This window comes from Stegostoma tigrinum, chromosome 19 (genome assembly GCF_030684315.1).
Source record: "Stegostoma tigrinum isolate sSteTig4 chromosome 19, sSteTig4.hap1, whole genome shotgun sequence".
Lineage (NCBI taxonomy): Eukaryota > Metazoa > Chordata > Chondrichthyes > Orectolobiformes > Stegostomatidae > Stegostoma > Stegostoma tigrinum.
In genome coordinates this window covers 46,465,329-46,587,224 of record NC_081372.1, presented here as the reverse complement: position 1 = coordinate 46,587,224, position 121,896 = coordinate 46,465,329, and the positions used below count along the sequence as shown (strand labels likewise).

Below are 121,896 nucleotides of genomic sequence, written 5' to 3'. Positions count from 1 at the left end.
AATATTTAAACTTTCTTAAAAGTTTTCATCCATGAAACAAATATAAATGCAAAGCTGTGCAATGTGTTGCACGCACTAGCCGCAACGGAACTTTCTAACCATTTGTAAATTTAAAAATACGCTTCGAGTTCCCGAGTGTACATTGCACGAAAACGCTCCATTTTTGAAACAATGAGAACTTTTTTGCTGGCAGATTCATTTGTAATTGTTTATTTCACAAAACTAAGAGTAGCTAAACTTGGATAATGAGTGCACCAATAGCAAGCTGTGAGACATGTCTGAATAATAAAGTATGGGGATAACGAAGTAATTTAAGGGTAGGTACAGCCTATCTGTTCCCTCCCTAACCCTGTTCGACTTATTGTTCCTTGCTTGTGTCTTTTTATTTCTTTATCGTGACGTCTTGCTGGCAATGATAATTTACCTTCAAGCAGAATTTTTAACAAGGCAAGGCAGAGCGTTCATTTGCACTACCCTTCCCAGGCTTTGAAAGTGCAGTCAGTGAGTGACACAAAATCGGAGGCACTGTCTCTGACACACAGATCAGAAAGGGAGCTCGGAAGCCAGTGAGCAGGACCAGGAGTGAACCTCTGGAATAAATAGATCGCCTTAGAAACCCGTCCGAACCGGACAAGGCAGATGAACTGATATGGCAGCGTCAAATAACGATTTGTTTGTCTGTGGTTTCCTCCATCAATAATTCACATCGGGATTTATAGATCAAGAAGTGTTTTTTTTTTGTTACCCATTCCGGGAAGAGAGGTTTACAAGGGACGGAGGACTTTCGGGTGTAATGCCATGTTTTCTGGAGGGGTTTCTGCTGGTTCGTACTGGGATAGCCAGATGTAGAGCAGGTTAAGAGGAGTAGCTTTCGTTCGTCCAGCTGAAATCTAGGAAGAGGGAAAGGAGGAGGACACGAGGGTTCGGCTGGAGGGGGAGAGGGAGGCTTGTTTTTGGTTGCTTGGTGTTGCTGTAGGGGCTGGCGTTGCCCGCAGTCGACGATGATGCTGTCCATGGTGCTGACGGCGCTGGCCGGCCTGGCGCTGACCACAGTGCCGGTGCTGTCACAGAATGACACGGAGCCCATCGTTCTGGAAGGGAAGTGCCTGGTGGTGTGCGACTCCAATCCGACAGGAGACTCAAAGGGCTCGTCCTCCTCCTCCCCGCTTGGGATCTCGGTCCGCGCCGCTAACTCCAAGGTGGCTTTCTCCACTGTGAGGAGCACTAACCATGAGCCTTCAGAGATGAGCAACAAAACTCGGATCATTTACTTTGATCAGGTAATCTCGGAGAATTGGAAATAAGAGCAGCTAGCGGGAAATCTCACTTCCAAAGACAACGCTTACATCAAGGACTGGCTGAAAGATGGCCAGATGTGATTGAGTGTTAACCCTAACGTGGAGATGCAATGACATTATAAAACAGAAGGGTTAAATGTTCGGTCAGTATGTCACTCCACAAATGGATTTGTTTGCGTGTCTATTTGAAAATAGGCCCCGTGTTATGAAATAAAGAAAGAGGATTGAAAGTGGGTGACACTGGAGAGTGGTGCAACAAGTGTTAATGGGCAAAGGGGGGAGTCTCAGTTGCATAGAACTGTCTTGTATTACTAATTCTAAATGTACTGGGCTCTAGCAATGAACATTTTGACGAAACTGTATCGAATTAAATAAGGAATAATTATAAGCGAGAAGAATAGGAACTGATGTGTTCAGAATGTATAATTACAAAATCATTGCCAATAAATAGGAATGGATGTATAGCCGTCGGCCCTCAATAAAACTAAAAGAGGCTAAATATGAAGCATTTCATTCAAACCGTATATTACCTGCCCTTTAACATTCATAGGATCCATTAGTGAGAGGTATTACAGTCATGAACTCAGTTTGATAATGTCGCGCTGTCTCGATTTTAAAACTGCCCGTGAGGGAGGTATATTTTAGGAGATAAATAAAGTTACTGGAGAGAAGCGGCTTATGATTCTGGTTTCAGATAATAGGATCTTACTTCGGAAGAGTTAGCTGGATGTTCATTTTCTAAAGTTGCATAGGGGGTCAGAGAGAAAGATTGCTTTAATAGCTTCCTTTTCCCTAGTTGAATTTCTCAGGATTCCTGGTGTCGGCTTCTTACGTTGCAATTATAAGACGCGTTCACAAGCATCCTCAATCAGATCAGCCCCAATATTTTCTCCCTAGCCCCCACCCCGAAAAGATCATTTAAAAAAGTCAACTTTTAATGTTTTATTTTCAGGTAGTTGTCTTCTTCAGTGTGTTATTAAAAGGGCCAGTGATTATAAATTGCGACTTTCTTAATGTCACTTGGCATGTCGGAACATCGATTGACGAGAAATATAGTGATCTGTTCAGCCCAGCTTAACGTTGAATCAATACAATTGCCTTTTGTATCAGCTGGCAATATCACCACGGGGTAATGGTGGGAAAGAGGGCACATTTTATTTTCCATTTGGTTAGTTTGAAATCGCACAAGCTACGTATGTTAATGTATGTATTTATCCTATGACTTGCCAGGGGCTTTGAACGCAATGATTTCTCCGCCAGGCTGACAACATGGGCTGATCCAATGTTTTCTCTCTCTCTTTCTTGCAGATCTTAGTAAATGTGGGTAATTGTTTTACCCTGGAGTCGGTCTTTGTTGCCCCAAGAAAAGGCATTTACAGTTTCAATTTTCATGTTATCAAAGTGTACCAGAGTCAAACTATACAGGTCTGTATGTGACTGTTAATAGCAATTGAAATTCCCATTGCAACAATGTGGTCAGTAAACCCTATCCAGCGCCATCCAAATGCAAACACGACGATGTGTATGATTCTTCCGGTAAAATCACAAGGGCTTTTAGACATGGGAACTCGTGACTTTATACTTTTTTGGCACAAATCACTGAAAGATATGTCGTCATTGCATTGTTTCTCTAGGATGATTGTGATATCATTAATGATATAATTTTAAAAATTATTGTGAATTTAATTTTTTTCAACCTCAAATAAAAAAAACTAACATCAGTAACTATAACTGACACTTTGCATTCGCTTTGAGAATTAACTCTTTCACTGGATAAGGAAACTGTGTAGAGATAAAATACAAGAGATTCACTGCAATATGATTATAATTACAGTGTGCGAGAGGAGATGCAGACCTTTCTTGCTATAGAAAATTTATAAGAAGCTTTTCAGTAAGCTTCGGTTCGTCTCATATAATGGCTTCTACACTACAGCTGCAACTAACTCTTGCGTTCAGTTCATCAGCTAACACTGATCTTAGGGTTGGACTTTAAATATCTATGTCGTTTGAAATGCACTACTGTTTGGAAATTATACTTGTTGTTTGCAATGAGACTTATTAAACCTTCCATTTGAAGTTTTTTTTATTTGTGATTAAATTCTTTGTTAATATTTGACGTATATTGTGATGAGGAATATCAATGCTGCAGAGCAGACCACTTACTATCAACATCAAATACTCAGGTATAACTAGTTAATTTCAGATGTACATTTCCATTGCATGAGTCCCAAAAATATTGATTAACTATATTTTCCTTTACTACAGCAGATATTAAATTTCCATCTTACAGAGTCTAGCAATTTAAAAACATTCATAACAGAATATGAACATTTCAGATCTGTAAAGTCTAGATGGTTGAAGTTATAAGTCTTCCAATAATAGGGTTAAAGAAATAAAAGGGATGAAATACATTGAAGTAAATGGTGTGAATAATTGGGATGGGAATTATAGAACTAGCAGAGTTTATAATGTTGTGGAAGGGTAGGCCATTGTAGGATTTGAACAACATTGTTCTGCCCCTAACTGCTTTTTCTCGTCTTACCAACATTCCTGTTCAGTGTATGCATTTAGAATGAATTTCAACAACTCTGCTCAATTCAAAACACCCACCCACAATGACTACTGTACTCTACTAACAGATCAATTCTTGGTCTCCCAAATGCATTTCCTCCTGCAATGGTTTTTGACTTGTGAATAAGGTCCATGCTATCCATGACCATATTGTGACTTATTATATTGATAATCATTCTATAACCTACATGTTACATCCTATGCAGTTTGGCTTTTAATTGGATATTTTAAAAAAACTAGAGAGGTATATATGCACGGCCTTTTCAATCCTTTTGCTTCTAATTTTTAAGCTTCTCAAATATCCTGTTAGGTTCCCATTAGGAAATGGGAAGTGGGAGTTGTGCAACAACATTGAGAACTTTTAATTGCATTAAAATGTTTGCAGAATATTTTAGCAATTCCAAATATTAGTTGATTCTTTAACTTAGTTAAGTTAAAGACCAAACTTTTGGTCGTAAGTCTCAAATTTCCTTCTTTGGCTTGGCATCAGAAACGTTTTTGTTGTTAAAGCTTTTCCAAACACCCAGTGTAAAAGTGTCATGCAAATTCATCTTATTGTTGTCAAATATAATAGCCATGTTCCAAACCACCAGCTACTCATGGTCAATACCATAGGAAATTTAATAATTGTTTAAAATTTAGAAGGAAAATTGAATATTTTAATTTTAAGAAATTGATGCAATTGAATGTAGGCCTTCAGTGGTTCATGGAAGTAGCCAATAGTGCCAGCCACAACAGGATTGACAGGAGGAACAGTGAAGAAAATTTAGCTAGACTAGTTTGAAGTTTTACTTCAGCACTGATGTCAAACACAATGTGGGACATTACATGTTGCATTAACTCCATTACATCATCATCAGCAGCACCACTATGTTTTTATTATGTACAGAGATTGTCCTTTTGTTATCTGTAAGTTGTTTTGGCTTGTTGTTATCTGCATTTACTTTCTTAAAGTAGTATTTTCTGATGATCTCAGCTCTTTCATAATTCTGAAATGATAAGAACAATATTGATTTGATTCTGAACTACAGCATAAAACATGCTTTGTGAGGGACAATGAAATCTTTTACTTTTCACTTTAAAAGTTGGGAAATGGTAGACTTCATTCCAATTGCTTCATATTTCATTTGCTTAACCAATGTTACATTGCTAAGTTTTCATATTTTTAATGATTCTGTTCTCAGGTTGGGATATTCTTCAATTTCTTCTCAGTTGACCATCCTGTGTTTTTTTAAAATTTTCTCTCTTCATTTACTCATGATTTCATTTCCTTGTGATTAACTACGTTCCTAGCAAATCTTCACCTCCCTTGTCATTTTCAACACTTTCTGACATAATTTCTGTTTCTTGTGCATGATCCAGGACATTATCTGGAAATAATGTTTCATTCTCTCTTTTGCCAGTAGCGCTTCCTCCATTCCTGCTGACTTTTTCTCGTTGCTCCTCCTATTAATTTTGATGTGGCCTACCCCACTGGCTACCTCACAGAGCCAACGATCAGGGTTCTATTCGAACCTTGGCTGTATGCCTTTGTGAAGTTTGCACATTCTCCTTGCATCTGCTTAGGTTTCCTCCAGGTGCTCTGGTTCCCTCCCACAGTGCAAAGTTACTTCCACTCCTATGTCTTATGGTCTTATGTGCAAGTTAGGTGAATTGACCATGCTAAATTGCCCAAAGTGTCATGGATGTGCAGCCTAGGTGAATTAGCCATTGGAAATGCAGTGTTACAGAGGTAGGGTAGGGTTGGGTCAGGCTAGGATGTTCTTTGGAGGGTTGATATAGACTCAATGGGTTGAATGGCCTGCTTCCACACTATGATTCTATTATTGGCTGCATCACTGTTTCCATGAGCTATAAAACATTCATTTTTGTTTCTAAGACTATAAAACTAAGTTTTGCTTCTAATTTTTAAGCAGTTCTCAAATTTCCTGGGCTACTTTACCTCAAGTAGCCTATGGTCTGGGACATGGTTATTACGCTTGACAGCAATAACATGAATTTATGTGACAGTTTTAACATAGAATACTTGCAAAAACTTTATTAATAAAAATATTTATGATGTGAAGCTGAGGAAAATATAAGGCTTGTGATCAAGAATTTAGTTAATAAACTAAGCTTTAAGGTTCAACTTAATATGAAAAAGACATGTGAAAAGTAACAGAGGGAATTCCACAGTTTAAGGCCAAGAAAGCTGAAATATTGCTATCAATGGTGAGGCAATTATAACAACAGGCCAGATTTTACAAGTGCAGAGACCTGCAAGGCTTAGAAGTCTGAAAGAGGTTGTAAAGTTAGGAAGAGGTGACCGCATGTGGGCTCTGAAAAGTAGGATGAGAAAATATGGGTGTGATGATTAAATGGGATGATTTAAGATATATCATCAAAGTTTAGTGCATAAAGTTTTATGTAAGCGAGATGCGAATTATCAGTGATGTTCAACATTAGTCTGATGGTGGTTAGAAATCTTGTAATTATAAAGGGTTTTGGATGCTCTGGTGGTGGAGTTGGTACTGGGGGAAGGGGAGTTTACAGATCATGACATATATGTACAGGGAATGCTGTGGTGAGATTTCACATATACACTGCTAGAATAAAGGCTGTCATGAGAATGCAGTCTGAATGCTGTGATAATTTAAATTCCAGGTTGATGGACAACAAAAAATAATTTCGTTGCAGAGAAATCATTGTCTCAGATAGTATACTTCCTTGTGTGGAATTAGATACAAGTTTTGAAAGAAAAGAAAATGAAACATTTGGTTGGGCAGGAAATGCTTGCAGTGTACTCCAAGTAGATTCATCATCGCTGCTCCAGGCTCCAATCATCCAAACCCCAAATCATTTGCCTTCCATCACCTGACACATTATTTTATGAGGCAGTTTGTTTGTATTCCTGCACACATTGGCCTACAATCTGTTCTGAAGTCATGAAAATAGAGATATAAGGAATCTTAATAGAAATTAGAACATCTATTAAAACGAAGGCATGGATCCAGATTAGAATATTTACATGACTAAATTGCCTCCTGCAATTAAATTAGGAACCCCCGATCCTCTTGCTCCAATTCTGTTGAAATCAGAAGTAAACAGGCCAAAGAAGCTATAAATCTTCAGTTGATCCAAGATGCCCATTATTGGAAATTATGATTCATATTAGTCATTTCAATCTTCCTAATATTTACCTCATGGGTAACACATGATCTGGAACATGGCTATGTTGTTAATACATAGCCTGGAGTTCACTGCAATGAAGATTGGGAGCGATGGATAACGGGCTACAGATCTGATGTTATGCCTTGTACATTATCACCCATACAACAGTTATCAACAAAATTAACCCCCGCCCTGCCATTCTGTATCCATCCACCTTTATAAGAAAATCTTTCCTCGCCTTATGGCAGTCACCACATTTTCAAAGTGCATCATTGATTACGTAGCATTGGGATAATATGAATCATGAAGTACACTATATAAAAGTAAGTCTTTTACTTTTCATTTTAATTTAATATTAAATCAATAAATATTGATTAATGTACATGTTAAATTTATTTTCTGCAGATGGTTACATTAATAAATATTTATGAAATGAAATTTAAAGATCTCAAGAAAATAAAGCTTACAGAATCATATTCTAAAAAAAAAATCAATTGTAGGGCTATAATTATAGCTACAAATGTTTTATTGATATGGGGAGATGCCAGAAATCCATGAGAGATTGCTTAGGGTGTACAATATGCTTCAGGTGAGAGTTAGAGTTAACGTGAAACAGAATGATCCTATAGGCCCAATCTTAGAAAAAGTAAACTGTAAAAAACTTCTGAAAAATTTATTGCCGAGAGGAATATAATTAGTTGGAGTAGTCAGAATCCTTTGCTTTCTGTTTTGTATGGACAACTGGACTGGGATAAGGACTTACTGTGGTTGCTGTGAGCATGGAGAAAGGATTGAAATTCCCTGCTGGTGTGTTGAAGAAAAATCATTTTCTAAGAAGGCACCATTCCTTGTGTTGACTGATAATGATTTTATGAAGAAATAATGTTGGATCTAGTTGAGGTTTCTCTGAAGAGCAAATTCCAAGTAGATTATCGTATATGCATCAGCCTTCAACAATTCCAACTCCCATTCTTTTGTCTTTCATCATCTAACATGTTTATCCATGTGCCATTGGTTAGTAATGGTGAAGCCAATATCCACAATTCCTGGTATTCTAGAAAAGGCTTTATCCATTGTAGGGTTATACGAGTGAGGCTGCATATTTATCAGGGTTATTTTGTATTCTGGATGCCTTCCAGGCCTGCTATTTGTTGTGTATTTGGTTACAGTGAATTTTGCTTTAGATTGCTTGCAGCATTGTTCTGGAAATTAATGTTTACCTCTGGGAGATTTAAGGGCAATCTGAGAAGGCTGACAACCCTAATGTTAGAACATATGTTTTTTTTTAATATTCATGCCATGTGGGCATAGCTGACAAGGCCAGCAATCATTGTATATTCCCAATTACACCTGAGAAGGTGGTGGTAAGCTGCCTTCTTGAATTGCTGCAGTGCTGATAGGGTAGGTACACCCATAATATTGTTAGGAAAAGAGTTACAGGAATTTGATCCAGTAAAACCGATGGAATGAAGTTTTAGTTCCACATTAGCATCATGTGTGGCTTGGAGGGGAACCATCTGTTGATGATATTCCCATCTATCTGCTACCATTGTCCTTCTAGGTGATGGAAGTCAAAAGTTTGGAAAGTGCTGTTGAAGGTACTTTGGTGAGTTGCTGTTGGATTGTGCACACTGATGCTACCGCATATTGATAGTGAAAATTGAATGTGATGGATGAAATTCCAATTAAGTTGGCTGCTTTCTCCTGGATGGTGTCAAGTATCTTGAGTGTTTTCAGAGCTCAACTCACCCAGGCAAGTGCAAAATATTATATCATATTCCTGACTTGTGACCTGTAGGCTTTGATGCGTCACTCCCTACAGAATTCTCTTAGACCTTCTCTTGTAATCACCTATTTATATTTTGGTCCAGAGATAATGGAAACTGCAGATGCTGGAGAATCCGAGAAAACAAAGTGTGGAGCTGGATGAACACAGCAGGCCAAGCAGCATCTTAGGAACACAAAAGCTGATGTTTCGGGCCTAGACACTTCATCAGAAAACGGGGATGGAGAGAGGGTTTTGAAATAAATAGGGAGAGAGGGGGAGGCAAACCGAAGATGGATAGAACAGCAACTCATATTCCACTTGGGAACCCTGCAGCTCAATGGTATCAATGGATTTCACAAGCTTCAAAATCTCACCTCCCCCCACTGCATCCCAAAACCATCCCAGCTCGTCCCCGCCTCCCTAACCTGTTCTTCGTCTCACCTATCCCCCCCCTCCCACATCAAGCCGCACCTCCATTTCCCACCTACTAACCTCATCCCGCCTCCTTGACCTGTCTGTCCTCCCCGGACTGACCATCGCCTCTCTACCTCCCCACCTATACTTTCCTCCCTGCCTGTCTTCTCCTCTATCCATCTTCGGTCCGCCTCCCCCTCTCTCCCTATTTATTCCAGAACCCTCTCCCCATCCCCCTTTTCTGATGAAGTGTCTAGGCCCGAAACATCAGCTTTTGTGCTCGTAAGATGCTGCTTGGCCTGCTGTGTTCATCCAGCTCCACACTTTGTTATCTTATATTTTGGTTCAGTTCAGTTTATGGATAAAGGTAAATAACCAGAATGTTGATAGTGGGCAATCAGCGATGGGAATGCCATTGAAATTCAAGGTGAGATGGGTTAGATTCTCTCTTAGTGGAAGTGACACTTGCAAGGCATAAATATTACTTGCCATTTAACTTCCCAAGCCTGGTTTTGCTGCATATGGACACAGGCTGCATCAGCATCTGCAGAGACATAAATTATGAAATATTTTCCCCTGATTCACATTCACTTAAGTTTTGATCAGAATCCTTGACAAATACTTACTCAACTCTTACCTTGATCTCACCTTATTTCTGGAGTTCAGATCTTTTGTCCATGTAAAGAACAAAGCTGTAATGAAATTAGGAGCTGACTTACCCTAGCTAAGTATAAACTGTTCTTCAGTGAGCAGTTTATTGGTCAGCTACTTTCTGCTTTCTAGTATTGTTGTTGACCCCTTCCATCACTTTAGGGGTGATTGAGAGTAGCCTCATGAGTTGGTAACCAGTTGGATCTATCCTGCGTTTCATGTACAGGATATACCTGGACAATTTTGCACATTTCCAAGAAGATGTCATTGCTGTATCTGGAAACTAGCTGAAAACTAAATGGTATGATGTTAATTTGGATGTGACCCTTAAAGATCACAAAGTATAATTTTGACATCTTAATGTAAGCAGAGTTTAATGGCATTTGGTAAATGAACACAGGATTTTATAATTTTAAATTTGATCTGAATTTGTATATTCCGTGTATTAAGAAGAGAAATTATTTGTTTTGTTTGATTTCTGTGAGTGGTACCAAGTGGTCTGGAAAGTTGTTCTCATGCATTAAGTGAGGCTTTAAAAAATCCTTAAATTGAACAGCTCAGTTCTGTGGAAGACAAAGAGTGGACGAGAGAAAATATAATGTGCTTTTGTCTAATAATGAGGCTTTCTATGACTCAGTGAGAGAGAAACAAAGAAAAAGTTCTTTTAAACGTCAAAACTAACCAGAAGAACAGTAAATAAACAGGTTTCCTTCACAGAGCAGCACATCATTCAGAGAGGAAATGGCCTGTAAAATCAGAAGTACAGTTTAACAGTCTCTAAACAGAGATTAGTAAAGAAAAGAAAACCTGAGTAACTTAGAAGTTAGTAAGAGCAAAATGGGAGGCTTTAGGAATCGGAAAGGGCACATCCAACAAAGCTGTTTAATGTAAGATAACAAGGTGTGGAGCTGGATGAACACAGCAGGCCAAGCGGCATCAGAAGAGCAGGAAGGCTGACATTTCGGGCCTAGACCCTTTCTGAAGAAAGGTCTAGGCCCGAAACGTCAGCCTTCCTGCTCCTCTTTTACTGCTTGGCCTGCTGTATTCATCCAGTTCTATACCTTGATATCTCATATTCTCCAGCATCTGCAGTTCCTACTATCTCTAAAGCTGTTGAATGTGTTAGTTTAAGGAATATATATGAAAGGCAGGATGAGCTGTGTTACCAGTTTGTTTTAGGGTTTCATGAAGAGACATTAAATAAAGAAGTAGCATAGAGTGATTACAGGTTTTGATAGAAATAATTCACTACAGCCGTATCAATTGGACAAAGAACTTTAAACTTTAAACAGCATTACTGTTTACTAAGGTTTGAATATCTGTAAGGTTGCAGTTGTGGAAAGAAGGGTTCAGAATTTATTTTTGATACATGAAATGAGACAATTTCAAATAGTTCTTATATAATGTAAAAAAAAAGAATCTTTCACTTTTGCTAAAAATACAATGGTAGCCACTCATGGAAATGTTTGTGAACGACTACCATGGTAAACAAATTGTGAAAAATTATTGTCCATCATGACAAGTTTTACTCCATGACCTTATTTGTCCAGTATAGGCAATAGCTCAGATAAAAACAATTCAAAATCTTAAGAGATAATGGGAACTGCAGATGCTGGAGAATTCCAAGATAATAAAATGTGAGGCTGAATGAACACAGCAGGCCAAGCAGCATCTCAGGAGCACAAAAGCTGACGTTTCGGGCCTAGACCCTTCATCAGAATCTTAAGTCTGCTTTGCAACACAAAGCGTAACATTTGAGTGGTGTCAGTTGCACAATACATTCATGCAGTCTCCAAAATTTCACCTGCATCGCCCTACTGGTGGAGACAACCTGACTGAATTAGTTCTGGTGTCATCATGAGCTACAAGAACAAGTCCATATTAATATTCTCTGGGCCAGCATAGATACCTCAACATACTGCCTAAATAGGGTACTGAAACATTGTAGCAACAGCTATGGAATACAAGGGCGAAAGACAAAATGGGAAGGGTCCATTGCAGAAGACAGGATGCAAGTCTTCAGATTCTCAGAAGATGTATTTAATTGATGATCAATTCTATTCTGGGTCACTTGTTCAGATTTCAAAATTTCAGTGACTTGGCACATCTCACACTGGCGCTTATTTCAAAAGACCTCTAATCTTGTGATCTTGACGCAAGGTAGTCTTTAAGGTGTCCAAGTGATTGAATTCTTCTGTCTGTCTTTAACAACATTATTGTTTAGTTTTAAAACTTTAAGTCATCACAGGAGAACTCACAAAGCTACAACTGAAATAAATTTAATATTGTGAATTTCTTTGTTAAATTACATTCTACTTACTTGTGAAAGAGCCATAAAAAGTCATACAGCATGGAAACAGGCCCTTCAGCCTACCATGTCTATGCTGACCAGCAGACACAAAGCCACAATAATCCTATTTACCTGCACCTGATCCATAGCCTATTATATCCTGGCATTTTAAGTGTTCATCTGGATGCTTCTTAAATATCGGGAGAATACATGCCTCCACCACACTCTCTGGCAGCACTCGTTATGTTTCTATGACCATCTGAGTGAAAAATGTCTGTTTTCATTTCTCATCTAAGCCTTACTCCTTACCATGTACTTTCACATCCTGGTCTTAACACATCTTCCGTGGGGAGAAAGATATCATCTATATGATACGCATCTCATAACTTTGTATATCTGAATCATGTCACCCCTCAGCTTCCTCTGATCTAAGGAAAGCAAACCAAGCTGATCCAGTCTCTCCTCATAACTGAGAGTTTTCATCTCCACTGCAACCTGTCCAGTGCAATCATATCCTTCCGATAGTGTGGTGACCAGAACTGCATACGATATTTCATCTGTGGCCTAACCAATGTTTTATAAAGTTGTAACAAGACTCCCTTGCTCCTATATTCTATGCTCCTGTTAATGAAGACAAGCACCCCGTTTGTCTTCTTCACCACCATGACTACCTGTGCTGATACCTTCAGAAAACTATGGCATTGTACACTAACATGCTCCTGTCACTTCTATTGGTGAAGTACTTATAGTTAAAGTGTTATTTATGATTTTCAACAAAAAATGGAAATTCAGTCCCCAAAGTACCGTTACAAATCTCAGAATCATATTATAAAATTGCATTAAACTTCCTGAGGCGCTTCTTGGCTCTAATGTTATTCTGTTATGGCATAAATACAATTATCGTTACATGTTGACAATTTTATTAACACACTGTGAGCAATATCCTGGGATATCTATTAGAGATTCCCTCATAAGGTAAACCAGTAAAGTTTGGTGCTAACAGAGATCACAGCTTGGAAAATAATGGGCTTTCAGTTTTTATCTTCCCATTCATTTAAATCAACAGATGGAGATCCAAGGTCTAGCCTATAATTTCCCAACTGTTGCTGGTTACTAGCACTCTTCCTCACTGGGAGTCCCTGTTTGGTAAATCTGCTCTTTTATGTACTTTTAGTTTAATTGAATATTCCTTTAGTTAGACAGTTAGCTTCCCAATTATCATGGAAAAGCCTTATCACCAACAGTGTGGCATATTTTTGCATGATTTAAAAGTAATACTGCCTGAAAAATAAAAGCAAAGTATGGTTGATGCTGGGATTTGAATTATAATAAATGCTAGAGAAATTCTAAAGGCCTGGTAGCATCTGTGGAATGACTAACAAAGTTAATGTTTCGAGCCCAGTTTCAAAGAAGTGTCATTTGGGACTCAAAACATTAATTTTGATTCTCTCTTCACAAGTGCTGCCAGACCTGCTATGTTCCTCCAACACTTTCTAATGCAAAGAAACAAAACTGGCAAATTTTGAGTTTACTGCTGCCTTTGAAGTGTATGAAGCTTGTGTACACAGCTTCTGTCTTACAAGTCATAAAATCCTGATAAAACCATTTCAGCAAACCATAATTACAATTGCAGAAGATTAAATGGTTCTGTCCAATTATACTAAATACCCCAGTGGGAAAAGTTCCTGAGTTAGGATTTCTAGACAATTCTGTAATCATTTTTCACTGTAATTATTCTTTCCAGTTCAGAACAATTGTCTTCGAAGTAACCTGTTTCTAAATTGTTCTTTAAGCAGACGAACTTAGTGCATTGTAAATGCAATGATCATATTACAAATTGAAACACTTCTGCCATGGCATTATAGATGATCTAAATGCTGTTCTGTTCTGCATGTTGGCACAGGAAAGAAGGAATATCACTTAAGTGTTTTGATATATGCTATCCAATGTCTTTATTTTACATAGCATTTCCTGGAATGTAAATGAGGACAGGCTAATAATATGGCAAGGGAGAAGATAAGCTACTTAAGTACACACTATACCTTCTTTTAAAAAAAATATTTTAGGCAAGGACAACTATTGTTTTTCTGTACATATTATTGTAGTTTAGCTGTACTTCTAATTTAAGCTCAGTTTGAATTTTCCAATTTGTGGGCTGGCCCTTTTTAATTCCTTCAATACCCTTCCTACATATTTGTGTGCATTACCTTTCTCTTTGGTTAATTCAATCCTTTATTGATGACAGTTTTTGATCCAATGCCACAGTTTCTCCTGCACTTTGTTACAAAGCCACTAGAGATTCCCACACATCACTTTGCTTATTGTATTTCCTTTCTCCTGCATGTCGATCGTTGGTACATTGCAGCTCCTCAATAAGCAGGTGGGAGTTGAATCTCTGACAATCTTTCATTGCATAAGGATAATTTTGTTAGATCTCTAGTGCACCGTATAACAAGCAATATCACAAACTTTAGTTTTCTTCCATTATTTGATTTGAGAAGGATTGACCTCAGTGGTATCTGTTGTCTCATATGCTTTTGGAAGAGACTAGAAATTTTCCCTGTGGAGTTTTATGCTTATACCTTCATGACATGTGGCAAAAATGTCCTCCTTTGAAGATCACAGGTGCCCCTTCAAAGCATTTTATTAGGATTAAAGCCAGCCCCATTCATTGCTTTAAAATTAATTAGTTTCGGCCTACAATTTGATATAGGTCCTGTCATAGTTGTATAAATTTATTTGAATATCTAAATAGCAGGTTTCTGACGCATTGGAAATTCATTCCAGTTGAAGTTACTTTGAGGGATCAGGAACAATGGGGGAGCATGTTACCTCAGAAAATATTTGAGACTGCGTGAGGAAGAAGAGATTTTATTTTAATACCAAAGGTGACATTGAATTGCACTAAAATGACTGAAATAACTCCACAAAGACTCGTATCTTGTCATATTTATGCATGGAGAGCCTTTGACTCTGGTATAGCCTTGTCTGAGTCAGCACCCAAGTTTCAGGATCTCTGATACTCTTCTTTTTATTGGTCGGCCAGGCCTCCCTGATTGGACACAATTAATAGCCCCAATCTGGAAATTCATATTCTATGATGTCCAGCTGGCTAATTTCATTGCAATCACAATCCAAGGATGTAGGCCAGTCCTTTTTCTTGGAGAGCCTCCTGAGGTGTTTTGCCACTGGAACAGATTCCTCCAACTCTGCGTCCAATATAGGCAGCGAGAAGTGCACTGGAGCTCGCCTCTTGCGCCAGGGCCACCTTGTTAGAAATTCACTTACTTGTTCCACCAGCAAAGGTGCCTATGTGGACACATTCATCATTTCCAATTTAGATTGAGAGGTCTCGTCAACACTTGACAGGGATGGTGAACCGTTGGGTTTCGGCTGTCTTTCTGACTGTTCTGATGAGCAGGACATGTTTTCCTCCCACACTATTTGTGAGTTAGTGGCTTCCATACAGTCCAAGTGCTTGTCCAGGACTGTTGCTCTGACCTGAACTTTGTATGCCCACTGGTCCTGACCTCATCTCAACCATGCCCCTTACCCGAACAGGGCCACTTCTTTGGTACTTACACCAAACTTCATCCCCTGTAGCAAACTATTTTTCTCACTTGGCAGAGTCTTGAGTTTGGAACTAGCATTTCTGATGCCATTTCATCTGTCCTCTCCCCCCCCCCCCCCCCCCCCCCCCCCGTCCCCAGGTCTGGGAAGTTAAAATTTAACCTGGTGCAGACTCTTCTACCCATTAGCAACTCTCCTGTTGCTATCTGTGTAATTGCATGAGGGGTGGTCCTATAGTCAAGTAAGAACTGGGGCAATTTGGCTGCAGACTGTTTCTTCAAGTTTGGGCTGCAGTTTCTGCCAGGCCATTGGATGATGGACAGTCCTTATGTGTCAAATCCCATTCTGTTTTAGGAAGTATGCAAATTCCCTGCTCGGAAACAGTGGCCTATTATCTGTGTCCAACAATTCCAGGAGTCCATGTATTGAAAAAAGATGTGTGCAGTTTTTCTATTGTCTTTCCTATGTTTGACAAATTAACTCCATGCAAATCCAAAAACTTTGAGTCAGTAAGAACATTGGGACCTTGAAAGGATCTGCATAGTCAATATGTAACAAAGTTGAAGGTTTTCTTAGCCATTCCCATGAATGTAAAGGAGTTGCTGGTGGTAACTTTTGCCCTTGTTGACACTCTGGGCACTGCCCCACCAACGTGGCTTTGTCTGCATCCAAACCTGGCAACCAGACATAACGTCTTGTCAATATCTTCATTTTGAAAACACTTGGATGACCCTGGTGGAGTTCAGCAAGTATCTGGCAGTGACCTTTGCTTGGGACAATCACTCTAACTGCCCATAAGGATATTCTAGACTGTGAGCTAGTCTCTCCAAGTCCAAAAAGGTTTCAGTTCTGGGTGTGACGGCCCTCTGGTTTCCCCCATTAACACCAGTTGCTTTAATTTTGCCAGGACCGGATCAAAGTGTGTCCATAAAATTAAAAACCGTAATGTTTTCTTCCAGTGGTGGTACCATTGCCAGAGGGAAGTGGCTCAATGAATCCGCATTTGTTACGTGGCCTCCTGGAGGATGTTCCAACTTGAGGTTGTAGACCTGCTCGCCGAGCCAGTGTGTTTGATTGCAGACATTTTGTCACCTTGCTAGGTTACATCGTCAGTGTGCCTCCAGTGAAGTGTCAGTGTTCGGTCTCACTTTTTATTTATATGCCTCTGTTTGCTGGGGTTGTTGGAATCACTTCAGATTCTGTTTTTCAGTGGTTTGTAAATACCATCAACAAACACATTGATCTGGACCTAATATATCAACCGCTGAAAATCAGAACTGGAAGTAATACCAATCACCCCAGCAAACCGACGTATATAAATAGCAAGCAGGACAGAATACTGATGCTTCACTGATGGCACACTGACCATGTTAGCTAGCAGGGTGACAAAATGATTGCAACCAAACCCACTGACTTGGCAAGCAAATCTACAATCCCATCCACAGCCCAAGCTACAAATCTTCTCAAAAACTTTAAAGGTGTTCCAACTTGTAATTATAGGCACTTAGTATTAGAGTCCACTACTGAACCTAGTCCTCTTCGAGCAAACCTAACATGGGTTTGTGGTCCTTTGTTATTTATCACAAATTTTCATCAATGAAGGTAGTAGTGGAACGACCTGACTCCAAATATGATCACCAATCCTTCTTTCTCCATCTGGATGTATTTGTGCTCAGCATTAGCCATTGTCTTGGATGCATATGCCATGGACGTTACTCTCCATTGGGCCAAATATGAGCTAATACCATTGTGATTCTGTATGGGGAGGCATTGCACATCAATACCAGATCTCCCTTGGGATCATAGTGTGCCAGCACCTTGGAGGATGACAGTTGTTTCTTCATTTCTTTGAAAGCTATGGCTTGGCTATGCAAACATTTCAAAGGCTCACCCTGTTTTAGGAGTTGGTGCAAAGGTGCTAGGATGGAGGTCAGGTTATGAATGAACATTCCATACTAATTTACACACCCAAGAAATGACCTAAGTTCCTGGACAGACGTGGGAGCTGGGACTGACTTTGTCTTGCAATGGGTGTAGCCTGGCTTGTCAACACTGTAGCCCAGATGTGTAATTGAGTGTCTGGCTCAAACACTTTCCCTTCTTAGGTGCATGCCTGCCTTGGAAAAATGTCTAAATACTATGTCCAAAATCTCTAAGTGTTCATTATTAGTCTTCTCTGTTAGTAGTGCACCATCTAAATAAATGGTAACCTGAGGTATACCTGAGGCAAAATGTTTTCCATTGTCTGCTGAAAAATTGAACAAGCTGATGATACCCCAAATGCCAGACTCTTTTATTAGTACAAATCGATATGGATATTAATTATAACATGATCATAGCATGTATCCGACAATCCTGAACTCCACTCTCCTGCCTTTTCCCTAACTCTCAATTCCCTTACTGACATATCCTTCTCAGACCGGACAATACATAATGACACAGCTGTATAGCACTCTTTGATAAAGAATTCCTCAAATTCACTGTCCTGTGAAACAGTATGTTGCTCTTCATTTCTTTTCAAAAATAGATAACCACTTAATCTGAGATCATGCCATCTAGTCCTAAATTTTCCCATATGTAGAAACAATCTCTCAGCATCTATCCTGTCATTTACCAATCTTATATGTTGCAATAGGTCATCTTTCGCTCTTCTCAACTACCGTGAGTGTGGACCCAACTTACTCAACCTCTTTTCATAAGAAAATACCTCCATGCTTGAGATCAACTGTGTGACCTCCTCTGGATTGCATTCAATGCCAGCATAATGTCCCTTATATGAAGGAACCAAACCTGTAGACATTATTCTAGGAGCAGCCTGACTGATCCCTTGTGTTGTTTTAGAAAGACTTGTTATAATCCGTTCCCATTTGCTTTCCCATTTACTGAACCAATATGCTTGCTTTTTCTGATTTATGCATGAAGCCTTGTAAATTCTTCTCCGCTATAGGTTTCTGCAATCTTTCCACATGTCAATATTATTCAGCTCTTCTATTCTTCCTGGCAATATGTATAACCTTGCATCTTCCCACATTATACTCAACCTGCTAAGTTTTTGCTCACTCACCTAACCTGCTCATACCCCTCTGTAGATGCTGTGTGATTTTCACCATTGCCTTCCCATCTATTTTTGAGCCATTATCAGATGTGGCTATTGTGCGACTATTGTGCATTCATATCCCTCATCCTTGTCATTAATATAAATTATTAATAATTAAAGCACCTGAAGCACTCCACTAATTACTGGTTGCCTTCCTGCAATGCCTTCATATCCCAACTTTCTGCCTTCCATAAGTTAGCCAGTCCATTAGTTATGTGAGGATACTACCCACAACACCATGGATCTCACCTAATTAAGTAGCCTTATGTGTGGTACATGAGGGAAAGCCTTTTCAAATTCCACATACATTATCTACTGCTTCTCCATTATCTACTCACCTTGTTACCTCCTCATAGAAATCTAATATATTTTGTCAAGCATAATTTCCCCTTTCTTTAGCCTGACTGTTTTGCACAAAAGGTCAGGACATTATGAGGCCCAAGGAACTGAAAGTGGGATGCAAGAGGAGGCTGTAAAATTCAAAGAAATGATTGAGGTGCTCTGCTCATTGCCTTTCTCCTGAGTCTGGCATTGTCAGCAGTGGATGGCCAGTTGAGACTTTTCAACGGCCATAAAGTTCTGTGCCTCATTTCTCATTTGCTGGACAACCTTTTCAATTTGTTGTTTGAGGTGAGGATGATCATACTTATCATTTACCGTATTCAGTACGGTACCTGTGGATATGTAGCTAATTGTTAAGACGAATCAATGCCAAGAAAGTTCTGTAGCAAATCACACAAGATACTTTGATTTCAAAGGGAGCTACACCGTTATTTGAGTGCATTAGGTGTAGCATTCCTGTATGATCTTCTCCCAGGTCTTGACGTCAATATCAAAACTCCTAAGTGAAGTTTTCAAAGCATTTTTTTAATACACAGTTAGGATATGGGCATCTTAACCTGCACCAACATTTATTGCCCATCATAGTTACCATTAGTAAGGTGCTGGTGAGCTGCCTTCTTGAGCTGCCATTGACTGTGTGCTGAAGGTAGAACTACAACACCCTTAGGGAGGGAGTTCCAGCATTTTGATCTAGCAATACTAAAGGAACAGCAACATATTTCCAAGTCAAAATGGTGAATGGCGGGCGTTAGTGTTCCGAGGTACCTACTGCCCTTGTCCTTTGAGATGGCATTGGTCATGTGTTTGGTACATGCTGTCTGAAGGATCTTTGGCGAAATTTTGCAGTGCATCTTGTAAATAGTACACACTGCTCCTACTGAGTGTCAGCAGTGGAGTAAGTGGATGTGGTGCCAATCATGTAGGTTGCTTTGTCCTAGGTGGTGTCAAGTGTCTTGAGTGTTGTTGGGTCTGCACCCATCCAGGCAAGTGGGGAGTATTCCATCACATTCCTGACTTGTGCGTTGCAGATGATGGGCAGACTTTGGGGAATCAGGAGGTCAGTTACTCACTGCCTCTAACCTGCTGGTGTAGCTACTCTAGTTAACGGTGAGCTCAATTGAGTTTCTGGCCAATGGTAATCCTCAGGATATTGATAGTGGTGGATTCAGTGATAGTAACACCATTGAATATCATGGAGCGACGGTAAGATGGTTGTCTCTTACTGGAGATGTCCACCGCCTGGCATTTGTGTGGTGCGAATGTTAATTGCCACTTGTCAACCCAAGCGTGGACATTGCCTAGATATTGTTGCATTTAAAAATGAATTGCTTCAGTATCTGAGGAGTTGTGAATCATGCTGAATGTTGTGAAGTCATCAGCAAACATCTTCTCTTCTGGCCTTATACTGGAGATTCGTCATTGATGAAGCAGGTGAAGATGGTTGGGCCAAGAACACTACCCTGAGGAACTCCTACAAAGGTATTAAGGTACTGAGGTCATTAGCCTTCAACAACCAAGGCCACCTTCCTATGTGTCAGGTATGACTTCAACAAGTAGAGAGTTTGTCCTCTGATACCCATTGATTCCAGTTTTGCTGGGGCTTCTTGATGCCACACTCAGTTGAATGCTGATTTGATGACAAAGCTGCCACTCTCACTTTCCCTCTGGCATTCAGCTCTTTTATCCATGTTTAAACCAATGCTGTGATGAGGTCAGGAGCTCAGTGGCCCTGGTGGGATCTAAACTGTGAAGGTTATTGAGCAGGTTACTGCTGAGCATGTGCTAATGATAGCATTGCTGATGACTGTTCAGATGGAGTGAATCAAATCGGCTGAAGACTGCCATCTGTGATGCTGGAGACCACCGGAGGAGGCTGCAATGGATCATTCACTTGGCACTTCTAGCTGAAGATTGCTGCAAATAATTCTGCCTTTTTTTTACACTGATATGTTGGGTCCTTCCATCATTGAGTATAGGGATGCCTGTGAAGTGCTTCCTGTGACTGGCATGGTAACACCCCCAGTCTTGAGCTTACACTTTGCCTGGAGTTGTCCCAGTTTGAACAGCTACCCATCCACAATATATCTTATTTTGGTACCATGATCCTGGAAGACATTGGAGAACATGACAGAGAAAAAAAAATGCTGAAGTGTTGATGGTAACACATAGCCCTGTTTAAGTCCATGAGTGATGGAAGACTTGCTAGCATCCAGTCATGTATGTGCACATGATCATCAAAATATTGAACTGTTGTAATGAATTTCTCAAAGCCTTTGAGTTTGTCTGTTGCTTTCTAAAGGCTTTTATGGCTGACTACATCAAAGATCAGACTCTAAAGTTATTCAACTCAACAATGAATATGCTGCCGGGCCCCAGACAGAAAATGCAATGTTGATTTTTACTGGAAAACTGTAGCAAGCCTAAGATAGAGATGTTGGTGTGGGAACACGTGTTATGTTGAAATGGTAGGCACCTGGAAATTCAGGGTCATTTTTACATACAAAACGTAGGAGTTCTGCAAAGTGCTCACCCAGTCTGTGTTTTGTTTCCCCAGTGTAGAGGAGGCCATATAACTATAAACAATGAATGTAGTAGACTAGATTGTGTGAAGTGCAAGTTCCCTTGCCACTGGACCTGACACCCTAGCCCTCTTCTTGGCCTAGATCCAATCCTCCCTTGTATTACTCTATTTGACCTACTTCATACTCCTGGGGCCAACCCACCTCCTACTCAAGATGTGACCTCTCCTTGTACCGCCCCACAACCGAACACAAGGGTTGGCGATGGCCTAGTGGTATTATCATTTAGCTGTTAATCCAGAGACCCAGATAATGTTCTGGGCACCTGGGCTCGAATCCCACTTTGGCAGATGGTAGAATTTGAATTCAATAAATATCTGGGATTAACAATCTAATGATGCCTGTGAATCCATTGTCGATTGTCAGAAACACCCATTTGGTTCACTAATGCCCTTTAGGGAAGGAAACTGCCACCCTTACCTGTTCTGGCCTACATATGACTCCAGACCCACAGCAATGTAGTTGACTCTGAACTGCCCTCTGGACAATTAGGGATGAGCAATAAATGCAGCCTAGCCAGAGACACCCTCAGCCCAATTTGGACCCAGAGGCTGATCACAGCATTGATCACTTCCTCCACACCCACATCCCATTCCCCTGCTGTAAACTCAGTGACACTGCCCCACTTCATTCTCCAGGGCCCACTTCCTCCTCACCTATCTCCACAAACAAATCTACTTTGTCCTGCTCCAGACTTGATCCCTCTTTCCCCTGCTTCCAACACACCACAGGGTCTGAACACCCTCTCTTCCCTCCACTCTTCATCTGAGCCTGTGCCCCCATACAACATGAGGCACAACCCTTCCAACTCCTAATCTGATACTCAAGCTATACACAATTTCTCCCACCCACTCTGACCAGTTGCTATTATATCTCTTTTGAAAGGCGTACATTACAATAACTCTAACAGTTGGGTTATTCAGTCTGATCTTTAAACTGGCAGAAGGTAAGGTAGGAGTGAAATAATATTGTCATCTATTTAGAGATATGCAATAGCGGACATATTTCCAAATTCAATTTGTAGAAGGGGAACTTGCTCATTTTGGCTGCATTCCCAATTTTCCAGTGATTTTCAAAAAGTTGAAAGAATTGGAAAATATGCTTATTTTCAGGAGGTAGCATTTGAGGGTGTGAAGCTGTTTAATTTTAAAATGGAGAACATATAAGATCTCCCTGTTACTGGATCTAGCATTGCTTTCCATTCCCTGTTGTGTGCCAGTAATCTTATGAATTTCTATGCTAACTGAATTGTCCTTGCCAGGGAGATTTGAGATTGTATGCATCAAACTACCAGCTTTGTATAATGTAAGCAAACACCTGAAGCACTATTCTTGCCTTCTGTTTCTACAAATGTAAATTCCCTTTTCTCAGCTGGGGAACCATGCTCTAAGTGAGTATACATCAGAGAAAGGACAATAACATAATGGTATGAATATAGTCTATGTACATGGTTTACGAAATTCAGTGTTCATGTGAGGAAGTATAGGGAGTGACTTGCTTGAGATCTCTGCAATTGAAGGCATGGCCCTCAATGGTGAAGTAGTTATGATCTGGGTTGTACTTGAGTTTAGAACTGAAGGAGTGTGGGTATCTCAGAGGATTGCAGGCCTGAAGGTAAATATAGATAAATGAGAAGGTAGTGAATTGTCATGAACTGCCATCACCCTTCACAAAGGCTATCAACTTTCTCAGTACGACCCAATGAAAAGCAACTGTTTATATTCAACTAACAATGCACACTACAATTCTTGTATTTGTAAAACTGTCAACTATACCAACATTGCTTTCAATTTAGCTCCAGGTATTCATGTAGTTGCTCAGAGATCAAAAATATCCTCTGCTGCAGTGGCTAACAATCTCAGATTAACTCCTCCTTGAGAACCTTTTCTAACGAAGTTGATTCTGCCTCCAGAGTCATAACAGAATAGATCATTGGTTTTCTGAGGATATGTTCGTGTGCCTAGAGAAATGTGGGGGAAGCTCTCAAATAATATTCATCCTGGTATTGTCAAAAGTAATTTGCTGCATGCTACAGCATTTTGCAAATCCAAGAGAATGGGTGAATGCCCTGTAGTGACAGAATAAATTGTGGAAGTTCAACGTGATGAAGAGGTAGCCAAGATTCTCCTTCATGCAGAGATCGATAAGCCATTTATAGCACAACTCACAAAACATGGCTTTCTGAAAACTACCCCTTACAACCACTGTGGATAAAAAATCCTGGCATCATGGAAATCTCATGTTGTTCTTTGCAGGCATCTTGACCCCACATACAATAATGCTGCCTTCTGGTAGAGAGCATTCCTCAATTGCATTTTCCAAACCATTCATAGAGTTGTAGAATAATAGAAACAGGCCCTTTGGTCCAACTCATCCATGGTGACCTGATTTCCTGAAGCGATTCCCCCAATATGTTCTAAAGCAATTTCACACAGATTGGTGCAATAAATGCTTTGGATCTGAAACTGATGAAGTGGGGGAAGTTGTACCCCAAACAAGAGGCTGGAGATTATCCATATATTGGAGTTCAGGCCAAAGTGGAAACTAACTGAGTGAGCTGTTGCAACTTTGTAAGGAGTTCTGCCATTTATGAGTGTTGAATTTTGGGCTGCTCGTTTTACTGATGACAACAGACATACCAGGATGCTCAAGAGCATGGCAATGGAAGAGATGCTGACTCTAAACATTCTAGCCTTGACAGTACACCCACAGGCAAAGTTTGAAAATTTCTCTTTATACTGTTCTGGTACATGGGACGTTGTATACGTGAAGTCTTTTTAGCTCCTTATAGCTGTGTTCCAAACTGTCAAAGTTTCCCCCACAGAAAAGAGGATTGCTTTTTAATATATCAGAATGTGAGGACAATGTGAGGAAAAAGGGTTACGGACTGGCTGCAGCAGAGCTTAAACTGGAATTAAATTATATTAGAAACTGTTCAGGGAAGAGTTTACAAAATATTGCCATTAATATTTCTGTGACTGCTGTTAATAATATTTTAACTGTGCATCTGTGATATATCAGAGTGAATTTAGCCTCTCACCATTGAACGCGATCAATGATGAACCATTTAACTGCAGAAGAAAATACTGATGTTAAGACTGAACAGTCAAACGGCAGCCTCATAAAGTATTGTCACAATGCAAATGATCAGTATTCATAGCTGGAATAATAAGTTACAACCAAAATGAATCATCAGTTCATTTCAAAAGTAGCAGCTGCCATTTGATGGAATGAGCAAATCACGTGAATTCTGTTGTACAGTCTCGTTGTCATACTGTACATAACTGTAATGTGTGGAGAACTGCTCCTTCATAACCCTTTGGCTCATTTTTTCTGTGAAAAGACTGGAAAAGGTTTACATTTTTAAAGCTGTCTCCACTCTTTCTACCTCCTACAGACCAACAATGTTTTCGGAATTAATCAGTGAAAGCAGCAGCAAGTTTTGCACCCACACATCAACTGTGCAAGTGTCAAAATCTTACTTTATCTGTAGTGGTTGTTTACATTCTAGTCAGCTCAGAAGCATTTGATTAGCAACAACATGAAATCGTTGACATAGTATTAAATTTATACACTACTGCATATGAGTGAAACTATTATTAAGTGACTTTATCTAATTTTCAATGGCTGATTTGTGCTCACACAGTATCACTGGATTTTCTTTTTAACTATTTGCAGAGAGAATTTTCAGTGTATGTTTTAGGGTAATGGTCAGAGTACAAACTGAGCAGAAGTGTACAGGGAGACGAGAACCAGGTCGTTCCAGATAAATGCAAAATCTGAAATCCCAATGAGATATTTAAGGACAGGAAATGAGGGGACAGGCAGTGGTACAAGGAGAATTAAAGAGCTAGATGGTCCATACTGGTATGGCTGCTAATGAAGTCAATGTCAGTTAGATGTAAGTGTTTTCAGGAGCAAAGAGAATTCTGTTTTGATTACATTTGTCTGGAAGATGTTTCAACTCATCGAGGTCTGGGGCTGGATTTTCAACTCTGAGACAGAAATCAGTAATCAAGAGTTTATTTTCAACTGTGCAGTCCCGCTTCTCTTCTGGCCATTGCTATCTTCAACAGTTTCGTCCCGACAATGTAGGCAAAGGCTGCAACTGTTTCTGCTGCAATCTGAAGTGGCCCCGAGGTTGGCAAATGCCAAGGTGGACAGATTATAAGCCCTGCCTCAATCTGCTGAGACATCAGTCCTGTTCTCAATATGGTTCTTACGTCTGGAATCATTACTGGGACATGGGTGTTGAGCAGACAGAAGCACTGCAAAGGTCTTTGACTAAACCGTTCAAGTAACATTATGGTTGTACTTGATGACATACTTTATGATTAATTATTACATAATTCTCAGGTCAAAAAGGTGAAGCCCTTGAATTGGATCGAAACAACCATAAACTTTGTTAAACCTCATCACCAGCACTGTACTTAATTGCTCTTTTAAACAAAAAAGAGAAATTGACTAAACTTCTATAATGCCAAATTTCATTTGTTAGATGCCACCATAGGTAATGCAATTAAAAAAAAGTTCTTAAATTTGCCAGTTTTTCTTTCTGAGTAACCATTGAAAATGTGAATTCTGAATGTAGAAGATAAATTGCTAGAGTTAAAATAGCAGCCATATTACATTTATTCAGTTAAGTATAACATTTGAATGGCAATAAATAAATTGCTGCTGTTCCAGTTCAAAATAAGATCAAAAAAATCAGTTAATCACAATAAATATTTTGATTTCAAACTGCACTGATGGATGAAGGTATCAATATTTTGCTAATCTTTCAGGGTTTCTTTCAATCTTTTCTTGTCATATCTATTTCAATTATTTCCATCCTGTGCTGCTTGCTACATGGCTGTCTTATTTTTTGATCGTTTCCCTCATATTTGTTTTTAACTTAGTTGTGTTTCCTGTGTTTTCATTCTCAAATCAACATATGTTAATGATTTTGGTTTAGCAATCTAGATGCAGGGCAATTAAATAGACTCCCAATCATTTAGTGGGCAAGTAACTCACTTCCTGACTCTCCAGAGCCTGCCCACCATCTATAAAGCACAAATCAGGAGTGTGATGGAACATTCCCCAGTTGCCTGGTTGAATGCAACTTCAATAACTCTCAAGAAGCTTGAGGACACAGCGGCACACTGGATTGTCATGCCATCCACAACCTTAGACTTTCACACCCTCCATCAATGATGCACAGCGGGAACATCACAAACTACAAATTCCCCTCTGAGACACACAGCATCCTTACTTGGGACTACAGTACCATTCCTTCACTGCGACTGGATCAAAATCCTGGAACTCCCTTCCTAAAAGCAATATAACCAACACACATTGCAGCAGTTCCAGAAAGTGGCTCTTCACCACTATATCAAAAGCAATTAAGAATGTGCAAAAAGTGCTGGCCTAGGCATTGAGGCTTAGATACTAAAAAATAATTTTTAAAATTGATATTTGAACATTTCTATAATTTGCGCAAGGCAAAACAGCCTGCAAAAAAGAAGCACTTCCGTATTAAAATCTGGTTAAATGCAAAATAAGTAAATTTTGCTTAAAGTGTTAAAAAAATTCTGCAGATGTCATAGAATACACTCTGGTGGGGGCTACAGTTCAAACATGTATAATTTAGCATACATTGACATATCTTAACTACTTGAGTTTACTAAAAACTTTACATAAGCAATCCACTGACTTTTAAAATCTTTTATTGAAGGAATTAGATTTACCACTCAGATGGAGACCATTTGATCATTTTTTTTCAGCTCTGTACCTCAAATTTAATAATGGCAGAATAATTAATATCAGTGATTATAGACAGTTAATATTGGAGATATTTAGTACAGGTACATAAGTATTACCCAGTGTAAATTTGGTATCTCACCTCTGCAGATTATGGGTGTTTTTTTTATTTTGGTAAATTGCTATGAATTTCAGAGTATTATTTAAATTATTTATAAATGCAATGATGAAAAAAAATTACTGCTAAGATCAAAATTTTAAGCAGTACATATCCTCCAACGTTGTCTATGCGGCTATTGTCATATATTAATTAGCATCTCCAGGAAAGTGGTTTAACAACAGTGCTCTGAAAATGTTTGCTATAATACATTAATATGTACTGGAGAATGACATTAAATGCTGGCCTTGCCAGAGACATCCATATGGCATGAGTGAATGAAGTAATCCAGAAAGGAGCCTTCATTCATTCGTTCTCACAAAATAGATCTGTAGAAAAATAATGACTAACTGGAGACTATGCTGACTTATTAAATCTCTGCAGTTAATGTCGTAATATATTTGAGATCTGCTGTAATACATTAGTGCTCATGACATACTGCTGGAATGCTTTCATGTGATAATGTGACTTATTGGTGCAGATAGTGTTGTAATGTTTAATGTGCTGGAGGTATGTGTTCTTTGGGAATGATGCTATTATATCTTCTTGCTCTGTAGAAGGTGCTGAATAATGTTGTCATATATCAGTGCTCTGTAATTGGTGCTGTAATCCTGTGGAGAAGAACTATAACATTTCACTGCTGTGAAATTATGCAATTATTTTAATTAACCTGTTTGACCATGTTGTGAGACATCTCCAGGGCAGGTTGAGGTTGGCCCCAGGTTGCCTGCCTCAGAGGTAAACATGCCACCACTGCGCTACTAGACCCCTTGTAAATTGTGTAGATAATTTCTAATCAGCCTGTTGTTACAAACCTCAGGAGCAGTTGGGACTTGAGCCTCGGTCTCTGGCTTAAAGGTAGGGATGCTACCTCTGTGCCACAACAGCCCTTGTTAATTGAGTATCTGTTGGCTGTAAATTGTGTCCAGGGAGCGACCATTAATTGGAAACACACCTGTGCTGATAGATGCAGAATGAAAGCAGGAATTAATTTGAAGGCCCACAAAATATACTGCATGATGGCACAAAGTGCAAGCTTACACCTCAATCAATTCTAAGCTCCAGTACTGTATTTCTCATAACTAGCCACTGACTTTTGACAATTATGCTGTGATATAGCAGTGGCCCTGAAATTATACTGAAATATCTTAGGGTATTATGGTTCTCTGTTATATTAGCATTTTGAAGTTAATGTTTCAATAGTATTAATGGTCTGGGGATAGTGGTCAATATTAGCGCTCTTGGGATAATGACTAGTGTTACAAATACTCTGGGGATAGTAGCCAATATCATTAGTGCTCTCGGGGTAATGTTTTGTATTGTTACTTCTCTGGAGATAATGTTTTATATTGTTAGTGCTCTGCAGATAATATTCGATATGATCATTGCCCTGAGGATTATGGCTGGTATTATTAGCTCTCTGGGGATAGTGGTCAGGGTTATTAGAATTCTGGAGATAATAGTTGATGTTATTATTGCTCTGGGGATAGTTTTAGATATTATTGGTGCTCTGAGGTTTGTATTTGATATTGTCAGTGCTTGGGGAAAAGTGGCCAGTATGATTAGTGCTCAGGGTATTGCATTAGATATTATTAATGCTCTGAACGTAGTGGTCGATGTTTTTACAGCTCTGGCTATAGTTTTCAATATTACTAATACTCTGTGAATAAAATTACAACCATTGAATATCTATTTTTCTAACTATTGGAAGGCTGAGTTATCAACCTGCCCATGGAGACATGAATGATTATAACTACCTTTGAAAGACCGACAGTCCATTGCCAGATATTGCATCATATTACAATAGGGAGATGATTTTGGTGGTGACTGCATTAACTTATCTAAATTAAGTCATTAAAATCTTTGGGCCAACATAATGAGTGATGGAAATTTTTGCGAACATATTAGTGTTCAGTCATTATTGTTCCACAGTGTGTTTTCAGGAGCTACAGGTATGAGAGCGATTTTTACACTAGCACATGTATGTAATCTCTTACACTTGTAATCATAACAACTGCTTTCCAATCAATGAGTACTTTACGCATGCAGTCACTATTACTAAGGTGACAAACTTTGCAGGCAATTTGCACAAAGCAGGTTTCCACTACGAGCAGATAAATGATGCAAATGGATTTCTGAATGGAGAAAGAAAACCAGAGTTAGCATTTCAAGTTACGTCAGAGCTGGGAAAAGTTAGAGATGTAACTAATTAAAATCATGTAGAAAGTAAAGGATGTTTTCTCTTGAGTGAGAATCTAGAAATAAGGTGAACTGTTTCAGAATAAGGGCTCACCCATTTAAGAGAGATGTTTTGTGAGTCTTTGGAAATTACTTCCTCAAGAGTCGGTGGAAACAGATTACTTTAAAGTTTTTAGGGTAATGGTAGATAGATTCTGGATAAGCAAGGGAATTTAAGGTTATTGGGGAGATTTGGGAATTGCGAATATTATATCAACCATGATCTTATTGAATGGCATAGCAGGGTCAAGAGATTATTTACCCCACTCCTACTTCTAATTTGGATGATTGGGGAACAAAAGGAAAGATCTCTATTAGGGAGGAGGGCAGGAGACATCTAGTGACAAGATGAATGATGGCTCAAACAGAGGTGTTAATGAGACAAAAGGAGAAACAAAAGCTAAGTAAGGAGGATCAGAGAATTACAAAAAGAGGGCTATTATCAATGTTTGCTCAACAAATAAATGACAATAGCGTTACAATTCAAAATGGTTGAAAATAATGCTGAATTTGCAGGGCTAAAAATGTCTAACTGAAAGACCCTATGTTGACTTTCATTGGAGCAATGTCTGAAAATGTAAATATCTGGATTGTGGGATTGGTTGAGGAAGGATCTCTAGGCAAGACACCATGAGAATTGTACAATTTTCAGAAGGGAAATAGGTAATTTTCTACCTGAGTATTAAACTGGATTAGCCCAAAAGCATCTGTAAAGCTTCAGAGAATAGTGCCAACATTTTTTTATCACATTAAAAGATCCCAAGTCAATAAAATCTGTAAGCTTCAAATTTTTTTCATAATGTACAGAGCCTTAGTCTATCCTGAAGTAAATCCCACTGGATTATCAATTTCCTTGTTATTAGCTTAAACAGAATGTATTTCCATAAAATGATATTTACTAAAAAATGGTGAAGCAAAAGAGCTATTTCAAAATGGTTTTGGTGTTGCAACTATATATTAATTGAGCTATATGTGCAATCCAAGTTGACATTAGCTGCTTTACTACAATGGACCTCAAACCAATCAGTCATCGATCATTATAGCTCATAGCTATGATGGAACCCAGGCTTTCCTTGTCAGTCAAAGAAGCTATAAGCTGCTTTATTTCTGCGAACTTACTTCATGCTAAAGCAGCCAACGGCAATTTGTAGATCAAACAAAAGGTACTGAATCATCTCTTTCGACAGAGCAGGCGATCATTTTCGTGGAGATTAACTTTTGTTACTGTTGATTAGAAGCCCACATGCTGCTGAGCAGCTTTACCATTCCATATCAGAATAAATCGCTCACATTTACAAAGCTTTAGATAAATGAATATTAAAACACCTGCATATAATTTGCTCTTAGGTAGCAGTGTTAATACTGATATGTATCATAACAAATCAGATTTGCAGCCTGACTTAATTTCTTAAGAACCACAGCCATCTAATTGATGATAAAGCATTAATGTGAGATTTTAATAAAATACAGTTTTCAAAACTTGTAGAAGTTGCAGTTACTATTTATATAGTTGTAACAGAAGCATAATCATGAATTTTCATATTTAATGCATGCGTGCAATTTCAGTCATCGTTTGTTATGATAGAATTCTAGGATCAAGACCTAGAATATTTTAAAAAATATATTCCATTGGGTTATGACAGAAGCATCCAAAAGAAAGGTTGATGTAAAATTGCTGTCCTATTTATAAATGTTAATAAGAAAAAACATGAAATTTGCAAGACTTCCAAAATATACACAAAATCTAGAAGTTAGAAAACAAAACAGAAATTACTGGAAAAGCTCAGCAGGTCTGGCAGCATCTGTGAAGGAAAACAACAGAGTTAAAGTTTCGAGTCCAGTGACCTTTCCTCAGAACAAAAAGATCATTAGAAGTTAGAAATTGAGTTTTAATTACAAATTCATTGGACAAGACTTTCCACCTTTCCCCCTGTATCTCCTCCTACAGCAGATTTTCATTACAATTGCCACTTGATAGCTTTGTTTCTCTTTGTCTCGGATGTCTTCATTTCCCTTGCTGGTAAATTAGTTTTCTCTGTCTTGCGGCAAGTCACTATGACAGAACAAGATGTGCTATTGGCATCAACACTCAACTGTTACAGTCAGCCCATTTCATTGAATGAAGAGGGATTGAAACCAATAGGACATGTTGATGCTAGCTAGTAATCTATGGTTACCAGTCACTAAACTATGTATTTGTGCTAGCAGTAGTTTTCATTCTAAATGTAATCCATAATATTATTATGGTTTGTATCAAACATACTGTATAATTGAAGTGAATATAGTGCACAGCTTATTCAAAACCATAGTGGCAAACCTACTGTCTGAATTGAGTGATTCTAGGTTTGTTGCCGTTGCAAATCTACTTTTTCCCAACTCAAGGGGGAGTTGAGAGAGTTAAACCATTATGATTGCTCACTGAAAAGAACCATTGAGTTCCCAAATCATTCAGTGAACAAACTATTTGATTGCAGTTTTCAGGAACCTTTATATTGCAATGGAATATATGAGAACATAAGGAAAATCAATTATTTTTTTCCAATCTAAGCACAGGCAATGAATCACAGAAACAAAATAGTGTGCGTTTAACATGGCATTAATTATTCATCAGACCATAATTTCAGGTACTCAAAACTAACAAAATCAGCAATGTAAGAGGAACTTCCACATATATTGCTCCTTAATATATCCCCTGGAAGATCCTACTAATGAATAGCATTTTAAAAAATTGTAGCCGAATGCAGTGACTAGGTTGCACACAGTAAGATCCAAAGATCAGCAGAGGTGTAATCTATTTATACAGGTGTTCGCGTAGAGGGATATATTGGTTTGCATTGCTGAGATAAGATGTGGAATGTTGAAAGTGTGCTGAAGGGAGAGTGGATGTAGACCAGCCTGGAATTGCCACTTGCCAAACAGCAGATCAGTTTGTTGGTCTGGTTCTCCCTTTTTAAGGAAAATGGATCATGGACAAGACCACAAACAACCAACAAGCAATATGTAGCTAACTGAGGCTATTTTAAGATTTAACAATGCCCGCAGACCACCTCGTGGACTGTTTCTCCCTCCGTAAAGTCTGTCTGATACCTTTGGCCTTTTCTGATCAAAGGTTTTAAGAGTGATGAGAGGCTACCTCCATCGTTATGTGTTTCCACTCTTTAAGTGCAGTACAGCCTCCAAATTGCCATTCAGTGAGAGAGTCCCACCTGTTGCTCTAACGAGAATACAATCGCTCAGGTCATTACTTAGTCCATCCAACAAAATAATGTTGTGCATGATGCATGCATTGTGTAGGCTTGGGAACTGAGAAATATGAATTTTAGGGACCTGACCTCCTGAAAACATCTTGCCAGTGTATTTGATTGAATTACACATGTACTACAAGTGTAGTGCCAAAAAATCCTGAAGCAGTTTTTGGAGAACTTTTTTTTGCACATTCAAAGCATTGAACGTTCAAATGAACAAAAGGCCAGTAGTAATTTGGAAACATATTGGTCATACTGCAGCTCCATTTTGTAGTTTACAAGATGTGTTAGACCAGTATGTGGAATTCACAAATTTTACTTTTTGTCTCCTCTGGGATTAATGTGGTAAAACAGGAATTACAATGCTGCATTGAGGTTAATTTTAACCCCATTGGGCGGTTTACAATGCACATGAAGTTTTAAGGCTGGCAACATTGGTGAAATGTTGGAAGTTGGCACCAATGTATTGAATTCTGTATTTCACTTGATTACCTTAGGGTTTCTATTTACTTACCTGCTTATGTAAAACAGATTTCACAATATGTGTGCTGAAATCTTACTCTAAAAACATATTCTCCACACTTTGAAGAATTCTTAAGATTCACTCAAGGCCTGGTATGTACATCGGAAATCATATCTGTCAGATTAGTGTGGATGCTATTTAGACTGATTTATATTGGACCTCAGATCAGGACAAGGTGATCAGAAAGATTAGCAGAAGCAGCAACTGACTCATACAGCTGTAATTCCACAGAGTGAGAGAAGCAGCAGAGAAGATGCAGTTTAAGTAAAATAATGATTTCCAGCACAAATCCAATGTTTCTTCAATGTTAGGTTAATTACCATACAGTTTTGTACTTTCTGTCTCCATTCTTTCTTGAAGAAAGATGTTTAATTTGTCTTGAAGACAATAAGGACTGTAGACGATGGAAGACAAAGTCTATAGATATGAGGCTAGAGAGGCACAGCAGGTCATTCAGCATTGGGTTTCAACCTGAAATGTTGCCTGAGCTGCTCCTCAGATGATTTCTGACCTGGTGTGCATTCCCAGCCTCACACCTGTAGACTCTGTTTTTTCTGTCATTTTTCAATCTCCTAGACACTATCTGAATATAGGTAATTTTAGAAGATTGCAACCAATGTACACACTATTTGTGTAGAGAATATTTTTAACACCTTAGGGTGGAGGCTGTTAGGCCCACAGAACATATTAGTCTTTAATTCCATTTGTTTTCTTTGCCCTTTTTCCTTCAGTAATAGTGATGGTTTTAAGTTCCTCCATTTTTTTTTCTTGAGTTTTCTATCATCTTTGAGATACTTTTTATATTTTCTTCCCAAAGAATTGATACAAAATATGTGTCATGTATTTCCATTATTAATTTCCGACTCCCATCCTCTAAGGGAGCAGTGTTAATTTTGGCTATTCTCTTTTCATATACTGGTAGAGGTTCTTACTGTCTGTTTTTAAAATTCTTGCTAGTCTACTATCATGTTGTAAATTATCCCTTTTCAAAGTCATCTTTTACTGCTTTCCAAAATGTTCTCAGACTTTTTGTGTACAAATAATCTTCAACTCTTACATGTTTCTTCTTTCAATTTTATATGACCCTAACTACTTTAGTCAGTCATAGACACAAGACATTAATTATATAATGTGTAGTAAAGCTAATTCTAAAAACACAAGGAATTATACAGCTCCATAATTGGCTTGATTGAGTTGGGTTCATAAGAAATTATCTTCTTAATGCAAAGGTTGATTAGATATTGATGTATTGGCACCAACATTAATTTGCACACGTTCTGATTTATAACAGTGAGCTTGGGTTGACAAATATTCATATCTTATCAGAGTATAGCATAAATGAATGTGGCTCTTTCATTAATGATTTTCTCTGCCAGTACATTGCATCAATCCTGTAGTCCCTGCTCTTGTCCACAGAAGTTGTAAAGACATTGGCCTGAACACTACGGGTTATGGCAAGAGAACTGGCAAAATCACATGAGAAGTCCAGTGAGGTGATTCCTGATGGTGGAAGCAACTCATTTCACTTTTTAAATTACGTTTTGGAGGAGAGGGTGAGATTCTGAGTGGGCAGCAGCCAGTTGCCCATTGAGAAGGGTTAATGACTTCATTAACTGCAAATCTTGCCTTATTGATGTGTAACTTTCTATCCTCACTTCCTCCATGAGCAAACCAGATATTGACAATTCTTGATACGCAAGTCAAAGCAGCTATCTGGTAATTCCAGCTAGCTGCTTGCTCCATTTTAGATACAAGGCAGCAACGTCAACTGTGGACACTGGTCACATGCTCAACACATTCACAAACATTGAAATCCAACATGTGTCAGCACCTAAGAAACCTCATGGCACACTTAGAACACTTCTGGCCTTCAGTGCTATACCTTGAGCTGCACCAACAACTATCATTGTAATGCTGCATCAAGGAACCTTTGTGTTCAGGGATACACACCTAGCTCATGGGCTGAGCTAGATGCAAAGCTGCATCTCCAGTCTGTTTGCTTGTTCTTTTAGCGAACAAAGAACAAAGACCAAGAAACAATACAATACAGGGATAGGCCCTTCTGCCCTCCAAGCCTGGGACAACACATTTTGCCCTTCCATACTAAAACTGTCTTCTCTTACAGGATCCCTATCCCTCTATCCCCTTCCTATTCATGTATATAACCAAGTGCTTCTTGAATGCTGCTATTGTCACTGCTTTCACCAGCTCCTTTGGCAACATATTCCAGGCACCTACCACCCTTGGTGTGAAAAAACTTGCCTCACCTATTTCTTTTAAACTTGTCCCTCACATCTTGAACCTGCATCCCCTACTAATTGACCCCTCCATCATGGGAAAACGCCTCATACTTCCCACTCTATCCATGCCATTCCAAATCTTATAAACTTATATCGGGTCACCTTTCAACCTCCAGCATTCCAGTGTAAACAAATCCAGCCTATCCAACCTTTTTTCATATCTAAAGTCCCCCATAGCAAGCAACATCCTGGCAAACCTTTTCTGTACCCTCTCCAAAGTATCCACATCCTTCTGGCACTGTGGTGACCAAAACTGTACTCAATTTTCCAAGTGTGGCTTAACTAAAGTTCTATAAAGCTACAGTATAACTTGTCTAACCTTTTATCAATGCCCCCTTCAATGAAAGCAAGCATGCCATAGACCTTTTTTACTATCCTAGCTATCTGTGCTGCCACCTTCCATGATCTGTGAACCTAACGTCCAGATCCCTCTATATATCAATATGCCTGTCTGCCATTCGCTATGTAATTTCCACCTGTATTTGGCCTTCCAAAATCCGTCATCTCATATTTGTCCAGATTAATTTCCATCATCCATTTTTCTGCACATGCTTCCAACTGATCTATATCCTGCTATATCTTCTGTCAATCCTACTCTCTATCCGCAAATCCAACAATTTTGTATTGCCTGTAAACTTACTAATTAGACCAGCTACACTTTCCTCCAAATCATTCATGCAGATCACAAACAGCAGAGGTCCCAGCAGTGATCCCTTTGAACTTGCCTGAATGCTCACAACATATTTGCCGTGTGTTGCCTTTGTATGTCTTACCTTTTTGCTCCTTGCCCCTCAGCCGATTATATTAGGCTTACAGCATTGCTTTATTACTGTGTCATTTTGCACAGATACAAAGTCAGCAAGCTTGTCATGGTTGTCAGCAGGTCTCAGTCAAATCAAGGGAGATAGCTCTTAGCCAGGGGTCCTAGTAAGTAAAGGGAGTCTCTGATACCATAGTCCAGGAGCTTGAATACTTTCAGTCAGCTACTCGAGGTGGTCAGAATCAGGATCTGCTCCTCATTAAGTGTGAGGAATTGGGCGGCAGGCGGCCCTATTGTGGGCTGCTTTCCTCCTGGAAGAGAGAAAGAAACAGGTATTAAGGGAGATGAAAGTAGGTGACACAGCTGTTACTTTAGTGTATATTGGGAGGTACCGTGAGCGGGTGAGTAAGCTGCACAAAGGGTATGCAGGATTGATGGTGTTGGACATTGTGGTGGGTAAGAATGAACAAGGAAGGCCGTTGCAGACAGAGATCTGGGATCATGTTCCACGGTGGGTGGGGGGTACAGTGGCAGAGATAGAACGATTGTGACCTGAGAGAAAAGATGGTGGCACTTATGATGGCAGAATGGAGATGGTCACTGAATTTCTTCCTACATTTGCTTTGCAATCCTCTAGATGAATGAGACTGCACAGCCCCAAGTGAGAACCTTGACCTAGGTTGGGATGGTTTGCTGTTGCGGTGCCCTCTGCTGGTCTTGGGGAATGAGGATGTGTTTCTTCTATACCACCCTATCCACTAAGATGTCCAGGTTGTTGCCCTCAGAACAGGATGCTAATCTTCCCTTCTCTGTAATATCCAGGGCAAATGTCAGGAAGCATGCAGGGCAGCCCCAGAATAACATTACTGTCCAAATGTGATGTAGAAGTGCTAGTGTTGGACTGGGTTGGACAAAGTCAGAAGTAATACAACACCAGATTATAGATCAACAGGTTTATTTGAAACCACAAGATTTTGGGGCGTTACTCCTTCATCAAGAGAAGGAGCTGTACTGAAGCTTGTAATTTCAAATAAACCTGTTATTATAATCCGGTTTCGTGTGACTTCTGACCTTGCCTTGATGCACAATGGCCTTGTGAAGCTGGTGCCAACACCAGTACACTCCACAACATTGGCAAAAGTAACCACAGACTGGATGGCCACTGTGTGGAACATCGCTGCTCAGTCTGTAAAAATGACCCTGACATTTTCAGCCACTTGCCATTTCAAGAAACTATCCTGCTGCCATGCCAACAATTCCATCCTGGGCTTGCTGCAATGTTCTGTTGAAGCTCAAAGTGAAAATAAAACCTTATTTCTGCTTAGGCACTTTATAGCTTTCAGGACTCAACATTGAATTCAGTAACTTCAGAACATGATTTCTGTCCTTCATTTTGATTACCCAAACTGTGCCCACCCCACCCCTACCGACCCCAAACCCTACATTTTATTTGTCTCTTGTTGACTTTAAGCTTAGCAAAGCTAACCCATCTCCTCCAATTCAAACCTGTTTATCCCTTTTTCTTGGTTTGCACTCTCCTTGGTTTTTGCCGTCAGCACCCTCACCCTGTTCCACTTGCTCCTCCTCTCCCTTTGTCAACAGTATAAATACCATCATTTCTGAGCCCTCATTAGTTCCAAAGGAGAGTCTTGGGACTTTGTTTCTTAGTCCACAGATGCTGCCAGGTCTGTTGAATTCCTATAGAATTCATTTTGTTTTACTATCCTGGTATATTAGGCATAAAATTTATAGTTTAACCAGTTACTTCTTTCTGGGTTCCTCCAGCATTCTCTAATTTAATTTCATATTTTCTGCATCTTCAGTATTCTGCTTTTGTATTTCTGCAGGGCTAATTTAAATGACTGCCAGCTCTGTAAAGTAATAACATTTCATAAACTTTCTAAGTATCCACCTGTTTATTCACCCAAGTAAAACCCAGAACACTCACCAGCTTTTGGAGTTGCGGAAGAAAAAAAATAATAAAAGTAGCAGCTCCTTTCCCATGTGCACTGAATTCCCACATGCACTAATTTCCCCATTTAACATTTGGACCTCAGTGCACTTGGGATTTACAATAGTTTGTTCTCCCACAATTCTTTCTAGTGCTTCTATGTTCTGTGGTTTCAGCAATGGTAATGGCATACTTCCAGATCCCTTTTCTGACTGCTGAATTGCCCATGACTGACACCCTTTGAGATTTGGAGCCAATATGCTCCAGTTCGGAGATTGCTCACCTATATCAATGCAGTGCCAGACCCAGCGGTGGAAATACAAGGCAATGTTGGATCTTGAATGGGGAAGAGGGGATGACTTGTAGCAAGTAAAAACATAAGTAGTCACTTCCCTGTCCTCTTTCAACACCATTCATTTCACGAGCTCCTCACAATTAACTGCAGGCAATGAGATGGAGAACATTTTGCTGCAGCTTCATGGGATGGAGAAAGATCATGATTGGAGAGTATAATTTGTTGTTTATTAAGGTTTTTGTTGTGCATAAGCCATATGTGAAATTGTGAATCCATTCAGACAATTGCTGTGTTTGGCACTCCATGCAGCCGATCTCTCAATCCTTAGAGGAAGACATCATTGAAACATTTCGAAGGAAAATGTCACTTACACTTGAGACGGACTTCTCACTTTTTTTTTACAATCATGTGCATTGCACTTGGAACATCTGTCAGTACATCTTACATCTTCCGCTGCTCACAAGAGTTATTGGCAACTCCTGATGTGCTGCTCCTACATCCAAGTGAACTCAGTTTGGAAAGTTCTGTGCCCTCCAATGCAGTCTCTTCTGTGCCCTTCAATGTGGATTCTGCTGTAACCTGCCTGTATCCACCATCTCATTCTGTTTACCTATGAAATGTGAGATAGTATATGTATACTCAACTATTTAATCAATAACACCAAATTTTTATGTTATCTGAAGTATTGGTACATGGTTTTCATGTGAAGCCTGTGAAGGTGCACTGTACAAGGGAGAGGGCCTCTCTAAGGAGCCATTACCACTATGGATGATCTTCAACATCTCTATAATGCAAAATGAATGACTGAGCCTATCATTATGTACAAGATTACATTTCACTCTCTGTTAACGCCAAATAAACATGACTGACATTTCCTAGGACATTGCTGTCAAATTACTCTAAGTATGTATGCACGTAGTGTATCCATAATGCATGGTGACATTGAAGGACTAACCTGGTACTGTGATGATTTAAGATTGAGTGTTACATGACATTTTCCTTCCAGCTGGTTGCTAGTTTAGTGTTACACACCGAATTGGCTATGATCGATGATGCATTATTTAATTCTAGGTCCTTGCTTGGGGTGTATGAGGATATTATGTTGGAGCTAAGTAAAATAAAGTAAAGCACCTGATTTAAAATTAGAAATAATAACCATTTTCAAGCTAACTTTATTTATCTTGCTTACACATAAATATCAATGAACATAACTTGTACCTATATCTGTGATTTTGTTGCCTTGAACAATTTTCTACGTTATTGGAGCTATATAAATGTAAGTGTTGTTGCAAGTTTAAACAAAGGGGAAATGGATGTCAGCAAGGAAAGACTCAACATGCAGTTAATTGTTATAATATATAATAGACATATTATTGTAATTCCCAACTACCTTTCAATCACTATTCAGAAAGTCTGGGCTGAATTTTTACAGTTTTTGGCAAAATGTCAATTTTAGGGAATTTCATAGACTGTTTCTTTTTGTGAAGGCATACAAGGTTGGTCATCTAGTGGTGATGGAGTGGGTAAGACCCATTGAGGAAAAAGGCTGTATTCCCTTAGTTAGAGTAGTAGACCATGAACCTTGGTGGAAGGTAGGTGCAGAAGTGGAGTTAGAGTAAGCCTGCGGTCGCAGAGAAAAGCATTTATCTTTTTTTTGGAATGCAGAAGTCACTTACCTTCTTTCAGCATTACTGGGCATTCCTCCAGACTGTGGACACTGTATTGACCCAGGTGGCAATTTCAGACCAGGCAGGTGTGATGTGACTCTGTGTTCTCTTCTGGCAGTCCGAAGGATAAAGGACAGCCCTCCCGTTCAAGGGGAGTTCACCAGACACCTAAGTTCGTGCCAGCAAACTGAGGTGTGGCTTTTGCGCTATCAGCCATTTCCTATTAGATGACTGTGAGAGGCAATTTCTGGTCTGCAGCATTCATAATGGTGCACAGCTGGGTTTTAAATATGGCACCAGCGGCGGGAACCTTTTGATTGCGGAGGTTTGTGATCGCATCTATGTAATATAGGCAGACGGTCATTTGAGGGCAATTTAAAAATGTTAAGGGACATCAGTTTAGGTTTAGTACATTATTTAATCGGTCAAAGAAAGGAAATACATGACCCTCAAAGTTTGGCTTTCTCCCAAGAAGATGGTGACTTGTTCCCTGAGATCGTCTCTCCTCCTTTCTCTCTCTCTCACACACACACACACACTCTTCCGACCTATCCTCATTGATGTGTCTTATTTTGGAGTCTAGCAATTTATGCTGTGTCAATACCCTATCTAAACCCTCATAGTCATTGACTATGGGAAGCTTCTCATCACATCAGGATGACTGTTGTCTCCTCACCAGTCTTCATCTGAGGGCTTATTTAGTAGGTATTTTCTGCAAACATACCTTATTTTCTTCAATAATGCCTTGTGTATATTTTATATATGATGCCAGGTATATTATTAATGTTAATTCAACAGGACATCATGATATTTGTGATTCTTTTGGCCATTCCTTTTGTTTTTATATGAAAGAAATTTGCAAAGCTAGGTACTACTATAGTAGCAGTTAAATGAAATCTTTTGCTTCACAGCAGAGATTAGGAGCATTCAGGTTTAACAACAGAGTATCAGAAGGACCCAATTTCCAACAGAGCAATGGAGGGACCCAGCATTGGTGAGTGCAAAACAGCACATGTGTGTTGTACTTGACTTGCAGGAATGACTGTAGCCATCTTCCTAGAATGCAATAAATTGGATCCCCTGGACTTAAATACCCCAAGTGGCTGATTGGCTGTGGACAAACTCCTGGACTGAGAACAGACAATGCCCTTGACTGTGTGTGATGTCTTTCCCTGATTATGGGTTGTACACTTGACCAGACTAAGGACTACTTCTCTTACATTTTGAAGCATGGTTACTTGGTCGAACCACATTCAGCACGTTTGCCTTTTAAGCTGCTGGTGCATGGTGCGCATGTGGTCTTTATGAAACATATCCATCCTCTTGTCTGATAATTGCAGGCAAACATGCCAAGTTGCCTAACTATCTGACCGAGATAAAAGGCAAGGCAAGGCAGAAATATGATGAACCTGTAATATTGAACAAAGTGGCAATGTCAGAAAAAGGCAGAGCCAGATAAAGAAGTTGTGAACATCCAAGTAGCTGCAAAAGTGAGTTAGCAGTGTGAAAAGAAGTTCAGGCCTGATACGCACCCTGTTCCAATATACAGGAAACATACTTTTCCCTGTGCACAAGGTGATCTGAGCAGCACTGCAATGTAACATTTGGTGAGCTCTAAAGTGGTGAATTCCATTATAAATGAATGAGTGATATGTCATAATGATGTGGTGTATTGGTGCTTTGCTGAAGAGGTTTTCTAGGGATTGAGGTCACAGTAATTTCTGCCTTTGGAGCATACCCTCCGATGTTCAGGAGTGCTGGCCAAAATGGACCTTCAAAGAAGACACCAGCCAACAGGTATCTGCTGTATTTTCATGTCACAAATTGGTATCATGTATTTTCTCTTGATTATTTTATAATATAGCAACCAGTATATAGAATAGGCAGTATTAGGTAATAATGAGATGTTAATATATGCAAAAAAGGTCCCTTGACACTCATGAGGAAGATTCTCATCTGGCTGTTAAAACCTTATCTGAAGGATGGCTTTTGGTTTCTTGAAGTTGAGAAAATGCTAGTTTTATCCATTTTCACCATATTTTCCCTACTTGCTTACTATTATCTACACCATTCAGGGGTTGGGAATATTCTGCCCATTGTCTTATTTATATTTGTGTCTTTTTTCATTGAACTGGATGTGATATATTAAAATGCTTAGAGTAATTCACAAGATGCTTTAAGATAGAATGATAAGATCAGACTGGAACTCAGCACAAGGCATCCTAATCTTCCTTATTAACTAGCCATTGGAAAGAATGGCAGTGATAGCTTTGCAACAGTCTCTGATTGCAGTTGATGTAAATGTTCCATCTGGAATCTTTCTGTTTACTCTATTACATCACACTGGGTTGTAAGCCATTCATATTAACATCACTGCAACCATAGAATGTTGAATAAAACAAAAAATTATTTTGAAGAATTGAGAAAGTATGTAATGATCAAAGCCTCTGCCTGTGGTGTTTTTCATATATAATGGTTTTGGTTAGTAAGGTCAGTCATCTCCAAAAACTTCACTTCAGGAGTTCCTCAGGATTGTGTCTTTCCTTCAAACATCTACAGTAGCTTCAGTAATTACCTTCCCTGCAATGTAAGTTCAAAAGGAGCATATTTGCTGATAATTGTAATGTTCAGACCAGTCGACAATTCTTCAGATAATGAATCAATCTATAACTTCACATAAGACATGGACAACATTCAGACTTGGGCTGATAAGCAATGAGTAAAATCTACACCACAAATGTCCTTTTCAATGACTACCCACCCAACTCCCATCTGTTATCGCTCCTGATCATGAACCATCGCCAGCAGCAGTAATATTTAAAGTGATCAGAAGCATTAATATCTTCGTTGTTTGATTAGTGCTTCTGGAGCTCTCATATACTGAAATACATTTTGAGTATTTTACCAAATATACTGTGGCTGGTTTTGATCTTTCTTTTGGTTATATCAAATATTGTGCTGAAACAACTTGCCTCCTTAGATGTATTGCCTGTTAAGGGTTCCTCTTGGGTGACTGTGAGAATGAGTTGGCACAGAGTAGGACAAGCTGCTAAAAGAGGGAAGAGGAGATGGACTTTCATCTTAGGTTCATACCCAGCAAGGGATTTCAGTGAGCAATTATCCGACTTCTACTTCAGCAAAGTCTAATGTGAAATAATGCAAAGTCCAACTCATAATTGATATGTTTTGGAATATAACTTTTAGTTTTATTCACTAAGTTTTAATTGTAGAAAAATGGGAGCAGCTGGTTGAAAATGTGTTAAACCTTGGACTGATGTAAAGACAATTGAAACAGCCCTGAGTTTGTTGAAAGAAAAAATTATTGTGTTTATACAATATAAGCAGTGGTAAAACTTGAGCATCAGATGACCTATCATTAGAATTGTGAAGGTCTTCTGTTAACTTCAACAAAACATTTAAATTATTTGCGTATATCTTGGATGAAATAAAAAGCTAAAAGCTATTGGTTAAAAAAAATTTGCCATCTTTCTGATTTCAATACCTTCCTCCTTTGTTGTTTCCAAGGACAGAATCTCACTGCCATTTCTTCACATCTCCTAATATTGTGGGCTCACATCTCCTGCAAATGAGACAAAGCCAACAATTCTGGTCGAAAGTCTTAACTTTATTAGTGATTGTTCATTTGGATTACGTAATCAAAACGTTACATTGAATGTAACAATACTGAGCTTGTAGTTCTGTTTGAGTCAATCAAAACTCTTCATATTGTCCTGGGAATGGTTTGTGGGGACTTAAAAGATTCTTCTTAGGTTCTTTGGTTTTTTGATCATAGAAAGCAGCAAAATATCAAGTAAAACAGCCAAGTTTTTGTGCAAACCATAACTCATTGAATTGGGAGAAACAAAGGAATTAAATGTTAGTCAAGTATCCATCTTAGGCAGAGAAAGTGTTATCTTTGTAATTGAAAGTGATGAATGCAGCTGAATTTACAAGAGTTATCATTGTATCTTTATCAATGCTTGGTTGGGTGTCAAAAGCTACAATTGTCTCAGTAGGGTGTTCACAGCTTGATTGACAAAAACAGTGTTTATATCAAGTCAAAAATGACTCTTTCAAAGAATCAAATAAAGAGCCTTATTCAACACAATATATTAATTCTGATTCTCTCTTCACTAATGTTGCCAAACCCACTACGTATTTCCAGAAGCTTCTGTTTTACTGAGAAATTAATGGCAGATCTGAATCCCAATGCTTTCTTTTTACTTCTTTATGCCTTTGCCAGAGCAGATTAGGAGTAAATTTGGAAACCTCATTGGTTGAGACACAGAACATATTGCAGCATTAAAACAATTCGAAGCAACATTTTCCTCGCAATGCTTCTTCCCCAACACCAATGCATTATACCCTAACCAAGCAATTCTACAGTTTCAAAGTGACACATCTCTCTGAGAAAGTCATCTAGATCTGAAGCTGACATGACCTCAGCAGTGTAAAGAGAAATGCTAAAAGTAGATTGTGATGAAAGGAGTGGCTACTCAAAGCTAATCTTAGTGACTTTTTTTAATGGAGAAAGCAACTGGGTCCCATTTGGAGAGCTCTACAGAACTATTGCCCTTTACATCTGTAAACTAGCTCAGCAGCAACAGTGACAGGAGGAGTAACTATAATAGAAGAGCAGTAGCTGCAGCATGCAACACAACCATGTGCATCTGGAATAAGGCTGTAACCATCTGACTATGATCTCTTATCTGAGGATCTGGTTTCTTGATATAGCATTAAATCTGCGATCAAGTGGTTTTAAAGTCTGTGTGTGGAGGTCTTGGTGGAAGATTTAAGGCTTTTTGCAGCAGGCTGTTGCCCATTTCCAAATGACATTTAATCTGTCAACTTTATTCCACACTTTCTATCAATGAGACATACCCATCAAGGCACATATCATTTGCTTGTGGATGTTTATGTGATGGTGCATCATCAGATTGATGTTCCTCCTCTGAGTGTGACATTGCTTCCTCTCTCATCTGTTGGTATATCTCTGACAATGCCCATGCAGGAAATGCAAGGCACTCATTGATGCTTCATGCATGTGGAAAATGGTCCAATTCTTTCATTGTACTGCCCATCAGATTTAATACAAAGTTGTAGTGAATCAACAGGGTTAACAGGTCCATGCTACGTGTGACATATAGTACTTTCATTGATCTTTGGCTACTCCCATTTCTCTACCTACAACAGCCTGTAAAAGAGTTTTCTGGTTTCAATACCTTCCTCCTTTGTTGGTACCAAGGACGCGATTCCACTTCTCCACATCTCCTAATGTTGTCGGTTCCCTTCTCCTGAAAATGAGATAAGGCAGACAGTTAAGAACATGAAAGACATTTGAAGGGTTTCACTATAGAATGGTGTGAGCAATGTTGCCATCTTGAAGATGCTTGGTGATGCCTTCTGTAGAATTGGAGTGTTAAGGAGGAGTCCAGGCAGACATTATTCTGTGTGACTGTGAGTTGTGCACATCAAAAGACATAATGCAGAACACTGTTTAGGAGGTGACAGAATAATGGCTGCGAGTTGAAGTTTCTTTGCCACTCACCTAGCTGAATCACATGAAGTCAACAAAGCATCAGACTGATATTCTTTTCAGGGCACTTTTGCTGTTCCCCTCCCATTCTATCGCCAGCCAAGCCTGTTTGACGAGGCGGAATGTCTGCTTCACAACATTCTCTGGGAAAAATACCTGCCCTCCAAAACTTTCTTGCTTCCAAAATCACCTCCCCAGAATTATCCATGAAGTAGAAGGCAGTTCTCTTATGTCTCTCATCTGTTCTTAACCTTTTTTGTGCCACTCTGCTTTAATAATATGCGCTGTCAGTGTCTCTTTAAATACAGCTCTTTCATCTGTTCTAAACCCAACTCTTATCCTGAATTGGATGGCAGTTCTAAAGGAATATTGCTAATGCTTGCCTCCCAGAAAGAGTAGCAAAAGGCTGTGTTCTAATGTTCAGATTCATAACCTGCAAATGACCCCAATCTTGCACAAGAGATCAAGACAGTTAGATTTTACCCATTATTTTATCAATGAGAATTCAGCAAAACATTTATAATTTACAGTGAAGGTACAACAGGAGATTTGAGATTAGCAGGGTGACATCATCTTAAACAGGTCTTCAAATTCTTCTCCAGGACTAATTTAGATAGGCTAACCTTTAGTTCTATGAGATATTTCTCTTTCATGAAATTGTGACAGGCTGAAATAAAAAAAGGAACAATATTTTAACACAAAGTGCTGATGATACAATACATAAATGACAAAAGGCCTCCTGCATTTTGGTTGGGACCCTTCGACAGAATTTCACGATGTGGCATTTGCAACTTGTTATTTTATGTGTCGTATTTTCAATATAATCCTTCCAGTTTAAGATATTCAATGAGGTTTATGACCTCAGCTAGATTGCTGACTGACAGCAAGTGCTTAAAAATTTCAACAGACGGCTGTCAGTCTGCAAAACTTTCCTATGGAATTGAGGTCAATTGGTAATCCATTAAAATTCCGAAGGCCAGAGATTTTAGGCTTCAAACCCCTCTACCAGCAACCTGACCATAGTTGTAATAAAGACAAATGCAGCTATCTTTGATTCAGCAATCAATATGCTTTTCCAGTTTAGATATGACAAAGGTCACTTTGATAAAAAAGATTCTACAAACAGAACTAACAGCTCGTTGAACTGATCGAATGAATTTATGGGGGCAATTTCCAAAATACTGCTCTCTATTCAGGCATTTGTTCAAGCAGGTTTTACACTGCATTCAGTAATTGGTGAGCCACTTAGTTATTTCAAATATTGATTTGGTAAGTCCAAATTGAATGTCATATCTGCACAAGTTATCAATATCCACACGTCTTAGTTTATAGTTATAGTTTGGTTCCATTTGAAGTGTGAAGAGAGGTGGAGATTGTATGAGGTACTTTCAATCAAATTAACTTCCAAGTTGAAAATTCCAAAGTAGGAAAATGAAGCATAACATAGAATTCTACACGCCGGTCAAAATCTTACAGATGGCCCACATCCATTGCCTATAAATGAAGTAAGCCAACACACTGGAATATACTATAAATGCCAAAATTCTAAGTATGTATTCAATTGTAAATACACTGTAGAAATGACATGATTTCTTTCCCACTTGCACCTCAGATATAGTGCGAAAGTAAACCATGTATACAAGCAGAATCAGATTTGACTGAGTACAGTGCCATTCCTCTCTCAACTGTGATTTCAAATCAGTTGGAATTTGGACTTGTAGTCTAATGTGCACTCAGGAATTTTAAACGTAAGTGAAAAGACAAAACAAGTATGAATGTATCCTTAACTGATAGTTTAATAAATAGGTGAATAGATTTCTGTGATGTCAATTGTACATTAAAAAATTATTTACTTCACATTAATTAAAGGCATGAACAGGACCATTGTTACAACAGTAAAATTGATTTTTTTTAGCACAACTTGTAATTTGAAAAGCAATGAATTATGAAAATTCTACAGAAATGACTCACTTTACCGTCTATTAACACTGAAATGACTAACACTACATTACAAAATCAATTTCTTTCCAGCCTCAAGTTTGCTGCAAATATCTTCCTTTCAGGAAATTTATTCCGCTTCAATGCAAATTTGCAGATATGCTTCATAAAAATAGTAAGAACAATATTATCAGTGGTCACACAGAGGTCCAGAAAGCAGATCACCAATAAACCTGGCGAAAACATAAGGTAATGTGGTTTAATGGACTAACAACAAATTACATTTGTATATATAGTTTTAGTACAGAAGAACACCTCAATACATTCCATAAGAATATTATCAGACAAAATTTGACTCTAAACCACTCAACAAAATATTAAGACTGAATACAGAGAGAGATAGAGAGATTTTGTGAGAGCTCATGGGCCAACCACCAAGTGTGGAGGGATTATAGTGAAGGGATTATGCTTAAGAGGCCAGAATTGGAGAAACATAGAGACCTTGTTCTGTGAAGGACTGAAGAGGTGAGATAGGGAGGGCTGAGACTATGAAGGGATTTGAAATAAAGATGAGTATGTTAAAATTAAGACATTGCGTGAGTCAATGTGTTTAAGAAGCACAGTAGTGATAGCAGAGGGGATTGGAGGTGGGAAATTGTCTATTAAAGTCATCATGGATCTAGTTGGAGAAGAAAATTAGGTAACATTTAGGCTAAGTGGATTGGCCATGCTAAATGGCACGTAATGTTCAGGGAGATGTTAGGTGGGATGCTTTGAGGGTTGGGTGGACTTGTTGGTCTGAAAGACCTGTTTCCATACTATAGGGCTTCTATGATTCTATGATCATGAACATTTTGTTTTCTCATTAAATTAGGATGAAACCAAACAATTGAGATATTTACGATGATGGAAGGGATGAAGGCTAAGTGAAAGAGTTAAGAGTTTGTGAAAAACTTTGAGGATGGGAATGAATAAAACAAATCAGAGTAATTCAAGTGGAGAATTCCTAAGTGATCGGGCATGAATAACTGAAAGCTCCACTCTGGATAGTGGAACACATGGCAGGCAAACTTAGAACAGAAACTGTGATGAAAGCTTTTGAGAGATTTTGGAGACAGGTTGGAGTACTGCCTGTAGTGATTATAACAAGGTCAGCCAAGTGGACCTCTCAGAATATGAGTTCCTTGATTGGGCCAGATTAGCAGCCCCAATCAGAGGCCCTTGGCTGATAGACATAAACAGGAATTTTAGAAGTTCCGCTCTCTCTGAGAGATAGCTCTGAGGGAACTGGTTTCAAGGACTCTCCATGTGTAAATAAAATGTCACTTGGTGAGGGGATACCAGCCTCTCTGCAGTTATTTCACCGCCATCGATGGATTTGAAAATAGTTATGAGAAATTTGAAATCAGAGCATTAAGGGATGTGACTTAGGAGCTGTTCGGCTTGGCTTACAAAAAAAAGGCAATGGTATTGTCATTTTAAAATACTTCAGAGGATCAGGGCACTCAGTGCAATAGGTAGAGAGTTTATAAGAGGCAATTGAATGGCAAGGATGACTAAAGTGAGGCTCCAAATCACTCAGAAGAAGATTAAGACATGAAACTTGCATGTAGCCTGTAACAAAATAAGCATTTTGTGAGGATGGAAAGCAAGAATCTACATTTGATCTGATGGCTTTAGTTCTTGTTGAAAGGCAATTCTGAACTCTCTTCCATTTGTTCCAAATGATATTCTTCAATTTACTAAAAGCAAGAATCTAAAGCTGCTGATTTTCCTTCAGTTTATTTCAGCAGAGTGAGTACTACTCTAAAAGCTGAAAACCTTGATAATAACACAATGGCATTTACAAGGAGCAAGTTTCAAATAGTGAATTTATAATTCAGTCACACATCTTCCCCTGGAATGTTAATCATGATATTGCTTATCTTCTGCTCAAGTTAGAATTTTACCCTGCCTTCTTTTCTTTGTTAGAAACATATCTTTTATGATATAAAAGGATTCAAGATTTTTCCCCACCTATAATAGTCAAGATTTTTAAAAAATCACACAGCCCAATGATATAAGACTCCAGTTCTGAGGAAGGGTCACGGGACCTGAAACGTTAACTCTGTTTTCTCCTCCACAGATGCTGCCGGACCTGCTGAGCTTTTCCAGCAACTTTGCTTTTGTTCCTGATTTACAGCATGCACAGTTCTTTTGGTTTTTATATAAAACTCAGAGTCATTTTTGTTACATTTTGCAGTGTTTGTAATAACATCAAGGGCAAGATATTGCGCTCTGTGGAGAGTGATTACCTCATAACACATTGTGTAGCTTTCCCTCTGATATGGTGCACAGCTCATTTCACCAACATGGGATGCAAATTTGGTGAGAATATTAACACAGTTGCAGGGAACAACTACCAGAAACATGCACAGTAGGGAGAATATGGCATCAGCAGAGGGCGCAATCAGCTGCAATTTTTGTGTTTGGCCATCTAGCTAATCCTCCCCCTCTCTGGGCAGCATGATGGCTCAGTGGTGAGCACTGCTGTCTCACAGTGCCAAGAACTGAGGTTTGATTCCAGCATCTGGTGACTGTCTGTATGGAGTTTGCACATTCTCCCCATGTCTGTGTGGGTTCCCTCTGGGTGTTCCAGTTTCCTCCCACTGTCCAAAAATGTGCAGGTTAGGTGGATTGGCCATGCTAAATTGCCCTGTTGTGTCCAGGGATGTGCACGTTAGATAGATTAGACTTGGGAAATGCAAGAATAGGGGAGGGATGGAGTTTTCAATGGGGTGTTCTTTGGAGATTCAGTGTGGACTCAATGGGCCAAATGACCTGTTTCCACATTGGGAGGTTCTATGTTTCACTTCCCCCTCAGCCTCTTCTGCTTCAGAGAAAACCCTAGTTTTTTGTCTTTATAATTCATATCCTCTAATCCAGTCAGCATCCTGGTAAACCTCTTCAGCACCCTCTCCAAAGCCTCCACATTCTTCCTGTAAGGTGGTGACCAGAACTGAATGCAATATTCTGAGTGTGATCTAACAAAAGTCTTATAAAGCTGCAACATAACATCTTGACTCTTGTACTTAGTTCCCTGACCAATAAGGGCAAGTGTGCTATATGTTTTCTTTACCACCCTATTTTCTTGTGTGTCTACTTTCTGGGCGCTATGGACTTGAACCCCAAGATTCCTCTGAACATCAATCATGTTCAGTGTCCTGCCATTTATATTTTTCCTTAACATTTGATATCCCAAAATGCAGACCCTCACACTTACTGGATTAAATTCCATCTGCCATTTCTCCCCTGATATCTTTAATTGATCTATATCCTGCTGTATCCTTTGACAACCTTCTACACTATCCACAACTCTACCCTCTTCTTTGGATGATCTGCAACCTTACTAACCCCCCAATCTACATTTTCATCCAAGTCATTTATATCACAAACGGCAGAGTCCCAGCATGGATACCTGCAGAACACCAATAGCTACTGACCTCCAGCTGGAAAATCACCCTTCCACCACTATCCACTGCCTTCTATGGGCAAGCTAATTCTGAATCCATGTGGCCAAATCACCAGGGATCCTGTGCATCTTAATCTTCTAGATGAGTCGAGCATGAGGGGCCTTATTTAAAGCCTTACTAAAATCCATGTAAACAACATCTACTCCACCCTCATCGATTACCTTTGTCACCTCCTCGAAAAATTCAATCAAGTTAGTAAGACATGACCTGCCCTGCACAAAACCATGCTGACTGTCCCTAATTAGGCCATGCTTTTCTAAATGCACGTGAGTCCTATCCCAAAGAATTGTCTCCTATAGTTTGCCAACCACTGATGTGAGACTCACAAGTCTATAGTTTCCTGGATTATTCATATTTCCCTTCTTGAACAGAGGAACGACATTAGCTACTCACCAATCCTCTGGAGTGGCTAATGAGGATACAAAGATCTTGGTCAAGATCCCAGAAACCTTCTCTCTTGCCCCTCTCAATAACCTGGCATGGATGCCGTTAGGCCCTTGGGACTTATCCATCTTAATGCTCTTCCAGAGGCTCACCAGCGCTTCTTTCTTGATCTCAAAATTTCCTAGCATGCTCCACACAAATCTCACTATCCTCTATGCCATTCTCCTGGGTGAATACTGATGCAAAGTACTCATTTAGTATCTCACCTACATTATCTGTCTCCACGAACAAGTTGCCTCTTTTATGCTTGAGTGGTCCTACCTTTTCCCTAGTTATCCTCTTATTTTTAATATATTTATAGAATGCCTTGGGATTCTCTTTAACTCTAATTACCAAGGTAATTTTATGGCCCTTTTTCCTCTACTAATTCCCTGATTGAGTTATTTCCTGATTCTTTATACAATATTTCTCATGGGCCCTGTCTGATTTTAGTTTCCTAAACCTTATATATGCTTCATTATTTTTCCCTTCTGACTAAATTCACAACTTCCCTTATTATCCAAGGGTCCCTTACCTTGTCATCCTTGTCCTTCATCCTTACTGGAGCATGCTGGTCCTGACCTCTGATCAGCAGATCTTTAAACAAATTCCACATGTCAAATGTCGACTTGCCCGATAATAGCTCCTCCAAATTAACACGCCCTATCTCCTGCCTAATGCCAACATAATTTGACCTACCTCAATTTAGTACCTTCCTGCAAGGTCCTGACTAATTCCAATTCATTTTGTTAGATTCTTAGAGTTTTAAATTTGTGAAGGTCCAAAGACTTGTGGTTAGAGGGCATTGCCCTGACTTCAAGGGTTCTACACAAACCACTTGGTTGAAAAGATGGGTACAGTAGTACACGTTCTCCTTTGTCTGTAGCAAGACAGGGAGAATGAGCAGAGAAAACATTGACCAGAAAGGCTGATATAACGAGGTGTCGAGCTGGATGAACACAGTAGGCCAAGCAGCATCAGAGGAGCAGGAAAGCTGACGTTTCGGGCCTAGACCCTTCTTCAGAAAGGACGTGGGGAGAGGCAGGAGGAGGACAGGGTGGGGGAAGCAGGGCTTTCAGTGGGGACCATATCCACGCGGGATGTCCAGGGATAAATTCCTGCACCTAAACTTTCGTAAGGAATAGGGTAGAGACGCTACTGTTTCATTGAGAATGTCCTCACTGAATCTGCCATCTCTCTGTCACTGACCATCAGAACCATGAAAAAATAAAACATTTCAAAACAAACTGATAAATCAACCATTGCCATGTTGTATCTTCTTCATCATCCGTGTGCATTTCCTTTGCTCCTGTCTTATTTTGCCTGCATTTCAGAAGGTGTTACTTCAGAGGGCCTTGGAGGATAACCTCAAGCAGTTCTACCCTTAAAATGTCTGGCTTTATTGCACCACTTCAGCACGAATGGCAGCAGGCTGGATTGGCGAGCTGATGAGCAAACAGCAAGGGTGTTGATGGAGCGGTAGTGGTAGGAGGATAAATGCTATCTTCCTGACAGAGGATAGCAGCTATGTGCTTTGCTAAGCTGCAGACTCTCCTGAGGGATGAATACCTCAGCAAAGTTAAAACTGGTAGAGGACAGAATGATAGGCATCTATGACATCCAAAAAACGCCTCTGCACACTGATATCTGCAGCTATTTTGACAGCAGACTGAGCTGGCATGACTCAAAGCTGAGTTTGCACTGTAGCACTCAGTGATCTGGTCACTCTTCTGAAAGTGTCAAGGAGCAATTCCTAATTGAGTTGACCACCGCTTGATGCTGTAAAGGATGGACAACAAAGTGCTCAAAATCATGTGCTAGATGTTGCCAGAATCCTCCGAGGTTCTTGACATTGGCCACAGGCTCTCGAAGAGTTTACAGATGTACTAAGCATTCATTATTCATACCCTTTAACATTCTTCTGTAGATTATTAAGGTTTTCATCTGCTGTATGAATCACAGAACTCATGCATAACTTTGTCCTTGATCAAGCTGGCATTTGGAATATCCTTATCCCCGATCTTGTTTTTTCTCCCCTGTTTGGTGTTTCACCAGCTGCAGATCCTGGCTTTAATTGATCATTTAAAGTATATGCAATGTTACATCTGAGTTGAGGCCATGAATACTTCAGTGAGATTTTTGTCATTAGCATCCTTCTGCTTTTGCTGTTCTTCCACTGCCTTGCTAGTTTCTATGCCTGGATATCGTGAGATAGGAGAAAGCTGCAAGGGTAGGTCTGTAATGAGGTGTGGATGAAGGAAACAACAGCCCCAAGTCACTTCATCTGCAGTTTGTAAACAACAAGAGATTTTGGGATGAAGGCCAAGTTGAATCTGAGGAGTATGAGAGCTCCACTGATGGCAATGGCTTTCCATCAGAATCAGGACATGTAACTTTGTCAGTTGTGCTTATGGTTAGGTGTTGCTGCCTCTGGTTAAGTGTCTTCTTAACGTGTAAAAGAGAGGAAACCATTTCATTGTGCATTGTGCAGTGTATATGGTTGTTGTATCTGTTATGTTTGAATAACTGGCAGTATATGTGAGTTGCAGTAGGTTGTATGTGCTAACTGTGAATGGGAGAGGTGATGCTATGGTGCATGGAATGAATTCAAATTGTCAGAGATTGTAGTTAAGCAGTGACGGGGATTTTCTGCATTAACTTTTTGTGAACCTAGAGGTAGAGTTGGTGAGAAGTAGCATTCATTGACCTTTCATTGGGACATTGAAATTTTGCGGCTTCACATTCATATCATTTGGATGAGGATCCTGGTATTGATTTTGACAGCTAACTGGATTCACTACCCTTATAAAGTTTGCTTGGAGGGCCTCTGATATCCTTTTGATTCAGCACAGCTTTTTTCCACTTCACCTTACATACCAAAAACTCAAACAAACATGAAAAAAACCCTTTGAACCCAATTTCTGCCACTATGTGCTGTTCTTGTGTCAATGCACAGTGAGAGCAATATTTATACCATCATCTAGTACCTGCTTAAGCCACATTGCAGGGTGATTCTAAGTACACCAGCCGGAACTTGTCACTGATTTTGCAACTCCTGCTTAACTATGCAGTCAGTCAACTGTGTGGTGAACATTAGATGCATGCTTTCATTATTTAAATTGACAAGCAGTGCAAAATTGTGTGCTACCTATAGTTTGCTCTGAAGCAACAAGCTTGATATTTAGTGCATTGTGATCTTTGCGCCTGCTTTTGCAGTTTATCAGACTTGGCCTTCTGGTTCATTGGTAATTTTTTTGGCATAATAATTTATGTATGAGCTATATACACCAAGGGTATGGTATGCTGTGAACTTATTTTGCTGTTGAAATTGTTGCACTGACACGTTTGGCATTGGCAATTATTTCATATTGTGACATATATTTAAACATGTTAAACTTGTTTAAACATGTTATGATACAGTCTGGAGCAAGTGGAACATGAACCTGGGCCTTTTGGCTCAGAAGTAAGGACACAATCACTGAATCTCAACAACTCTCAAACAATTGCTATTTCACTCAACCTCTTCAAACATGTTCTGGCACATCTTCAGGTCAGGTACAACCTGAACTCAGAACTTTAGTCCTGAGGTAGGGATGCTGCTAAAGTGTCACAAGACTCGAAGTAGCTATTTTCTCATCAACCTGTGCAGAAATATTATTACAAATCTCTGGAGCAGGTGGGATTTGAATCCAGGGCAATTGGATAACAGGTGGGGATACTATCAGTGTGCCACAAGAGCCTAAGTATACTTTGTCAAATTAATTCACTGTTGTTGAGTTGCATTATTTCTGGTTTGTGCAAATAGAACAATAAAACTTTAACAACTTCAAAGGCACTGATTTTTGTAGTTCATTTACACCCTGTTTTCTCTATCCTTCTTAATCTCATTCTCTAATTTCACTGTCACACTGTTAATTTTAACCCTGATTTCATGTTTCAAGCCTGAACATGCCTTTGTTCTTATGATTTACATATAGTGAAGTTTTGACCAATCAGCGCTATACATTTACCTTTGACATTGTTGCATTATTAGGACAATCCGAGCATCTGGCACATTATCTTTCTCATTGGCCTGTGCAGTTAAATGATTATGTCATTGATAATGCTGTGAGAGATAAATGTGATCTAGTTATTCAGTTTCTCTTGATTTTGTGGTGGAGATTAAAAATCTTTGATTAGATTACCAATTACTAAATATCCTTCCATCTGTGTAATATTCAAATTTGATCAGTGTGACAAATGAGACAGTCATCTGTAAAAATAACAAAATAATTTTTATTGACATCTTTGTGCCACCCAGTAAATTGCAACTGGAACACAGCTAACTACAGCACTTATGGCAGCCTATTTTACAACAAAGTCTAGACAGCAAATAACAAAAGAAATCCATTCAAATTGTGTAATACAGCAAAAAGATTTATATTTACAGTAAACAGAGTCCATTTAAAAGAGATTATGAACTGCTGTCAACAGATCTCGTGACCAAAACTATATCATGTCTGATGATAATATCAAGATTATGTCTTGAATAAGATTAAGAAGTAGAGGAGAATTCAATAATGCAAATTATGTGTGTAAAATCAATTCCAATCACTTACAGTAGTGTGACTTCCAGATATGATTGGGAAAGGAATTCCAAATTATTTCTGTTTTGGCTAAGGTTAATAGTGCTGGATTGCTATACTACGTACGTCTATTCATTCATGGGAAACTGTTCATCTTTTAAAAAGAAAATTTTTAACTTCAGTTTGTATTCTATCATTAAGGTAAATATTTGCACAATAAATTGTAAATTGTTTATTTTAGATATTAAAAACTATAAAATTAGACCTGCGTAAGAATCCTTGATAAGATGGTTTTTGAAATTAATGATGAAAAACAACAGTTTTCTATCCTTCTATTTGCAAATCACTTTTATTTGCAAGACAGAATTTGCTTTTCACACCTTAATTAACTTGCATTCAAATTTCATGAGAATTTTTGGCATTGTTTTCTTTTATAGTACACTGCATATATTCTGATTGCCTATATCAAGCCAACAACTCTACAATTTTAAGGATTATGTACAATTCTATTGAACTATTTCTTTGTGTGGAATTTTCACCTCCCTGGAGGTGGTGAGAGAGAAGAGGGAATAATTGGGCCAGTTGGAACGGAAGATATATACTTTCTTTCCACCTACCAATCTAAAATGAAAGGTCGATTTGAGACTTTGTGGACCCACAATCAATTAAGACTTTCAAGTGGCCAATTAATGACAACTCAGGGACATCAACATGGGACTTTAGATGCCTTCAAGGCAGAGATCGACAAATTCTTGATCTCACAAGGAATCAAGGGCTACAGGGAGAGTGCAGGGAAGTAGAGTTGAAATGCCCATCAGCCATGATTTAAATGGCGGAGTGGACTTGATGGGCCAAATGGCCTTACTTCCACTCCTATGTCTTTTGGTCTTATGGTCTAACACACCATCTCCCTGAAAAGTGACTGGTTTCCTCACCAAGGTTGAGCTGCCTATCAGGTTGGAGGGGTCAGCAACAATTGAAGCATGATGAGGGATAGAATTTGCATCGGAAATCGACCTCTGCCCTTGGCTCCAAACATCAACAATCTGTGAGAAAAGAAAGAAAATGACCTACTTTGTCACCAATGTATCTTCTGCAGAGTCGGCTCAGCCAATATTATCAGGTCCTTTAATATGCCAAAATACTGACCAAAGCTTGCCAGTCAGCCCCGAACAAACTGATTCTTGTATGATCTGTTGCAGTTTCTCAGTGGTATGAAGATTTTCTGCTTAATAGCTTTATTTTTCTTGAAATTTGATGTAATTCCCCAAATATTTTAGCTGCTGGATTGGGAATATTCCAGGTGTGTTATGACAGTAAACTGTAAAGGGTTTATCTTTTCTTTTATCTTTGGCTGTGAACCGAAATGGGAAAAAAAAAGTACTGTTAAAAAAAACACATGGGGGAAAGAAATTGCTGCACTTTTGAAAACAAGTTACTGGAACTCATTGTGAGTTTAAATTACACTGCTAGTTTGCGAGCAGTGGGCAAGGTGCGATAAGATGGTATAGTGCTGGGGTGAGTAAGCAGAGTGGGATTTAACCAGCAATGTGTAGCAGAATGGTTTGTGCAATTATGACTAGAGTACAGGGGTGTGCAACAGGTCAGTCTCACTGTGATTCAGAATGGGCGAAGTGTCCAATGTGAATCAGACTGTGAGCTAAGTACAGAAGGCCAGTATCACTATGAATTTAAATGGAAGAGGGCACAGAAGGCCAGTGTCACCATAATCAAGTGTGGAGAGTAGAATTGTATGAGAAGGTCAGCAGTAGTGAGAAATAAGAACCAATAGCAGAGAGTCTACAACCTATTTCTACCAATCAGAGCCAAACTGTAGTGTCACATGAATACAGGAAAGTGATTAGTGGCTATTTCTTCTGCTTCTGTTTTAATTGACAGAGTGAATCATGAGGAGATCTTATTACTCCTGAGGAATATAATTAGGAAACCCAAATTCACTTATTTAACATCTGAATGAATTAATTAGACGGAATGGAGATGGCTGGAGAGGTGATGCCTTGTAGCTGTAGTATTTAGAGCTGGCGGATACCTGCAGTGGGTATTGGCTGTTCAAGGAGCATCAGGTCAAAGCTGATGAGCTGGAGTTGAAGATGAGAATGCTGTGACTCATTAAGGTGGGGAAGAGTTACCTGGACATTGTTTCAGGGAGCAGCCACACCTCTTACATTAATTAGCTCAAATTTTGTCCTCAGTCAGTGACAGAACGGTGTGCCTATGAGTGAAACAGATATGGGGTCTCCAAATTTCACTTTGAAGGAACCTTGGCCAGTACTCTTGACCAATAGGTGTGAGATACTTGCTCCTATTATGGACAAGGACACTGGCTGACATTCTTCCAAATAGAAAATGGGAATGTTGTAGTAGGAGACAATATAATTAGGGAGATAGAGATAGACACTGTTCCTTGCAAACTTGAACGAGTGTCCCAAAAGCTGTGTTACCTGCATGATTACAGGGTTTGGCATGTCTTCACAGGGTTGGAGAAGAACTTAGGGAGGGCGGAGAGGAATCTTATCATCCGTGTTGGTACCAGTGAGTTAAGTAGTACTTGAAAGGAGTTTCTGCTGAAAGATTTTGATCAGTTAGGTATGAAATTAAAAGGCAGAACCTCTAAGTTAATAATCTCTGCATTTCTACCTTAGTACAGGAAATCTGGCATAGGGTAAGTAAAGTCAACTGTTTGTTTTCAGGATTGGTGATGGTGAAATGAGTTTCAATTTATGGGGCACTGTCACCAGTAGTGGGATAGAAGGAAGCTGTTCTTATGAGATCGGCTTCACTTGAACTATGGGACCAATATCCTGGTGAATTGAACATCTATGGGTTATAGAGAGGAAATGTTGGCTTCCAAAGCCAGATTATTGTAGGGAATTTATTTGGAGAACAATACTCAGTGAGCAGCAGTAAGCAACTGAGTGTGCAAACATAGAAAAGCAGCAGTAAATAAGGTCAAGGGGTAAAAATGGGAACAAAGGCAAAATGAAAGGTCCGTCACTTGAATACATAGAATTCAGAATAAAATAAATATATTAGTGGCAGAAATACAGGTTAATAGAGGTGATCTTGTAGTCATTACAGCGACATGGTTCCAAGGACACTAAAACAGGGACAAAATATTTCAGAATATGTGACTTTTTGAAAAGGACAGACTGGAAAGCATTAGTGATGGGTTAGCTTTTTTGGTATGAAGTGGAGTAAGTACAATAGCAAGAAATAATATTGAATTGCAAGATGTAGAATCCATATGGTAGAAGGCAAGAAATAAAATGTGGAAGAGGACACCAATAAGAATAGATCTGCCTTTTGAGGAAGGAGGTCTCATGGTAAGAAGAAGCTGATAGACAAAGGATTTCTCAACCTAATGTATTTTTCCATGTAAATATACAACTTTTATTTCCCTTCATGTGTATAATGATCTGTTACCAGTGCAGTAAAGAATCTCTGTTTTATGGCCTTCGGGGTATCTGTGTGTTTGAATCTCATATCACATTTCAAAATCTTAATTTTTTAGAATTGTTACATGAATCTAATTTAAAAACACAAGTGAGTTAAAATGAATAAAGTTGATCTAAGTTCATATAAAACATATAAAATTAAAATTTTAAGCTGACATCTCCAAGAATTATATTGAATAGGACTGAACAACAATATTTCTTTGAGATAATGGGAACTGCAGATGCTGGAAATTCCAAGATAATAAAATGTGAGGCTGGATGAACACAGCAGGCCAAGCAGCATCTCAGGAGCACAAAAGCTGACGTTTCGGGCCTAGACCCTTCATCAGAGCTCTGATGAAGGGTCTAGGCCCGAAACGTCAGCTTTTGTGCTCCTGAGATGCTGCTTGGCCTGCTGTGTTCATCCAGCCTCACATTTTATTATCTAACAATATTTCTTTGATGTTTCTGAGTAGAAAATAGCATGTATGAAAATGAATGCATTCCCATGTTATGCAACTATTGGATTATATAACAATATAGTCATACTTAGTTCTAAAATTAACATTGAATTTTGATTAAGTAGACCCTGCTATCCTTGACTTCCTAGATGGAAGTAGTTGTGGGTTTTTCCAAATATTTGTGGTACTTTTTGTAGATTGTACACACTGCTGCTCCTGAACATTGGTGATGGAGAGACTGATTATTCATGATGTGATGCTAATCAAGCAGCTGTTTTGTCCTGGATAGTGTCAAGCTTCTTGAGTGCTGTTGGAGCTCTTCCAGGCAAGTGAGGAGTATTCAGTCACAATCCTGACTTGTGCCTTGTTGATGGTTTACAGTTTTGGGGAGTCAGGGCATGAGTTACTTGTTGCAGGGTGGCTAGTCTTTGACCTGCTGTTGTAGCCACAGAATTTATAAGGCTCGTCTTGTTCAGTTTCTAGTTAATGGAAACTTCTAGGGTGTTGATATTGGTAAATTCAGTGGTAATGCCATTGAATGTCAAACAGCGATGGTTAATTTCTCCCTACTTGGAGATGGTCATTGCCTGGCACCTGTATACGACAGATATGGCTTGCCATTTGTCAGCCTAAACCTCGACATTGTCTAGATCATGCTGCATTTAGATATGGACTGCTTCAGTGTATGAAATGTCTCAAAACATTATGCAATCACAAGTGAACACCTCCATTTTTGACCATATGATGGAGGGAGCATCATTTGGTGAAACAGTTTGAAAATGTCTGGGCCTAGGACACCGCCTCAAAGACATTCTATGGAGATATCCTGAGCTGCAATAACTAACTTCCAAAAACCATAACCATTTGCCTTTTTGTCAGCAGAGAGGTTTCTTCCTGATTTCCATCGATCTAGTTTTCCCAGTTTGCTCTTTAATGCCACATGCAGTCAAATGTGGCCTTGATGTCAAAGACAGTGGCTTTCACATACTTCTGAATTCAGTTCTTTTCTCCATGATGTTTTTGTGTTAGAGAATTTTAATTCATTTTCAATTAGATGTACTGGCTTGAATTTTGTGACGGAAGCAATAGAAAGGCAAACATTACTTGCTGTTATTAAGGAAAAAATCAGAACACAACATGTAGTGACTTCAAATGCACAGATCAAGGAGTAAAAAACAGGACATTACTGTCTGTCATGCTTTGTTTCTCCAAAGGTTACTCTTGAATAGAATCTTGTTGAGAGACTGAGAGCTCTGAAACAGGTTATGAAGCTGGACTGCATTTCCACTAGAAATTCTTAAACAAAACGGAAGAGTTAAGATCTGTTCTTTACAATTCTTGAGTTTTTATGATAAATCTTAATTACTTCCAACCAACCTTTGACATGGAAACATTAATTTTCTAAATATGGAATATATTTCTTCATATATTAATTATTGAGCTCTGTTTATAATTTTTTTAAAAAGAACTTTTCCCTTATTTATATCACCTCTCTTTTAAAATTGTCCTTTTATCCTTCTGTCCTGAACTTGGTTTGAATGAAATATCCAAAGCTGTCTTGCTTCTACTCCTGGTTATTACTGCAGTAGATTTCTGGACAGAGAGAAAGAGTCAAGGTCAGGAATTCCTTGGGATTTTAATTCCATGGTGCGCAATTTTATTTTTCATTTTTGGGCTTGGCTGCCTGTCTCTCAAACTGCCCCATAAAATGCTGTATCTAGGTGCAGATAGGTCTTGAGGTGGTTGAACATTGGATTCATGTTGTTACAGGTAGCGAGGTGATGAGGGAAGCAAGGAAGATCATGAGGGATTGGGAGAAATTGATGGCATTCAGGTCTTAGAGGTGAAAATGTACAAAGCTTTATTTGCTGAATGCAGAACCATTGGGAGTCTACAAGCTCCTGCATCCAAATTTGTATTTGTTTCTTTGCTCATGGTGTATTGCAAGCATTTTCTGCCCACCTACAATTGCATCTCTGAAAGTGATCCTGAGTCACCTCCTCAAAGTGCTGCACTCCATGTGCAGCATATACAGCCACAGTGCTATTTGGGAGGGAATGCCCTGTTTTTGACTCAATGACATTGAAGGAATGGTGTTAGTTTCAAGCCAGGACAGTGTGTAGCTAGAGGGGAACTTATAGGCGATGGTATTGCCAATAGCTTTGGCCCTTTTCTTCTCGGTGATAGAATTTGCAGATTTAATGAGTTGGTGCAAGGTATCATGTTGATGATAGATTACGACAGGCACAGTGTACAGGTAGTGAAGGATGTGAATGTTTAAACTCTTCTGTCTCCGGCACTGGCAAAGTATTCCTGGAAACCGCTTAAAATGGACTTTGAATGGCCTCTTAAACTTTCAAATGGTACATCTAATGGCCCCTCCAAGTTGAAAACTTTTCTACTTTGTATGCTGCAGATGTTGTCTCTCTGCCTGCAGGACTGATAAGGTTATGTATATCTCCTAACTAGTTGTAATTAAACGGATCACTAAGACTACTGACAAGGTACTGAATTTTAACTGACTGTGGAGACAAAAAGTGCAGGACTGGTGTCTTAGAGCTAGAATAAAAAAAATCACAGATTCCCCTCTCCAAGTATCTACCATTCATGTTACGTTGTCAGCTTCTAACCTGATCATCTGATTTTTCTGCTCTTCCTTGATGACTGAACTGCCTCTAGGATGGTGAACACCATCCACAGCTCACTATGGATAAACTATTGTCATAAAGAAAAGAAACATTGTGCCATTTTCCTATGGTATTATTTCCCGCTATTTTAACTAGACGCAGCATGAATTGCACCTGGACTCTACATTGGTGTAAGTCCAATCCACTTTCTTGGCCATTATCTCAATGTTATTACAGTGACTTTACATTTCTATGTCAAATTTGTTTGATGGTTAGTCATTTAATTTCCTCCAATTCATCAAAATTTAAAATTTTTATTTCCCTGAGACCTTTCAACTATAGATATTTTTTATTAATACTCAGAAGTGCAAGTGGTGTTTGGGATTGCTTACAGCGTGCCTGAGGTTGTATCTGTGAATGTTCCAGTTTATTGTCAATCATTAAACATTCTTGGAGTAGGCATACTGATACATTGTTGAGCACTTGCAGATGAGACAAGTAGCTGACGACTATAGTCTCAGGCAGGCTTAGATCTCAACTGGCAGATATCATTAAAGGCTTGAATCACACTTGGTGATGTGAATTTGTTCAATCATTTTCTAATAAATGTTCTAATTTGTAAAGCTTTTTTATTATCGTGAAATGTAAGCTGGGTTTTCAGAAATGAAGAATAGAGTCATAGAAGTTTACAGCAAGGAAACAGCCCCATCAGCCCAATTTCCCCATGCCGTCCAGTTTTTACAGTTAATCTGGTCCATATCCCTCCATGCCTACCCCATGCATGCACCTGTCCAAATATTTCTGAAATGACAAAATTGTATTCACCCCTCCCTCTACCTCTGGGAGCTTGTTCCAGACACTGACCACCCACTGTGTTCAAAAAGTTGCTCCTCTGAACTCTTAAGTACCTCTTTCCTCTCACCTTAATACCTTGCCTCTAGTTCTAGATTCCCCATACCATGGGGAAAAGCTGTTGGCTATCAACCTGACCTGTACCTCACATGATTTTATAAAGCTCTATAAGGTCAGTCCTCAGTCTCCAGGGGAAAAAAGTCCCAGCCCATACAGCCTCTCCTTATAACTCATACCTTCCTGTCCAGGTGACATCCTAGTACATCTGTTCTGGACTCTTTCTAATTTAATAACAGTTGAAATGAAATGAAAATACTTGCAGTGTATAGCTATGTGTCACCACCTGTATGACTATCAGTTGAGCAGAGTCACTTGAACAGTAAAGTATCTAATAAATAAAACATGTTTATTCTCTCATGGGAAAGTATAGGTACCAATCCTAACACACATTATACATAGAGATATGCATCATGAAACATTCTATGAAATTATGAACTATTGAGGAAAATTTGGCACATCAGGTAAGTAATTAATGTCATGTATGCTTCAAACACTGAGTAATTTATTATACTTTATTTTATTAATTTGCACAAATATGTAACCGCATTTGTTCAGTTACTAGCAATTCAGTTCCTATTAACATTTTGGAAAAAAACAGGGTTCAAGAAATTTTTGATCTTGCAATGCAGGTAGTGAATAGAAGAATGCACAAAACCCTTATCCATCTAACATTGTTAGGGCCATCTCATTGATGTCAATGATCCTTACGAATCAAAGTAAGTTAATTATTTTATGCTTGAATGTTCTACTTCTGCCAAAAGGATTCAAAATTAACTTAAAGATTGTTTTTTGAAAATCATTATAGAAGCAGTACAATTGTCACATTATACTAAATGTCTCTCTCCTGTTTAAGGAACAAGGTCTCATTTCCTCTTATCGGCTTTTCAACGCTTTAGATCTATTGCTCAGAGACCACTCACGAGCTAACATTTGTACATAATCACTACCGAGGTAAGTCCATGGGCAGTGAGATGTACTTCAATAAAGTAAGAAAGCTAAGCATAAATTTTTGCTCTTCCACTTAGCCAAAATGGCACCTGAAGCACAAATCCTGCCCCCAAACACCCATCTCCATTTGTACAACTGTGCATCATGGAGAGATCTGCATAAGTTAAAGCACAATAACCCCAAGCTGAGCTGAATTTCACTAGCAGGACACCCTTGTGTACTTTAGCTGTGAGAGGAAAATATCTGCACCTTCCAGACTTCTTTGAAGTGATGGGGTTCTTTTTTGGAGAGATAAGGCACCCCTCCAGACATTCCTTCTGGATGCCTTTGGAGGGGTCAAGTGTCATTGAGAGAGGTAAGATTCTTTTGGATTGTTCAAAGTAGGCAAGAATGTGCATAAAACATTTTAAAACTGTATTAGAACTGTCAAGCTCATCGGCCCTATCAAGAGATCAGGAAAGGCATTTAAATCACTTGCCCTTTAAGGAAACCTGCAGTGTTTAAAAAAGTGCTTAGCATTATAAGATTAGTGTTGAATGACATATTCTACAAACTGTTATTTGCAGTGAGGTGCCAGTCAGTTCACTTCTTGATTAACAGCTCTAAGTGCTTATTAGCTGAAAGTGTTTGATCTTTTGAAATCATGAATTTATCAATAGGTACTTAAGTTAATTTTATTTTATCTTAGCATTGAACTTGAAATCTTTACATGATGAGTTGGTGTGTAAGGTATAAAGGCAAAGGGTGAATGGTGTGGTTTGGTATGCATTGTTATTAAGTTAGCTATTGAGTACCAAGTGGAAAATGTTGGTAACATATTGGCATGAAGAGCCATGGAACGTTGATGAGGTGGTGTGGGTGGACGTGGATGGAGTCTGGGGTGTGTGTGTGTGTGTGTGTGTGTGTGTGTGTGTGTGTGTGTGTGTGTGTGTGTGTGTGTGTGTGTGTTTGTGTGTGTGTGTGTGTGTGTGTGTGTGTGTGTGTGCACGCACACGTGGGATGGTTGCAGGTGTGGCCTGAAGGAATTTTTTCTGCATATGTATTTCTTCCATAGCCACGATATATTGTGTCAAAGTGAATACCATTCATTTAGTCTTCACACCTCAAGTGATAATACCCATGGCTACCTCCAAAGTGTTTGCAGGGTGGGGCCACAACTGCTACTTTTACCTATCTCCTTGGTTGGAAACCAAAACGATTGGGGCATTTCCTCCTCAATTGGATAGGCAGGGAATTACCCAGCACACCCAACCAGAGATAAAACAAAATTGGGCTCCTGTCTCAATAGTGATAATTATATGAAACCATACATTTTCATAATGACACACCTATTCACCAATATCTTTCAGGGAGGGAAGCCTCTCCTTATAGCCTCTCTGGCCTTTATGTGATTCCAGACTCCCAATGGCATGCTTGACTCTTAACTGTCCTCTGAAATGGCCTAGCTAGTTCAAAAGCAATTAGAATTGGACAACAAATGCTGTCCTTGATGGCAATTCACATGTTCCATGTAAAAGAAGGTTGTCATTACTAATGTTGCATTACATACACATAGCCAAAACAGTCTGAGAGAACCGACATAGCACAGTCAGCAAGGCGAGGAATTGTGCGGAAGCAATGCTAAGAATGTTGAAGTTAGATAATTACAGAGAGCTGGGAGAATCCAATGAAAATTAAACAGCTACTTATTGAGATTGTTTCAATCCAAGGCCAGTGTGATGCATTGTCTGAGAATATTCTCAGAGAATTTGTTGATAATCCTGACAGAGGGGAGTATGGGTGGCAGAACACATCTGAAGTGTCCTGAGAGGACGATCACTTCGAGTCTGTTTCTCTGCCTGTCTCTTCTCCTAACTGTCCATGCACAGTTGATGGGTCGGGGCTATCGGAATGAAGTTCAGGTTCAAAATGCCCCTTTTAGTGTATTTGAGATCAGAGTGTATATCTTCCAGACATCTCCAACAATGTCACCCAGCCCCTGGAGGCAACCATATACTCCTGCCTGAACATAATGCCTACCATCTCTGTTGGACAAACCCTGCTTGCCTATGCTTCTCTAGCAGATTATTAGAAGTAAAATCCTGAGGTTCATTATCTACACTTAGTTCAGCAGGGGCCCATTCTCTAACAGACCGTGTGTGACAGGGAACTTAGCCATACCTTCCTCTTAATACTGTGGACCATGTCAGTGATGAGCTCCCCAGAATGTGACAGAGAGCCTATCCTAGATACACTCACCTTGTTGGGTAAAGTATCTGCAATGGTTGAAGAGTGAAGCGGAAGACCTTGACAAAGCTTTCTTTGAGGGTTCCGCTTTCTTCCTGACAGGTTTGTTGTGTGGGCTCAGAGAGAAAGGACTGTAGGCTGGGCATTTCTTTATTCTTCTAGCTCTGAATTACAAGTAGGATCTGAATGTTATGGACATAACTGTAAAGATTTGTTAATGAAGGTTTTATTACGGCTTTGATGCTTGAAGCGTATGTAGGAGTTGCTGCTTGGAGGACTACTGACTAGATGACTGTAGATATCCAATCTCCCTTCCCGAAAGTGCATACTGTCCTGAAGCTCTTGAAATATTGTGAACAAGCTAATTTCTGGCATGCTGCTCCCTGTGTGCATGCACTCAACTGATTGTTCCTGCAGAGTTGTAGTGGAACTAAAAGACATTTACATTACTCTGCCTGAAACCCGCTTTTGTGGTAAAAATCTTATTCCACGCAAGACTTTAGTGAATAGCTAAGTGATGTCAGAGTTCCTAAGTTATGGTGAAAGGTTAGTGAACTTGTGGTACATGAATGACAAAGTGTCGTATCTCCTCATCTGTTTTAAGTTTGGCAAATGAGAGAGAGGTGGAAACACTATGGTGTGCTATATGCAACAAAGTGGCACCTATGAACAGAAAAACAGCACCTGCAATTTTTTTCTTATTAAAAATAATATAGTTACACACACCCCACTGTTTAACTGCACTTTACCTGGAAATTTCATATGTTCTCACTGGAAAAGAGATGGTTGTGAGGTGGTATAACTGATAGTTTTTGGAATTCTAAAGAGAATGCAAACAGATCATGACATGATTTTTCATTGTGCACAGAAGAGTAGAACCAAAGGACATACCTACTATTTGAATTAGTTTAAATTCAAATATTTTAGTGATTCGGTAGTTACCTGTCGGACAAGTTTCTCTAGAAAATGCTGAGAGAAGCTGGTGCTGATTTTTTTTCAAGTACTAATTGTTTAGATTTCTTTCAGAAAATCGCACTTTGGGAACTGTATATTAATGGAGTGACTTTCAAATTTAGATCCTCAACAATGGAGTTTTTCTCATGAGATGACTGTGTCTCTTGTAGACTAATTGTTAGAGATTGATTGCCAGGACAAGCTGACAGCACCATTATTGCAGTCTCTAGTGGTACAGTAGTGTTCCTCCCTCTGAGCTAGAATCTGTGCTTAATTCTTATCAGTATTGGAGGTGCATCACAATATGTATAACAAGTGGATTAAAAATTGTATGCTTCAAAAACTAGTTCATTGCCTGTGAAATGCTTTGGAATATCCTTAGTTAGCAAAGGAAGCAGCCCCCTTGTAATTGTATAATATAAATAAAAATGAACCTTGATTACTTTTTGTAGAGTAATTGACTCCTTGACCAGAAATGTTCTGTCACTTCATTGGTCTTGACATTAGAATGGAATGAGTAGTAGCAACAAAACTATGAAATACCAGCAGTGGCCAAAAAAGAGATTGCTCCTGGTGCTGGCATTTAATTAAGAAGGGTGGCTTACCTCTGCACACTGCTGATCCAGTTAGAGGGTTGGCAGCTCTGCAGCATTAGAAGCACCAGTAACAGACATATCCACTCCCAACACTCTTCCAGAGGGCTTTGCAAATACACAGCCCTTCTCTTTAATGAGATAGCAGTTTCATGTGCACAAACTTTCCAAATTTTCATCATAAAGTCGTACAGCATGGAAACAGACCCTCTGTCCAACTCATTATGCTGACCAGACATTTCAAACTGACCTCGTCCCATTTACCAGCATTTGGCCCATATCCCTCTCGACCCCTCCTATTTATATACCTCTGCAGATGCCTTTTAAATGTTGCAATTATATCCACCTCCACCACTTCTTCTGGCAGCTTGTTCCAAACATGCATCACCTTCAGGCGTTGCAAAAGCAAACCGCTCAGGTCCTCTTTAAATCCTTCCCCTCTTGCATTAAACCTATCCTCTTCAGTTTTGTGCTTCCCCCACCCCGGGAAAAGGACATTGGCTGTTCACATTATCTATGCCCCTCATGATTTTATAAATCTCTATAAGTTTGCACCTCAGCCTCCAATACTCCATGGGAGAAAAAGCCCGAGTGCACTAATGCCTCTCCCTACAACTCAAACTGTCCAGTACTGGCAACATCCCTGTAATTCTTTTCTAAAGCCTTTCAAGTTTAACAACATCAAAACTCATTGCAAAAGTTACAGACCACTCAGAATTAGGGCATGTTCTGAAATTTCGTAAACATGAATACTTAGAAACCAAGGCGATGCTGAGCTGTGTTATTGAATGTGCCGGCTAGAGAGCTAGACATCAGTCAGACTTGATGATAATGACAAAATCTCTAACAGGGAAAGCATTATGCGTCTTGGGAACTGTCTGTCAACTCAACTTGCAGCCGTTCTAAGTAAAGTTATATGCATAATGGATTACAGTGAAAAGTATGCTGTTCATTGTAAATCAAAGAGTTGACACTAATTTATCCGTTATTAATATTATGGGTGAGCTTAACATTAAAGAATACATTTGCCTATATTGATCAAAAATGTAAATGCAATTAATGTTCTAAAAAATGTTATTGGCCATTAAATTCCGATACTCCTAAGTCATATCATGACAACAGTTTGCTACCACTTGCCGAGGAACTTCGCACAAAGGGAACAGAGTCTGGAGGGTGTTATAAAGCAGTGCTAAGTAGATGATAATTCAGTATTGCCCATTCATGTCATCTCAACGCTGAAGATATTTTACTGCCTTAGAATATATAATGGTATGTACACTTTGTGATCATACAGATAAATGTAGAGACTACTGAACTTCACACTTTTTATCCTTTTTTCAAACTGATGTGTCATGATGAAAGATAACATAAAGTTCACACTGGCTTGAATATCACAGGGTTAGACTTGAGCCTTTAGTGTGATTTATTTTACTGCCTAACCTAGAGGGAATTCAATATATTGTACGTTCTCTCCCTCTCTATCTGAATTGCACACTACCTATTTGGAAAATTAATAAGTTATAGCCTAAAGTTGCACCAAATTTGTCAGTACATTTGTCAAAACTGATCAGCACATTGGCCATGAGATTCCTTGTTTGGGAAGACCAAATGAAGATATAGATCTTGGGTCAAATACCTCAATCACAACATGTGTATAAATTGCCTGGATGAGGGAAGCAAATGCACCATTTCCAAGTTTGCTGACGACACAACTGGGCAAGATTGAACGTTATGAGGGGCAAGGTAGTTTAGGTAAGTTGAATGAATGGACAAACACATGACAGATGTGGTGCAATGTGATTAAAAGGGAAGATTGGAACCCAGTGAGGAAAAATAGGAAGAAGAGGTATTATTTATTAACACATTTCATTCTTCTTTCCTTAGCATTCCTTGTTGCATAAAATAAGGACCACGTATTTTCTGTGTTAAATGGTTCTGCCCCTGCCAACCTAGTTTACCCTCTCTAATTGATTACATCTCCCTTGACTTGCAACACCTAGTGTGGAAAGATACAGTTTGCTGTAATGACAAGCAATTCAGGCCAGTCATATTTGATGTGCAAGATAATAAAATGTGAAGCTGGATGAACACAGCTGGCCAAGCAGTATCAGGAGCACAAAAGCTGACATTTCGGGCCTAGACCCTTCATCAGAGAAGGGGACGGGGGTGAGGGTTCTGGAATAAATAGGGAGAGAGGGAGAGGCGGACCGAAGATGGAGAGAAAAGAAGATAGGTGGAGAGGAGAGTATAGGTGGGGAGGTAGGGAAGGGATAGGTCAGCCCAGGGAAGATGGACAGGTCAAGGAGGTGGGATGAGGTTAGTAGGTAGGAAATGGAGGTGCGGCTTGGGGTGGGAGGAAGGGATGGGTGAGAGGAAGAACAGGTTAGGGAGGCAGAGATAGGCTGGGCTGGTTTTGGGATGCAGTGGGGGGAGGGGAGATTTTGATGCTGGTGAAGTCCCCATTGATACCATTAGGCTGCAGGGTTCCCAAGCGGAATATGAGTTGCTGTTCCTGCAACCTTTGGGTGGCATCATTGTGGCACTGCAGGAGGCCCATGATGGACATGTCATCTAAAGAATGGGAGGGGGAGGCCTCCTCCTGGACGCCACCCCCAGGCCTCCTACCCTCCCTCGACCTCTTCATCTCCAACTGCTGTTGAGACATTAACCGCCTCAGCCTCTCCACCCCTCTCACCCACTCCAACCTCTCCCCCGCAGAATGGGCAGCCCTCCGTTCCAATCCCAACCTCAGCATCAAACCCGCAGACAAGGGTGGCGCAGTGGAAGTATGGCACACTGACCTCTACATCGCCGAGACCAAACGCCAACTCTCCGACACCTCCTCCTACATCCCCCTTGATCATGACCCCACCCCCGAGCACCAAATCATTATCTCCAACACCATTCATGACCTCATCACCTCAGGAGACCTCCCACCCACAGCCTCCAACCTTATTATTCCCCAACCCCACATGGCCCGTTTCTATCTCCTTCCCAAAATCCACAAACCTGCCTGCCCTGGTCGACCCATTGTCTCAGCCTGTTCCTGCCCCACCGAACTCATCTCCACCTATCTGGACTCCATTTTCTCCCCTTTGGTCCAGGAACACCCTACCTACATCCATGACACCACCCACGCCCTCCAGCTCCTCCAGGACTTCCAATTCCCTGGGCCCCAACACCTCAATTTCACCATAGACGTCCAGCCCCTATACACCTGCATTCCTCATGCAGATGGCCTCAAGGCCCTCTGCTTCTTCCTGTCCCGCAGGCCCGACCAGTCCCCCTCCACCGACACCCTCATCCGCCTAGCCGAACATTTCCTCACCCACAACAACTTCTCTTTCGATTCCTCCCACTTCCTACAGACAACGGGGGTGGCCATGGGCACCCGCATGGGCCCCAGCTATGGCTGCCTCTTTGTAGGTTACGTGGAACAGTCCCTCTGCCGCACCTACACAGGCCCCAAACCCCACCTCTTCCTCCGTTACATTAATGACTCCCAAGACATTTTTCCATCCCCACCCTTGTCTGCTTTCCGGAGAGACCACTCTCTCCGTGACTCCCTTGTTCGTTCCACACTGCCCTCCAACCCCACCACACCCAGCACCTTCCCCTGTAACCGCCGGAAATGCTACACTTGCCCCCACACCTCCTCCCTCACCCCTATCCCAGGCCCCAAGATGACTTTCCATATTAAGCAGAGGTTCACCTGCACATCTGCCAATGTGGTATATTGTATCCATTGTACCCGGTGTGGCTTCCTCTACATTGGGGAAACCAAGCGGAGGGTTGGGGTCCGCTTTGCAGAACACCTCCACTCGTTTTGCAATAAACAACTGCACCTCCCAGTTACGAACCATTTCAACTCCCCCTCCCATTATTTAGATGACATGTCCATCATGGGCCTCCTGCAGTGCCACAATGATGCCACCCGAAGGTTGCAGGAACAGCAACTCATATTCCACTTGGGAACCCTGCAGCCCAATGGTATCAATTTGGACTTCACCAGCTTCAAAATCTTCCCTTTCCCCACCGCATCCCAAAACCAGCCCAGTTCGTCCCCTCCCCCCACTGCATCACACAACCAGCCCAGCTCTTCCCCTCCCCCCACTGCATCCCAAAACCAGCCCAGCCTGTCTCTGCCTCCCTAACCTGTTCTTCCTCTCACCCATCCCTTCCTCCCACCCCAAGCCGCACCTCCATCTCCTACCTACTAACGTCATCCCACCTCCTTGACCTGTCCCCTCCCTACCTCCCCACCTATACTCTCCTCTCCACCTATCTTCTTTTCTCTCCATCTTCGGTCCGCCTCTCCCTCCCTCCCTATTTATTCCAGAACCCTCACCCCATCCCCCTCTCTGATGAAGGGTCTAGGCCTGAAACGTCAGCTTTTGTGCGCCTGAAATGCTGCTTGGCCTGCTGTGTTCATCCAGCTTCACACTTTATTATCTTGGATTTTCCAGCATCTGCAGTTCCCATTATCTCTTATATTTGATGTGCATGTTCTTTATTTAGTTATCGTTATGTGAAAAATATCATCTGAGGGTTCCTAAACCTAAGTGTTCTTCAGTGATTCCTGTAAGAATGTGCAGGTATGTTGATGGTTTAGTTGTGATGTAACCATTATTGAAACTTTTTTCAGTCCTTTTTGTCACCTTACCAATCACAATCTACACAGTGGAGAGGAAAACTAAAACAGGAAATGGCTCAAAGTGAGAGTATGCTAATAAATTTGTGGGTGGCTCATAAGTGGACTCTGAAGTCACTTGTAACATAGCAATAGCAAAAGGATAGCCTGCAAGAAAGGTGGATCAATAGAGGACAAGAGAAGGGATTTCTTTTCTGAAAATGGAAGCATGACCAGTGTATTGAACAAGTACTTTGCAAGTAAATTCATTGTGAAGAAGGCAATGGTATACACATTAGATTTAATAAAATTGTGGGAGAGTCATTTAAAGTAGAACAACACCCAGGCTGGATACTTATACATCAAAGAATGGTGAGAGAAATAAGAGTAGAAATTGGGAAGTCTTCAGCCAGAATGCTCAAACATCTTGAGATGTGAGAGTGGAATGAAAGAACTGTGATTGTAAAAGTTTCATCAGTTTCAAAAGTGGGAATAAGGAAACCTAGCAACTTCAGGCCATCCTGTGGATGATAGAGCCTTTCTGGAGGCATCAACCTGGTACAAAATTAATTGACACTTAGGAAATCGTAGGTTAATAAATGATAGGTATCATGGATTTGTTAAAGGCACATATGTTTGATTAAGTTGATGAATACGCTAATGATGGAACTTAGAAGTGGTATAGTGGAGTTGTGCATATGAGATTTGAAGACATTTGATAAAATATTATATATTTGATTTGTTGGTAACATTGAAATCCATAGGATTAATGCGGCAGCTGCTTAAATAGCGATTGGCTGAGGGACTGAAAGCAGAGAGTGGTGATGGAGTGTGGATTTGACAGAATCCAAAGTTGGCTCCTGTCCCTTTTCTAACAGTAGCCTTCACAGCCAGATAGCCTTTTGGGCATGGCACGGCCTCTCCTTCGTGGCGGGTAAAGTTACCCGGTGTGATAGGATGACACCTTTATATGGCTATTAATTAGCTACTTAAAGTATATCTCAGTATGTCAAAAAATAAATCATCCAATATCTACCTTGTTATGTCAAAGAATAAAATCCCATCCTTCGGAATGATTCCATTTTTATTTTCTAGTTCTGTACTGACTAAATGTTTAAAGCTGTTTTTTTTGTTCAGAATTGGGTTTTTTAATCCCTATTCTCTAACAACTATAATTGTTAAATTTTCAATGAGAATGACTGGTGTATGCTTGATGTTCACTCAGAATGAGCATAGATTCGGCCACAGTAGAAAAACAAGTAAAGTTGATGGGGTACTTTGACACAAAGCAACGCAACAAAAAAATGGGATAAGAACTTGAGACTCTGTAGCTGGCACAGACTGGTGTATCTGTCACTTAGCCAGTGAATGCCTTTTGGAAGTCCAAATTGACTACATCCATCGGTTCCCCTTTCGCTATCTTACCAGTTATGTCCCGAAAATATCTCTAATAAACTTGATGAATATATTTCCTCTTTTATAAAACCACATTAACTTTGATCACACTTTTTTATGTGCATCTTTTTTTGTGAAACGATTATAACACTTTCATGATGACTGGTAACAAGGGAGGAAATGGCCTAGTGGTATTATTGCTAGCCTGTAAATCCAGAGACCTATATAATGCTCTGGGGACCTCAGTTCAAATCCCACCATGGCAGATGGTGGAATTTGAATTCGATAAAATATCTGGAATTAAGAATCTAATGATGACCATGAATCCATTGTCAATTTGTCACAAAAAACCCGTCTGTTTCACTAATGTCTTTTAGGGAATGAAATTGCTATCCTTGTCTGGTCTGGTCTACATATGACTCCAGACCCACAGCAATATGGTTGACTCTGAACTGCCATCTGGGCAATTTGGGATGGGCAATAAATGCTGCCTAGCTAATGATGTCCTCATCCCATCAATGAATTTTAAAAAAAGGCTAACTGGAACACAGCTCCTTTTCTGTCTCTCCTATCTTGAAAAGCAGTGTCATATTCACTAATTGTCAATCTACTAGGGCATTCTAGAATCTGGAGGTATTTTGAAAGTCATAATCCTCAAGTATGCACTACCTCAGCAGCTATTTTAGAACCTTAAGATGTAAGCCACCAAGTCTTGGGCATGTGTCAGATTTTATTCATGAGAATTTCTCCAAAATATTTTCCCTGATATTAATTGTTGTACATTAATCATGAAAAACTGCCAAAATTGATCAATTTTTATAGCCTTGTAGTTACTCGCTATTTCTGGCTTACTATTGAAAACCTATCATCATTGTTTGATGTGGGATAAATCTAAACACAAGAAGTGCTGGCCTCAGTTGACAAAAGTTCATGAGTAAGGATATAAGCTCCTAACCTTTGTTTTAATCAGACCCTTAAGGAAGGCATAGATATGAGAATGACTGAAATTAATTGTACATGTTAGTTGTTGATTCAAAATGCTGTCTAAAATATGCTGAAAGTTTCTTCATGCTTTCTTTCTAGTTTTATTATGTTTGAAAGGTGGGACAGAAGAGGGAAGAATAGCAAATAATTTCATCAGGATAGAAGTTTTATGGAGAAGGAAAAGACTGTTCTGAATATGTCAGATGGTTAGAATTAGAGGCAAGTAGCAAACCCAGTGTAGGGAGTCTGGTTTGCAATCAGTAATTTGCTGATTATTAGATGGTTAGAATCACCCCCAGATCACTGGTTCTAACACTGGGCATATTTAGGAATGTGAAATGAAAAAGGCAGTAGATAGATGTTTCAGAGCAAAAGAATCTCTGCGTTTATTAAATACCAAAGGTAAGTATGGTAGAAAAAATTAAGGCAAATGTAATAAACAGTGAAATTAACACTAGTAATTATACGGAGGACAATAATGAAGTAAACTATCAAAATAAACACAGGTTAAAAACACAGAGGTTAAACTGCAGTTTCAATCACAGAAACTTTACTCAGGCTTCCCACCCTTGAGGGTCCTGCACTGTCACCACATGCCTTCTCCACCCTGCTAGCTGGTTTGGAAATTTGAGGACTTGAAAGCTTAAGCCGAGCACTGGGAAAGAACGCAATTCTGAAGTTGAGCTGATTGTTCCCGCTTGCTGTACTTGGTGCCTCAATGATGACTTCAGATTTTGTAGGCCTTCAGTCTGGATTGAGGCCGCTGATGCAGTAAGAATGGTATAGGATTTATCCGGTGAGTACTTGGTTTCCTTTACCTCCTGGTGATTTATGCAGGCCGGTTTTCATCTCAGGACGTGTCTGAGGCTTTTTTGTGTCGGTCGGGTCGGTGGTTTTTGGAGGTTGTTGGTTGTGAGATCTGCTGGTCAAGATCAGTTGCAGTTGGTTCTCCTGGTGAGGAACAGGCCTGTGTTGGTAGTCTTCGGAATTGTTGTCAGGATCCCCATTCTGGAAGTAGCTCTTAGGAGTAGCTGCCGGGAATTAGCTTTTGGAATTCTTCTTCTGGTGTTCACTGTAAACAATTTACGAGGCCTTGTTTTTCTCCTTTAAAGTTGGAACAATAGAAGCAAACGGAATAGGTGGGGGTCAAAATTCCACAGAACCAGGAATTTTTATTTTACTTTTAGCCTTCAGCTTCTGGAGGTTTGAAGCTGGATGCAGAGGCATTTATTCCTCTCTGTCTTAAGCTAAAAGCTGATCTTCTTACAGCTAGAATTGCACGTAAGACTATCGATTTTCTTGAATTTGCCTTTACCAAGCATGTGTTTATGGGGAGTCGCTACATTAGAACAGTTAATTAGTTTTAGCTGATATTTGATTTCATTATGCACTTTGATAAAGTTACAGTTAAGCCAATTCTTTTATTTTTATTTTGACTGTATTTTGATAAAAAAGTATGAATAAAGTGAGTTTTGTATCAAGCCTGGTAATTTGATCATTTGAATTGTATTGGGAACACTATGCCTTACACTTACCTATAAAATAAGAAAAGCTAGGGTCTGGGTTATCTTCTTAAAATATTTTGAGAAGTTTTAGTCTGGTCCGTAAAAAATTGTGATCAGCCAAATGGGAAAATCCTTAATATGGACATAGGAAATTTCCAGCTTTACTGAGAGCCTGTTGCAGCTTAATAGGCTTCTTCAGTAAAACAGTCAATTCTGCAACTCTCCTGGGAAATGTCACAAGAGATTGACTATTAACAGAAACAAGTTCCAATATGCATTGTGTTTTTTCTTTCTTTTGTTTCAGTGATTTGAATTTCCGTGTAAAGATCTTTGCTGTCTATCATGTCAAGTTGATAGGCAGCATGTCTTACAACAGAAGCACAGTGTATTTCTTCAAAATGTCACTGCTGAGCTTAATGCTTGTCTTGTAACTCAATGTGGATTAGCGTTGGCTCCAAAGGATTTAAGGCAGGACAAATGTTATGAGGGAAAATTATTTCCCCTGAGGGAGATAAATCACAATTTCTTATGTTAACTGACAAGTTTAGAATACTTTTTTTTGTTTGCTGGCTATTTCAGTTAAGATTAAGCAAAGTTGGATAGCCATGAAAATCGGTGCAGGGATCAGTATGTACAATTATCCTGTGTCATTCATTGTAGTGTAGGAAACAAGCAAACTTCATGCTGCCTGCTGATTTGAATGATTTCAGTGTTCAGTTAGCATCAAATGTATGTTTGATTGACTGGCAACATCAACGGAGATGGCAAGTACTGTAAAAGACGAGCAATATTTGAAGTTAAACTGCCCTGATTAGAACTAGGCTGTGCTTCTTAAAGTTGGTAGGGGGAGGGGTGAGGTGGGGGTGGGGTGCAGGATATTGTGATTCAAGCAGAGGTTAGTAGGCATGTTTAGAAATGACCTGAGAAATATTGGAGAATGACACAAGGTAGAGTGTAAGGTTTTCAAACGCTGTACCAGAAACCTTGACAGAAGGGATGAAAAGAGATGATGACCTCATGGATTCTCATGAGCTAGGATACCATATGGAAACATGCTCATAAGACACTGGAAGTGCATAGTTTGGATGCCAGTGCTTGAAGTTAAGGACATGGATGCTGTGTTGCAAGACCCCAGATAAGTGGCCATGGTCAGTAAATGTATCTTCAATGCCATTTCCCTCCAAATGCACATATTCACCAACCAGTAACATTTATCAATCATCACTCATGTCTAACATTCAATAACTCCATCAATCATGCTTAGCACCAATTCTCACACCCACAATCTCACAGCTTCACATGCAACCAGTTATTCAGTCATGACAGCAACATCTCCCAAACACATTACACATCACTCTTTGATAGCCATCTCTCTCTCTTATACAAGCTAAGGCTGGATACAGCAGGAGTTAAGTGCCAAGGACAGGGCCATCTTCTTTTCCAACAAATGCCGCCCACACATCTACACACACAGACAATCACCCAAGGACTGACACATGGTGAACACGCTTGCAGACATACGGCTGAGACACTCACTCACTCATTATGGTAGAACCAAACTTTCTCATATTCCAGTTCCCCTGTCACCCCAAACTGCACTCCAATATAACATCAAAAGTGGACATGTTTGCTGATTGTTGCAGAGTTCAGTATAATTCTCAACCCTCAAGTACAGAAATAGTCCAGGCAGCTGATCTGGGCAACAGTCAGCCATGGGTTGATGAATGCCAGGTAACATTTGCATCACGCAAGTGCCAGGAAATGATTACCTTCTGCAGTTACCAATTGAAAAACTGAGCATGGCTACCCACACGAAGAAGGACAGGCCAGATGTTGCGAATTCTGCGTTGACTGATGAATCTTCTAACTGGTCAAAGATTTCTAGCATCTACAAGTTATCAGTTTGGAATATGTTAGAATATTCTCCAAATGCCTGAAAAGAGAGTCCAGCTTTAAAAACAGTCAAGAGGCTTGACACTTTTCATGAAATAACAGTCTGCTTGATTGGCACCACATCTACCAATTTAAATGTTCACTCTTTTCACCAGCTGTGCAGAGTAACAGTAATGTGTACCAGCTATGCAGCATAAGGCACACTGTAACAACTCACCAACGCTCTTTCAACAGCACCTTGCTTCATCCTCACCTGGTGAAGGAGCAGCACTCCAAAAGCTTGTGATTTCGAATAAACCTGTCAGACTATAACCCCAAGAGGAGCTCAAACTGTTCATCCACTTCACCAACACCTTCCACCCCAACCTCAAATCTAGCTGGACCATCTCCAACACATCCCTCACCTTTCTGGACCTCCCTGTCTCTATCTCAGTCAACCACCTAGAAACCGTTGTCCATTTCAAGCCCACCGACTTCCACAGCTACCTAGAATATACCTCCTCCTACCCACCTTCCTGCAAAAATTCCATCCCCTATTCCCAATTCCTTCGCCTCTGCCGCATCTGCTCCCAGGATGAGGCATTCCACTCCCGCACATCCCAGATGTCCTCGTTCTTCAAGGACTGCAATGTCCCCCCCAGAGTGGTTGAGAACGCCCTCGATTGAATCTCCCGCATTTCCCACAACTCATTGCTCACACCCCGTCCCCGCAATAACTGCCAAAAGAAAACCCCCTAGTCCTCACATACCACCCCACCAACCTCAGCATACAACACATCATCCTCCGGCATTTCCACCATCTACAATTCGACCCCACCACTAAAGACAGTTTTTCATCCCCACCCTTGTCTGCCTTCCGGAGAGACCACTCTCTCTGGGACTCCCTTGTCTACACTCCTCTCCAACCCCACCACACCTGGCACTTTCCCCTGCAACTGCAGGAAGTGCTGCACCTGCCCCCACACTTCCTTCCTCACCCCCATCCCAGGCCCCAAGATGAATTTCCACATCAAGCAGATGTTCACGTGCACATCTGCCAATGTGGTATACTGCATCCTCTGTACCCGTTGTGGCTTCCTCTACATTGGGGAAACCAAGCGGAGGTTTGGGAATCGCTTTACAGAACATCTACGCTCGGTTCGCAATAAACAACTGCACCTCCCAGTCGCGAACCATTTCAACTCCCCCTCCCATTCTACTGACTCCATGCCCATCCTGGGCCTCCTGCAGTGCCATAATGATGCCACCTGTAGGTTGCAGGGACAGCAACTCATATTCCACTTGGCAACCCTGCAGCCCAATGGTATCAATGTGGATTTCACAAGCTTCAAAATCTCCCCTCCCCCCACCGCATCCCAAAACCAGCCCAGCTCGTTCCCACCTGGCTAACCTGTTCTTCCTCTCACCTAGCCCCTCCCCGGACTGACCTATCCCCTCCCTACCTCCCCACCCACACTCTCCACTCCACCTATCTTCTCCTCTATCCGTCTTCAGTTTGCCTCCCGCTGTCTCCCTGTTTATTTCAGAATCATCTCCCCATCCCCCTTTTCTGCTGAAGGGTCTAAGCCCAAAACGTCAGCTTTTGTGCTCCTAAGATGCTGCTTGGCCTGTTGTGTTCATCCAGCTCCACACTTTGTTATCACGGACTATAACCTCGTGTCATGTGACTTCTGACGTTGTCGACCCCAGTCCAACACAGTCGCCTCCATATCATGGTATCTAAGAAAAGGGTAGAGTGTACGTGGAAGTGTGCTTGTGGTGCGGTGGGAATGTCCTTACCTATGGGCCAGCAAGCCCTTGGTTGAATACCACTTGTTCCAGAGATATGTCATAAGTATATTTTATAAAGTTGATTAAAAATATCTTGAATATACATTTAAATAATAGCACCTGCAAGATATATCCCATTTTGAATTGGAACTACATCATTTCTCCTTTACTGAGCCAAAATCCTGGAGTACCTCACAGTATGGTGGTGTGCAGCTGTTTAACCACAGCATCATTAACTATTCAACAGAAATAAGGGGATGGACAACAAATGGGGTGCCAGTGTTGCTCATATCTCATGCATAGATAAAATAAACATACTGAGTTGCAATGAGATAAGCATATACTTTTTCCTTTCCTCCTTCAGCATTCAGTTGTGCAGGTATCTAATGTCCAGATGGCAAGATTGACAAGTCATGAGCCTCAGAGGACTCAGATGAGCACTGGATATGTTAAAATTTGCACAATTACATTCTTATGTCTGCCAGAAAAAAAACTATGTTCAGTCTGTAGGTGCATGGAGGAATGTAGCACTAAAGTGGTATTGAGCTTTGCACAGAGTTTGGAGCGTATCTTTTACAGCATGGATATGTGGGCAATGCATCAGCGTGTCAGTGGACCTGACCATCCCTTATTGGCTGATTTTACAGCTTCCAATGCAGCAGGAGTAGAATCCACTAAATAACTGAGTGCTGGCACAGAAGCTCAGGCAGCTGTCATACAAGATCAGATTGTACACGCGCCTGTTCATCATGGCTAAAGATTACATTGTAAAGTAGGCTTTGCAGGTTGTCACGAGAAATCTGTTCTCCAATTGTAGAGTTGTTGAGGCACTATCCCAGGGGATTGGTAATTTTTCAATGGAGCACATTCCTGCTCTCCTCTCTCAGGATGATAACATTTGCCTTCAAACACTTTCCACTTCAATGTCCTTTCTGTAGCTTGTCAACAAACCAGTACAGACCACTGCTGTCCCACACTGAAATGATTCAATCTAGAGCTGTGCCTTACAGTCCCCAAACTGCTTGAGGTTGTCTTCCAAATCCATCTGCAATCAGTCAGTTCAGTATAGTGAAAATAATGTTTTTGAAGCTTTTATCCGGACTGTTCTGACATCAAGCCCTTTTAATTCCCTTCAATTACCAAAACATTAACTTATTATGTACATGAAGAGCATCCTTTAACATTTTGCCAGGGATGGGCATATCTTATTTTTGCCAGTCTTGTCTTGCATTCAAAGATTTTAGAAACCATGGGCAACTAATTCTCGAGCATTTGGTATTTTTCTGGAAGACCACTTCCGAACCCTTATTATCTGTGCCACTTCTACTTGTAGTACTGTGTAAAACTTGTTTGTCTGTTTACCTTAAGTTTGTTTAGGGTATTACCTCAGTGGTGGTAGAAGGTAAAAGACCTTAGAAAATATATCATTGCAGTGTATATAGCAGCCATGGACCTGCTTAGCATGGAAATAGACCGTTTGGTCCAACTTGCCCATGCCAACCAGATATCCTAAATTAATCTAGTTCCATTTTCCAGCATTTGGCCCATATCCCTTTGAGCTCTTCCTATTCATGTACCCATCCAGATGCTTTTTAAAATGCTGCAATTGTACCAGCCTCCACAGCTTCTTCCAGCAGCTCATTCCATTCATGCACCACCCTCTGCATGAAAAAGTTGCTCCTTAGGACCCTTTTAAATCTTTCCCCTCTAACATTAAACCTATACCTTCTGGTTTTGGACTCCCCCACCCCAGGGAAAAGACCTTGGCTATTCACACTATTCATGCCTCCCATGATTTTATAAGCCTCTGTAAGGTCATGCCTCAGCCATCAACACTCCAGAGATTTTGTTTTTGATTTTTCCTCACTTTTCTTCACTCACAAGGTCCTTTCACTGGAAATTTCTATCAATTTCTTAATTTTCTGCTTAAATAAATTCTGAAATCTGCACAATTCCATAGCCCTAATCTAAATTCCTTCCCTGGCCCTTTCATTGTTCCCTGTAGTTGTGCCTCGCTAAACCTAACGGTACTCATGGCTATGTTTTTTGGGTGAGTTAATGACTGTTTTACTCTCTCTTGCCTTCCCTTTCTGGTCTTTTTGTAATATTTCATCAATTTATTACCTTTTACCTTGGCAATCTCTAATGTCATCTCCTCAAGATACTGCTTCCATCGGCCTATAAATGCCTTCTTCACTCGTGTCATGTGACTTCTGACGTTGTCGACCCCAGTCCAACACAGTCACCTCCAAATCATGGTATCTAAGAAAAGGGTAGAGTGTACATGGAAGTGTGCTTGTGGTGCGGTGGGAATGTCCTTACCTATGGGCCAGCAAGCCCTTGGTTGAATACCAAATAAATCTGCAGACAGAAAATGAAAGAAAAATGCCAAGGAATGGGCAACCTTCAATTTTAAAAGTAAGAAATAAATCGATAGGGTTTTTAAAAATAATCGATAACCATATACACCCTCTATAATCTTGTGCAGATTTGTTTGGCAGAAACACTCCACTCTGATTGTTCATATAAATGCTATTATAGAGCAGGACCTGAGTTTATAACATTCTGATTGCCACTAGGCAGGATTCACACAGTATTATGAGCACTCTTCTAAGATTTGTTAATGAAAAAGTGTAGAGTTTAAAATGATTAAAGTATAATTTATTCCCTCAGAATATCAGTTACTTTTTTAAAGAAATGTGTCAGCACTTTGTGACATTATTTGCTTGCTAAATTATTGCTCTTCTGACATCTTAATGGACATAGACCTTTCAATTTAAAGGAGAGAGAGATTGGATCAAAATAAATTATAACAGGTGAACAGGAAACCTTGATGGAGTCTATTAATATTGAATATAAAGCCCTCCATGTGATAAGGGAGCTATTAATATTTGAGTATACAAGAGTAATATGAACTAAAATAAACAAACCCTTTTCAGCTTTAGAGACTGAAAATAAAATATAAATGCCAAAGTGCGATAGATGTGTACAATCCTCAAACAATTCAACGTTAGATGCCTTGGAATAAATGCCACAACAGCACCTGCATTTTATTTTACACTTTCTTGTTTTTATCTTGTGTGTAGGGCAGTAGGAATTAATAATTAATCACTTGAATTTTGTTGGTCGTTTGAGCAGTTGTGGTTAATATAATGTTGAACTATCTACCTTGATCTTGCTTCACACATGACAATCCTCAGCACTAGACTCAAGAGTATCACTGTTAAATTATTTTCACTTTCATCTATTTTATGAAGAGCTGAAAAAAATGTTACAATTGTATACTGTATGGGAATCTGCATTTTTAAAATGTCATTTGAGACACACCCTAACTTGAAACAGAAACTGAACTGAAACAAATTGAAAGGGATGCAGAAAAGATAAGCCTTGAAATGAAGATGGAATTCTTGTTTCCTGGTCATTGTGCGCTGCCAACTTGAATTGCTGCAGTCCAAATGCGGTTCACAGTACTGTAAGGAAGTTTCAGGATTTTGGCCCATTGTCAGTGAAGGAACAGCAATACATTCCAAACTAGGATCTTGTATGGCTTGGTGAGGAGCTTGAGAGTGGTTGTGTTCCCATGTTGCAAGTGCTTTTGTTACTGGAAGACAACATTGGTGACTCTAATTTATCCAGTCCAAGTTGGAAAGCTTCTGTTGGCAAGTGACATTTGTAGTGAAGACTGTGCTCGTGAAACTCAAGTTGGTTATAGCCTGCTGTTGACAGGGGGTCAGACTACCTTCCAGAAGGAGAAGCGCTGAACTTCTTCATGATGAAGTCAAGAATATTAGGTTAATTTAACAGAATGTGATCATCCAGCCCTTAATGTACAGCTGAACCAATTTATAACATCTGCTTTTTAAGTCTGTAATCATTTTCTGTACCTTTTATAAAAGTTTGGACAAAAACATTCTTGTTTTTTCATATATGTCAATTCTTAATTAATGAAAATATTATTTGCAAATGAACAATTCAGTTGAAGTTACTAATGTGATATCTTGTTTTTGTTGCAATTACCATTCAAGGTGTAATATAACTCATAAAAAGTTTGGACTGTAATTTACATATTCTTTTATATTTAACTTGTTATTTCTGAATGTAAAACTAAAGGTCAACAATATTTAACAATTTCTATGTTAACTCTCTATTGTAAAAGTTCTACATTTAAATGTTGGAATCTTGAAGATTCATTCTTTGAGTAAATTATCATGGTTATAAATTTCACCTATCATTTAAACTTGTGTAAAGACAAATTTTAGAGAATTCGTTTTAAACAAAAGGATAGGGAGTTAATGTTTACACAGGTTACAGTTTCAAGGGGTTTATTTTCAGGTAAAAGTTAATGGCGGAAGATGAATGGAAACACTCAGCTCGAATTTTCATTATATGCGTACTTATTTATTATCATAAAACTTATCTTTGTTTCGAAATCAATGCCAGGGCCCAACAGTATTGTGTGTACAAGATAGGTATAATGAAGATACTTTTAGAAAGCCTCATGAACATTGAATTGCACATAGAGATACCATGGCACCCGGTTTTACAATGATCCAATGTTACTGTGCTCATCGCAATGATCTGTTGCTCCTACCAAGACATCATGGAAGCATCAAACTCCAGTCCACTTCCATATACACTTTTATCAAGCAGTGATGTTGCACTAGAGAGCCCACCGAACTCTTCCTCTTCCACCTACTTCCTCCCACTGCCCCCTAAGCCTCATAATCAGTTCGAGGAAGCTGCAGCATCAGCTGATTCTGTGGTTTCAAATTGCTCGGGGATTAAGGGAAGGAAAACAAAGAGCTGGGCTATTGGAAAATCACACTGAAGGGAAAGCACTGAGTAGGTGCTTGTGAATAATGTCACAATGCTAAGTGGAACATAAGGATGTTTTGGCCAAAGTGGGGATTAACATGTACATGAGATTTGCTAATACTTGCAAATTTGTTGTACTTCAAAAAGAAATATGGTCAGTCTCTACTGTGATTGTAACAATTTTTTTGCAGCTATAATTAGTTGAGATGAATGGCAACTCATTTCAGACTCAACAAATTTAGGGGGGGGAATCTTCCCACCACTAATCATGTAGGTATTTGCGAGAAAGCTGAGAAAACAGAGTGAGAATGGCATTAAGGAGCTTCTTGACATCAAGAGCAAAATGTTCCATTTCCAACCAACCTCACTACTGAGTTGTAAGAGGGCTTTACGAGATCTCTTTAAGGCATTAGCACCATAATATCAATTAAGCTAATCTCATTTGTACACAGTTTCTGATTTCCCATTAATCAGATAGAAACTGGATCGTGATATATCCTGGCATGGAAACTACCAGGCGACTCCGCCAAGTCTCCTGCATTCAAATCTAAATCACGCCACACCAGCAAGAGTCCAAACACTGATCCCTCTGAACACCACTGGACACAAGCTTCCAGCCATAAAAACACTTCTCAACCATCACCCTCTGCTTCCTGCTACTCAACCAATTTGCCAAACTTCCTTTGATCCCATCAGCTGTGACCTTCGTTATCAGGCTTCCATGTGGAATCTTCCCAAAAGCCTTGCTGAAGTCCAAGTAGACTGTGTTAAAAACAATGGTCCCTTTCTGTTCCTAGAATCAAGTACAACTTCTATTTGTTTATTGTTTACTTTTACTGTTGCCTTATAAGACTGAACATTTGGAACCCCTGGAAAGCCTTCAAATATATGATATTCCCATGTTGAACAATGGTAAGGCTTTTGGCTACATTGGACGCTAGGGAAAGGATAGCACTCCCTGAGACAGGGTTCTAAGATGGGATCATACTAAGATGGGTAAACTAAGTAGCTTGTTTCCTAATTAGTATTAGGCTGATGAATGTGCACTTGTATAAGTAATAAAGTATCAGCAGTGCCACCCTTTGTGTTTAATTCCCTTCACAACACATGCCCAGTGAAGGGCAGCTCCTGATCGTCAGCACTTGATCACGTGCACTGCTGAACTTTAAAGATGGCACCAGTACCCAGGAGATCCTGGCAGTGATGATTTCTTCCAGCAGTGACAAGTTCTTCTGCCTGTCGTGAAAGTGAAGGCACAATGGTCAGGGTGCCGTAGGGCGTAGTGTTTTGGTCATAAAGCAACTTTTGTATAATGGTATGCGGGACCTCACTAGGCCTTATGGGGAGAAACCTACCGTGAAATTGAACAAAAATGATGCTTTGTGATTTCTGGTAAAATTCAACCCATTGTGGCTGTGAGAGGAGACAGTTAATAATGTTCTCTGTACTTCCTTACATCTTAGCCTCATAGGTAATGTTCAGCACTAATTCTGAGTTCAAAATGTGATCTTTTTCCAGCTCAAACTAACAATGATTTTGTTTATTGATCAATCTGTGCTATGGCTCATTATGATGTATGATCTCTATGTAATATTGCGCACTATAACATAGATTTGTTACTTGTAGCTAGTAACATACTGGATACAAGTTTGGAACTTAGTTCTGTTGAAGACGACAGGGGTACTCTTTTAAGCAATCCAGCCACTTCATAAAAAAAAATGACTATGGGTGCAAGGCATTGGATATCTGTCGAAGAGTTGCCATAGTTTGTTGCCAAGCATAGACATGTTCACTCTCTTTTCTGATAGTGATCTATAGGGCCTATTTGGACTGTATTGATAGAGGAAACCATTTGGTAGTTTAATGAGAAGATCATCTCAACTTAAATAAGATGTATTTTATTACAAGATAGCAACTTAAGTTATGTTAACATAACAGATACTGTTCAGAGATTTGAGGAAGACCCAAATGGTATGTCTTACTCCATTCAAAATCCTCAGAGATTATCCCCTCAAACCTATGTGTCATCATCTTAGTGGGCAAAGCTCAAGGCACTCTTCCTTTCTGATCCTTACACCCAGCATACAAAAAAAATCACAAATTAATGATACAAGTCCAATCATTCAGCCTGTACTTCTGTAGCATTGAGTTTATCTTGAAACCTTGCATGCTGATACATATTTATTGAAAAGCAGAAATCATTACTCTAAATTGGTAAATGTTCAGCAATGTTTTCCGATAATAACCATAACTCCCATGATAATGTGACCTCTGGATTTCTTAGGCTGATATTCTTTCAATCTTGTCAACATGAAGTGAAATGGTTAATTGACTGTGGTCAATAATGAGGCATTAATATTAATAAATGTAGCTAGTTAGTGCAGATGCAGAGGTCTGATACCGTGGTTTTTTTTAATGGTAGTGCTAATTTATTCTATTTTCTTTAGATTCATTGGTTATTTTATGATTTTTTAATTTTATGGAGAGAGGACTTTATGTGCCATAGGAGTTGCTTTTCATGTGGCATAAATTCAATGTGATAATTGGAACATTGTGGTGAGAAACCAAACATTTTTTGATTGCCAATTCTCACATTAGTACTGATGATTGATAGCTTACACCTTTGAAGGATCAGATCTCTGATGTGACTGACATCTATTTAAAATAAAATTGCATTCCTTAAGGTGGAATGTGTTTTTTTTATTTAAAATATTACATTATTGTGAACATGCAATAATTGGTATCTTTTGTGCTGAAGTTTACCTTTAGACCTAAGACATAAGGGCAAATTTATAACTTAAAGGAGTGAATCAGAACCAGATAAATATCTTTACAAACCCCAGCTTGAGAGAGGATGTGCTCATTGAGCTGGGAAACAAAGCCATAGAGACAAATCAACAGCTGCAAAGTGCCTACTTTTTTCTCTGCTGCATTTTCCTTTCTGAAAGATCACTTTTGCGTCTAACATGTTAACCTGACAAGAGATTTGTTGCTTAGATGCTTCTATTACAGTATTTGATACCACTGTGCCCCACATTTTTCTCATGACCATCCCATGGTTTGAACCTGTGTAAAAGTAGCACAGCACCATTAGTACTAGCACTAAAACTGGCTTTCCAGTTAGGACAAGGTGAGTTAGAGCCATCTGCCCGTGGTCAATCATTTAACGCCTGGGGAATTTCTATGGGTGAAACTGCTGACTGGATACAAGTTTGGAACTTAGTTCTGTTGAAGACGACAGGGGTACTCCTTTAAGCAATCCAGCCACTTCATACAAAAATGACTATGGGTGCAAGGCATTGGATATCTGTCGAAGAGTTGCCATAGTTTGTTGCCAAGCATAGACATGTTCACTTCCAGTTTCATTGCATTCTGTTATCTAGCAGTGTAATGTTGTCATGTACTGTAATGCATTGTGTGGCCAGCTCTCTTTGCTGGCAATATTTATATCTTCTGCCCAGGATATTATGACACTGATTCTTTTTGGATTCAAGCCCAAACTGATGCCTGAGCACCAATAGCATTGAGAAACTGGGGGAATACATTGATGTGAAGTTCACTGTCACTGATATCACCAACATTCTCCTGTGTGCTGTTCACCCTTTTCTGTGGAAATACTGGTGTACAACTTCGTCAAAGTGACAAGGGCACAATGGACATGGTATGCTTTCACCTTGCTCATGTTGGCAGCTGTCATCTCAGTCACAAGTCCCTCAACAAACTTTGCTATTGTACCAAAAACCAAGGGCAGCTGTTCCTCGCTGAAGTGTCAACCTAGAAGCTCCTGAACTGGTTAAGATCAAGCCATCCATCTCCTCTGGTGTCTTGCAGGGCCAAGTGTTGCTCCTTCAGCTCCCGTATGTATTGTTGCTGCTATCGTTTTCTCCCCTTTTTTTTCCTGCAAATAAAATGGGACGACTAGTATTCCTCGTAGGCTTCAATGAAGCTAATGCTCTTCTGTGCTAATGCTTCAAATGGCAGTATACAACACAAAGCATTAAAGTACTATTTCGGCTAGAAAGCACTCAGTGAATCTCCTTCAATTAGGTGAATGTCAGTGATAAGTCTTTTTTAAATTGTTCTTGCGAGTGAATATCACTGGCAATTAAAATCAATTTTTGTTTTCAATCCCTAATTACGCTTGAGGGAATGATAGTGAACTACCTTCTCAAGCCACTGCAATCCATGTGGTGTAGATTGATATTCAATGCTGACAGAATGATAATGAAATGAAAATATATGTCCGACTCAAAAGACAGGTAGAAATGAGTGACTCTTCAAATGCTGACAGAAGTGATCATTCTTAACCTATACTTACCTGGGCAAATCCAATACTGAGCATTCATAATAAAAGTAATACCAATTTCACGGGAATCTGTTTTACACATATTATGGAGGCTCTCACCACTTTCAGTTGTAGAGCTGGTGTCTAGGTTTAGCTACAAATGCCAGTGGGTGGATTATTAGCGGAAACAGGGAGGGAAGTTTTGTGCTTTTTTTGAGTGTTCCTGCTTTTTTCTGCCATTTTAAAAAAGGACAAACTGGTCTCACAGTGTTTCCAAAGATATCAAAAAATTTGCATTTCTAGTGATTGATCAGCACTTTTCAGATAAATTATGGACAGCGGTGTGTATAAGAATTCCTGTCTGTGTGATTTGTGAATATTATTGTTTTAATTTCATTATCACAATATAATGACAGTGAAGAAAATGGAAATAACATTCATTTAGTTGTATAATAAATGCTTTTCTCACTTCTAATCAGGCAAGTCATCTTTGATTATCACACTTTCCATCACTCCCTTCGCCTTTATTTACTTATATAAACTATTTTACTGACAAATGTGTATTTTACCTACTATATTTTGGCAAGATTAATAATATATCATATTTCTTAGGGTACAGTAAATGATTGATTTGTGTGTTTTAGAAGAATTATGTCATAATTCAAATACCACTTCATATATGATTTATTAATTTATCCCCTAACAAGTAAATATTACACTCTAGATGCTTGTGTTTTCTTCAATGAAAGCTAATATTTACCTATGTCTCAGAATCCCTTCAGCATGGATGCAGGCCATTCAGCCCATTGATTCTGCACTGACTCTCCAAGGAGCGTATCACACAGACCCACCCCCTACTCTATCCCTGTAACTCTGTGTGTTCCCATAGCTAATCCACATAATCTGCACATTCCTGGACACCATGGGCTATTTAGTTTACCTAACTGACCTCACCTTCAACTGGAGCACCTGGAGGAAATGCACACAGACATGGGGAGAATATCAGTGTTGAGTTTGCACAGTCACCCAAGGTTAGAATCGAACCCAGATCCTTGACGCTGTGAGGCAGCCGTGCTAACCACTGAGCCACCAAGTCATTGGGTATGGAGAGCAGTTTTCCAGGAAGCACTTCTTCCTTCAGAGATGGCTTGACAGGTGATTAGCAACTTCTTCCCTGTCTTTACCTTCACTTCACTTCACTCCCCTGCAGCTGCACTTCCTGCTGCCAGTCTTCACAGCCTTGCTGTGGTGATGGGCAACAGGAGAGGCCAGATCAACACCATGAGCTCCAGCAACAACAGAGACAACACCAAGCTGTCTTCAGTCCCCCAGTGCATACCAATCCATGGAAGAGAGGGGATGGATACTAAGGTTTGGTTGGCAAAGAGGTGAGTCTTCCAACGCAGAGTCCGGGATCAACTCTCTCAACCTATCCCAGTTCTAGAAGCTCAGGCTTTCATGACAGGTTGTTGTTTACACCGGCAGCCCTGGAACTGGGCTTCTTTCTCAGTGACGCAAATGAACATGAACGGAGAATGGCAGTAAGATGCTTGAATTGGAGGGCCAACTTCTGTCCCCAGATCTCTAGCTATTTCCAGGCTAAGTGGTCATTTCTCATGCAAACAGAGAAAGCAGAAGTGTACGCCTTCATAATGACTTTTGTGGAGAGGAGAAAAAGACACCACTGTGGACAGTGATGTTGAGGATGTGCACAAGCGACTATTAGGTGACAGTAGGTGTGACTTTTGGATGCTCAGGTAGGCATGCACAGAGAGGAATGATTAGAACTACAAAGTATATTTGAGTGTTGCTTTGCTGAAGAATGATGGGGAAATCAGTCTTGGTACATGTATGTGTTCGGCCACTCACCTTCCATGTTCTCATTACGTTCTCTGAATCTTCTTGGGTCACAGTCTCGGAGTTGGAGGGACCACATTCTTGCTACTGACTTCTTCAGTCTCTTAAATCCTTGCCTGTTTGGTTCAGGAGATTGTGCTCGTCTTCCCATTCCTGGCAGAATTCACTAAGGTCATACAGAATTCACAGCAGGATTTTCAGGAAAAAGTGAGAGGCCTGGAAAACAGCCTTCTTGAACCTTCTCTTCATTACCGTGGGTACTGTTGATGTGCCCCTCAAACTAATTTCATTGTTCCCTTACTTAGAAACTTTCCCTCATGTAAAACGTCTCCCACCATTTGGGTTTGGAATGAAGTCCACAAAGTTCTATCCATGAAATCATTTTTGTTCCCTCTGTAAGGGAGGTATTAGTTATTGTTTCAAGGGAATTGGATGACACTGACTAGGCCATCCCAAATGGCCTTTAAGAAGCAATGATGAGCTATCTCCTTGAACTACCACAGCCCATGTAGTACAGGTACCTCTATTGTGCTGTTAGGATGGGAGTTCCAATATTTTAACTCAGTAGTAGTGATGGAATGATGATATAATTCTAAGTGTTACAGGATGATGTGTGTCTTGGAGGAGAATGCGCAGGTGTTTGGCATTCCTATGCATCCACTATATTTCTCCTTTATAGATGTTTGAGGTGGATTTGGAAATGATACTGAAGGACCCTTGGTTCATTGCTACAGCGCATCATGTAGACGGTACACACTGCTGCCACTGAGAGTCAGTTGTGGAAATAATGAATGTTGAATGTGGTGTATGAGGCACAAATCAAATAGCTACAGAGATAATAGGAACTGCAGATGCTGGGAAATCTGAGATAACAAGGTGTAAAGCTGTAAAATTCTGAGGAACGGTCACCGGATCCGAAACGTTAATTCTGTTCTCTCCTCCACAGATGCTGCCAGACCTGCTGAGCTTTTCAGGCAACTTTGTTTTTGTTGTTGTTGGTGAAGGTGTAAAGCTGGATGAACGCAGCAGGCCAAGCAGCTTCAGAGGAACATGAAAGCTGACATTTCGGGTCGAGATGCTTTTTCAGAAAATGGAATATCATTCAAAAATCATTCAAAAAAATCATTTTCTGAAGAAGGGTGTACACCATGTTATCACAAATCAAACTGGTTGCTTTACCCTGGATCATAGCAAGCATCTTAAGTGTCATTGAGGCTGCATGCTTCCTGGAAAGTGTTGAACATTCCATCACACTCCTGACTTGTGCCTTTGAGATTGATGGGCAGCTTTGGCATGTGACAATATGAGTTGTTCTCCACTGAGCTCCCAATCTCTGTTCTGTTGTTTCGGCCATGGTACTTAAATCATTCAAACAGTTCAATTTCTGGTCATTGGAAATCACTAGGATCTCGATAGTGAAGGATTTAGTGATGGAGCAACTATTAAATATCAATGGGAGATGCTTACATTCTTTGTTGTTGAAGGTGGTCATTGCTTGGCACCTGTGTGCAAATGTTACTTCTCATTTGTCAGCCCAAGGCCTAACAACGAACTGCTTCAGTGTCTGATGATTCAGTAAAGATTCTGAAAAATAGCACAACTGTTAGTGAACATCCCCATTTCTGGTGCTGTGAAGCAGTTGGAGTTGGTTTGACCTATGACACTATCCTAAGAAACTCATGCAGAAATGCTAGATCAGAGATGGTTGAGATCTAACAGCTACAACCATCTTGTTCGGGCTAGACATGGCTCCAGCAGTGAAGAGTTCTCTTCTTGATTTTCACTGATTTCATTTTTACTGGGCATCCTTGATGCAACACTCAATTACTGTCACTACCTCTTGAGTTCAGCTTTTTTATCCATGTTTGGGCCAAGGTTGTAATGAGGTAAGAAACGGAGTGGCCCTCACAGAACACAAACTGAGCTGTTAAATAGTTACCATTTGAAAGCACTGTTGATAATCCCATGTATAACATTGCTGATGATTGCAAATAGCCTGGTGGTCCAATAGTTGGTTGAGTTTAATTTGTCCTGCGTTTTAGAGACATGATTTACTTGGATAATCTTCCACATTGCTGAGTAGATGCCACTGTTCCACTTGTACTAGATGGAATGGGCGGTGTCATTAATCAGAACTACTTGAATAAAATTGGTTCAAGGTAACTTTTATGTTACTGTTATACCTTAACCTCTTGTAGTTCAAGACAATAGAATAGGCAGAAATAGAGCAATCAGCAAAATCTTTGAGCAGCTAACATTCTTCAGTTTGTGCTTTTCAGAGGAAACTCACAAAGAGAACATCACTGTATGATCCCAGAATTTGATAAGGTTTTGACCTTATATTAACAAATTACATTGGCCAGAAGTACTGTGCCTCCCTCTTGTTGAAAAATGGTCAGGTTTAAACTGCTATTATCATTCATTAGCATTGGTTTAACAATGAGAAATATCCTTAGCAACTGGAAAGCATAGGGCAAAAGGAATTATTAAATTACCATTTAATCATAAAATGCTGTCATGGATTTGCTTAAATATAGCATTTTGCAATGACCTGGGTCGGAGTTTTATGAATGTAGCAGTGTCCCTGTCAACTGTGCTGTCTATTGTCAACTGTGCTGTCTATTGTCAACTGTGCCTAAAGCAGTTTGCAACACCCCACTGCCAATTCTTGACAGGATTAAATGTTATCAGGGAGTCTGTTGCCTTCCATTGGGGTTCCAATGCCTTTGAATGAAAAGAGCTGGCCCCTCAAAACTACCAGCCATTCAGTCAGTTAGCAGATCTTGAGTACCAGCTTCACGAGGGTAGCAGTGGCCATTGCTGAGAATGCAGAAGTGCATCAATGACCAGAAACAGCCTCTGGAAGAGAAGCGAACTGGGCAGGCTCACTTAGGCGGTTCAGCGAAGCCCTAGCAAAGAGAATTTGTGCCTTAGGTGGGCATGGAGGATTCCTGCAGGGCCAACACCACTCTTGCTCCACCTCTATCCCCCTAACCCACCTTTGCTAGGATACCAGTGATTGGAGAAGAAGGCCAAGCAGCCATTCATTTGTGACTTAAGAGTCTCAATTGGCCTAGGGGTGAGAAGACAAACCATCACCCTTTCTTGTCTTCAATTCAAGCCATGAGAGGTGATGGCCTAGTGGTATTATCACTAGATTGCTAATCCAGAGACCCAGGTAATATTCTGGGGACCCAGGTTTGAGTTCTGCCACGGCAAATGGTGGAATTTGAATGATAAAAATCTGAAATTCAGAATCTAATGATGATTGTGAATCAGTTGCCAAGGGAAAATCCCATCTTGTTCACTAATGTCCTTTAGGGAAGGAGACTGCCATCCTTACTGGTCTGGCCTACATGTGACTCCAGATCCAAAGCAATGTGGTTGACTCATAACTGCCCTCTGGACAATTAAGGATGGGCAAAAATGCCGGCCTTATCCCGTAAATGGATAAAAGATGGTTAACTGGAAAGGATCTGGAAGGCGATAGTCTCTACACCTCCATCCTTCTTGCCTGTTTACAGCTTCATGCTAGCCCTGCTACTCCCCCAAAACTCCAGGCCAGTCTGAGGGAGAAACCACATTAAAGTGAACCTATTCCTGATATATACGAAAGCAAAAAAAAGATTAAAATTGTTTGGCTAAGGATCTTTTGAAAAGAAAAGCATTTAGTATAAATATTAACACATGTTCGACAAGCCCTATGGTAAAATGCATGTTGTTTGCTTTGGATTTGGAATGGGATCAGGCTCAGGTAGAGTTTAGCCTCTTGATTTGGTGAACTGTAGCATGAATGGTTCCTTACAGCAATTTGTCATTCCATTTGGCTGAGTTTTGCCTGTAATAATAACTGTTATTGCAATTTTCAGTATAACAGATTTTTTTTTTAATCATAGGTCAACCTTATGCTTAATGGTAAACCAGTAATTTCTGCTTTTGCTGGGGACAAGGATGTGACTCGTGAAGCTGCCACTAATGGAGTCCTGCTCTATTTAGATAAAGAAGACAAAGCATACCTGAAACTGGAGAAAGGTAACCTGGTTGGTGGTTGGCAATATTCAACATTTTCTGGCTTCTTGGTTTTCCCACTGTAAATCCAAACAAAATATCTTTGATTCCACATGCATAATTTTCTTGATTATAAACCAATGTCCTAAGTGTTGTTTTTGAGGATCATTTAAAAATTGTGGATCATTTGTCCCAAGTATTAATCTGGACTATATCTGGTCGTATGATACAAATACTCTCAGTGGATGTGAATTGTTTGGTTTATTTGAACCGCTTTAAAAAACTCTGGAGGGAAAGGAACGTTTACAACATGTTATCTGATCTGCACAAACGAGAATGGACATAAAGTGGAAAATTTTAAATGAAAGGAAGACATGTTAACTGCGGTTGACATTAAGATGGAACAGTTTGCCTGCAAAATTAGTGACAAATTGTCTGGACTGGATACATCTGTGTACATTCACAAGTATGTTTTGCCTTTAAAAAGCCTGTCAATGAGGTTAAATGCATTTAATAATGGCTTAAATTTAGGTCGCTTAATAAGTACACCATACAAGGAGAAAAAAAAACTGGTTTACCGTAGTATAATAGTGGATTTGGGGTGTGTATGTATGTTCATTACCATGCCTCATTTGCTTACATTGCCTTAAAATACATAGACATATACGTACAATTCTACTCTGTCATTATTTATCTTTAATATTTAAAATTGTGTGTTGCTTTGGGTTTTCAATGCACTTTACCTGAAAACATTTTTCTTTTTGAATGGAATAATTTCAGACCAAATGAGCTTTCACGAACTGCAGACATTGTACTGCCTTCAGAGTGCCATTTTATCAAAACTGATTTCATACCAACGTAGCTGGATGGTGGCGTCATTCTGGAAACTAGCCACAGCTGTTGGATTGTTTCTGACACCTGTCCCCACTTGTGGAACAGTGACATACTAAACTAACACTTGGGAAAGTGTTAGCTCTGTCTCAAACCTGTTATTTTTTCACTTTTATTTCAGTTCATCATCCATCTGCTATTAAGAACCAAGCAGTTGACCCAAGTTTTGTCAAAGCTACAAATGTGTTGTTAGATTCCACACATATTACACTTAAAGTTTAATTTATTTTAATTTTAATTAAATGTTTTAATTTTTATTTAAATTTAATCTTATTATCTCTGTCTCCTTGAGCTATCCAAAACTGAAATTTGTGGCATGTATTTGGAATATGTACAGTGACTATCTTAGTTACGGAGTATCAACAGTTTCAAAGCTGACCTTACTGCAGAGTTAAATTCAAAGATTTTGTTGAAGCATTCATTTGACATCACTTCCAATCTGGTCCATTTCCAGCCATATGAGCATCAAGCAAAATATTGTAACTGCGATCGACATGTCTTAAATAGTTTTGCACCTCTTAATTTAACAAGGATGAGTTACTTGCTTACTCACGTCAAATATGAACCATACTTGATGATGTACCATTCCTGAACAATCAACCAAACTCTGATGAAAAACAGCAACATTCAATTCTGAGTTCCGGAATATGAATATATCATGAAAGTCTATGCCGTAAATTTTAATTAACTCAAATAATCTATTACTTATATTCTAAAATTTTGGTAGGAGGTAATACTTTTGTTTCTTACAGAAGACTCCCAGTGTGGGTGTAGTATAGGATATCCAATATGGCAGCAGACCTATTGAAAACACAGTTTATTAACCACTGCAATTGCAAATGTGAGTCTGAAGTAATAAATTAAAAACAAAGCTTGCCACTTTCTGCCAGTTGATAAGACTTGTGAGAGATTTAGGTTCAGTTTTAGAATTATTTTTGCCTTATTGAATGATAAACAAAATAACATTGCTCAAGGTGACACGCATCATGGTTGCATCATAAAGTGACCTATGTGCCTATGAAATAGCTTTACCTAAATATGACAGGCCTGACAATATTCCACGGTTAAAGCATAATTTCCATATATTGTTAATTATAATAATTAATTAATTAATTATTATTAATAAATTATATTAGTTAGAATTAATATTTCTAATATTGAAATATTAGACATTTCAATGCTAGAAAAAAGATTCAGACTGTCAACCCTTTCTATGTAACTCATAATTTTATAAACGTCTATCAAGTTTCCCCTAAACCTGTGCTGCTCGAGAGCAAACAAACCAAGTTTTTTCTAGTTTCTCATTATAGTTCAGACTCTCTAATTCAGGCGGCATCCTGGAAACCTCTTTTTCACCCCCTCCAAAGCCTGCAAAACCTTCCTGGTAATGTGGAAATCAGAATTGAACACAATACTTTAAAGTGGCCTCACCAAAGTCTGATAAAACTGCAACATGACATCCTGACTTTTGTACTCAATTCGTTGACCAATAAAGGCAAGCATGCCATATGCCTTCTTTCCCACCCTATCTACTTGCGTGGCCACTTTATTGTTCAAGAAAGCTGGAAGCAAATAACGTTTGGTCCGGTTAAGAGTGAAGCCTTCTGAGCACCCTCATGGATTAATAGAATGTGTATAAGTGCCATTTTCTCATGGATCATTAGTATCTTACTTTAATAAACCTCACTGTACTGTCAGGCATAGATTTTTATGAATAGGGACTTTTTGATTTGAGTATATATGAAAATAAACTAAATTAATCATGAAGTAGAAGTTCATGTCAATAGAGTTCTAATTGTTCAGGAATCAATCTTCCTATGGCTGAACATTCTTGGTTATAGTCTGGATAGCAATGAGTATAAAATAATATAAAATGTTGTGTATGATTTGGGACAGTACACCACATTATAAATATATTACACCCATGTTTCAGTTCCACAATCAACTTAATGATAAAGGATATTGTGGTCAGGCCATCCACTGAGATGTTTTTGACAGTTGGATTTGTGACTTAACATTACCACAATTGATCTTTGAGTGACCTGGCTCGAGGAATGTAAGAATAGAAACAGAAAGTTAGCGGATTCTTTCTTTTTACCTTTATCAATTCTCTACTCATGCCTTGATCAGAGCTGCTCATGCCCTGTAATTGTTGACTGACTTGTCATATCACTGTCTAATTCATGCTTTAATTTGCAAGTATTACCCATGTGACAGATGATGGGACTCTGAAGGTCATCAGTCCCTTCCCAATGTTAGACCCTTGCTTGTCTGTACAGGTCAATTGATAGTGCTGGAAAATACATGGCAGCATTATGAATCTTTTGTTTTAGCCTCTAATGATCTGACTTATCAAAGCGCCACCACTGTCACTCAGGTGGAGGTTGACTAACTTGTTGCTTTATTCTTTCTTCCTAATTTCTGATCCTGTTATTTATGGAAAAAAATGGATTTGGTGTGAGGTGAAAGTAAGTTTGAACTTCAAGTGATATTATTCCTCATTTTAATAAGAATTAAAAAAAGAATTACAATACAGGAGACAAATTCAGCTTTTGTCTCACTTGTTTGCTGAGCTGCCTTTTAGGTTAAAGCCTTGACAATATTATTATGGTGCCACCACTGTTGTGAGAAAATGCTACTTGTATATTCTGACAGTAATAGTGGTCTTTTAAGAAAACAAGTTGTTGTTTAAATTAGCCTGTGACTTATTCTGTAAATCAATATAGTTTGCTGTCAAAGGCTTACAGAAAGATTTGAAATGATATAGCAGCCAATCTCTCTATCTCTCTCTCTCTTTCTCTGTGTGTGTGTGTGTGTGTGTGTGTGTGTATGTGAGTGTAATCTTCAGTATTGAAGAAATGAAGATGATCGGATGGAATGGCAAATATTTGCAAGTTTGCCGATTATGTAGCAGATATACATCAGTTAATGCTCAGTTCAGGATAAAGTTCATTTCATAAAAGCAAATGAAAAAGTTTCTTCCATGCCATTATCAACCAGACAAACCTATTCAATCCCATAACATGGCTAAGCGATCTAACCATAGCTCCATCTAATATTATACAATAAGTGGCTCTACTTTGATCCTGATAGGGAACAAGGTTTTTGTTAAAGACTATTTAATATTCATAGTATGGCATAATTAATTATTCATTATACAATCCTTCCAATTTGTCTAGCGTTGTAGTAGTTTTCTATTTTTCTTCTTCAAATACATGAGTCATGAAAGGCTGGAAATTATTGTAAGCCATTTTATTTTAATACTACTTCATATAAGTCTCTTGGGCTCCAATATATTTGCGATGTTTGAAATAGATCTTCTTAAAACTGTTCGTGACCACTATAGATCGATGTTGAGGTACTTGTGTGACAGAATATGTTTCTATGTTAGTTTAACAACAACATTGATTTACACATATATATAAATCTACATCCACCTATGAATATATTTTTAAACGTCCACACAGATTTCTATGTGTTTATCTGTATATTTGGTATAGTGCTCTTCTCATTCCTCTGTTTCTCTTCTGTAATCCTTTTATCATCCCTTTCAAACTCATTCTCTTACCTGAGCGGTTTTCTTCTTGGCACTGTTTTTCCTGTTTTGGTACTGTCTCATACATCACTAAATACAAGTAGGGATGGTCAGCCTTATAAACCAGAATGATAAGATAGGACCTGAAAAGGATTTGCAACTGTGCAGTGTTTTCAAAGCACTCAAACACTTAGATGGAAGTACAAACTCTCAATGTCTTGTTTTAAAGAAACTAAATCGTCAATTTTCACAACTACAAATATAAGTTGCTGGAAGAGCTCAGCAGGTCTGGCAATATCTGTTAAGAAAAATCAGAGTTAACATTCTGGGTCCAGTGACCCTTCTTCAGAACTTCACAGTTGACACACATTGAGTGCCCACTGAATCACCATTGCCCAATAGCCCAGGGCTTCAGATATGTTACTTATGCTGTCTCCCTTTAAACAACATACCTGCTGTCAATTTTTCTACTCTTCCTGAATATAAGTTCCATTGATATGGGAGGAGGTAGAGATCCATAGGAGTTAATTAACCTTCAATACCTTGTTCAATTAGTAATTTAGCTGTGAGTTCTTTGAAAGACTATTTGACCATCAGAGGCCAAACCAGTCCTATCCTTACCTAACATCAACATGCATGAAGCTCCTGTAAAGCAAGCGATCTGATTTTGCCGTGCTAACCTTGGAAACCATGAGGACCTTTGGAACACAATTTTGTCCTTCTAGCATAAAAGCTACATAAAGCATTTTACTCTCTAATAAAATTTTAAATAGGCAAACAAGTTTGGGGCCGATGATCTTTGTGAGAGACAGCCCTGATGATGCCTGTCCTCCATTTCCTTTGGAACTGTGGTGTTCATTTTGTGCAGCTCTTGGAGGTATTCTTACAGAAAGATTCTAATAAGTAATATGTCTGTGTGCAGGTAGTACTTGAAAATAGTACTGAAATATTCATCGAGTATGACATTTGGAATTTGGAAAAAAATAAATTATCTCTGTTTCTTTTGAACTCTATAAAAATTCAATTACATTTTCTATAATGTGTCTTAAAAAAAGATAGATAACATTTTCAGTTCATCTCTGTTTAAATGGAGATAAATATGGAACTGTTGAAACTTGTTAAAGGATCCTTCTAATAAACAGACTTGTGAGAACATTTTTAATCCTTTTGAGTTGTCTTTTGTGCCAAACCAAGAGCAGAACTTAATCAGAATTTAGATTATAACTTGATTTGTATTCCTAATCACCATTGTTGCCTTGTCCTTTCGTGCAATCATATCTTACCTAAAGTAGAAAGAACCAGGGCCGAATTTAATGACTACAGTGGTGTCTCTCAAAGCTGGTGTGGCCATGTCCAGAAGCTCTGACATGTTTCAATGCGTTTCAAACTTCTGTTCCTGTAAGTACGGAAATCCTCCTTCTAAGAGCCACTGGCTGTACAGCGAGCTGGCAGCTTTTACAGTTCCAGCAACTCAACTAAAAGCAGTGGTTATTATTGACATTACAGTAATCCAAAGCCACCGACAATAGAGCAGACCCTGGAATGGAGACAAGAGTGTTTCACTTGTAGGGGCCAGAGGGGAAGGTCATGAAGAGAGGAAGTGCAGTGTGGATCTTTGTCGAAAGAAAGGGAGTTGTGCTTTCTGACAAGGTGGTCCCTTGCTGCAAATGTCCCTTCATGGACCCCAGCAAATGCAATCAGGACTGCCCACCAGCTGATCCTGCAGTGATGCTGCCAGACTTCCCAAAGCATCCCTTGTCAACCAACCCCTCTCTAACATTGGAAGAATGCAAGTAGTGATGAGATGAGGCCATTAAGTGGACTTTAATTTACCATTTAAGCCCTCAATCAGTCTGTGTGGAAAGGCCATCTGCAGCCTTTGCTATCCCTGAGTGCATTGTAGGGAGTTGGGAAGGTGATAGACACTCCATCCCCTGCCATCCCTTCTCCCCGCCCCACCCACTCACCTCCCCCCATCAACGTCCACGTCCTTACTTCCAGCCTGCTACAAGTGAGGTGATGAAATTCCTTCCACCATGAGGGAAGCAGGGCCGTAGCATTTGTCTGATCTTTGGTAAAGGTGGCAGCAAATGGGTTGTTTTAACCAATGATCCCAGCTCCATGTTTACGAGAGATTGCCAGTTGAAATCGTGACACTGCTTGGAAATCTTGGATGTTGCAAATCACAGGCAGTGTCATGGCAAATACTGTGGCCCTGCTATCTCATGGTGAAGGGAATTTCATCACCTCTTGTGCATAGCATTGAACACACTCCAAGGACAAGCTGCGAATATCTTACCCATCAAGTTCCCAAATAATCACTGTCGTATCCTTCAACTCCAGGTGAAGTTGGCCTAGAGTTTTCAGATATGACAGAGAAATGTTGATATAGAACAAGTGCTGTTGAGTGAAACACTTGTTTAAAAAATACATTCTTTAGTATCACCCTTCTCCTTAATCAGAACTTTGAATGAAGAAAAGAAAAATAATTGCTAAATTATGATTGACGTAGAAATAAAAGATTGCTACAGAATTGGATTGAATTTTGACACATGAGGTTAATATATGCTGACTTTAGTTATGCTGCCTGTCTGCCCATATTTCTGAGTTAAGTGCTAATGCATTTATTCACTTTGCTTTATACTAGAACATAGAACATAGAACATAAACATAGAACAGTACAGCACAGAACAGGCCCTTCAGCCCACAATGTTGTGCCGACCATTGATCCTCATGGATGCACCCTCAAATTTCTGTGACCATATGCATGTCCAGCAGTCTCTTAAATGACCCCAATGACCTTGCTTCCACAACTGCTGCTGGCAACGCATTCCATGCTCTCACAACTCTCTACTTTTATTAAATCTGAAATATGAACAAAAATTGGGCTTATTATGTAACCAGGTATTTTTACTTAAATATCTTGATTTGCTGTTTCTTTGTCTAAAGGCCTGACAGTAGCGAGTCAATCCAATTGTGAATTTCTAAAATATTTTAGTGTAGCTTCAGATGAGCTTTTTTCATATTATTGTCATAATTATTAATATAAAGACTACTGAATGCTGATGGCAACCTCATACTGTTTTGCCTTCCTATTTAAATAACTTTTGGTGTTCTGCTTTCAGTGCATTGGTTAAGTCAAATTTTATATACATTGTCTTAATAAAGTCAAAGTATTATAAATGATTTTATTTTAAATTACACAGCTTTTAAAATACCTACAAAGCAATCATATATCAAGAATTAACTACTGTATTTAAAATGGTGCACATAAAAACTGTAACTCCCCAGAAGACCGTTTGCATAGATAAAGCTTGAATTCCCCTATGTTTAGAAAGCTGAAGGATTGTTTAACTTTGTTGTTTAAGATGATTGAAGGAGTTGGATAAGTAGAGAGAAATTATTTTGTTTAGTGAGTAATTCCAAACAAGGGACAGAAATCTTAATAATAGTGTAGGCTATTGATCAAGTTGACAACAACACTAAGTCACAAAGGGATGTGGAAGTCTGAAAATTTCTCCAAGCAGCAATTAAAACTAGATTTATTGAGCATTCCAAAAGTGAAATTGATAAACATTTTTAACAACTGTAACAAAAGTGAAAGGTTTATGGAACCAAAAATGAGTAGATGTAGTTATGGTAGAAACCTGCCATGACTTATAATAATTATTTGATGCAGCAGGATTGAGAGGCTGAACAACTTACTTTGTTCTTATTGTGGAATTAGAACTTCAATGATATAGGAACTTTTATTTTATTACATCTCAATGAAGCATCCTGGGATGATGCTGTGACTTCTATCTCCTGCCTTTAGCAACTCAAAATCAGAAGACGACTAATGTGTCTGTTTCAGCTTTGAAAAGCAATTGGTCGGAAATGGCAATTCCACATCAGTGCTACCATTAAGATTGGCAAACTGGAGTGGGTTTTATTTCTTCTCATATGTGTGTCTATTAACCTTGGGTGCAAAGTGTTAAATATAACCCAACCTAAAATGTGAAATTATTATTACCGTCATGTTGCAAGTCCAAACGATGAATACCTTCTGGCTTATCATTACTTGCATAACAGCTTTCGGTCAAGTATGATAACATTTAGAATGAAAAGTCGTTCCAGTCTATTTGCCACACAGGTCTGACAAAAACTCCATTAACTGTTTCACCAGTATACTGTAAGAAAACAATTTCTTGGCAGATGTTCTATAGTTTTTGCTTTTTGTAATTTACTTTGCTTTAATAATGAGCTACTGAATTTTAAAAATAGATCAGGTATAAAAAAGAGTTTTGAAATGCAACCTTGTCTCCGTTTATAGTTTGTCACTTGACCGGTTTCTCTCATGCTTCCTACAATGTCAATTTTTTTTGTTTAAAATGACACAGCTTTTATTAACCCAAATGATGGACTAATAGTGCATGGCCTATAGTTCAGCATGATAGTTAGAATCTGCATTACAACAGCATAGTTTTATTTTTATCAGTACAAAAATATATCCTTCAAGCTTAAAGCTGAGAACCATGTTAAAAATCTCTGAAATATGCCTAAATTCCTGGCAATACTTTCCCCCCTTTGGATTGCCAGAATGTTTAATCCTGCTGAGTGCTTTTAAGTGCTAGCCACTTTATACTACTTGCCAAACTGAAACATCAAACTAATTTTAATGACCACTTAATGCCAAAACCAAGTCCTGACCCTTTGTTTTAACCTTGCTGCAATGTACAATTATGACAGATAAAATTGCATTGGGCCACTGTTGTGTTTAAACACAAATACTATCAACAGCTGCCATTCCAATATTATCACATATTCACAGTTGTTGCCACTCTTCAATTATAATCACAGAATAAGTAAATGAAATGCCTGACATAACAGGTGGAGAATTTCTCCAAATCAGATGTGTTTATCTATGAAATAAGTGGAAGTTAATGTGCCAGTTCTTCTTTAAGTGTGTAAGACCTGTAATTTACAATCACCACAGGTGTGAGCGACTTCAGATCTCTATTATGCATGAAAGAATGCTGTTATGTATGATCATTGGTATGGCATTTTTGATACACTTTTTAAAGACATTTTGCAATGCAACACATAAAAAGTATTATTAAAAGATAATTCACTGCAATTGTTACTTTGAAAATAATTGTGCTTAAATTTTGAATGTTAAGAGTATTTGCTATGAACATATGGCAGATGGCAAAGTGGATTGAGACTAATTTACAACAAAATCATTTCAAACTTTTAATAGAGATCAGAATGCTGAGACCTTCTTTATTACTGTATTGAATTTGAATCTAACTCTTGAAATGATGTGGTTCTCAGTCCCTGTTTTAGTCTTCACAGCAGTGAAGCATCACATCTATTCACAGTGAAAATGTACCATTGTCATTTGAGAACTGTACAATATATATCAACTGCAATGTTAGTTTTATAAGTCCTCTGATACTCATTGTGTATCCTAAGTTGTCTGTTTATTACATATCTGGTGCATAATGTTTTTTAGCTTGCTTACCAGTAAATAAAAATATATATGGTTAAAGAAGGATTGGTCTTTTTTTTGACTGTTGGCAATCTCAGTGACTAAAGAGTGCACAACTGATACAAGAACTTAATTATTTATGTTCAGATCAGAATGCTGATTAAGTTGAGAAGCACTATATTCCTGCTTCAGTTTCAAGGTAATGTTTCAAGATACAAAACCTTCCTCTGATCTGTAAAAATAAAATGATGGAATATTCCCTGAAATAGTTCAGGGTGAACAGGAAAATGTTTCTTGACTATTGGATGGCTTATCAATGCATCAGGTCTGCCTAGTTGACAGCACTCTTGCTTTAACTCAGCAGGTACATGTTCAAGCCCCAGCATGAAGCTCAGCACATAATTTAGGTTCAGTGTTTCCATGTAAGACTCAGGGTAGTGCCACTTCTCAAAGGTGTCATCTCACAAATGAGTTTTTAAATTGAAGGCGTACCTCCCTGTGATGGTGGATGTAAAAATATTTGTTTGCTTTGAAGGACACAACGGAATTCTGACTGCCCTGTCCAACAATTGTCTATCATTGAATTCAAAAACAGATTAATTGTTGATTCATTTGAGGCCTGTAAGTTCTTGTCATAAATGCTGATATCGTCAAATTCATTGGTTCCTGCACTGGAAAAACTGGAGAAAGGAAGCATCAGTGAATAAATAAATTAATTTTTCTGTCACAGGTGCACAATTGGATATTGGCAGCAATTTGCTTGCACCAGGAGAGTGATGTGTCAGTGGGCATTTTGTTCATTGGTGCAGCATGGATTTGTTCAAAATGACATGAATCCATCCAAATCAAGTTTCAAAGCCAATGTTTCAATTAATTAAGTACAAAACTTAATCAATGATACAGTTAAAATGCCCTAATATTAAAATACATTTTCATCACTTTGTGAATGTAGATTTCATGATCAGTTGTGAAATTCATGTATTTTGTATAAATCATGCCCTTGCACTTGATTAATACACACTTAATGCTTTGTACAATTTCTTTCACTAGTCTCAATGCCTGATATTTTAACACGCTTATTGCAGATGGATCACGTTTAATTTTGTCCAATGTTTACAACTTAAATGCCACTGCATATGTTCCCATTATGGAAATGATATTTCTTTTCAATTATGATCATTAGAATGTGTGAGGCTTTTGTTTGTTTTAATCTCTGGATTATTTTAGTGTAAATCACAAAATATATGGAAACTAGCATCCTCCATCTGGCCATGTGGGGAATTCATCTCCTTACTTGATTTGCCTGAAATAACTCAAGATTATGAATAATAGTAACATATAATTTTGGTGGCACATTATGAGTTTGTACTGAGAGATGAGCTGGAAGATCACACAATAAAAGTGAAATGTTCACTAAGATCTCATAAAAATAACAAGTGAAAGCTATATCTGTATATTGAGTAACAACAGAAATACCTCAAATGGCCAGATGGAAGCTGTGGTACTCCAAAAATATAGCTTTTCATGAAGTTATTTATGAATACTTTCCTTTCAATTTAGGGAATTCAAATAAATGCTAGAAATTAATCTGGGAGGGATGGCCTGTTGCATACTGAAATCAAGTGATCACAATGCACAAAAAGGTTCATTTTCTCGCAAGGTCCTCTTCAAGGGGAGTAAGATAAAATGTCCTTTCTCCAGTTGAAAACATGATATAAGCACAATGCTCCAATCTCATCATGTTTCACTTTAAAATATGGGCATTTGAAAACCAATACCAATCTTAATATTCTTAAAAGAACTGTTCCAGTGATTGAGAAAAATACCAGGGTAAATGCTGCAAAGAGGAGGAATCTGAGTTCACAGTGGATTAGAAAAGCTAGACTTCCAATACTGAGTGACCAGGTTTAACTCTATCTTATAAAGTTAAAAAGTTAAGGAAACTTTGGGCTAAGCCAAATTTCAGAAACACTTTTGTCTCTTTAGCTTATTGATTAAATGAACTGCGATATAGAGCATGAATCATTGTTTTTGAATTGTTTAAATGATGGATCAAAATTATTGAATATAAAGATACATAGACTTGGAGCAAAAACTGGAGACAGAAGAAAATAAATAACAAAGCGTGCAGCTGAATGAACACAGCAGGCCAAGCAGCATCTCAGGAGAACAAAAGCTGACATTTTGGGTCTAAACAGACAAGGGTCTAGGCCCGAAACGTCAGCTTTTATGCTCCTGAGATGCTGCTTGGCCTGCTGTGTTCATCCAGCTTCACACTTGGTTATCTTGGATTCTCCAGCATCTGCAGTTCCCATTATCTCTGACAGAAGAAAATACCTTGTTTGCGTCCATCTGGATCAAAAATCAAGATTACCTGGCAAGCCAGACGGCGCTATCTCCCTACATGTGTTTTTATTGACTCCACTTATTTGAATAGAGATAGTTAGCACAGCTATAACTTGGATGAACTGATGTAAACAAAGGAATAGGGCTATTAGGAACAAAAGCAAAGTTGCTGGAAAAGCTCAGCAGGTCAGGCAACATCTGTGATGGAGAAAGCTGAGTTAACGCTTTGGGTCCAGTAACCCTTCCTCAGTTCTGAGGAAGAGTCACTGGACCCAAAATGGTAACTCTGTTTTTTCCATCACAGATGTTGCCTGTCCTGCTGAGCTTTTCCAACAACTTTATTTTTGTTCCTGGTTTATAGCATCCACAGTTCTTTTGATTTTTAATAGTGTTATTTGAGTGCTTAAAAATTGCTGAATGACTTTATTCAGGAACCATGACCTTGATCTGACCTCTCTTCAAGGATTACCGATTTTCAGTGATCAGATATGCTAAAATTAATATCAACCACCATGTGATGTTGTTTCCGTCATGCACACTGTAACAGCTGAGCAATTTTGTAATATGTACTTTTCTTCAGAAAAATTGTTAAGATCTTGTGCTTATTTCTGCAAAAAAGGTTAATATCAAGAAATAGTTCAGGTGGAGCAGGGTGATGTTGCGAGCCATTTGAGGATGATGAGAATGGCTCTCAAGATTGATGATGTTCATAGTTTTTATGAAGTGAGGAAACTTTGTCAGGAAGAGATTGACCCAGTTGCCAAAGAAATATGGAGATGGAGTTTGTCTTCAATTATCTTGCGTTGTTGCTGAAAGCTACCTAAATGTTCTTATGCCTTGTGGTTCTATTCCTCACACCCAAGAGTTGGGCTCAAGACAGACTGGTTGAGGAGAAGGTAAATCAAGAACTGATTGCAGAATTAGGCTTCCTTAGAACTTTATTTATTGCATATTCATGCTAAATGCAACTGGACATGATAATCTGAAATATCCAGGCTTAAAATTCTGATCATTGGTAAGAGACCAAATCATAAACTATATCTACCTCCTATCTAACTAACTCTATCCACACTGTGCTATTTATACTGAAAGGGCAGTAGTTGCATGACTTAATTGCAAGATTACTACACATTCCTAAAACCCTTACAGAGCAACCGTTAAAACCAGTGAAGATATTCTTGCAGTTTAATGGAGGCATGATTTGCCTGTGAGAGCTCAGGTACAGAAGAGTGAAAAAGGCATATAAACGTAACACCCAAAATCACCTAACTAGGATCAGCATACAAACAAAAGAATGATTTGCTACAATTTCACTGCAACACCATGCTGTTTAATTAAACCATGACATTATGTCAAAAAGTCTAAATCAGGGTGACTCCAAAACTGGGAAGTCTGAGGTCGCCATTTTGTAGTTTGATCAATATGTTCTGCTCAACCTGACAGACTCAAAGAAATCTGTGTTGGAACAAGGGCCAGAATAAATATAAAGCTACCATGGCCACAGTGACCATATTGGATGGGATTAAAAACGCGGAAAACAACATCTGATTTAAATAATTGTCTACATGCTGGACCTGTGGTATTTAATTCACAAATCTGTAGGAATTATTGCAAAATATGACAATGTTTGGCCATTTTCGCACATATTGGTTCAAACTATGAATACAAATAGAAATGAAGAAAACGTCAAACCAATTAGAATTTTGATTAGCTGTGATTGATTCTGATAATAGGGCCTCTGAATTTTCTGGGGTTAATTCTTTTAAACTGACTACTACATGTGTAATTGATTAGCAGGTAGGTTCTTAAAGATTTCCTCATAAAAGAATTAGAAAATAAGCTGGTGTAAATTTTATTTGATAGACCAAATCATATTTGGTTTCTGTGTGATACTCCTTTTCCTCATAGATGCAGATGACATAGCACACACCCTTATCATGGTAAGCTTTTTATACATATCTCTTTTCCCTTTCCTAACCTGTCATGCCCATTGTAATTATGTTAGTTCTGAAGTTTTTCTTTGGCTAGGGCAAGTTCTCTCTTCTCATCCAACTTTAAAATCTGCGAACAACATTTGGAGAAAAGAAGGTAACAGCTGTCTTCAGGTACCACATCTCAGATAGCTGAGGGATGGTCTATTTTCAGAATTGCAGTGTTTTAAGAACTGAGCTGCACTGGGAATGGAAGCATCAGGCATAATTTTTGCTAGTGTAGTCAAAATAAACTACAGGAATACTTCCTCAGCATGGCTATAATTTTTCATTTTTAAAATTGTTTGATGTCTAATTAATAATTAAGTGAGAAGGTTATATTTCTTTCCTCATCAACTTAAAAATATTTAACATGATAAATCAGAAAACTACTGATCTGGAAGGTATGCATACAAGCAGAATAATGAAAAGAGAGCACAGGAAATGTAATTGTATTTATAAGTCCTCTTTCCAAGTAAAGAAGATGTGATCTGAGGAAAATTTATTAATTTAAGAAACCCAAGGAGCTTGGAGTAAACAATGTAGTAAGTGATGATTTCTGTGTTATGCCATTAAATAACTCTGTATGTATTTGTGTCTTTGAAGTACAAGTGTAAGGAAATGGCTATGACATGTTGGTGGAAGGAGGTGGCATGGTGGAAAGACACGAATGAAGCTGAAGGTATAAATGTAAGAGCCTGAAGTTCCAACACTGTTCCTTTCTAGCAAAGCTGCTGTATGATGTGTCGTGCAAGGAAAACCAGAAACAGAAGTCAAGCCAGATTGGACGGAAATTGATTGACAACTAGCTCTGAGGAAAGAAAAAGCTTGAGCTCATGAATCAAGGGCGAGTATTAATTTATCTATGTAATCATGAGATTGAAAATATCATGTATGAGACAAGAGAGATGGAGCGGAACAACAATGCCACTTTGAGGCAATTGAATAAATGGTAAGCACACACAAAAGCATCTGTTTTACGAACATAAGAACCAAGAGCAGGAATAGGCCATCTGTCCCTTTGAGCCCACTTCACAATTCAATAAGATTATGGCTGACTTTTTTATTATTATTAATTCATGGGATGAGGATGTTGCTGGATAGGCCCAGAGGGCAATTATGAGACCTCCACATTGCTATGGGTATGGAGTCACATGTAGGTTGTACCTGGTAATGATGACTGTTTTCTTCCTTAAAGGACATTAGTGAACCAGATGGGTTTTCCGACAATTGACAATGGATTCATCTTCATCATGAGATTCTTAATTCCAGATGTTTATTGAATTCAAGTTCCACCATCTGTCAGAGTGGGATTCACACCCAGGTGCCGAGAACATTATCTGGGTCTCTGGATTAACAGTCCAGCGATAATACCACCAGGCCATTGCCTCCACTTGATCTTTTCATGGCCTCAGCTCCACTTACCCACCCTCTCACATAACCCTTAATTCCCTTACTGTTCAAAAAATTATCTATCTTCGCTTTAAAAGCATTCAAAGCCTGAATTACTTCATTGGGCAGGGAATTCCACAGATTCACAACCCTTTGGGTAAAGAAGTTCCTCCTCAATTCAATCCTAAAACTTCCCTCCCTAATTTTGAGGCTATACCGTCTTGTTCTAGTTTCACCTGCCAGTGGAAACAACCTCCCTGCCTCTAGCCTATCTATTCCCTTCATAATTTTATATGTTTCTATAAGGCCCCCCTCATTCTTCTAAATTCCAATGAATTTAATCCCAGTCTACTCAGTCTCTCCTCATAAGCCAAACCTCTCAATTCCAGAATCAAACTAGTGAATCTCCTCTGCATCTTCTCCAGTGCCAGTACATCCTTTCTCAAGTAAGGACACCAAAACTGCAGGTAGTCCTCCAGGTGTGGCCTCACCAGCACACCATGCAGCTGTAACAACGTCCCTGTTTTTAAACTCAATCCCTCTAGCAATGAAGGACAAAATTCCATTTTTAATGGAATTTCTTAATGGCTTGCTACAGCTGCAAACCAACTTTCGGCAATTCATGCATAAGGACACTCTGCACAGCAGCATGCTGCAATTTTTGTTAATCGTTCAAATAATAGCCCTTTTTACTGTTATTCCTATGAAAATGGGTGACTTCACATTTGTCAATATTGTACTCCACCTGCCAGACATCTGTCCACTCACTTAAACTATCTATATCCTTCGACAGATATTCAGAATCATTTGAACACTTCCCTCTAGCACTCATCTTAGTGTCATCTGCAAACTTTGACAGACTACAAGTGGTCCTCAACTCCAAATCAATTATGCAAATTGTAGACAATTGCAATCCCAATGCTGATCCCTGAGGCCCACTGTTAGTCACTGATCACCAACCAGTAAAGTGCTCATGTTTGCCCACTCATACTATTCACTGCAACCTGCCTCATTACATGAGCACTACAGCTCCATGGTGCTCTGCTTAACATATCTTCCCTCTCACAGAGGCAGAAGTGCCTACCACAGCCAGCAGCCCCAGGGTTTCCTGGTTTAAGTATCATTGTTAAGGCCTAACCACGCTCTAAAAAAGCACTGCCAGCCAGGAGTTGCCCTTTACTGTGCACACAGTGGGAGGCAATCCAAAAACAAGTGCTTCTCAGGGCAAATCAATGGCAAGGTTGACACTTCATTACACATACACGTTCGTAAAGTATTGCTGTTGAAGAGCCACTCTATACGAGTTACCCATCGTTAACTTTATCCCATCTTAGCACTGTGCTTAAGGGAATGCTACACTATGCTGAGCGTAGACTAATTCTCATCTCCTCATTGTTCATTGTGGGAGCATCTCATAAAAGATAGCCTTCAAATGGTTGGAAATATTCACTTTTATTCTGCAACAACTGAAGCAAAGGCAAAACAAAAACAAAATTCGGAAACCGCATTTATTCCTCCAAGAGGATAGCAACCACTTGTCTTTTGAGCAGCAACACATTCACAGTGATTGAGTGACTCCTGTATCCAGCTCACAATGACTCAGACCAGGCATCAGTTCAGGGAAATACAGCCAATGCTGGAAATCTAAATTAAAAATAGAAAATGCTGGAGGAAGTCAGCAGGTCTGGCAGCATCTGTGGAGAGAGAAACAGAGGCCCTGGTCTGGCCTACAAGCGGCTCCAGACCCACAGCAATGTGGTTGACTCTTAACTGCCCTCTGGGCAATTATAGATTGGAAATAAATGCTGCCTGGCCAGCAACGCCCTCATCCTGTGAATGAATAAAATATAAAGGAATAGAGAAGGTCTTTGATCTTTATCCCACAATAGTGTTCATTCCTCCAGATGGCTGAGATTTCTCAAACCTGGGTAACAACTTCTGACCCAGTCTGGCATAGTCCAGTATTGTGGCTTTCTCTTCTGTTTCTGGGGGAACAGGAAGTCCAGAGTCAACACTCATTTGTCTAGCAGGACCTCTGGGACCCTGCTTGCAAAGCAGAATGCCAAAATACTTCTGTCTGCCATATAACTCACTGTACCAATCTGCAGAACTGACTTTTCCAACTTCCCAGCAAAGCCATGCTTCCTGATAACTCCTTGGACTTTCACTGAGTTGACCCCTAAGACTGATTGTGGCCCACCCCTATAACTGGCTTCAATAGACAGCCCTGGCTGATGACTGGCCAGATCCTGATTGATAACCATGTTGTGCCCTGCAACTTCACTGAATGTTTGATTGCGTTGGACCTACCAGATAGAATGTGACCCACTCTCCGATCTGTCGTGACAGGAACCACCTGACCCTGGGCATCCCATGCGACTGAGTGATCTTATCCAAACTCTTGGGCTGATATCAGATATTGCTTTTGTTTACTGTGCTGGAATGCCCTGACTTAAATCTTTCTCTTTTGGTGAGAGTGAATCCTACACCCTATTAGACTTTGAGAGATGGCCATTTGGATGAGTGTTTGTAAGAGGTTGTGTAAGTGACCATGACCTGAGATGTTGGTGACTGCTGTCTTAGATGGAGGTCTGGTGAAATGGACTTGTCAAATACTTGCTCTGGGTTCCATGTCAACAGTTTCTATCTGACACGGTGGGAGAATAGGAAACAGCAGATCAATTAAGTGAGATTAGATAGTAATAACGTGTTATTGCATGCAATAGATGTAAATAAGCCTCTGGCTGTTTGTTACTGAGATTTGCATATTGCCATTCAAAAAGTAGTTGGAGAATCAAACTTCATTTTCTCAACTTTGGCATTCTTGTTTCTACCAACTTCACCCTATTTTCCCACTGGATCACCAATGTTCATATCATTCGGGGCTGGGAAGATCCTGTCTCTTGTTTTGACTAAATGATCAAGCAGAACATAAAAAAGAAGGGAATGATTATGATTTTCTTCAAAAGGTAAAGATTTTAAACAGAAAGTTCATTCCAAGAGTAAATAATCATCAAAGCAAACCAAATCATTATTCTCTGAGGTTCAGGGTCACAGAATATCAACTCCAGTCACATTGTGATTGAAGGATGTCTGCACACACAGGCTGACCTGTTAAACAAAGGCATGGCTTGAATGTAGAAATCAATAATTATATTCCATTCATCAACCACACACCAAAGAATGACAGAGACAGCACCTGAAAAATTCTCAAGCTCAAAATTTCAGTCTCAATCGAAGCTTAAGTCAAGGAACTATTATAGACTATAAAATGGAAAATGAGGCTGTTTTGTGGGCAATCGACACATTACTGCTCATTTTCAGTCACTGCTGGGAATTAAAATCATTCCAAAGGGAATCATTGCTTCACTTAATGTCTGGATGTCTAATTGAACAAATTTAGGAGGAGACAGGATATGGATTGGAGTTGAAATAGGGGATAATGAACAGACAAATATCAAAGAAAAATCAAGCTGGCATGAAAGATAGAACATGTAGTCTTATTAAAGCACAAGGGAGCAGGGCAAGGCTGAATGTCTTTTTTTAATGCAAGGAGTCTTGCAAGTAAGGTAGATGACGTGTGGACGCTGTTTAATATATGAGAATATGATGTTGTTTCTGTGGAGAGATGGTTGAGGTAAGGACAGACCTGGGAACTCTATATTCGAGGGCTCAGCATCTTCAGGTGAGATAGGCAAAGCAGTTATAAATGAGGAGGTGGTGTGGTCATATTGATCAAAAAGTAAAATACCATAACAAGGAGAGAACAAGAAAGGAAAATTTCTTGAAGGTTTGTTTCATTGAGGTCACAGGGGCAAAATGTAAAACCAAAAAAGTGTTTAATCACATTATTGGGGTTAGACGACAGATCCCCAAACATCAGTGAGATATAGAAAGACAGATATATAAGCATCTCTGGAGAAATGTAAAAATAATCAGGGGTTTCAACTTTCCCAATAGTAACACGAATAGGCAAAATGTAAAAGGCTCAGAGGGAACATAATTCTTTAAATGTATACAGGAGAGCTGTGTAGAAACTCTTACAAGAGAGCCACTACTGAGCTTAATTTTGGGGAACAAAGCTGGGCAAGTGGTAGAATTGTCATTGGGAAAGCATTGTGATGACCAGAACTCTGTGAGAGCTTCTCAAGCGAAATTCAGATTAGACAATAAATTCAGACCCAGCAAATGATAAATGAATTAAAAAAAAGATAAGGTCGTTATGGAAAACAACAATGTTGGGGCAGAAATAAGCATTCTGAGTTAGGGCAGGCCTATTTATATGTGAAAGGACAGGATCTCGTCAAAATGGTAACAGATAAAGTTGCCTTAGTCCCTGACTAGTGATGAGTTTAATGTCAGAGTTACTACACCAAAGGTGAGTTATGAGAAGGCAGGGCCTTCATGGTGACCTCAGTCAGTATAGAAATTGAACCTCTGCTGTTGGTGTCACTTTACATTGCAAACCAGTCATCCAGCTAACTGAGCTTAATGAAGCCCAATGGACAAAGTGGACTGGGAACAATTTTTTTTCGAATAAAATCTACAACAGATCAGTGAGAAACATTCAGAAAGAAGATAGTTAGAGTGCAGGGCCAGCATATTCCTGTGAAGGTGAAGAGGAGCAATCAAATCCAGGGAACGCTGGATGTTGAGGAATATACTGGATTGGATAAAGACAAAAAGTAAGAAAGCTTATGACACATATCAAGACTCAAAATAATATATGTCCTAGAGAAGTATCATAAGTATGGAGAGTTACTTAAAAAAGAGAAATTAGGAGGGTGTAAAGTGATAAAACACTGGCAGATGAAACAAATGAAAACCAAAGACATTTCATAAGTACTTTAGAGGAAAGAGGATAAACAGGGATTTGGTTGGGCCCATTCGGAACTAAAGTGACAATCTCTGCATAGAGCTGGAAAAAACAGGTGAGATTTTAAATTTTGTGTATATATTCACTATAATGAGATCAGGATAGGTACAGAATTTGTTGTGATAAACCTGAACAAATCAGCATTGAGAAAGAGCAGAATTAACCATTTAAGCACACCTAAAATTGTATAAGTCCCAGATGTATCTCAGGCCCTGATGTAATGTATTCTAGGTTGCAGTAGGAGGAAAAGGAGGAAATTGCCCAGTCACTCATTTAGGAAACCACCCCATCTGCACAAAGAGTAATACCTTTGCCAACCTCTTTCATTTGCCATCATTATTATTTCTGTCTCGTTCTCAGAGTAAATGCCTAAGATAGGGCAGAAAGAGTCAAGAGGGGTGCTATGCTCCAACCCAGGGTGAGCAGATAATCCTGGCTTGACTCAGCAAAGCCTGGACTAGTATATAACGCTACACTGGACTTATTGTGTCAGGGTGGCACGGAAAGACCTCAGTACAAGATGAGCAAGATGGCTGAGAGGGCAATGTGCTAATAGGTAAAGAAATGCAAGGCCAGGATGCAGTCAGCATCTAGATGGGCTCAGGGTGAATTAGGCTCAATGAGGGCATGTGGAAAGGCCAAAGATGCAGCATGGCACAGTCCATGAGCTGGCTTAGTGTCCCTGAGCATACATTGTTATTGCTGCAGCATCACATTGCCAGTGCAGTAGCAGCTTGTAAGTGAGTTAGAGTTGTGCCATGAGGGTTCGGAGAGTCTGGTACATGTTGAATGCCAATGTCTGTGGATGAGGAGTGCATGTAGTAAATATCCATGAGACATTGATGCCCAGTGTCCAAATGGAGCCTTTTGGTCCAAGTGGCAATTTGAACCCATTAATTAACCATTCATTTTTCCCTGTCTTATTTTCCTGATGGCTAGTTTTGTCGATAATATTGGTAAGAGCTCAATACATTGTGAGTTTGAATATTAATGTAAGGCATTTAACAAGTGATGGCGAGTGTCAATTGTGAGAATCTCACCCTGCCCCTTGAGAAAAGCACACAGGATACAGAAAGGCGATCTCAACATTAAGCTTGCTCTCATCAAAAATCTCACTTGATTCTACCACTCGTCCCATCATATCTCATGCCATTTCGAGCCTGATAAGATTCAAATTCCACCATCTGTCATGACGGGATTTGAACCTGGAACGCCAGAACATTAGCTGAATTTCTGCATTAATAGTCCAGTGATAATATCATGAGGCCATCGCCTCCCAATGTAAGCTTTGCCAAACATCTCCAAAATCTCAGCACAACTCTGGTTCAATTCCAGACTTCTCCCTCAAGGCTGGAGATTTCTTGACTCATTTTAACATGCTACAATTAAACAGACCTTTTGTTGTTTGAGAAATTAGAGTTATGAAATGAGCACTCAAATGTAACTTCCTTGCTTTATACAAACATCTCCATAACGTTGAGAATTACTGTTGAAAACATTTGAAATATGTTAATAAGTTGTAAACTTTGCTGCTAAAAAAGTAACTAATTCAATCTTTTTTCCAAATTGGCCAATTTAATGAACACAGACGAAGACTGTGACAAATTACAAGAAGGCATTAATAAATTTGTAGAATGAGGTGTAATTGGCAAATTAACTTCGATAGAGATAAGTGCTAGATCATGCATGTTAATACACAAAAAAAAAGCCCACATGCTAATTAGAAAATAAGAGTCTAAATGGGTTAGAGCAGCAAAGGGATCTTGGAATAGAGATACATAGAGTGCAAACACTTGGGTCAACATTTATAAAAAGGACATGGAGGCACTTGTCAGGAGACAAAATAAGATCGACAGCAATAATATGCTAATGAGAGGTAACACCTGACAAGACAAATTAAATAGCTGTGGGCTACATTCTTTCCAGACTACTAAAGGCTGAATGATAACTTGGCAGAGAATTTTCAGATTATGAAAGTGATTGATTGGATAGACGTTGAGAAAATGTTCATGGTTGGAAGTAAAACCATAAAATAACAGCCATTAGTGTTACTTGTATTTTTATTACTTATGTTTAATAATGTGCAGGTTGTGGGCATATGCTTGTGCCTGTAAATAGACATGAAACCCGTGATTGTTGAGTTAGGAGGTTCATGCCTGTTAAGTATTTATCTGTACATCAATCCTTTGACAAGCATACTTAGGATGTCCCTCTTTCTATTGTCCACTAACTGACCTTCTGGAATGCAAAATGTGATCAGCCCAATTCAAAAGTTTCCATAATCAGAGAATGATGGGAATGTGAAACTTATGACTTTTAATTATTCACTCATGGGTTTTGAACAATGCTACAAGGCCAGCATTTATTGCCCATCATAAATTGTTTTTGAGAAGGTGGCAGTGACCTGTTGTCTGGAGCAATTGCAGCCTTTGCAGTGCTATAGTTTGGAAATGCCTATATTTGATGCTAGCTTGTTCCTCATAGAAGTTCATTACCTCAATTTAACTGTGCCTCTGTTATGCCATGTCACTGCTCTGTTTGTGTTCCTTGGCAGTCCCAGGCTTTTCCATTACATAAATTGCCACTGTCAGAAAAATTCATTGAAAGCATCCTCAACAATAAGAAGAACCTTAATAAGAAAGTAAAATACTGTCAGTGTTAGAAATCTTAATAATGCATAGTTTAAAAAATAAGTGATGACCAAACCACATTAAACTGCATTTTAAGAAATAGGAGCATTCACAGAGAAAGTAAACTGGTAACCAAGGACAAATCTGAGGTTGCTATGTGATCAGCACAACAGAATGGTACAATCTTGACATGAAACACATTTAAACTGCAACAAGTTAGAAGTATGTTGAAGTAACCCCACTGAACTTTGAGTCGCTCATGAACAACAAAGTATAAGCATAAGGGCCTGAAGAGCCAATTACTAAGATAAGCATAAAAGAATCAGAAAGGGAATGTGGGTAGAAAGAATGTAAGAAGTAGCACAATGTCTTAACATTTTTATTGCAGTGCCCTCAGACAAATTGGCCCTAGTCTGATTGGAAAAAATAATTCAAGGATTCAGCAGGTTTTGAGTGACTTTCAGTTTAGTCAGCCAAGCACCGGAATACTCAAAGATAGTAGGAACTGCAGATGCTGGAGAATCTGAGATAACAAGGTGTTGAGCTGGATGAACACGGCAGGCCAAGCAGCATCAGAGGAGCAGGAAGGCTGACGTTTCAGGCCCAGACCCTTCGGGTCTAGAGCTGTTCATCCTGCTCTACACCTTGTCATCGCTGGAATATTCAAGTTGCGTGTGTTTTTATTTTTTAATTTAAAAAATAATTGCCATTAACTGAAGATAATTTCCATGGAATACCAACTATTAAGAAAAGGGGGGCTCAGGACCATACAGATAGTTAGATTCCCTAAAAGTGATATCAGGACAGAACTCCAACATAATTGTGTCCATTTCTACAACCGTCTGGAACTGTCAGATAAGCCAGGTAGGAGTAGGTCATTAATTACAATGTAACCCAACTGTTCTGATGTGAATAGCCAGTACTTCAGCCTGTGACATCTGATAGCTGTCAGCAAATTTCAAGGATCAACAAAGTGAGTTCACAGTAGACAGTCCTACCTCAGTGAAACTGACTCGATTGGCAGACTTCAAACAGCGTGACAGAAGAGCTGCAGCCATGTCCAGGTGAGAGGTTGCTAGTCACAGCATTTCTTCTGAAGGTGTGTTCTTACTGCTGGTAAGTGATTACAGCTTCCTGGAAGTGAGTTTACCTGCCTTGTTTCCTACTGTCAACATTCACCATGAAGCCCTAATTTACACTTCTGATGAGAAAGAAAGGGAGCAGCGACAGTAACACCAAAAGCACTCAGAGAAGTGGGATATTTGTTGATGATCACACAATGTTCAGTACTATTGGCAACTTCTCACATACTGAATTATTCCATGTCCAGAGGCAACAAGGCGTGAACAACATTCAAATTTAGGATGATAAGTTGCAAGCGACATTCCCATGATATAAATGCCAGACACTTATATTTTGTATAAGAGAATCATCTTGACATTTGGTGACATTACAATGCTACAGTATGGTGCTACATGTTTAACAAGCAGATGAAACAGCAAGTAAGAAATCTGGCAATAAGCAAATCAGATTTAAATTCTGTAGAAGAATCATATTGGACTTGAGACAGAGATAACAAGGTGTGGAGCTGCATTAACACAACAGGCCAGGCAGCATCAGAGGAGAAGGAAAGTGCTACATCTGCCCCTACACCTCCCCTCTCACCTCCATCCCAGGCCCCAAGAGATCCTTCCAAATCAAACAGATGTTCACCTGCGCATCTGTTAATGTAAGACATTGTATCCGCTGTTCCCGATGTGGCCTCCTCTATATTGGGGAAACCAAGCGGACACTTGGAGATTGCTTTGTGGAGCACCTATGCTCGGTTCGTGACAAACGACAACACCTCCCAGTCACAAACCACTTCAACTGCCCCTCCCATTCCTTGAATGACATGTCCATCCTGGGCCCCCTCCAGTGCCACAATCCTCATATTCCGCTTGGAAACCCTGCAGCCCAATGGTATCAATGTAGACTTCACAAGCTTCAAAATCTCCCCCCGCACCACCGCATCCCAAAACCAGCCCAGCTCATCCCTGCATCCTTTACCTGTCCATCTTCTCTCCCACCTACCCATTCCTCCACCTCACTGACAAACCCTCAAGCCCACTTCCTACCTACACACCTTTACTGGCTTAATCCCCGCCTCCTTGACCTGTTTGTCTTCTCTCCACTTAGCTGCTCCTCTGTCCACCTTCTATCATCGCCACCCCCCCCCATTTATTTTAGATCCCCCTTCACCTCCCCCATTTCTGAAGAAAGGTCCAGACCCAAAACATCAGCTTTGCTGCTTGTCTGATGCTGCCTGGCCTGCTATGTTTATACAGCTCTACACCTTGTTATTTCAGACTCCAGCATCACAGTTCCTATTTTCTCTTGGACTTGAGACATTCTCGTTCTGAAGGAGGACACGGAGGGTTAACTTTGTTTTCTCTCCACAGATGCTGTCAGACCTGCTGATTTTCTCCAGCAATTTTTGATTTTGTTTCAGAGTTTCAGCTTCCACAGTTCTTTGTTTTATTTTACTTGAAACATTAACTCTGTTTCTCTCTCCACAAATGCCCCCAGGCTTGATGAGTTTCCCCATACTTTCTGGTTTAAGTTCAAACGTAAACACTGCAGAACAGCAACAGTGTGTACCATTAACAAGATGTGCTGCAGCAACTCACTGATGTTCCTTCAGCAGCACCACTTAATCCATGACCTGTGCCACCCAGAAGGACAACAGCAACACATGCATGGAGGCACCATCATCTGCATGTTCCTCTCTAAGCACTAACTACTTGAAACAATGAAACTATCCCTTCTCTGTTACTGGATTAAATACCTAGTATACGATTCCAGACAGCATTGCATGTTTATCTGCACAAAACAGATTATAAATAATCA

At 39.4% G+C, this 121,896-nt stretch overlaps 1 protein-coding gene across 1 annotated transcript; it reads left to right on the top strand.

The window, feature by feature from the left end:
- Positions 1-491: 491 nt before the first annotated feature.
- On the top strand, positions 492-102,963 carry cbln4 (cerebellin 4 precursor). The gene is made up of 3 exons (XM_048550586.2): positions 492-1,280; positions 2,607-2,723; positions 95,786-102,963. The coding sequence occupies exons 1-3, from the start codon at positions 1,002-1,004 to the stop codon at positions 95,981-95,983; spliced, it is 594 nt and encodes a 197-aa protein (XP_048406543.1). The 5' UTR covers positions 492-1,001; the 3' UTR covers positions 95,984-102,963.
- Positions 102,964-121,896: the final 18,933 nt, after the last annotated feature.

Excerpts from the sequence above, each read along its gene's own strand:
- cbln4 (XM_048550586.2), top strand. The coding sequence starts at position 1,002 with ATGATGCTGTCCATGGTGCTGACGGCGCTGGCCGGCCTGGCGCTGACC. Across the intron at positions 1,281-2,606 it reads GGATCATTTACTTTGATCAG|ATCTTAGTAAATGTGGGTAA; the intron begins GTAATCTCGGAG and ends TCTTTCTTGCAG. Across the intron at positions 2,724-95,785 it reads ACCAGAGTCAAACTATACAG|GTCAACCTTATGCTTAATGG; the intron begins GTCTGTATGTGA and ends TTTTAATCATAG.